Source organism: Cavia porcellus, unplaced genomic scaffold (genome assembly GCF_034190915.1).
Source record: "Cavia porcellus strain 051 isolate PalLab524CR breed Dunkin Hartley unplaced genomic scaffold, mCavPor4.1 scaffold_18, whole genome shotgun sequence".
Classification (NCBI taxonomy): domain Eukaryota; kingdom Metazoa; phylum Chordata; class Mammalia; order Rodentia; family Caviidae; genus Cavia; species Cavia porcellus.
In genome coordinates this window covers 69009835-69152339 of record NW_026947501.1, presented here as the reverse complement: position 1 = coordinate 69152339, position 142505 = coordinate 69009835, and the positions used below count along the sequence as shown (strand labels likewise).

General features: G+C 48.2%; 2 protein-coding genes across 4 annotated transcripts; one reads left to right on the top strand and one right to left on the bottom strand.

Annotated features, from left to right (window-relative positions):
- The first annotated feature begins 27433 nt into the window (after nt 1-27433).
- On the top strand, nt 27434-119467 carry Stx18 (syntaxin 18). Of its 3 annotated transcripts, none has more exons than XM_003464348.5 (11): nt 27434-27692; nt 83277-83344; nt 95782-95897; nt 97334-97411; nt 97574-97640; nt 108250-108365; nt 111646-111734; nt 114992-115050; nt 116087-116156; nt 118219-118299; nt 118672-119467. In XM_003464348.5, the coding sequence occupies exons 1-11, from the start codon at nt 27525-27527 to the stop codon at nt 118765-118767; spliced, it is 1008 nt and encodes a 335-aa protein (XP_003464396.1). In that variant the 5' UTR covers nt 27434-27524; the 3' UTR covers nt 118768-119467. The 3 variants fall into 3 exon arrangements, with proteins under 3 accessions (XP_003464396.1, XP_023418425.1, XP_023418426.1); XM_023562658.2 differs by lacking the exon at nt 27434-27692 and adding an exon at nt 62901-63033; XM_023562657.2 differs by lacking the exon at nt 83277-83344 and having other exon boundaries at nt 27474-27692.
- Nucleotides 119468-119722: 255 nt separating this feature from the next.
- On the bottom strand, nt 119723-140497 carry Nsg1 (neuronal vesicle trafficking associated 1). Its single transcript, XM_003464349.5, has 5 exons — nt 140338-140497; nt 139871-140025; nt 136651-136767; nt 124535-124645; nt 119723-120855 (listed from the first exon to the last, which is right to left on the bottom strand). Exons 2-5 carry the CDS (start codon nt 139997-139999, stop codon nt 120655-120657), a joined length of 558 nt encoding a protein of 185 aa, XP_003464397.1. The 5' UTR covers nt 140000-140025; nt 140338-140497; the 3' UTR covers nt 119723-120654.
- Nucleotides 140498-142505: the final 2008 nt, after the last annotated feature.

The following is a 142505-nucleotide window of genomic DNA, read 5'->3' as shown; positions in this document are numbered from 1 at the left end:
GTGCAGGGTCAGCAGTCCACCCAGACATCTGCATTGGACTCTACACTTTACAGGACCTTCACATGATTTGTTGAGAAGCTCTGGTCTTGTGCAGCCTTCTCACTTCTGCTGAGGAAACAGGATCAGAGAGGGTGAAGGGTGGGCTCAGTCACAGAACACGTTTGCATCACAGCTGAAACTAGCACTCCTGCTCTTGGGTGCTTGGACAACTGCTCCTAGGCAGAAGCCTCTGGACAAACTGGCTTGAGGTGCAGTGGGTCTGCACACTTAGGCCAGGAGGAGAGTCCTTGGTCTTCTGTTCTGGAAGCCGTTCTGGTGGAAAACACTGCAGGAGGGGGGACCTCGTTCAGATCAAGCTTTGGGCACAGGTAAGAAGAAAGCACATCTAATCTGCAGTCATATGAAAAATTGAAATTTTTTCCCTGGAAAAAAATTTTCCCAGGGAAAGCTCTATTGAGGCATCACAGCAGCTAGGTCGTGTTTGCAATGACTCAGACCTCTCTGTGCCTCAGTTTCCTCATCTGGAAAGGCTGCTTCTTCCTGAGAACTACGGGTTGAGCACCTGCCATATGCTAGTGCCTTGTCACATGTGTCACGATGGCCCCCAGAGAGGACGGTCACAGCAATGTCTCTAAGGGTCTCAGTGAAGGCAGCAGGGAGACTGGACGTGGAAAAACCAGAGATCACAAGCTGCTACTGCTGGAAACACCTGTGTGACCCCATTCGCCAAAGCAGGCCTGTAGTCTTGCTTCTTCCGTGATCCAAATCAGCCAGAGGAGGACAGCACTGAAAAGATTTCAGATGGGGCATTTCCAGTAAGTAGGTGTAGGTTGGGCCAAAGGCTGAAACTTGCAGTGTCCTTGCAGAAACTTGTGAGCTTGAGGGGAGGCCCCGCCTCGTGGGGGCGTGGCCTGGGTGGGGCGTCCTATCCACCCGACCTAGGCAAAGTGCCTCGGTGCAAGCTGCTAGGATGGCTTTCCAACACAAACGCTGGAGATCTGGAAAAGGAATTCTTGGCTGCAGTAGGAGAAAAGCAAATGGCGAAGTCAAAACTAATAAATGTTTAATTAAATGCCCACAGAAGGTAGCACCGTGTCAATATCATTAAATTGCTCAATTAATTATCCCTAAAATTCTCGTTACAGGTGAAAACGATTTAGATTTTCTCACTTTGCAGGAATTTCCCAGTACCCTTAATCATTCCTAAGAGATCACAGCCATGGTAAATTAGTGCCTTGTAGCCAGTTAAAAACAAAATCAAAATAGGTTTTTAAAAATGAGAAAGTTATGCATAATGCGCGCGGTAGCGCCGTATTGCTGTTTCATATGCGTTTGCTGAGGGCCTGCATTTCTCTGTGCTGCATCTCCCGGGACGTTAGCACAGGGGCTGGGACGTGACCGTGTGGCAGGCGTTTTTTAGGCCAGTTGCAGATCACCATCCTCCATGCTCTTGGCGGAAATGTCGCGTGCACCGTGTGACTGTTTCAATGGACTATGTTTTAAGTAACCAAAATGAATGCACAAAACCTCCACAAGATAAGTGAAACACCAGAAATCAGAACAGGCTCGTGCAGGATCCGAGGCCACCCAGGCTAGCGAGGTCGCTGCCAGCTTTGTGCCCTGAAACCTGGACCCGCGTCTCACTCGCTCCCTATGCGCCCCGGGACGAGCGTCCCGCGCACCTATGAGCCCTCGGAGGAACCGAAAAGGGCCTCGCAAGCACCCCAAGCTTACGGTCCTCACTATTGCAGCGCCTAGAAGCCTGGCGTCACCCTGCTGACGCAAAGCCCGCCACAGCCACACCTTCACAAGGGAAGTCACACTCAGGCCAGGGAGAGACTCTCGGGGCTCCGGGATGCAGAATCCCGCCCAGCCGCCCTCCCCCTGCCCTGAGCTCCTCAGGAGCCCTTGGTCTGCTCGATCCCGCCCCCAGAGAACCCTTTTTAGCTGCAGCGCATTTTACAATGAGTGACGGGATGAGGTCAGGCCTGAGGTCCTGAAGCAGTGTGGCAGTCCCTGATCCCTGTGTAGGCCCTCGCTGCTGACTTCAGGCCCTGTGGTGGTGCGGGGCACCTTCTCCAAAAGGACCAGTAAAGAACCATTTTGTCCTTTCAAGCTCCCTAGACTGCGTGATTCTCTTTTTCTATTTTATGCATAAGTAACACAGCTCCAGCCCCTCTTTACCCCCAAATCCTGGAGGGTGGCCTGAGGAATGTGGGCATAAAGTCACCGCGCCACGGTTTGTTTGGGCCTGATCAGATTGGCTCTTTTATTTTTTTTTAATTTTATTTAAAAGGAAAAAAAAAAAAGAAAGAAAGAAAAAACAAGACAAAACAGTGTAAGGGTACAAGTAATACAGGACTACAAAAAAAAAAAACACAGTAAGAAATCACCAGTCAATAGATTACACATTGTCATCTTAAAAATAGTTGCTCAAGTCACAGGATCAAAGCATACAAAGTGGACATTCAAACAGTGAGACTGCAAACAGTTGTGTTCAATGATCCAACAAAAACTCCATCATATGGTCATCTATCTTAACACACCTAAACACACTTGCAGTTGTATCCTTTAGAGCATTTTTTTTTCAACAAAATTCTTTTTTACAACAAAATTTACACATTTTGGGTTTTATTACTCCCATAGTTCTTATTACATTTTTTTGGAAGAAAATAAAACCAAATATGACAAAACAAAGCTGTCAGTCAAAAGCAAGGATAGACATAGTACATGATGTAAAAACAGAGTACAAGGTTATCAACAATGGTTACCGTAATGCCACTTGCTTCCTTAAAAAGAAGCCTATATCATTAGGTATAATTAAGTTGAACAAAACAGTCAGAACAAGACCAATGAAACCTAAACATTGTAAACCTTACAGGACTTCAAAAGAAGATAATAGTCAAAACAGAATGGCATCATAGTGAATCTTATTGCCTTCAAAGTAGTTGCCTATACCCTCAAACTTGATACTATCAAACAGAGCGGAACAGAGTCTACTCAGTCAAAACAAGATAGTGGGAGTAATAGAGGACTTCAAATCAAGTTAATAGGAAATCAAAAAAGTTGCTATAATATATCCTGCTAATTTTTTTTTTATTTTTCCCCTTAAAAAATAATAAAAAAATAAACAATTTTTTAATGAATAAAGGGGAGATTGAGATAAAAGAGGACATAGCAACATAACAATACAGGTCAAAGCATGACAATTTCAGCAACCTAGTGCTTCACCACCAAATAACCCGACTTAATAGTAGTTACCATAGTGTCTTTTTCCTTGAAGTATTTGAATATAACTTTGTATACTGTAGCATCAGACATATCAAGACAGTGTGAAACCATTCAATTGGATAAAAGTATTACAGGGTATTTAGAACCAGCTAACAGAAAATGAACAATGGTTTCTATATTATCTCTTTGCCTATAAAAATTTTTGTTTATAGTATCACATATAATAAAATCCAGTAAGATACAACATGATAAAACCAGTGGAGACAGAAGAGCAACAGTTTGGTAGGGCTTCAAAACAAGTTGATATTAAATCAGCAGTAGCTATTATGATGTCTTGTTTTCTTCAAAATAGCTGTTTATCTCATCACAGGCAATAATATCAAGCAGCCCAGAATAAAGCCATTCCAATTAATGTGTGAAAGCTTTATAAGGCTTCAAGGCCACATAATGGGGAATCATGATTACCACATACTTTTATATATTTGAATCCTTTCTTACACTAGGGAAACTATTCGGTATTCACATATGTGAGTTTGATTTATTTCACTTATGAGTATGGTCTCAAGCTGTGCCCATTTATTTATAAATATCTCAATGTGATCCTTCTTTATAGCTGAGTAGTACTCCATTGTATAAAAGCTGCTATAAATATAGATGGCTCTTTTAAGGACTCTGTGTGTGTGTGTTAGGGGAGGGGAAGGGCATCCTCAGAAAGTCGTGGAAAGGAAAGTACCAGGTCCAGCCCACAAGCACCGACTTCCTCTCCAGATCTTTCCCCACGAGGCTGACCTTCCTAATCAGGACATGGGAACACTCTTCCCTCCTTTCCTGAGGGAGGAGCTTCCAGCCTCCCCTAGGTCCTGGCAGGCTCTCCGTCTCCCTCGCTTCACTTCCATCCCTTCGCTGGCTTTGCTGAGGGTCTCTGGAGGGTACTGCTGGGCGGCATTGTGGCTGGAGCACATACTGCCCTGTGAGCAGTTGGGAATGAGGAAAGGTATTATACAGGCAGGGCCAAACCCCAGGTTTCCAGCCGGCCCGCCTGCCCTCCACTGAGCCAGTGAGCACAGGATTTATGGAGATGTGCTGCTTAGAGAAAGCCAACCCAGGAAGCAGAACAGGAAGGGGAAGGTGGCAAGCCAGGGCGGCTGTAGGAGAAGGCCCAGGCTCAGCCTGGTCCAGCCAGGAGCTCCCAAAAGCAAACGGGTCATGGGTTCTCCAGCTCTCTTGGCCACATCCCAAGCAAGTATGGGTCCAGGACCTCTGGCTGTCACTGCCAGCTCAGAAGAGGCTCCAGCAGGCCAGGGTGGCCCTGTGAAGAAGGCTGCGGGCAGGAGGCTTGGTGGGAGCTTGGAGGACAGACATGGTGAGCCAGTAGAGATAGCCCAGATACCCAGGGGCAAAGATGGGCAGTGCCCACAGCAGCAGCCCACAGTGGTGTGCCACAGCATGGCCGAGAGAACACTTGTTACGGTTCCAACATGAAGTGCTCCCAAAGACTCATGTAATGAGGGCTTGATTGCCAGCTCAGCAAGGTGGGGCTTGGAGGAGACTGAACCACGAGGCGCTGACCTCATCAGTGGGTCAATGAGTTCATAATTGAATAGGCTGCTAGAAGGGGCCCAGGTGGAGGAAACAGATCACTGGGACGTGCCCCTGAGAGGCCTTGATTGGTCCTGGCCCCTTCCCCTCTTGCTCCTCCTTATTCCCTGTCTCCTGGCTGCTGTGGAGTGAGCAGCTTCCCCCACCTAGCTTTTCACCATGATGTTTCTGCCTGGCCACAGACCTCAAGAGAGGGAGCCAGAAAACATGGACTGAGACCTTTGAAACCGTGAGCCAAAACACACTTTCCTTCTCTACACTGGTGACCACGAAGTTGTTTTTCAAAGCAAAGAGCAGCTGACTAACACAAGCTCTCCTCCTTGGCCTATGTGTGTGTCCCCCCGGGCAATGCAGCTCTCCCAGGATCCACAGTACCCACACATGGCACATGCCCAGCACAGATAGCTGAGCAGCACATGAAGGCTGCTGGGGAAGACTGGAGGGGATCACTGAGATAGCGTTCAGATGTGGAGCCAGGCTGCCTGGTGAGTGGTCCGTCTGCTGAGTGACCTCAGGTGAATTCCTTGGCTTCTATGAGCCTTATTCCTCAGAAGAGGAATATGATAGCACAGGCTCAGAGTCTTGTTCAAAAGCCTTAGGGAAGATGTTTCAGACTTCTGAATCTTTCTGCTTTGCAATAGATGATACGCACATACATTATCTGTCACATAAAATATCAAGGGGATCAGAGCAACTCCCTATGGTCAACCAAATGTAACAATATTTCTGGGATGAGTCCTGCCAGCAAATGGTCCCATCAAGCAGCACAAAAACAGGACCATCAACAATCTCACATTACTTTCGGTCGGGTTTTGCCGGCCAAACAAATTGTAACAGATTCAAGGCTGGTTAAGTTTTTGAGTTGGATGAAGATTTTGATTAGGATGTTACAAATTTTGTTGCTAGCTTGGTTTTACTTACAAATAAATTCTCTGTTTTAGAAGATTTTTGAAATTTGAAAATCACAGGCGGTAATGGATCTGTGGTTATCTGAGACTGTGATTATAAAGCTTGCACGAGGGAGCTAATGAAAAGCTTTTTAACCTGTTGTTCAATCTGCAGCAGGTCCTTGATAAATATATTGACAGTTGTTGGTAATAATAATATGTCATGATGGCTACGCCCATCAAATTACGATCACTAAAGAGAAAATTTTCCATCGGAGAACTGAATACTGTAGTCCTTGCTTTGACAATGCAAGTCCTACACATTTCAACAAACATCCACTGGACACCACCCAGGTGCCTAGCACGTGCTGGCACCTGCCAGCATTATAGACTGGGACTGCTTATTTACTGAAATTTTCCACTAGACTGTAAGCACTTTTAGGAAAAGAGCTCTATCTTGTTCTCTATTTTATCCTTAGTACTTAGCACAGAGCTTTACAGAGGGAGGAGCACAATAAATACTTGAATGATTTCTCTCAAGGACTTGGAGCTCAGAGTCTAGAAGGATGGAAGGGCAGTCTTTGAAGAGTCCCCTCAAAAGCTAAATAAGAGCACAGAGAGAAAAATGGTTAACTTGGAGTCAAGGTTATAGGTCAAATTTCTTGAGACAAATGAAAATAGACACCTGTAATTCTTTTTTTTTTTTTTTCTGGTACCAGGGATTGAACTCACGACCTTGTGCTTGCCAGGCAGGCGCTTATGCCACTGAGCTAAATCCCCAGCCTGACAAATGAAAATAGAAACATAACACAGCAATGGCTTTAAGATATAGTAAAGGCAGCATGCAGAGGGAAGTTTATCACAATAAACAATGACATGAAAAAAGTAGATCTCAAGTAAACAACCTAATGATGAGCCTCAAGGAACTAGAAAAACAAGAACAAACAAAGCCCAGAATTAGTAAGAGGAAGGATAGAATAAAGATCAGAGCAAAGTAAATGATGTGGAAGCTTTAATATGAAAGTTCACTGCAATGAAAAGTTGGTTTCTTGAAAATATAAACAAAATCAACAAACTTTAGCTAGGCTAGGAAAAAAACCTAAATAAATCCAATCGGAGATGAAAAAGCAACACCACAGATACACACGGAATAAGAGACACTGCTGTGAACAGTTGTACACCAGCGACTTGAGTAACCTGGACGAATGGATAAATTCCTAGACACAGGCAATTTACCAAGACCGAGTAATGGAGAACTAAGGAATCAAGTGAGTCAAGTAACAGGGGAGGGAGTTGGCTCGGTAATAAAAACTCATCCAAGAAAGCCTGGGGCTTGATAGCTTCGCCGCTGAATTCTACCCAACATTTAAAGAACTGGGACCAACTCTTCTTAAATCATTTAGAAAACTGAATAGACAATACTTTCAAGATCATCCCAATACTAATACCAGGACACAATACCAGGACGTTATCCTAATACTATAACCAGGACACAATAATAACAAAGGAAATTTACAGGTCAGTATCCCTGATGAGCACAAATGCGAAAGTCCTCAGAGGAATACTAGTAAATCAAATTCAGTGGCCAGGCAAAATATCATTCACTTTGAAACAACAGCAACAATAGAGAGGGATGAAGGAAGCGAGCCAGCTCTGAAAATAGCGTCCTTTGAGCTCCAGCCTTGCATAGGACCTTGGGGGAAGCCAGTGATCTTTCCTTTCTGGCCCAGTTTTAGTGTAGCCTTTGAAAAAGATAGAGTCAAAGACTATAGAGCGAGATACATCCTTTCCAAAGGGCAGATCCTGGGCTGGCCCTGGGCAGAGCTGATATAGGATGCTCATTTTCAGTTGGTTGGGGTGAGGGATGCATCTCTGATGGGGCATGGAAGGGAACTTTCAGACCTGTGCCCAGGCAGGAAGGCTTCCTGGCATAAGGGCTGTAATTCTGGTTGAAGGGAGAAACCCTCATTTACTCAGTGCAGGAAATTCAGTCCATGAAGATAGCGAGCCCACAGAGATGTCCAGGCAGGGCGAGGACAGCGTCCACAAAGGGAGAAGGCTTGGCACTGGCCATCAGCTGAGATGGGCAATGTAATGTCCTTGTAGGGGAGGAGTGGTGATAGGGTTGCTGGGTGGTGTATGCACAGGGGTGCACATCTATAAAGATGAGGAGAAAGAGCTCACGCTAATGGAAAACCCAGCTACAAACACAGAGAGGACTGAACCTGGGAAGATCCCCAGGGGTTGGATTGCAATTAGAGGTGTTGAGAACTCCCAGCTGATTATGTCTAAATAGATAGGCAGCACATAGGAGAATGTGTGAGTACCTGTACCCAACTATGTGCAGACGCACGGCACGTGTCTTCCCCGGTCATTTCTACCCAAGGGACCCGAGAGCTGTGACATTCTGAGAGCAGTGCACATCCACAGTGACAAGATTTTAGCTTCTACATCACATTTTCAATTTTATTTAAAACAGAAATCCCTGAAGAAAGCAGGCATGAGGTGGGAACATCTTTTTATCCAGAAAGTAAGTGTTCAAAAGGATGATGGTAAAAAGCCAGAAGAGCAAAGATACTTTCTGGCTATTTCTGGAACAATTTCAACCTAGAGTTATGAATTATATACTGTAACATAATGAAACCAAGAGCCCACAGTATTACACATTACTGAATACATGGGAAGTTTGATTAGGAACACAATATTCATGTAAACAAAATGATCATCTACTGAGAGGAAAAACAGAAAAGCAGCAACCTTGCCTTAGAGAACCTGGCGGGGCCACCTGTCTGGTGACCTGTCCAGTGGACCTTGTCAACAACGGGACACATTGAACTCTTGTGCCACCTGGTAGGAGAACAGAGCACTGTTTTGTGGAATTTCTTCCAAAGATCCGTGTCCTGACTCTAGCCAGGCTAAAATGTCAGACAAACCCAGGCTGGCTGGAGCACGGTCCAGAAAACAACTGGTTTGTGTCATGAGGATCAAGGGAAGACTGTGCAACCATCTCAGTCTGAAGGAGATGGATCTGAAGTCTAAAGACAACGTGTGATTCCAAACTGCATCCTTGGTGGTAAAATTACTGGGACGGAGGAAGGAGACTTCCGTGGTCTGAGGTCTAGAGGCTAGGAATGTATGGTGTGATTTTCACCATCTCAATGGTAGTTCTCTTTGTTTGTTGGAAATACACCCCTAGTATCTGGGGGTGACAGGTTTCATGTGGTCTACTTGCTTTCAGATGATCCAGCAAAACAAAATGTTTTACATCTCTAAGTTTTAGGCTCTATAAATCTGAGATGATGATGATGATGATATTGTGTGTGTGTGTGTGTGTGTGTGTGTGTGTGTGTGTGTACATGCCTCAGTCCTGAAGCAGAGATCTAAGAGGTAGATCATCAGGGAAGAAAGACCCAGTCTTTGCCTGAAGCCTGCAGAGGAGGCTGTGAGGGATGGAGGTGAATTCTGCATCAGGGTGCCAGTCTGTCTGTTTTGCCACTGTGGGTGGAGTCAAGTGTCCCAGGAGGATGCTTCTCCCTCCTTGCTGTGACTCAGCCTCTCAGCTTCAAACAACTTCATGGAGATGGACTTTCACATGGGACCACGGCAGCCAGTTGCCCAGGAACATGTGCCCTGCCCTTAGGCACACAATGTTAGGAAACACAAAACCATCCTCAAATGTGACTTCTGCAATTTCCTATTTGCCTGATTACAAGGCCTAAATAAGCAAGATGCTACTGCCTCCAGCCTGATTCCTTCTTGATCCCCTGATTACCTTCCCAGCATTAACATGGACATCAGGGGCTGCCTGCCCCCAGCCAGAGAGTCACTGGAGCATTGGAAACCATTTGTAGCCATTCAGGATGGATGGAATGTGGAGGTTCCACAGTAGGTACCATTCCCATTTTTCCTTGACATTTATGCTTAGCTAGGAAATAGAACTCCACCTTGCTGTGTCCTGTTCTACCCTCCATGCGAAAAATATTTACCCAGCACCTTCCCCACAGCAAGCAGGACTCCAAATTATTGGGCAGCAGACACAACCGGTAACGGAGCCTTCTGCCAGGTTTACCTTTCTTCTTGCTCTACCTGGGAATTTCAACCTAGACTTCAGTGTTTCATCCAACCCCCAGAAGGCTCCCTTTACACTGTGCTAAGAAACATTGACCATTGCTGCCTGGACTGCAGTGACACTTTATCCACGTCCCTTTTGTACCACTTTACTGTCCTATTCTCTAAGTGAACAGTCTGTCCTGGGCCCAGTTTCAACTTTTCAAAAACACAGAGGAGAATTTCAGAGTTCCTATACTGCTCCAGTCACTCTGCTTCTCCTTAGGGTTAGCATCTTTCACTAGAGGGATATATCGATTACAACTGATGAGTCAATATAGACACATTATCATAAAATGAAGTCCAGAGTTCACGTTAGAATTCACTTTTTAAAGCCAGGCGTGGTCGCACCACCTGTAACCCCAGTACTCAGGGGGCTGAGACCAGAAGAACTGCCTGGGTTACACAGAGAGTTCAACACCAGCCTGAGCTACCTAGAAAGATCCTGTTCCCTCCCTGTCAAAGAAAAAAGAATTCACTTTTTGTGTCATGCTTCGTAAGTGTACAACAAGAAGTATACAGCATTCCAGTGATATACAGAACAGTTTTGGGGCCCTAAAAACTCTCTGTGCCCTGATTCTGAGGGGCTAAGGGAAGGAGGATCTCAGGCTCAAGCCCTGCTTGGGCAACTTGGTGACTTAGGGAAACTCTGTCTCAAAAAATGGTGAAGAGGAGAGGGCTGGGGATGTAGCTTATTTTAAAAGCCTTGGGTTCAATCCCCAGTCCTGCAAAATAAATAAGTAAATGGAAGAAAGAAAGGAAAAGCTCTCTATTCTCTATTTATTCCTTCCTCCCTCCATAGCTATCTTTTCGGCAATCCATTGTGTGAGAAAGGTAAATGAGAGACGAACAGAGAAGAGGAAGATGAAACAGGAAGGTGTGCTGAGGGCCTGCTGCATAAAGATGACCCTTAACTGAGGCATGGACTAGGATGGTGTGATGGGGCAGATTTGGGCCAGCAAACATTCCCTTCCTCTTTCCTGCTAATGGAAGGGTGATCGTCCTTACTGGCCTTCGCCATGGGATTTCCTGTGGCCAGCGGAATATGCACAATCACAATGCAAGCAGGACCCTCAGTCGCAGGGACCTGGAGTGGTCTTGGATGTCCTCCCAATCTGTCATGAAGAGGGCATCCCCTCGGGACTCAGTGCGCTTTAGGTCAGCGTTCTAGAGAGAAAGACATAGGAGCTCCCTGGGACTGTCACCGTGGACCAGAACCACCTCAGCGGCCTGCAGGTCTGCTGGCAGGAGAGAAATGTGTATATTGTTCTTTTGGGGCCATCCCTAGCAATGGTGACTAGGCCAGCAAACTTCTGGGGAACAGGAACAATGAAAAACATTATTCAGATAGATGGGGGAGGTTAAGGCAGAACCTACTTCAGTGCAAGGGCATGAGAGCTTATTGAATATTTATGATGGGCACGAGGCCATCCAATTAGCTGCCAAAGGAAGTGGGAACATCGATCGGCTAGGGCTGGTCCCTATCATTTTCTAAACGCCTCACTTCTTCCTGAACTGGCTCATGACTGGTGTGCCCATCATGACTGCCTTGTTCTTCCTTTTCCAGCCTCTTTGCAGCAAGAGACTAGCTGTGTGATCCAGTTTTGGCCCCTGAGGATGAAACAAAGATATTCTCATAGGCTTCTAGAAGAGCTTTTACTTTCCTGATGAGTGAGGTCAGATGTGGTTAGAAGAGTCCTTTCCTCTCTCTTAGTCTGAACCAGATGCAGTGGCTGGAACCATGACCACACTTTTGCATCCATGAGGGAATGGCCAGGAACATTCCAGTGACATTGGCCCCACCCTCTTTGAGTTGCTGAGCCACTGCTTGCAATTACAGCACCTCCCTGTAGACATCCAAAGAAATGGCCTCCTCTCCAAGTGAGCTGCCCTGAGGAGGTCTTTGAGTTGGTGTGAAATTTTGTGTTAGTTAATTCCTGAACTAATACAATACCTAACATTTATGAGCACTTACTACAAGCCTGGTACTGTGTTAAGCATTTGATTTTTATTATGCCATGTAACCTTTCTAAATCCTATGAAAAATTATATTAGCACCACATTGATATTCTTTCCAGGGGCTAGATCTGCTAAAGGGTCCACTATTCCAGTTCCACCGGACTTCTGGGGTGTGTGTCCTGGCCCAACCGCAGCCACCTTAACCCAGAAAGTTGGTGTTTTCCTCCACATGGAGAGAGCCTGGGCAAGAAATTGCCTTGAGAAACAGATTTGAGCCGAGGTTCTCTGTTCCCTCCCAAGAATGAGGAAGGAAGTTGTGAGCTGGGGTTGTGGACCCACAGATCTTGGGCTGCCGAGCTCCCTGGGGGCAGCTGTGAGCTCAGCACAGAGGACAGCTGGGATGAGCTGCAAGAGGGCTGGACACTCCAAATGTGAGCCCGCTCCTTCCAGGTCCCCATCGGAGCTGGCTGAATGGAGCCATATAAGCAATCCTCCGCTTGCTCCTGACGGTGCTGCTGGAAATTTCCCCTGCCAGTCTGAGAGTGAACATCCTAGGACAGTTACTGGTTCTCCTTTGCATGGATTAGTTTGTTTCAGTTGTCTTTGTCATACCCAGGGGAAAAGTTCTCCAAGTACAAGTTTGGTTGATGTTGTATAAATTTTGCAGAACAAATCGGTGTGTATAAGAATGAACTGTGCTCATGACCACGGGCAGATGGGTGGGCCCTCCGAGTTGGGCCCAGGGCTGTGTATATGCACACGTGCACACACATGTACATTTACACACACACACTTTAATAGGAAATGTGGTGTTTTCTAGGTCTTCTTGGGTGATACAAGCAAGATTCAACAGACTTGAGAAGTTAGAAGCAAACAAGGAGACTGAAGTAACAGTCTAAATTTGACATGGGCAAGCCTCTTGCTCTGAAGCATTTGTTCATAACTGCATGTGCTAGGGGGATGGCAAAGGAGATGGGGTTTCCCCAGGACAAATGTGGCGTCAGGGGCCCCCATGTCTCAGGAATAGGACCTGGCTGTTGAGAGCAGCAGCGAGCCTCTGCGCCTCTTACCCTGAGCAGTCTTCAGAGCTGCGAGCCAGACTGCACCTGACAGCTGAGCTCCGCTCTGAAAGACACTTGGGCACACGGTGACCCCAAGAGCCCTGCGACGACAGGAGGATGCACAGGGTGAAGAAGCAGGGCAGAAGAGAAGCGGACTCCAAGGAGCAGGCACACAGGGAGCAGCTGGAGGCCAGGTGAGGGAGCGTCACTGTGGAGTGCCTGGTCTCTGAGATGCGTGCGGAACCTCCTTGTAAGGATCTGCTGAACCAACCAATTGGAGTTTACCAAGGTACACAGAGCTTTTCCAGAAAGGAGTGAGTTTTCTGCCCGCGAGTGCATTTAAGTAAAAAACCAGACAACCTCTTCCTGGTTCTGTCCTAGGAGAGATCCAACTGTCCCTGAAGATTTGGAAACAGATGTCAACTTCTCTCGAGGCACAGGAACTTTATTCCATGTAGCTGGATGTCAGAGCCCTACCATGTTTACTTCTCAGACATCTATTTCTTTATTGGTGATTTCCAAAGGAAAGAGAAGAAGGAAGAAGGAAGGGGGGAAAGGAAGGAGGCAGAAAGAGAGGAAAAGGAAGAAGAATGGTCAGTGCCAGACCCTTGAGCCCCCCGAGGCTGCGCCCTCCCCAGGTGCGCGGTGGAGCGCCTCACCACCTCATTAGGGCATTGCTTGCGGTGCGGGGTAGTGGTCTCTGTTCCCAGGGCGTCTGTTCATTTTGTACCATTCTGTTCCTAATGCGTAGTGCTTGGTAAACTGCCCATCAGCAAACAATTGCAAGTGAGGGGTGAGTGAATGAACACTGCACTCTTGGGACTTTGTTAGAGACCAGTTTCTAGAGCGGCACCCACTCTGTGTAATGTTCTTATGTAGGGATGGTGTATCTCGTTCCTTCAGAGGGAAAAGAAACCCAGACAGTTTAGGTAGGGGGAGACAGGTTGGAGGAGTGAAAGCCACCTTTGTGGATTTTAAAAATGTCTGGGACATTAGGCCTGAAGCTGAAACATCAAGTCATATGTTTTCTTTTCTACAGACAGCTTATAGTTTTCATAGAAAAGGAAAAATAAATAGCAAAACCTTTGTTACTTTTGTGTCCCTCTTTACTATGTTATTTTTTGTTAAGGAGACAAGCCAGCCTCTGTTCCTCAAATTCTAGGTCTGATACTCTCTATCCTTTGTGTTGACCGCTAACATTTAGACCAATTGAGTAATGATCTGATACCAGTGCAAGGGTTTTAGCCAACAGAAGTCCTTGGTCCATGAAAGGCGGTCAAGTGAGGTCAGGTCCTCCTGTCCCTTATCATTTCTGGAGCTGGAGTGGAATCTGATACATAGCAGATGCTCAGAAATACTTAGAGAACAAATGACATATTTACTGTCTGCCTTGCCGACAGCTGTCACGTAAGAAGCACCTTAGTAACATTACTGGCTAATCATTCGCATGCCTGTGGTTACAAGTGAGTCTGATCTTAAACATAAAAAAAAGAGTCAGGGTCCCAAAGCAGTGGGGCCTGACTGGAAAGTCGGGCTCTGTCCTTGTCAGAAACTGAAGAGGAGGTGGCTTCTGGTCCAAGTAAAGCTTCTCCTGCCACTGCCATCAGCCCAGCCCTTTCTTCCTCTAGCCAGTTTTGGGCTTTCTTTCTTTCTTTCTTTCTTTCTTTCTTTCTTTCTTTCTTTCTTTCCTTCCTTCCTTCCTTCCTTTCTTCCTTGCTTCCTTCCTTCCTTCGGTACTGGAAATTGAACTCAGGACCGTGTGCTTGCCAGACAGGTGCTGTGTCACTGAGCTATACCCCTAGCCCCTTCTAGCCATTTTTGGTTCCAGATCTCTGGCCCACCTGCATCAAAAACTTTTAAGAACACAGAAGGATGTAAGCAGCACATGGATGATGGAGAAAGAGGTAAATGACAGAGAGATGGCAGACGGGAGAGTCAGGGGACAGATGGCTAGCTACTTACAAACAAAGGCTTCCTCCCCAGCTGCACCTACAGCCTTTCCCTTTCTTCTGGCCACATATCCTAGAAACACAGATCAGCCCTAACTCTTCCCTGCCAGTCCCACCCCACCCTGAATGACAAATGCCCCGAGGTCTTGAAAGTGGAGCCCACATTTCTGCTCCAGCGTTTGCCTAGACCTCATTAATTCAGGAAGATGATACCTCCACCAGTGGAAAGATATCGAATGCAAGCAAAAACTCCTTAATTGCAGGTTTCCTTTGGCTGTCTGCTCCCTTAATAAACTTGGAAACTATTTTATGTAAATCGTATTCGTTGAATGGAGCCTTGCGTTTTCCGGCTCCACCAGCTGGGCGGAGATGAGGCAGAGGGAGATGGAGGGAAACCGATGCCTGGGGAAAATGTTCCTTGTCCAGGCGACGGGCCTGCTAAGTGCCTCGCTTTTCACTGGGGATGAAATTCCTTGCTGGCTGCTGGATGGGAATGTGAGCTTGCAGATGACCAGCAGCACAGTAATGGTGACGCTGCAGGCAGGAAGTACAGGCTAGGTGGAGAGAAACCTGGACTGGGTCAGGTGGCTTTAAGGACAATTGTGGGCTGGAGTGAGTGGACAGGAGGAAAGGAGGTGTTGAACCAGCCACTAAGATAGGATTGGAGGTGTGGCCCCATGGCAAGGCCTAGCCAGGGCACAAGTCCAGAGCTCGGTCTCCAGGTCACTTCTGGCTTTTCATGCAGAAAACCTGGAACAACTACTATGCTTCTACCTGGCTACCTCTGCCACTGGCTTGACAATTGCCCCTCAGACCTGGGCAATTACTTAATGTGTGGCCTTCGGCCAGTGTGTTAATCCTTCTGTGCCTTGGTTGATTTTATCTGTAAAGTGGGGAAGACCAGAATGCCTACTGCATGGGATTTAGTGATTTACTCTTCATCAAGCAGTGCTAGCAGTGCCTGGTACCTTAGAAAGTGCGGAGGAAATATCTGCTCCTGTCATCCCGATCTTCCCATTACCGTCTACCTCTGTTAGTGACAACCAGTCAACCACACCAGAACCTTCAGCTTACCCTCCTGTGAGGAATGGGGTCCACTATCCTCCACTCCTTGAACCTACCCTCCCCAAGGCTATGACAAATAAAGACAAACTCAGGGGAAGGAGGAGGCAGGAGGAGGCGGTGACTGTGATGGAGAAGCCAGGATAGATCAAAGAGGAAGCAGGAATGAAAGGTTGACCTGAGGGTGGTTGACTCTGTCCACCCAGGAAACTGGCATACAGGGCAGAGCAGGTCCCCCTTTGGTCCTTATATTCGAAGCACAAGAAAAGACAAATGACAGTCTCCCTTAGGGAGCCGATCAAGAGAGGAGGGAGGAAGAGGAAGAGAAATTTGGGGAGGAGGGCAAAGATTTCGCGCCACAGGGCTGGAATGGGTTCCCGAGCTAGCATCTGGCCCTTGGCACCTCTTGAAGACCCAGTGTGGACAGGAAGTCAAGGAGGGCTGACTCCTTTCTCTAAACTGGCTATGAAACCACCTATCGCCTGGTCCTTCCACGGCAGGAGCCACAACAGCAGGTGCCATGGGACCTGAGCTCATACCTGATCACCAGCAGTGTCCTATGATTCCCCACCACAGCAGCCCTGTGATCAACATGTGAAAGTCCTTCCATTACAACTAGGGACTCTGTAAATTAAATGATTGGGACATTTTAGACAAAACAATTTGGGCCATATTGGCTGTCTCTCAGTATACAGGCTCTTTGTATTAGTGATACGATTAGTGATAGTCATTCAACCCTGAATTGATTTTGAAATAAACACCTAACCCACCATGAACTGCCTGGGGTAGGGGGACCCAGAAATATTCTCTGTCGTGCTTGCAATGACAGCTTCTTATTCAAATTTGAATTCAGAACTGCTGCAATTCGTTTCCTTATTGAGGAAAAGTTAGACGAACTAGCTGTTGGCTTAAAGGCTTCCTAATTAACACCCAGCAACCCAGCAGGGCGGTTGGTGCCTGGTTATTGGTTAACTTCTGGAATCCTGCTGTGGTGTACTGCCTTATGCCAGCAAAGCAGAGAAAGGTGAAGACGAGTAATAATGGTAGACCTAAAATATATCAACAAGAATAAATGTGTTGTTAGGAAATTCCAAGCTTTATTAAATGCACTTTTGGTGAAAGAAGCCCTACAGAGAATTTCTTAATAAGTTTCAAAGGCGGGAGATGTTTGGTCCCTGGAGTAGCCTACAAAAGCAATTGTGGTATCTGTGGAATGTGGAGCTGCAGAGTGCCCCAGGGAAGCAGCCGGCTAGGTCTCCGCAGTGCTGCTGGCTCAGCTGAGTGTGGGAAGAGTCACAGTGTCAGTGTCACAACTCCCTGGCTTGGTGGAGCCTGAGCCATGCAGCCAAGGCGTACCCACTCAACTCTCTGTGGCCAGAAAAGACACCGCACGGATTCTAAACACCTTGGTCACTTATACTGAAGTCCAACAACACCCACATTCAGGAAATTCTTCTTTATGTTTATCTTCAGTGTAAACTCATTACCTACCCTTCTGTTCAAAGCAAAATAGGGAACAGCTGTTCTCCACCACTGCCTAGACACTGGAGGACTTGCCTTTCATCCATCCCTTTCTCTTCTCCAGGATACATTCTCCAAATGCTAGAAACCTTCCCAGAGATGTACCGGAACCAACGGGCTAATTAGTTCTGGCGTGCTTCCTTTAATTCCAAACACTGGCCCAATGAACAGGCTCATTCTTCATGCCTGAACAACAAGGGTTCTTTGGATAATAGGAAGTAAATCAAACTTCCTTCCAATTGCAGTATTGAAGAAGATTTCTACCACCTCCTGTTGCCCCAGCCACATCATCAGCCTGAAGTTCAATCTGTCATCAGCCTCAATGACCTTATGCCATACAGTCGACTACCTTTGTTTCGTTTTTGGTACTGTGGATTGAATCTGGGGCCTTGGCACTGAGCTGCATCTTCAGCTTGCCCATTCATTTATTCATTCATTGATTTCTTTTTAAGTTTTGAGACTGGATCTTGTAAAATTGCTAAATTGCCAGGCTAGGCTCAAACTTGGGATTTCTCTGCTTTGGCCTCCCAGGGCTCTGGGATTATGGGCATGTGCTACCATACCCAACTAATATTTCTCATTACTACCAGATGCCATGTTACATAGTATCAACTTGATTGGCTTGAGAGACACTTGGATTAGTAAAGCACACTTCTGGGTGTATTTGGATGGGTCATGGGGCATGACCCTGGGGCCTGTGCCATCCCTGGTGCCTTCCTGTCTGGTTCTTTCCACATCTCTCACTTCCTGGCTGCCATGAAGTGACAGCTTTCCTCTACCACATCTTTCCACATGGTGTTTCTGCTTCAGAGCCAGAGGACCTCGGACTGAAACCTCCAAAACTGTGAACCGAAACAAACCATTCCTTAAGTTGTGTACATTGGACATTTTGTCGCAGCAATGAAAAACTGACCAGAACATGTACGCTATATAGGTCATCTCATTTGACATTCACATCACTCTGCTGGGTAAATGTTTTCACTGTTAAATTCATGGTTAAAGACAAAATCTTTAAACATCTTATACTCATAGTAAGAGGAACCCAGGGTTCCCAATGTATAGCTCAGGCTCTTGACACAACTCCAGGCTAAGACACAACACCTGATTCACAGAACCCTACCAGGAAGGGGATGCCTGATGTGGGCAGAAACAGACAACAGGAACAGCTTCTCTGCAGCTCTGTTTCTGAACTGAGGGTCCTTTCTCATTCTTGCTGATCTTCCTAGCCCTGTACACAAAGCCTTTTGATTTTATTCTTTGAAGCTGACATTAAAAACAAAAGCAAAACAAACAAAAAACCCACAACCAACTCCATGATATAGTTATTGCTCCCACCAAAATCACGCTGAAATTCAGTCTCCGTTGTGAAGGACCACATGAGATTTTCATAAGGTCACTAGGTCATGAGAGCTCTGCCTTCATGAAGGAGATGAGCTAATTGGTTAATGGGTCACCTTAGAAGCTGTAAAAGACAGCTTGGGTCTGCCCCTTGTGCCTGTCCCTCCCCAGGGTGATGCTCTATACCACCGCTGGGTCCTGTTACATCCTCACCAGCAAGAAGCCCTTACCAGATGTGGCCCCTTGTTCGTGGACCTCCCTGTATCCAGAACTGTGAGCTGAATAAACCTTCATGCTTTATAAATTATTCAGCCTCAGGGATTCTGTTGTACTAACAGAAAACGAACTAAGACAGTCCACCATCACACTCATGTTCAATTATCTTTGTACACACTTGTCTGTCCATTAGTCCACGACCTGTCTCAAAGCAGGAGCTTCAGCTGTTTTATATTTGCTTCACCAGGCATAGTGCCACCTATTGAACAGACACTGCAAATGTTTAGAACATGACGTACCATATGGATGGGTGAATGCATGGAAGAAACGCACACATATACATCCACATGTACTCATTATTCCAATCTGAGACACAGAAATACTTGCAGGTATGGATGATCTCTATGTAAATGACAGGTATCCACCCCTATTTTTCCATTACAGAAATGGTTTGTAGCATTGAACAGAAGGTTAAGAAATCTAATTTTGTTTTCTCCACTAAGTCAATGTGTGATCTTGGACAAGTCATTTTTTTTTTCTTATCAGAAAGATGGAGACAGTTGGCCTCAATGGATGACATTTAAGGCCTTTCCTAGTCCTAAATTTCCATAATTCTATGGCTATCTATAGAGTTATCTAAACAATCACAAAAAACACTGCTTCACACTGGAGAAACATAGTCATAATAAACTAAGCAAAACCAAATGCCCTTCAATATCCTGTTGCAAACTATAAAACGTCCCCTAAAATCACATTTTCCTCTTGAAACAGGACGTAGGAAAAAATATTTTCCTATTAAATCCTTTTAAAGTTTAAGTGAAAGCATTTATTCTGTGATTTGCCATCCAACTCAATAAAAAGTAGAGGATGCAGCCATCTTACTTACAGGAGTCACTCAAAAAGCAAAGGTGGTGGAAATTGAAGTTGGAAACCAGGGTGCCATGCCAAGAAAACAATGCACAAGTTTTCTAAAGGGAGTTTCCAAGTGTGTATCAAGCGGTTTATTTCTGCCATTATGTTGGGAAAGCCAGTAAATGAATTTTTATAAGGTGATTTATGAAACTCTTGGGGTAGACATAGTAAGCACTGAGTAAAAGTTACACCAAACTTCCAAACCTGTGGGGGTGAGGGGAGAGGGGACTTGAGTTTTAGTGACAGTGATTGATCATTGGCGAGGTAAGGAAAGCAACGCGGTGTATTGTAATGGGTAGGAAGGGTTAGAAGACTTTGGAGGAACCGTGTCTTGTGCTCTCTCTCTTTTCCCTATTCCTGTAGTACCTGAGGGATGACAAGGAGCAGACCCACAGATACTGTTTGGGACATGAAAAAGATCAGGTGGCTCTCTGTTCATTCAACAGGACATACAGATGTGTCTTCCCAACTCAAAACCATCGTCCTTTTTGTTAGAGCTACCTTCCTGGGACAGCAGAATAATGGCCCTCTAGCAGTGTCCATTTCTAGCCCCTAAGTGTGTGAATCTGTACTTCACAGGGCAAGGGGGAGCTGACTTTCAAATAGAATTAGAGTTGTTGGTCAGTGAATGTCTCAGTCACCTTTCTGTTACTATCTGTATCTAGTTATCTAGATAAACAACTTATAAAGAGAAAAGGTTTACTTTTGCTCATGGATTTAGATGTCTCAGTTCATGACTGATAGGCTTGCTGCTTTGGGACTACAGTGAAGCAGAAGAGATAGAGCAAAACTTCTCACCTCATGGTCAGAAAGCAAAGACAATGAGAGAAAGGAAGAGAGACTGGAGTTCTGTTGTCCCCTTTAAGGATACACACCAATGACCTGAAGATCTTCCAGTAGGCTCTTCCTTTTAAAGAGCCCACCGAATCCTAGGAGTGTCACGCTGTGGACCTAGCCTTTACTACATGGGTCTTTTGGGAACATTGGCCTTCAAGCAGAGGGAGCTTATTTTGGGCCCTGCGGATGGACCCCATGTAAAGATGAGGGTCCTGAAATGGGAAGAGAGAGGTAGAGAGTTCAGTGAGGTGATGAAAAACTCAGCCCATCATTCGTGGGTCTGAAGGTCAAAGTGGAGTCAGGGCCATATAATGTAGATGGTATGCGGAAATAGGAGAAGACAAAGAGACAGAATCTCCCCCAGAGCCTCTAGCATCATAGACTTGCTCATAGCCCAGCGAGGCCCAGCTCAGTGTTCTGACCTCAAGAACTCAGGATAGCACATTTGTGTTATTCTAAGCCATGAGCCATAACAGTAATAGCCATAACAGTAATCTAATTCCCCCCAACATCTCTAAAACACAGAGCGCCCAGACAACTCTGCTTGAACCATTTGGCTTTAGATGGTCAACCGCATAGACTAGACCAGAGGAGGGTACCAGACTGACACTGGGCCAGTTGTGCTCTGCAGTCTCAGGATTTGAATTTGGGATTGAAGCATCAAGCTAACCCTACTTGTAGCCAGGAGCATAACATAAAAACTCAGGAGGAAGGAAGCTCTGGGTTTGGCCACAGGAAGAGAGAAGTAGAGAAGTTGGTTTGTGGTTATATGGAGAAAAAGAGGGGCACAGACACAGATTTTGGAGAGCTCTGCTGTCCAGCCCTCCCCTGAGGTAAAGTGCAAATCTACAGAACACACTCCTCACCCCGATGACTGTGGGGAACCACTCGGACCACTTCAGTGCTCAGGAACCTCTAGGGACACCCGAGGATGTGGCCTTACTTGTCAAGCAGAGGCACACAGTGGGATACGTTATGAAACAGTGACTTAGAGAGGCAACCACACATGTGCTAGTTACAGCACTATGCAAGACTATAAATGTGAGGTAACGACCTGTGTAAGAATTACACAACAAAGATGCAGGCGGCTCTCTTGTGTTTCTTCTCTGCTGTGCTCTGTGCTGCCTGCTGTTGTCACTGATGTCTCGCACACATTCATTCTCTAACCTTGGGATGTCACTTGCGAAAATGTCCTTTGGGCCCCCTGAGCAGGCCAACATACTGCCTCTGAACAATGCAGGTTAGAGGTGAACAAAGGAACAAACGTCTTGGCTGGGTATGGTGGTGAACGCCTGTGATTCCACCTGTGTAGGGGGATGAGGCTGGAGGGCTGCAGGTTCAAGGCCAGCCTGGGCACTTAGTTTCATCTCTACATTTTAAGGAAAGTTTTTTACAAAAGGGTTGGTGATATAGCTCAAGGGCAGAGCGCCCTTGAATACAATCCTCATTACTGAAAAAAGCTTTCAGCTCACAACTCCTAATAGTGTGTGTGGTGGATTAATTACTGGTCAACCTGAGTAGGAATGCCCAGCTGAAGAGTCAGCGTGGTTCTGGGTGTAGAAAACCCACCTGTGGACTACTGTCAGAACAGACATAAGGGGATAGGAGGGGAGCGTTTTGTGCTGATTTTCCTTAGAAGAGCCATACTCCAGAATCCTGGAGGCCTCCACTGCCATTCGCTTATGGGGGCTACTAGAGACTTCACAGTAGCTCAACTCCCACCTACCTCTGACCCTCAGGAAGCACAGGCTGCTGAGTGCTGGCTGCTGCTCTCTGCGGAGGAGCTCTTATCTTCACTGTCACTTGGGTATCACCTCCTGGGTTTTGGTGGAGACTTTTTAGCGTTTGGCACCAGCCCCTTGTGCTTTCTGGCACAGACCTTCAGTGTTCCATTACAAGCCCCTTGGCCTTCTGATGTGGACTCATATAGGCTATTGCCTTTGCCTGGATTTTTCAGAATTCCACGGTACAGACAGATCTCTTGTGCTCTTCTGCATGTGACTTTTGGAGTGAAATGATTAAAATATTATACACATTATATGTTCAATATTAAATCTATTTCCTTGCCAACCACTGACTTTAGTAAAGCCTGACTACAACAGAGTGGTTTCAGACAAGAGGAAAATGCAGACAGGTCGGTGTTGTCCAACAACCAGATGATTTCTTCCTCAGGAGGATGGGAAAGGTGTTTTGGGGGTAATCCCTGCATACAGAAGTCAGGAGCAGTGAAAGGTATTCCTGCATTTTTCAGATAAGGCTCTGGGAAGTGAAGTAATTTACCCAGAGTCATAAGACAGAGCATAGAAAACCTACAATTCAAACCCAAGTGCTCTCACTTCCAAATGCCAAGTCCTTGTGTTTTTCCCCCCTCTTTATTAGTTATCTTCTTATAATTGTTTCCTAGATTTCCCTTTTAACTAGAAAGTACTCAAAGATCTGATCAATGTCACTTAGGTACCCTGTAGAAGTTTCTCAGGTAAAAAAAAAAAAAAAACAAAACAAAAAACTTGAAGTCACCCATGTCCAAAGAGAAAAGTGGATGTGTGATCAACCCAAAGCTGGCTTGGTCTCTTGGTGTCCAAGGGCTACAGGCCACATCCAGGATGGGGCATGTCTTCTGAAGCCTTCCATTAGTGTCCACATCTGTGCGACCTTCTCCTTGAACATTTGGAAAGTGTTATGGTTCATACCTAGATGTCCCCTAAGGGCCTCATGCACTCAGGTGGTCCTTTGGATGGTGATTGGATTATGGGGCTTACAGCTGGTTGTTAGGAGGTGCAGTCTGACTGGAAGAGGCAGTCACTGGGGGCGTGATCTGGGATTATTTCCCTTCCTGGGTCTTCCCTTGTCTCTGTTTCCTGGATGCCCTGAGATGAGCAGCTCTCCTCTGCCTAGCCCTTCCACCGTGCCCTTGTACCTTGGAGCTAACTCACTGTGGACTGAAACCTCTATACACTGTGAGGCAAAACAAACCTCTTTTTAAAGTTGTGGGTGCTTGGTGTCATGTCTCAGTGACAAGAAAGAGAGTTGAGGACCACCCTGTAGAGTAAGCGGTGCCAGTCATGAGTCCCAACTCCAGAGAGCCTTTCCTATGCGAGGCAGCTGTCCTTAGAGCGAGGCCCTCAGGGTGCTCTGAGCTATGCGCATGTGACTGAGCCTCTGCTCTCACTGAGTTTGGCACACCTGAAGATGTATTTGGAGCAGATTACAGGAAACTCTTGGGGAAACAGAAGTGGGTTGCTCTTTCCCAAGACCATTGCTGACAGCAGGAAACACTAAGCACTGAGAACCAGTTAGTTAACTTTGGTGTCTCACTGAGAATGCACACACGATTTGTCTGCCCATGTGACAATCAACAAATCAAATGTCTTAAGACAATTTCCTAAGTCAATGTCCTTGTGGTGATCACCTGAGATGACTGGCGGAATTCACACATATAATGTCCCACCGATTTTGCTCTTTCATACTCTATCTCTTGAATCTTAGTCATACAGACACAGGTTCACAAAAGAACACTTGTGAGTCCAGAACCTGTTTGTCCCTGTGTTGAGACTCTTGATGAGTGGCTCTATATTCTCTTGCACATGCTGCTTCCTTGGGTTTTGACTGCTTACTAATCACACCATTCTGAAGGGATGTTGTTTCTTGATCTGCAAAGTGGATTGACTAAGTGGCAGGGGTCTCCTTTCTTCCTGCACACTTCTTTGAACTTTTCAGAGTGGAATGCCTTCCCAGACTGACAAAGACACGCCAGATGTTACAAGCTGCTGCCAGAACCTGCGAACTTGCACACCCTTTCCCAGTCTTTAGGAGAACACCTAGAAACGAGGCGAATACCTCCACTCTCTCTAAGTCACTGTTGAGAGGAAAGCATGTATCACGTGCCTGTGGCCACTGGACACTCTCTTCACTGCAAACCTGATGAAGAGTCCTTCTTGACATTTTTTCTGGCTGGATTCAGGGCATCTAGTGTGCCTCCTTCTTTGGAGAATGAGGACATTGTCAGATGCGATCCTCCCAGGAGGTGGTGAGGACAGCAAAAAAGAGATGGGGCAACAAAAGAACACAAGGCTAGGAATTCATCACTATCAAAGATACAGACCCAGGCAGTTGGAGGTGGGTTATCTGGAGGGAATCAACGGCCAAACAGGAAGAGAGGACCAGGAGACCATCAATTTGTAGGAAACAGACCAAGAAAATGCTGACTAGGAAAAAAAAAGAAAATGGGAATGAGGTAACAGAGAAAGATAGGGAGGGAAGACAATTGTTGTACATATTAGTTCCCCAGGATTACAAGAACAGACGACAACAAACTTTGTGACTTTAAAAAACAGAAATTTATTTCTCACAGTCCTGGATGGCAGAAGTCTGAGATCAAAGTGCAGGTAGAGACATACTTCCTTCAGAAGCTCCAGAGGGAGACTCCTCTTTTGCCTCTTTCAGCTTCTGGTGGCTGTCAGCATTTCTGTACAGCTGACAGTATCTTTCTGAGAAGCTCTGTTATCTGTGTATCTCTTAAAATGACACTGTTACTGGATTTAGGGCCTGCATAGGTGACCCAGGGTCATCTGCTCATTACAAGACCTTTGATTAAATCTGCAAAGACCTGTTTTCCCAATATGTTAACTGGTTCTAGGAATCTGGATGTGGACATGGAGCTCGAGGGGCCAAAGTTTGGTTTATTATTATTTCAAACGTAGGAGAAATCCAAAGTAGGATTAAATAAACCTCAGGTGAGGGGAAAAGACCTTTCCTTGTGACTTTTCTAGGGGTTTTATGTACTTGTGGTCACTTGTGGCTTTACAGTCTGATGTTCTGAGTTCGTTTGGATCTCAACTGCACAATCTTCTGTTCTTACAGATTTGTACAGAAAATTTTAAGATGTTTGACCTTGGTTTTCTATTCCAAAACTCCATTGCACCCAACACCATTCACAAGAGTCTCTGTGTAGCTCAGCCTCTTTCCCACTCAAAATCTCTTTCAACTATCCACTTTCTACTTTTCTGGGCCCTCTTTAGGTTCTGGCTTCTCCTTTCACCTAATGCAATTCTGTCACTTCATTATGCTCAGCAATTTAACTCTCCTCCTACTCTGTCTCTGCCTTACTTTGATAGCCCCAGACTCATTAACAAACCCATAAAACAAAGAATCCATAGTAGGGGTTTTGTAATTTGTTTCTCTTTCTCTTATCCTCCAAGCAAGGTAGAAGAAAGCTGTATGGAAATGTACATTCCTCATGCAGAGAAGATGAAATGGTTACAATCTGAATTTTCAACCTTCCTCCTTTCTGATATATGAATATATTTAACATCTGCAGTCTATGTTCACAAAGTTAGTTCTTTCCATGATTCCGTAAAAGAATTAAATTCATGAACTGAGGCAATACTGTATTTCTCATAAGTTTATTTTTTTTAACACAGTGGTTCTCAAATTCTGATCTCAGAATTGCTTTATACTTGAAAAAAGTTACTCAAGACCCTAAATAATTTTTGTTTATATGGATTTTACTTATCAGTACTTACCATATTGAAATAAAACAAAAAGCTGAGAAGTATCTATTATTTAAAAATAAACACGGATAAGTATTCTGTAAGTCTAGTACGTGCATAATAGCATCAATGACATATTTTTATAAAAAATACATTTTCCCAAACATCACCAAAACTGGTAAGAAGAATGACATTTATATTGTTTTGTCTCTTGTAAGTCAAGCTTAATAGAAGACAGCTGCTTCACATTTAGTCTGTTGTAAAATCAGTCTCTGGAAAACTCAACCACACAACACAAAAGAAACTGAGAGTGAAGAGGCAAATTGCATCTTAGTGCGAAAAAAGTTTCGAAAGTAACTTTTTATCTCGCTGACCACTGTTCTATTACCATTATAGTTATGTCTCTTTAACAAAAAAAAAAAAAAAAAAGTGTGTGTGTGTGTGTGTGTGTGTGTGTGTGTGGTCGGTGAAAACTTGGTCTCGATACGATTCTGACTCAAAACTGAAGCACGATCCAAAAAATGCAGAAAAGCCTCGTTGCTGACTTGTAGTCAATTTAAATAATTATGGCTCAAGCTGGTACATTTGAAAAAACAAACGCCGAACAATAGAGCAACGTGGTTTCCACATTTGTCAGCATCTGATAAATTCCTATTCCTGCCCTAACCTCGCTGTGCTCCGAGACACCTTCTCGGGCTCTTCTCCACGCTAAGCACTAATAAGACCGATAAAGATCACATTTATCAAAGGAAACTAACACTCACTGAGCACTCACTAGCCGGCAGGCCCCGTGAGGACACTTCACACATGCGCCTTCTGATGGAGCCCTTGGTGAACTCCGAGGAAAAAGCCGGCTTCCCTTTGCAGGAGTCGCTGAGGTCAGAAATGAAGGCCTCTGGCCTCTGGTTCTGTTCATCACGTTTGGGGAATCCAGATGGGCCGCGTCCACTGTCCTCGTCCTCCTCAAGGAGAGTCCTCGAAGTCCAAGGTGAAGAGTGGTGGCCTCCTCATCCCTGCCACCAAGCGCCCCGGCCCAGTCTGAGTGAGAGCAGGAGCAAGGGAGCAAGCCTGTCGTCGTTCTGTCCTCCTGTCCCCAGGTACACAGGAGCTCGCGTGTGGTTTGCTGTGGGCCGAGGTTTGCTAGGGGAAGAAAAGGGCGCCCCACAAGCTGGCCGAAGGCGGAACCTTTTTCTCTTACTGCGGTACCTTGGCAAAGGCCGGAACCTTTCTTCTCCTTCCGCCGCTGCCAGGCGGAGGTGTGCTCAGACAGAACAGTCCTCCGGCGCTGGGTCCGCGCCGCGGTCGCCGGCTGCTGACGTGAGCCGGCAAAGTGTGGGGCTGTGGCGACTGGTCGCTATGGCGGTGGACATCACTCTGCTGTTTCGGGCTAGTGTCAAGACTGTGAAGACACGGAACAAGGTGCTGGGCGTGGCGGTGGGTGGCGGAGTCGATGGCAATCGCGACGAGCTGTTCCGCCGGAGCCCCCGGCCCAAGGGCGACTTCTCCAGCCGGGCCCGAGAAGTGGTGAGCTGGTTGCTATGGGAACGGGGTGCTAGCGAGTGGGGCGGGTCCGCGACCCGCACCCCGGGCCCCACACGAGACCCTGGCCGTGAGCATGGTGTGAATGAAGGACGTCGTCTAAGAGGAGGGAGCCCCGGATTTGGCCTCAGAGCCAGCAGCTGACTAGGAAACGGGAGAGGTTTATTTTGAGGAAGGGGGACGCGTGTTGGGAAAGTGGAACGCAGATTTCTTCTGATGGGAAGGAGGCGCTCGGAACTCTTCCGCAAAGTTCATGGGTTACTTTGTTAGGCAGTGACTTTGCCGTGGTCGCTGCAGACTTGGCCCCGGGATAACCCAGCCTCTTACTTACTGTCGCGTCGCTGACTGCACTACCTTTGTGCTTTCGGTTCACTTGTGTGCCCGCTTCACGTCAACCTTGAGCTCAGAATCCAGATTCCCCTGAACTCTCCCTTCCTTTTGCCTTCCCAGGCAAAATAGGGCACTGAGTACTTGTGCAGCGGGTTGAAGATAACTTTTCACATTGCGTGCATTAAAATCCCCTAAATTGCTTTTAGTTCCATGAAGACATCAGGCTTTGGTTCATCTCTTCCTGAAGGCCAAGGCAGTATTGGCTTCACATGACTCATAGCATTGCTTGGTAAACCGTTATTCACGAATGAACGAACAAATATGGTTGTCTGTTTGCCACCCTAAGCACGTGAAGCCATGAGGGACAGAGATGTTTGCCTGCCATATTTTTGTGTCTTAGGCACTAAGAGTAGTAATTTCTGTGGGGCATAAAGCTTACACAGGTCAGTCACCTCTTCTTAAGAAATGGAGGTACAAAATCAAATACAGAAAAAAAGGTTCAGAACTTCATAAGACTGAAGTGAGGATCTCCTGAGGTTTAAGCTTCATTAATTAGCTTCACAGTAAATCTACTTCTGCTGGACACACAGTACAATGACTGGCACTTTTTAGACACTCATATTTTTGAATGAATATATGTATGGATGAATTAATAAATAGCTATTTGCAGAGAATATTCAAGCACCTGAAAGGGAATCAGACAAAAACAGTCCACTGATAAACATCTATTTAAGTACCCACCTTTTAATTGTTATGGTCTTATCATAACACAATGTGAAATTATTGGTGGAGGAGAAAGAAATAAATGAAAGTAATTCATCAAGCCTCTCGGGTGATGTGTAGAGTACAAAGAAAAATGTAGTCATTTCTAGCTGAGGGTCTGGAAAGGCTTTATAGCAGTCAAGATGCCTGCAATAAATCCTGGAAGATGACTCGATGGTTCTAGTCTGGATAAAATGGAGAGGGCCATCTCAGGCTAAGAGATTAGTATGCACAAAAGTGGATAGCAGTCTGAATTAAATTGGTTTAGGAAACTTCTGGCTGGCTGGAGTGGGAGACACTCAGCAAAGCAGGAGTGAAATGTGAGGCCCTGGGAGCTCTTGCAGGTCCTTGTGTAGCATGAATTTTGAACTCTCCCTTGTAGGCAGATGTCCCGTGGTTTGTGGAAGGACTAGAAAAGCTCAAGAAATTCCATTGTTGTGTCAACCCTGCAGCTGTAATTATGCTGGTTAATAAAGCCAGTGCTTCCACCTCAGTTTACCTGTAAAATGATCCCCTTTTTTTTTATCAAACAGAAGAGTTTTACAAAACTGCATCACATATTTATATATTTGTATGTATATATATATGTATATAATCAAAAAGAGATCTTAGGTGGAAATACGAGAAAAGAATATTATGAATTTCCTTTTTTTGTAACCTCAGTTTGGTCCAAGCTGAACTTCCTTTTATAGAAACCTTGGTATGAAAGTCACAGTTGGTTTTTGGAGGGCCATTTTGGGAATCATTGATTTATTAACACTATGCCCATTTGGGGTTGAGCTCAAGGATAGGGATTTGAGGATGGTAGCAATGAGAAGCAAGATTTGGTTGGCAAGCAAACCGGTTTAGGCTGTTTTGAAGTAGCAGGCCTCATGATCGTAGCAAGACTCTGGGCTGCTGAGTTCCCTGTCCTTGGAGGTCATTACAAAAGGGTAACTACTTGTCTAAAGTGTTTGAGAAAAACTGTGTATCTGTTAGATTAAACTGCTTGTCACTGAGTCCCAGTTCTGCTGTTTAATGATTCAGGAGGCTGTCAAGGCTTTGCCGTGTGACTAAATAGGGACATGGATGTTGTGTGGAGCTGCAGCCCCTCTTGACATGGGGAGGAATTTTGACTCAACCCTGCAGCTTCTTTGTGTGTTATCTCTTCTTGCAGCTGCTCCCCATTTCCTTTCTTTCCTTGTGAGAATTAGAACAGAGAGTCAGCGATGGCTTTCCCATGCTTTTGCCACAAAGTCTGACATTTCATTTGGCCGGGATTCCTTACGTGTTGGCAATACTAGAAGCACATTTTCTCATTTCAGTTTAGCCCATGTCTTAGTTACTTTTCTTGTTGCGGAGACAAAATACCCAGTGCCCAAACTTGGAGGAACAGTTTATTTTAATCACAGTTTGTAGAGGTTTTAGTCCATACTTGGCTGGCCCCACGGCAGGGTGGCATCACAGAGCAGGCAGGCAGAAGGCAGCAAGCTGCAGGTGACCAGTGATGGTTTTTTCTGCCTCCTGTATTTTATCAAGGCTCCCTGCCCTCAGGATGGGTGGCACTCCCAACCTTAATCCTAATAGCACACTGAAAATCAATCAGCGTCATATCTTTGATGCAGCATCACACACCCTAGATCCAGCCTCCTTCGAAAAGTTCCCCCTATGACTGCATTGAGGCTTTGTGGGGTAGGAGGGGATCTAGATACAACCCATAACACCTTGTTTGTCAGAGCCAAGGAAATGTTGCAAGTTATAGTAATGTCCCTTGTTAAATGTTTTGTTTGAATTGTTACTGTCTTTTCTAGGATATATTTTACCTAGTTTAATTTCCCTTTTGTTCTTCATTTTAGACAAAACATGTGGCCAATACCAGATGTCTATCTGAATGAGTTGCTGTAGATGTTACATTGTTTAATAAAATTGTGTTGAATCTAGATCTCTCCCTCCCAAGGCTGTTTTTTTTTTTTTTGCATCATTCTTTTAAATATTTAACTTTTGTGTCCAGTTTTGCTAAATTTATGTTAGCAAATGTGACTGAAATGCATGCAACTCATTAAATTACAAACTGATAGCAATGGCATTTCATATTTTGGGGTGAATTTATATTATTTGGACAATTTCAAGTTATGATAAATATGCCATTTGTAGTGGGAGCTTGGTTAGTTACCTTACTTGAGTTGTAAGACCAATGAGGACTATGGGATTAGAAAGAGAACTAGGGCTTGGGTTCAACTGTGAGTTTTGCTACTTAGATGTGGGTGAATTTGAGCACACTGTTATCAGAGGCTCACTTTCCACTTCTATAAAATGGACACAATACTAGTCTACTAGACTCAAAAGCTAATTATTAGGATCTTATAACACTATGTACATAGTATAAGAAGCCATACCGGTAATCATTGTTCCTTTTCACTCTTTGCCCCCTCATGTTCTTCAATGCCTCCAAGTTTTAGTCTTCAAATCACTTAGCTACCTTGCTTGTGAAAGGAAGAAAGAAAATACGTGAAGGAATGATTGAAAACCTCTTGCAAAGGTCCAGACAGAACCAGTGGTAGAGCAGAAGTCCTGTTTGCACTTACGACGCTCAGGTGGGGGACTGGGAAGAGACGTTCACTAGCCAGCCCACGCTTCCACTACCTTTGCCCCTTCTTGAGGAGCCCTTTGGAAACCCACCACAGGGCTCAAATTTAACTATACAAACCACCGAATTAATGCACACCAGGGCTTCATCAGGTTCACGATGATATGTTTTTATGGATTGTAAGAACCGAGTGTACATTGTTTGCAAAGCTCAGTGCTGAAACTTTTTGTGATGTTAATAGTGAGAGCTTTGTGTGGACTGCACTTCTGAATTTTGTGCAGGACTTATGAAGATTGCAGATTTTGAAATTACACTTATTCGGTATTTAATGTATTTCATTATTCATTAAGCGCTGGACCTCTGACATGTGTCATGCATTGTGAGGGCACAAAAAACTGAGACATATATCCCGGCTCTTTGTAAATACTGATAAATTGGTGTAGAGTTAACAAAAACCTTAGAGAGAAAGGAGTACTCAGATTATGCTTTGAAGAAGGAGAATTCATTTCACTGGATCTAGGAGGGGGAATGGTCACATTCCTGCAAAGAGCAGAGTGTGAGTCAAGGCAGGGATGCACGCACTGGGGTGGTTGCGAGAGCAGAGGCAAAAGCGGTGTGATAAGAGCTGTTTATTGGAGGAGATCGGGGTGAGGGTCTGAGTGCTGGAACCTGAGACTGCTCTGGATTGGTGTAGAGGAGGGGAAAACACTTGGCCTGCAGGCAAAATCCAGCCCAGTGCATGTTTTTGTCCATAAAGTTTTATCAGAATGTGGTCGTGTTTGTTTTGCTTATCCACAGCATTCGCTTACAGCTAGCTGCCCCTGCCAAGCTTCCTATGTATATAGGTGGGCTTTGGGAGTGACTGGATCATGGATGCTTTTCTTCTCGGCTGTACTTTCTTCATTCTTGAAAGAAATTCCTCTTGTTGGTAAAGCTTATATCATATGGTATAGAAGCATGGTTCTCATGGATAATCAGTTGATTCCTCTCCCCACCCCCCACCCCATTCCAAAAAGAATCTAGAGTGGGCTACTTTCTCTAATTGGCAGGTTGTCAAGCACTGACTTGAGTTGGGTTGCTGACACGGTCAGTGTGACATTTTTACTGACATGTCCAAGGATTGCCCAGGGATTGTTTGACATACTGAGAATGGAACTATCTGTCAGGGCAGCTGTCAGCAAGCTTGTAGTAACTTGTAGGTTGAAGCACCCATGGCCCTCCATACTGGCAGGTTCTGCGTCTGCAGACTCAACCAACCCGGGATTGAAAAGGAGCCCTCACCTTGCAAACAGTCCCTTGCATCTACTCTGAATATGTACAGATCTTTTTCTTTGCCGTTATTTCTTAAACTATATGACAACCATTTAATAGCATTCTCTGTGTTAGGTATTGTAAATGTTTAAGATACTTAGATTTAAAATATGCAGAGTGATTCAGAACATGGGTTCTATTCAGATATCATGCCATTTCATATAGTGGACTTGAGAATCTGGATATTGGTATTCTTGGAGTCCTGGAACCAATCCCTTGAAGATTCAGAGGGATGACTGTTCAAGTTTGTCATTTTATTTTGAACACTATGATGAATACTCAGGAGGATACAAATTTTGGAAAATCAATCATTGAGCTTCTGCTATAGGTCAGGAATTCTTTCATGGACTTTATTAACCTGGTCTCTCTTAATTTTCCTTTTGGGGGTACAAATAAAATATTGTTATGATTGTGTAATATTGACTGAACTATGAATGAGATTTCTTGTTATATGGAAATCTATATGGGCTCCCTCTATGGGTAAAGTATGAATGAGGTCTACAAATAATTACAGCTTAGTATACAGAAGATTCATGTTTGAAGCACATTAGGGTTAAAACTGACTGTAGAATAGACATCTTCAAAATTTGCCTTATGAGAAAATGAATAAGCCAGAGGAATGAAAGTATGGTGTGTTGAATGAGCCCAGTAACTTACATATGCAAAGCGGGTAGCACAGCTAAAAGCGGTAATACTTCTCTTTCTGGCTGTCTGTCTCGAGAACTCTTGGAAATACTAGAGTGTGCCACCTCCCACTGATCACAGCTTACCATATGCTCATTTGTCCAAATGTTCTTCTCATGAAGTTCGTGAGCTATTTTAATAAAGAGGTTGTTTTTACAGTTTTCACACATTTCTACCCAGTTTATAGTCAAGTGGCCAAAAGCTGGTAAAATGAACACTCACTTTTTTTTGGAGATCTTCCCCTGCAACAGATTCTATCCTTGGAAGCCAAGGCTACAGGTAACAGTGTATCTTTATTGAGAAAAGAATTTAAAAGTATGAGTTTTAAATTATTAATCCTTTTGGTTAATAATTAATCATGTGAAGAGCTGCATAACCTCTCTGAGTCCCAGTGTTTTCATTTAATATGATGCTTTGACAAAGTGACCCTGAAGGACCTTTAGGAGGATAGTGTCATAGTTTGTGCTTTTTCTAAAGTTCCCAGTATATAGTATTTTTAATGCACCTTTGCATTGGTAATTGCCCATTGCCTTATATTTCCCTGAGTCCCTATATCCAGTTCTTAGAATTTTTTGTCTAGATCAAAAAGTGAGTTTTTCAAAGTTGGCATTTGATGTGTTTTTGTAAATGTATTTAATAGCAATTATATACTCTTAATGGACTATTATCAGCAGGATACACTTTTTAAACCTGATTTTAAAAGTACTAAGTGTACGTTAAACAGAATAAGGATGAAAATAAAGTTCCCAGTTAGTACTACTGGCCGGAAATATCCATTGTGACAGTTTGAATGTGTAATTCTCCAGACATTATTATTAGTGTGGGTTTCGTTGTGGCATTTTCATACATGCACCACACACTTATAAAATCTGCTTTGGCTGTAACTCTCCTAATGTCCCCTCCTGTCCCTGCCTGAGCTTTTTGCCCTTCTCTAACAGTGCCCTTCTTCCCATGTATGTTGTCATTCTTGTTCCCTCTTGAGTCATGTGTAGGAGTCTGCGTATTTTACTTAAAATGATGATCTCCAGTTGCATGCATTTTCCTGCAGATGACATAATTTAATTCTTCTTTATGGCTGAGTAATACTCTCTTGAGTATATGTGCCACATTTTCTTTATCCATTCATCTATCGGTGGATTATCTAGGCAGATTCCAGAACTTTAGCTGTTATGCATTGTGTCTTGATAAACTTAAGTATGAGGAAACTATATAGTATGCTGATTAATCCTTTTGGTACATACTGCGGAGTAGCATAGCTAGATTGGATGGCAATTGTATTCTTAGGTTTTAGAGGAACCTCTGTGTTGATTTCCATAACAGCCCTACTAATTTCCATTTCCAGCTACAGTTTATAAGAGTTGTATTTCCTCACGTCTTCGCTAGCATTTGCTGGATTTTTTTTCTTGATGATTGCTCTTCTGACTGGGGTGAGACTGAATCTAAATATAGTTTTAATTTACATTTCCTTAAAGGCTAAAGATTTCAAACATTTCATTTTTCTTGTGATTTTTGACCATTTGCACTTCTTTTGCAAAGTTTCTGTTCTGCTTATGTTCATTTGTCTGTTCATTGATTGGATTGTTTGCTCTTTTGGTGTTTTTTAATTCTTTATCTATTTTGGGTTCTGATATATTTTTTTTTTTTTTTGTCTTTTTTGTTTTTATCGGTACCAGGGATCGAACTCACGAATGCCTGCTTGCAAGGCAGGCGCTTATGCCGCTGAGCTAAATCCCCAGCCCCTTCTTTATCTATTTTGGATATTAGTCCTCTGTTGGAAAAGTAGCTGCCAAATATATTCTCTCATTCTGTAGGCTGTGTCTTCACTCTGTTTACTTCGCTGTGCAGAAACTTTTTGATTTGATGCAAGCCCATTTGTCAACTTTGGTATTATTACCCAGGCTTTTGGATTCCTGTACAGGAAGTTATTGCTGTGCCTATACCTTGAAGTGTTTCTCTTATGTTTTCTTCTATCAGTTTCAGTGTTTCAGGTCTTAAATTTAGGTCTTTGATTCATTGTGAGTTGATTTTTACACGGGGTGAGCAGTAGGAATGTACTTTAAATCTTCTACATTATGGATGTCTAGTTTTTCCAACACCATTTGTTAAAGAGGCTATCCCCAGTGTATACTTTGGGCACTTTATGTCAAGAATCATATAGTTGCAGCAATATGGGTTTATTTCTGTGTTCTGTATTCTATTCCATTGGTCTCTGTGTCTAGTTCTATGCCTGTACCATGCTGTTCTTGTTATTATGGCTCTTGTCATATATTTGAAATTGGAGAGTATGATACTTCCAGCTTTACTTGTTTTTCTCAGGACACTTAAGATATTCTATGGTCTTCAGTGCTTCCATATGAATTTTAGGGTAACTTTTCTAGTTTTGTGATGAGTGTCACTGGTTTTGACTCCTTGGTTTGGTTTCTGAGATAAGATCTCAATGTAGCTCAAGCTAACCTTGCATTTGTCACCCTCTTGCTTTAGCCTCCCAAGTGCTAGGGTTATAACAGCATGTACCACTGCAACTGGTTTAGTCATTGATACTCGGGTGGCAAGTGTATTGAATCTGCTGATCACTGCCAGCATTTAAACAATATTAGTTCTGCTAATCTGTGAACCTGGGAGATTTTCTATGTTGTAGTATTTTCTTTAGTTCCTTTCTTCAGTGTTCTACAATTTTAACTGTAGAGGTCTTTTACTTACTTGCTCAAATTTATTCCTAGCTCTTTATTTATTTATTTACTGACATTGTTAGGGATGAAATTGTTTGCCTGGTTTCTTTCTCAGCAGGTTCATTAGTGGTGTATAGAAAATCTCTTGATTTTTATATGTAGGTTTTTAAAAGCTTCACCTGTGAATGCATAGGGCTTTGGAGGTAGGGGGACATCTAGATACAAGCCATGATAATGCCACATTGTTGCAAAGTGCTGATTGTATTTCTAACTGAGTTTCACAGTGTGGTTTCCCTGTTACTACTTTGGAGATAATTAGTGGATTTTGACACAATGCACAGTGCTGTATCAGGGCCTGAGGATCCCACTTTTTTGTAGGCCTCACAGAAGAGAGCCCTTCTAGTGGATCAAGCATTGTATAGTGGACAGTGGAGGATACAGGAAATGCCTTCTGTGATTGTGGGTCTGGTCTCATCAAAAACATATGTTCCAAGAGGTTGTGACCTTTGTTTGATCCTTGGTTAAGATGGTTGGATAGATTTCTTTCCTGTTATATATATATATATATATATATTTGTCTTTTGAGGCAGGGTCTTTCTATGCCTGTTCAGGCTGGCCTTAAGCTCACTTTGTAGCCTAGGTTGGTCTTGAACTTGCAAGAATCCTCCTGCCTCAGCCTCCCAAGTGCTAGGATTACAGGCGTGAGCCACCACGCCTGCTATTTTGTTATTCTTCATCTCTCCTGATAGTTAAACTCTAGTCTCTGTTTTTAGGGCTTCAGTTCTTTTTTTCTCCCTTTTTGCTTTTTGAATAATCTAGCTTCTTTTGCTGTCTTCTCATTTTCATCCTCTTAATTGGTTTCATTTTATCATCTTGCAAAACCTTTTGGTGTACATTATGTCTGCCCCACCAGTTCTGTTGCTGTCCTCAGTGTGCTGAATGTCACTGTTTGATGGCTGGGCGTGGTTCCTGCCAGATGATACTGCTGTGCCCCTCACACTTGTTTTCACTTTATTGCTGGAGATGGTGAATACCCATTGCTGCTGCTACCGCTGTTCACTTCCCCCCTTTCCACAGGGCACTGGGGATAAAGTGTGCTAGATAGAGACTCCTTTGCTGAGCTACACTCAAAACTCAGTCCAGCTCAAAATCAGGCAAATCAAAGAACAGGAGATAAAGCTCCAGCCAGTGATCAGATGCAAGCGAGCATAGCTGAGGAGAAGTCAGAGATCTGCTCTGGGAGATAAACCCAGCAACTGCAGAGAAAACAGTACAAAGACTGTGCTCACTACATCTACAAGAACTAAGTATTTGAAAATATTGAACATATTAAAAGTTATTGTGGGTGCCAGGTGAGTACGGAATAGTGGCCATGGGGTAGACTGTCAGGCGCTGGCGCCTGGGAGCAGAGATCTGAAGAGCTGCAGGCGGGTAGGGGCTAGCAGAGTGTGGGGCTCTGTGGTGACAGACAGGACAGTGGCCTTTTGCACTGCAGGCGCCTGTTGATCAGCACTGTGAAATGAGTTAGGGTGGTGTTTTGCAGCCCGTGGCAGAAGACTTCAGGAGCTTTCTTAACCACACAAACATCAGTGACGAGCCTGGCTCTATTCAGTGACCTCTTAAAGAATGGTAACAGTGGAGTATTTACAAGAAAGATTTCTAGTAATAACCTTAAAAATACATATAAATATCCAGGTTGTAAAAAAAGTAGAATTTTGTAGATAAATATATATGTTTTAAAGAAGCAGAAACATATTTTTAAGGGAAGAAAAAAATGTCACAAAGGTATAGGTTATTCTTAATTCGTAACTTTAATACAGCCTTAATCAAACTTCCAGGGGAGCTTTTCTGAGGGGAATCTGAAAGTCATTGTGAAATTTATCTTTAAAAATATGCACGATAGGAATGAGTTGATTTTTGAAAAAGGCTGGAGGAAGGCTGTATCTGTTAGGCATGGAGGGGCACCAGTCTTAGCAGATATCAAAATATTTTAAAGCCAAAAGATAATAAATATATGCATATATGAGTTGTTCATTAAAACTTAGAAGGCCAGGTGTGTGTGTATGTACATAAATTTTGTAAGTCAGAAAAGTAAGTTTATTTAGCAATGATTTGGACAAAATTAGTACTTTGAGCTAAAAATGGGTTGTTTTACATCCTTACCTCATACTATCTACACATTAAAATAAATTTCTAAATCTGCTAATGATTTAATTATAAAAGCAAAACTCAAGAAAATAAAAAATGCTGACGTAGCTTCCAGGAGTAAGATAAAAGTTGTAGCTGCAGTGTTAATGATAGTGGTAGCAATGACTGATGACCGTGCTGGTGGCTTTCATACCCTGCCCTTTGCAGGGGACCGCCATAGCATTACCCTCAGGTTAGAGAAGTGGTCAGGTCACTGAGGCAAACCAGAGAGCACGCTGTGACACAAAGGGAGTTGTTTACATTATCATATTACACTAAAAAAAATAGATGCCAATACCAGGCACTATGAAAACTATGTCTGCAGAACTGGAAACCTCCAGCCTGGAGATGCGGACCAGAAGGGGATACACCAGAATGTCAGCCATGCCTGTGTTTAAGTGATGGGGTGACAGGTGATTTTTTTTCTGTTTCTGTCACCCAAAATTTCTTTAATGATCACATACTACTTTTGAGATGAAAAGCAAAACAGAATAAGCAAAACTCCTGGCAGACCAGTTTTTAACTTGTTCTGGTAGAAACTGGGGAAGAATTAATAGCTTTTGATTAGAAAAATGTCACGAATAAGCAGAATCTAATTATATATTAAATGCACAGTGAAGAGGGGCCCTACTTAAAGGAAGTCTGTGGTAAAGCCTTTTGTAAAGGGAGTAATTTTCCTGTAACTTGGCTAGATTGTTCAATTCAGACTTTTCTTAACCTAACAAGAAAATCATCCACAAATGTTGCATTGATGTCTTAGCTTTCTGGTTGTCATTCTAAAAAATAATAAAGGAGAATAATAGTTACCACTTGTAGAATGCCTTTTCTGCCTGGCCCCATGTTTAATAGTTTTATAGTTCGTTTGATTGTCCTTGCAAGTTGGGTCCCTTTATCCACAAAGAAACCGAGGTGTGAGTCACCTCCCGTGATGTCCTGCGCTGGGAGGTGTGCAGGGCTGAGTGTGCACTGCACTCTGCAGATCGCTGGCTGCCCTTGCAGGCTCGTGGCGAGGGCCGTGCCAGCAGTGCTGTGGAGTAACTCCGTGTGGCATTCTGCTTTGTTTCTATTAGCATGTGTTTGCTGTACTTAGTGACGGTATTCCCTGTGGAGAGTGCGTGCCTGTATGTGACATGTCTTTCTCTTTTCCTCTCCTTTCCCTGCCCTCCCTCTGTCTCTTGTTCCCCTGCCCTTTGCAAAGATCTATCAGCCTGTTTCCTGCTATCTGTCTTATTTTGCTCTTCTTATGGCCCAGACCTCTGGTGATTTGTGGTTGAAATCCTTGACTAGATTGGGGAACAGTAGTGCTACTACTGAGCACTGCCTCCCTTTTTGCCTTCAAACCAAATTTTTGTTTTGTTCTGTCTTTCTCCTTTACCAACAGTTATCTAGAGACAATACAATTGGTAATATTGAAGTCTGCTTTTGAGGAAAAGGAAAAAAGCTTTGTGTTTTAGTTCATAAAGTCATGAGAAGAAAAGAGACCCACTTTATGGATTAGAGACATTTGAAGAAGTGTAATTTCCTTCTGCCCTTAGGACACTCAAGAGAGCTTTGGGGTCAAGATAGCTTTTTGTAACTGTCCAGTTGAAGCAAAGGGCCAGGTCTTTTAACTATTACATTGGCCAAATGGCCTTCCCCCAGGGAAAGGCCTCACATGGGCAAGGCCGCTTCCTTCTGTGAGGTCCTTGCCGTGAGAGATACTGAGCACCCGAATAGAGGGCCCCAGTCTCGGGGGTGCAGTCCGCTAACCACCTTTCAGCCTTGTGGTGGGGCTTTGTGAAAGGCATCTGTGAGGCTGCCGGTGTTGCATCTGGTCCTTTGTAGGTACTCATGAAACGGCAGCTACTTTATCATTACCTCTTTGTCTTTTCGGGCCCACCAAGGAGTAAAGCAGGCTTGTTAGTCCCTGTGGCGTAGAAGGATGAATGAGACCGCCATCGAAGTAATGTTAGTACATGTTCTTTGAGCATCTACTGTTGACTGTGCACTCTTTTTTAGCCCTGGAAATGAAGCAAAAAATAAGAGACAACCAAAAAACTCTCTGTTTTCATGTATTTATAATCTAATGGGAAACTTACAATTCAACAGTATCTAAAAATCCCCATGTCACGAAAACTCATATGTCTAAGACATACTCAGAAGTAATAGCTGAAATCTTCGGAAGTGGAACTGTGGGACTTCAGAGGGTAGAGAGATTGCTTTTGGGCAAGGCTGAGGGGGCTTCACAGAAAAGACGCTGTTTTCGCAGCTCTGCAGACCACACGTTTTCCACATGTGGGGATGACAGAGGAGAGGCAGGCTGGAAGCACTGACAGAGACACCACGGGATGGGGAGGCATGGGTGGAGGTGTTCTGAGACCAACCCAGCGTAGCGGCAACGGGTATGAGAAGTTGACAGTGGGGTGTGCTGGGTGGCACCCCTTGGCCCTTGGTTCACTCTGACCTTGTGGCCTGGTCTTACCCTAGAAAGCTGATCCTTACGGATTACAGGGGAGGCTTTCTTGCTCTTTGGCTTTTGGTGGGGTTCAGTGGTGGGAGGCTCCAGTAGAACAAGATGGGAGGGCTGGAAGAGAGGGTAGGTTTGCCAAGTGGATAAGAGCCTTTGCATCAGCTGCCCACACTGGATTAGGGATGCCCACCAGCCCTAGGGGTTCCCTGCTGTGTACTTCAGGCAGCCTGTGGGCAGCAATGGACAGGGCTTCACTGTAGCCCATTCAGGGATGACCCCCAAAGACAGTGACCAACGAAAATCTTCCCCAAGGCCAGAACTTTGGACTTGGACCATTCACCTCTGCATTTCTGCTTGGGATGGTTTTTGAATGAGACACATTGCTCTCCCTCCATTTCTGATTCTTCACTGCAGTAGAGGAAGTCAAGTGTCGGGGCTCAAACACATTTTTTTTCAGTGGTGTGGCAGTTCATGCTTCTCTCTAAGTGTGATCTGAAAGGTTAGAGGTGGTAAATGGTTCTGCGGCATATAAATCTGAACTATAAATCTGAACTGAAATGGAATCTGTAACCCATTATCAGATTCTGAATCAAACTACTGTGTCCTCCAGTTTTTGTTTTAGTGGAAATGTGTGTTTTTATTCTGTCAATGGACAGTTTATGTACCTAGTATTACAAGGGAATTATATAATGAGTACTTGATGTGAAAAAGACTAGTTAAATACTTCAACTCTAAGGGATTTCATTTAAGTAATAAGGAAATTATGCTTAATTTTAAATAGTAAAAAGATTTTAAAATGTTATTTTTATTAAGCGTTTATTATACACACTGCCATTTTTATAAGTGAATTCCCAAAGCACAATCCATCTTTATACAGATAGAAAGGAAATCTTACTGCAGTATGTGCAGTTTAATGTCATCTTCTTAGCTCTGTAGAGAAGCATAGAATGTGATGGTTGGTTGGAAGCTGCTGGAGTTACAGGCTTTTAGCTCTAGCTCTTGAAATAAGAAAATACATATAAATGGGTCCCCAGATGAAGGCGTGGTGGGGTACTTTCTATCCCTAATTGACTCCAGATACAGGCCGGGATATGTAAGCAAGCAGTGACAAGAGGAAGTTAAATGAAAATTAAATTAAGGGAAGGAAGGAAAAAAAGAGATATCAAGGAGAGGTGCTGAATTTTCTGAAAGCTTCTAAATACCTGTCTGTGTGTAAGTGATTGGAAATCTGTGAATATATCTCAGTTAGGTTAAAAGATGAAATCTGGAAACATTTCAGTCAGAAAAAAACTATTTTTTAGAAATCTGTCTTACTAGTCATTGCTTGGCACAGTTCAGTCTGTGCAGGCAAACCTCTGTACTTCTCCACAGGCCGACTGGCAGTGGAACCGTCCCCCGTGGTGCACGTGGAGTGGGTGGGAGGATTGCTTTCTGTTTCCATTTTTATATTTTGATGTTGTTGAGCTTGTGTAAGTAAGATCCCAGCAGCCGGCTCCTCTGTATTGACAACCACTTTTGCAGGTGTCTGAGACTCAGACCTCTGCCTGTCTCTGGCATGTCCTGCCCAGGAAGTGACCAGGTGCAGGGGACAGGCACTTCACACACACACACACACCCCGCTCCTCAGCCAGGCTGTGCTGCAGGAAACGTTGCTTTCTTCCCCTGCCTTGGCCCCAGAGCCTCTGGCAGTGCGCATGTCCCAGAAGAGCACTCTCCCTTACTGGGGTGATGTACAGAGGTCTCCGTGAGGCAGGACTACCCACCTTGTCAGTGTGAAACTGCACAGTGCCCTCATCCTTTCACCCCGGACCAGGCTGTTTGTCCCTGGTCCTGCTGGTGCGGTTTCCTTTGTCTGATCTGCCAGTAGTCCTTCAGGTCCACAGATTCTTCTGACCCTGGAAAGCACCTTCCAGCCCATGCTAGTGCCCTTCTGAGTTCATACTGTCTGCTGCCTGAATGGCGCATTAAGGAGCTGCATGTGACCACTGACTCCCTTTGTGTGGAGTTTGTGATATTTAATGATTCCGTGTGGCTTGACTTTCTAGGCGTTACTAGAAAAGTCTACTGCACTGTCTCCCACGAGATATTATCACTCTGGGGCAAGTAAGGGCTTTAGAAAACAGGGAGTGTGTCAGACTCCTTGCTGGTGTTTGTTTTTGCCCACACAATGGCTCTTGGATCCAGCGGTGTGGCCTTTAGCAGGACAGGCACTGGCATATCTCATTCATCTTGGTACCACCCGGGCCTAGTGGAAGGGCTGCCCAGGAAGGGTTTCGTCACGTGGTGTCGGAATAAATGAATATTTGTTTAGTTGTTTGACCTAAAAGAATCAACATAGACGACTTTCCGTCTTCTAAAACCTGTAAAAACCCAGTTCTCATTTGGCCTTTTCATCAACAGTCCTCCCTCGAGCACTTCAGCTTCAAACTGAAATTTAAATCAATTTCCTCTCATTCTTTTCCCTGTGAAATTGGAGAGCAGCTGTTTAGTCACCTCTTATAAATAACCCTTCAACAAGTTAAATTGCCTCGAGGACTTGCTTTCTCCAGATTAAATTATCCCAAAGTCTTTTTTTCCCTCTAACCCTTTTAAAAAGAAGCATTCGTTATTTTTTAATTTCTTTCTGTAACTCTTTATAAAACTTTATTCTTTTCATAAATGTACACAGGACACCCTTAAAGGGCCTGACCGATGCTGTCTGGAATGGCAGTATTTCTTCTCGCACCAGGAATCTCGTTCTCCGTTTTGGGTTTGGCATGTGCTGTTGGCATTTTTTGCCCCCTCATCTCCTATCAGCTTAGCTTGCTGTCTATTCTCTCTCTGTCTGTGTTTGTTCCTTTTTCCTATGCATTTCTTCAAATGTGTAGCTTGCTTTTCTTCCCCCAACCCTAACCTGCTTTATCAGGACTCAAGGTTACAAGCTACAGAAACCCCAATGCAAGTTAGTCTAAATAATCAAAGGAATTTATTGATTTATATTGATTGAGACTGAAGAGTCCACTGGTGCTCTTTACCTCCAGCATGGCTGGACTTGATGGACCAAACGCTGTCAACAAAGACCTGGGTTTTCTTTTCCCTCTGTTCTACCAGTCAGAGTGTTGATATCTGCCCTAAGGAGGTCCTGCTTTGTGCTAGCCGAAAAACTGGCTCTTGCAAAGCCCATGTTCCCACATTACCCACCCCTGAGGAGGAGAGGCTTTTTCCTTGTGGACCCACCCAAATTTTGGGGTTAAGTCATTCTCACTGGCCCAGATTCAGGATGTTCCACTTAGCGAGGTCCCCAGAGAAGCGCTCTCTCCAGTGGAGGTAACATATCCCTTCTATCAAGTGCACATGGCTGGATATTGGGGAAGGGACTTCCAAGGGGCACTGGGGAGCTCCAAACCCCAGAGGAGTGCTCCAGTGCACATGGTCGACTGGAAAGAGGCATCTGCTATGTTCACACCTGTGCCCCCTTACTCTGCTTTTGAGAGGGTACTAATATTATGTGGAACTGAGACTATCTCTGAGAATGAATTCTTCATTGTCTCACTTGTAAGCACTCACTGTTTTTTGAACATCCATTCTGTGCCTGGCATACAGCTTAGCACTGGGCATACAAACATAAGTGAGATAGTCTGTGACTGAGAAAGTCAGTCTAGGAAAGACAGATTTAAAGGCAACGTAAATGCGTTGTATAAGTGTTGCTATTAAAGTTGGACCCACGTGGGTGTGAAGAACTCAGGATGGGTGATAAAGGGGAGGGTGCACGAGAGAAGTGGATTTTCAGCTGAGCCTAGAAGGGCAAAACAGGATTCTCCTAGAATGAGAAAGGAATAGCATTATTTGGAAGGCCATGGTGACACAGAAAGCTTTCAGCAGGGACTGGCATGAACAGCCTTGTATTTTAAGAAGTCATTCTGTTGCCATTGGTGGACTCCACAGAAGTGGGAAGGAGAGTGACCAAGTGAGCTGATTCAGAGACAAGTCAGCCATGGCTGAGAGAGGACTTGAGCTAAGCTGGTGACCCCAGGAACAGAGACTGAAGGTATGTTTGAGACTTGATGGATGTGAGAAGCAAAAGTCAGCGGCTATAGATGACGTGGAGGTATGAATTGTAGGTGACGATGTGGTGGTTAAGCTTTGAGGTGCCTGCTGAACGTCAAGGGACACGTGTTTCTTAGGTAGTTGTAAAGCCAGAATTGGACAACAGAAAAGGTTGCCATCCTGGGAATGTGAATTGGGGAGACATCAGCGAGTCATAGTGGTTGAAACCCAAGGAGAGTGAGGTTGCTCAAGGGCAATTTCACCAGAGAAGTAAAGCAGGTCTTAAAGTAGTTCTTGGGGAAAGAACATTTGAGAGGTCAGCAGAGGGTAAGAAGCTGGAGGAAGCAGCTCTAGAGAAGTTAATGTCTGTGTCCTGTTGGGCAACACTAATGTCACTGGAATGCTTTGTGGCATAGTGGACTCTGGCCTGTATCTCCTGGTGAGTGAACTGAGCAAATTCTTGTTCAGTATCACGGGAAGACAGTAATACCTCATTTTGGAGAAAGTAAGCACTTGATGCATGAGCTGCCTACATTTTTGCATTCCTTTCTGTCTCTCTGTGCTCACACATCCAGGGCCGCTTAATCCAAGTCCAGAATTAGGTTGTTTAAACTTAATTTGCTCTTCTGAAAACTTGTGATGCCACTGCAGCCTTGTAGGTATCTGCCTTCTTTATAGTTTTCCAGATTATTAATTGCATTATTTATTTTTACTAGCTATTGATTGTACCTCTTAGTTTTTTCCACATTTCACATGTTTTTAAATTGATCCTAATAACTTCATAGCATACAACTTTCCTTTCCTGTTTACTTCTTTCTTCTCCTCCCTCCATCCATGTCTTCCTTCCTTCTCAGAGTCGTTCCTAAGGTGCTGGAACGCTGTTAGTCAGCCCCTGGATCCTAGTCCGTTTCTGCCTGACTCCTTTTAATCGGGCTGCTTCTTCCTCATCTGTTTGTAGAAACTGGCAATGTTTTCACTCCTCTCTGTTATGGCTGGGAACATGAACTTACTGTCTCCTCTTCTTCCTCTTCCATTTTCCCAAGGACATGTCTTGGACCACTGATTAGGTCTGTGTGCCCCCAGTGACATAAGCAGGCTCAGAGCGCAAATCTGATTTAAGGAGAGTATTGTAGACTGTTATTCCATTAAGAGTTTTTTTTTTTTGCCTCTAGATTAAAATACAACAGTGTGAGTCCATCGCTGAATCCCTGACACTCATGAGCCAGACAACGTGTGTGTTCAATTTTAAATAACTGGGTGGGTCACTTTTTATTTATTATGAACACAAACACTGATGCTAACAACTGACATGTGAAAAGAAAGCGGGCGATAGTGATGAAAACCATTTAATGATTAGTGAGGAAACAAATATTGTTTAATGAAAATAAAAACCATGTCTAAAAGGCCTAATGCTGACTTTGGAAGTAAAACCATGTTGCGGTCTTTGTGTACCCTCTGTCCTGTACAGTAGATATTGTTTAAAATTGCTTGGGAACTGGAGCTTGCAATTGTGAGCCTGGAATGTCCTGCAGATAATTAAGTTGTGGTCAGGCTTTGGAAAAATAAAAAGTTCTCGAACTATGATTTTATAAACATGCTACAATAACATTTCTTTATATTTAACAGTTTCTTATAGAAAGTTGATACTCTCATGAGGCATTGATTAAAGGTAAAACATCAAGAAAGAAAAAATATTAAATTAAAACTTCACTTAGGATGTTGACAGTTGGCTTGTAATATTAAACAGATGTGTATGTTCCTGGGGATATTCTTCTTTCTGAACTGAAGTTGTATTTTTTTAATGACAACTACAAATTTTTGATCAGTTAATAATTTTAAATACCCCTTCTACAGTCTTCTGTATCTAACTTCATCTGTAGTTTGAGTCCGCTCAATGATATAATGACTGGTGAAACCTGCACAGCCTCTGGTAAAGCTTTTCTTTTTCTTTCTTTCTCCGGCCCCCAAGCTTAGTTGGGCTCTTCTGATTTCATGATGCATTCTTGAAGACTGATTCCTTGAAATAATTTTAGGATCATTGAGTGGAATTCTACCCTTGCAGATTTATGTCTGTAGTTTCCTTACATACAAGCTTCGCTTTGGCATTTGAGTGCACACGTTGACCCACATTGTGGTATTGTGTTTGTGTGGTCAATTGTAAAGGCTTCATAATATGCCTGTGTAGCCAGCCATGCAGATCAGCCTGTACCCAACGCTGTGGGGCCAAAGAAATGTCAGGGCAGGGACCTGGAGGAAACCAGGCTAGGGAGTAAAAGGAGACTCAGTAAATTCTTTCTACTTATGCGGATTTGGCCATAGACAGACCTTTGAGTTCTCCTAGGCTAAAGTCTAGTAAGAGCGGTGGGATGGGTAGAGTCGAAGGGTGGGTTAGTGGGTGGTAAGCTTCGCCTAAATGGAGGAGGAGTCAGCTCAGACTGTGGAATGCGTTAAAAAGATATTTTCTGTTTTCAAAGATTCTGAAAACCTGTTTGCAAGACTAAATAAGTTGTACATCGAGTTTGGACTGATGAATTTTTAAAATTTAAATTTAAATTTAGAGATCATTTTAGTTGTAAATCTTAGACATGTGAGCATCACATGTTCTCTGAAAGGTGTATTTCACTAAGAAGAAGTATTTGATTAACCTGGAAACGCTTTGTTGCTTTGGAGAGGTGTTTATTTTGGACCTATACATTGTTTGCACAGTCTTCTTTTGGGAAACAGTGTTTTTTTTTTTTTTTTTTTTTTCCTACAGATTCCATTTGGGAAACTCTGGTTTGGGGCCTTAAGTATATGGGCGGTATTTTCACAAATGCAAAAACTAGCTAGGCTTTCTAAACAAATATAATGATGTATTTTGTGATACAAAATTGTATTTAAATCTGAGAGCAATGGATTTATATTTAGTGGCATATTGCTTAAACGTTATTGGTTTCTTATATCTGATAGCATGAATAATTTCTCAAAGTCTAATTTAAAAGCAAAAGTTTTTAAAGTGTGTTATACGAAAGGATTTGACAAGTATACATTTCCAGTCTTCATCCTTTGTTTTTTAGCTCCCTGTTATAGAATTACTCTTAGTACTTTATATTATGTGTGTATGTTGGAAGGAAAGAGCAACTTTTTGAGTATATCTTAGCAGATTTAATTGAATCATTGCCATAGTCTCTTGGAAATTTGAAATGCTAATTAACGGCATCCTGTTGGAAAGAGTCGGGAACTTCGAGCTGTGTGCAAAAATACTACATAAGTTCAGTATAATCTGTTTTTCTAAAAATAGTCACCTACTTTTAATTTAAAAATCTGCATAGCAGTAAATTTTGTTACTGTTTGTTAGCTTGTTTCTAAGTTTTATATTATTTCATTCCAATTTTCTTCCAGTGTTTAGTTTGCACAGAGGAATGTTGCAAATATTTTGAATAGTTCTCTTTAACCAGAATTTGTAATTATTAACAGATTTAAGTAGAAACGCTTTTTCATTTACCATTACTACTGCATCATAAGATGGCTCTCTGTAGATGATATTCATTTATCAATATTTTGGCTTGCTTCATGGATTCTAATTCCAGTCTTATGCTTGACTTAGCAATAAGCTGTTGCCATCGGCTACAGGGAATTGTGTTAGGCAGGCTTTATTTTCTGTATCAGGCTGATATTGCAATTCCTTCCACCCTCGAGTTAGGAAAGCACGGTTTTAGAATTGGTTTTCAATGTTAATGCCTAATAATTCCAACAAAAGTGGGGAGATTTTCAGGGAAGATGTTGATTAAACATTCATACCACTAGAACTATGTACTTTGATCTTTTAAAATCTCATTTGGTCATCACTTTTTCTCTAGATAGTGCTTGGCTCTTCTCAGCTGTTTCATAGATAGAGAATTCAGTTCTCTTCCAGAGAAGGAAATACATTATTTTTTCTTTTGTTCTCAGGGTGTTAATTCTGTTAACTATTCATTGGCACCTTTGGAAATGGAGACCCTTAATTGGTCCCTACTGGTCTGAAATGGCAAATACATCCCTGGACAATTTCATTAGAATCTTCCATAAAGCTTCATATTTGATAGAAACAAAAGTGCCAATCATTTTAGTTAGGTTGATTGTCTTATTTGTGCCACCGTTGAAATTACTTATTCTTTTACTGAACGTTGATGAATTACATATAAAACTGTGGGTACTAGACTAACACCTGTATTTCAAGCTACTTAAGAAATGGAATGTCTGTAAATGTGTACTGAGGACATGGAGAGAACTCCAGAATTTTCTTTGTCATCTTTTTGTCAGCTTTATCATGCTTAATTTTACAAAAATAATGTGTTTGTTACTGTGGTCACACTGTGATTTAGCATTGGCTTATGTAAAATAATTTATTGTTCTGTCCTGGAAAATTACAGCAGTTTTTATGAGGAGTGGTTTGTGGGTTCACACAACCCACTTGGAGTGCCATTTACTATAATTCTCTTCTAAAACGACCATAAAACATCATGTAAATTATTTTAAAAGGGAAAGGCCTTTCTTGAGAAAGCTAAGAAGAAATCTTTCTAGGCCTTCTTTTGTTTCTTATAGTCAGTTTCATGATTTTAAGCTTGCAGTTATTTAGATCATTAGTGTTATAGAATAGAGCACACGTGTGTATAGATACAGACAACTATGAAATAATAAACCAGGGAACCTGGGAATTGATGCAGATTCATAGCTGTCAAATTCATTGTAATCTTTTAAGGTATGTTTTCTCTGACTTTGGAAATGAAATTAAGGAAGGAAGGAAGAGGAGGAGGGAGTGAGGAAGGAAGAAAGAAATTTGTTTTAGCATATGATTTTTTAATCCTTCATGTTCTCTTATGGTAGTTGGGCACATTAAGACATCATTTTTAGTAACTGGTCTTGTGAAACTCACATTTACATATACAAATAAATTTCCTGGACTTAAAGAAACTCCTCCCGTGGCAGGTTTACCACGTCAACTGGTTTGTTGCGCTCGGTTTATGTACAGTTTATGAAGAGAGCAAAAAACAGCACAATCATAAGGCCAAACTTGTGTCGTGTTTTCTGTACAAATGCCTTATTGTGATATTATCTTGGGTTGAGCATGAGCCCAGTGGAGAGCAAGAGTGGAAATCGTTAGTGATTTTCTACAGCATTACAGGGCATTCTGTACTTCTAGTCATTTAATACAGGTGTGCTGAGCAAACTTATAAAAAATCCATATACATGTGAAATATAAAATTGGGGCAGTGGTTCATTTTGTATGAAGATCTGACACATTTATAATAATTTCTTTTTAAGAGTGGCTTTCTTAGTTCATGTGAGGTCATTATATTTGCAGTATTTTATAGCAACACTTGTATACAAAGTGGTGATAGTTTGGTCATGTGAATAGTGATATGCACATTTATCTCCGCAAAATGTTTTTTCTACTTAAATTAGTGTGTTTAAAAACACAAGATTAGCCAAACATGGTGGCACACACCTATAATCCCAGCACTTGAGAGGCTGAGGCAGGAAGATTATTGTGAGTTTGAGATCTACCTGGGCTACATAGTGAGTGCAAGGCCAGCCTGAACTACATAGTAAAACTGTCTCAAAAATAAATTAGTAAATAAATAAATATGTAAGATTATCTCTATTTCAGAAATTTGGTTTTGTGACAAATCAGTTATAAGTAGATCCCACTTATATATCTTATAAAACGTATCAGTAAAATTATCAAATTTTCTTGACTATGGCTGTAATTCAACTATTAAATGTTTCCTGTATGCCCATAATTTCTTAAAGAATATCAACCTAAGTGTTGCTATGTGACTATAAAATCCTCTTTTCACTGCATGTAAAAACAGCACACATAAAATTGACTTCCTAAAATAAGAATCTTTTTGGAATTATTTCTTATTCTACAATGTCTGTTTTTGTTTTCTGGTTGAGGTGTTTCTGTTCTGTCACTTGTCACAGCATAGCTAGCTGAAATATATTTGTGGAATAGAAAATGAAGCCATAATAGGAAAGGACACTGGAAAACAAAGACTGTAGCAGGGCCTGGTGCCCTGACACAAACAGCACCAAAGGGCCTTGCCGCAGCCACTGCAGGACAGACCTGCAGGACCAGGGTGGCCATGCAGAGCTGGGCTCGTGTGACCAAGCCTGAAGCCGGAGAACCGCTCTCAGTGGCCAAGTGTGCTGCACAGGGGAGGCTCTTCGTGGTGTTTTAATCAACGCTGTGGCGTCTGCCGCAGACTTTCGTAATTAAAAACTGTGTGTGAAGCACTGTTGAATAAATTGTTTTACTACGAGATGTTTGGAAATGGGATAGGCACGCTGAAAGGGCCAGACTCTGAGTTCCCCAAGTTAGATATTTTCCATTATGAATTTGTAATAAGTTGCTGTGTGATGACATCATTACTATTGTAAGTGATAGAGAAAGCTATGTGTAGGGATTTTTCTTTTTTTTAGGTTAGGAAATAGTTTTACACAAATACTTCCTAGCAATATAGTTATTGAATAGAAATAAATAGGATTTTAGTCAAAAGATACCTAAATTTATTTTTCTTACAACTTACATCCAGGATGTTGATGTATCTTTGTGTCTATTTTTCACTTAAATCAAGAAAAGTTTTCATGGATTTTGGTTAACACTGAGTCATTTATCATCAAATAGCTAACTTTTTTTGTAAAAGTCTTCATTAATGTGGCGAATTCTTGCTGGAAAAGAGGCACAGTTTGCCATTTTCCCCCCAAAACTGCAAGTTCAGAAAATATGTAAGAGATGTAGCAATTAACCTACATGCACATTTATAATACTAGAAAATGGGCAGCTAGTTACATTCAAAGACAGGATCTGATAGGCCCAAATTGCTTAAAACATCACAGTTATTGAAGATATACCCCGGGGAATTTGAGAAACCATTTAACAGATGAAAGTACATTTTGAAAAGTTTGACCTTACAGGCAATCATAAAATGAATCAAAACAGTGCTTTTTTCCCCCTGAAATGTACAGAGCCCATCTGTGTCTAATCCAGTAATTATAGACTGTGTTCAATTACCTTTTCAAACTTGGAGCAGACTGGAGACGAGGCAGTGAGCAAACATAGGGTTTTGTCTAGACCTCAATTGACCACAGTCTAAAACTTGAATTTATATCTAATTTTATTTTTTGTTTGGTTTGATAGTTCTTAAAGGTTCGTTTTTGCTACTTGGTGTTTTACCTTCTTAGATTTGAGATACTATCTTCCTACTGCCTTTTCTCACCACAAAAGCTTTTGTATTAGCTGTAGCTTATACTATAATCAGATGCTTGTTTTTAAATTCTTACTTTTTCCTGCAAGTCAATAATCTGTGCTGGAGAAAAGACTGCGTGGAGTGGGGGAGAGGATTTTACCAGCGAGGAGTGGTTTAATTTAAACCGCTATTAAAAATAGTGCTGCTGATTATAATTCTTTTAAGTAGTAGGAAAAATAATTTATTTTCCTTAAACTTAGGAAACTATAGATAGTTTAAAACTGTTTCGTCCACTTAATGTTTTTAGAAATAAATGCAGATCGCTAAAATAAAATTTTTTTATTAAATGTGTTTTTCTCTCTACACATTTTTGTTAATTTTTTTTTTTTTTTTTTTTGAGACGGGGTTTCGCTATGCAGTTCAGGCTGGCCTTGAGCTCACTTTGTAGCCCGGGCTGGTCTCGAACTCACAACGATCCTCCCACCTTATCCTCCCAAGTGCTGGGATTACAGGTGTGAGCCACCCATGCCTGGCCATTTTTGTTAATTTACCAGACTAGCATTCATTATAACGTACAGTCTATAGTATTTAGAATCCTTCTCAAGCCATTTCCTAACAAAGTTAATCTATAATCTAATGATCTGTGAATGAAAATTATCAACTGCTGTGGCCAGATTCTAGACTTTTAAATTTTATCTGGACACTGTAGCAATTCAGATTTTTCTTTAATACAAGTCAAACAAAATATGACTCAATTTTCAGAATTACCTATAAAAATATCAAAGCTCTTTTCCCCAATTATTTATTCTTCACTGTCATTCACATTCCAATTATCATTAGAAACACATATTTTGAGTATTTATTGGAAGTGTCATTGCACATTAGGCCATGAGTTTTTCTAGAAACTTTACCACCATGCCTAGTATGTTACATTGTTTTTAATAGTTGCGTTCATTTAGGTTTCACCCTCCTTGAAAGTTTTAAGGACTCTTTTCATTGGAAAAGAGAAAAGGTTTATTTTGTTGGATGAATGTAGTTTGTTTGATTTTATGGAGAAAATGAAAGTTAAAAAGGACTGTAGGTACTTTATGCTGAGTGTTTCCATGAGACATTTACTCAAAAACACTTAGTGTGACTTTTTTTACCTTCTTCCTGTCCTCATATGTGGAACTATTGTTATTGTCTTACTGGATGCTTCTTACAGTCTTCACAGAGAAAGTGAAAGATTAGTTTTCCTGACTAGTAGTGGAGAGACCCTTTGGGTCTTCTTTTACCCACCCTTTTATCTCCTCTAGAGAAAACACTCTAGATTCTTTCCCCTTCCTGTTTCAGAGACTAGAGCTCTCTCCTACTTCCTGTTTTTATTACCTAGTATGTTAGTATATCCTTCAGTGGTTTGATTTTTACATTGGTTGATTAAACCTGTTAATGCTTCTCATATTGGACTTAAGCTTCTTTAGATCAAAGACTGGATGGAGTGTTTTGTTCTCCCATTGTATTCTAGCTCCAAACACAATGCCTGGCTTTTTGCCCCCTGTTGACTGAATGGGAGCAAAGTGAATCATCCATTCAGAGCTCTTAATATTGAAAGGTCAGATGGAAGGATCTTTGTAAGTTACTAGAAATCATATTGAAATAATATGTAAACCCATTCTCTCTCCCCGCTTCAAATAACAGAAAGGTGAAACTTTATTTTCCATGATACAGTTTTTAGATGATAAAGTTTATTTCTGAAATCCAGGTTTTTTATTGAAGCTGTATTATGTATTGCTGAGCTTGGCAAAGCAATTGCTTTACTTACAACAGTTTTTATGCAACTGCTTCCCCAAGTGTAGTGAGAAGATTGCAAAATTTTTTTGATTTATACATCTATAGATTTTCTGGATTCATGGGGAGCCTTGCAGAAATAATCAATCTGATAAAAGTACTGTCCACTTACTACTTTGAAGGTGTTACTTGATACACTGCAGTTCTCATATAAAGGGTCTGCATGTGTGGACTGAAGTGTGGGGTGATCTTTTGGTCCCTTTGATGCTGGATTCTCTGCCACAAAGAAAAGTGGAATTTCACAATTTTGACTCCAGTATTGACTTTTCTGTACTGACCTGCCCCTTCCCTCCAAGGTCTTCCATATCTTTATCATACTTCTTCTCTCAGGTTGGAAGGGAACGAAGTCATGTTATTTATAAAAGCAATGATGAACATTAGTCTTTTATTGAAAAGTTTATAGTTGTCTAATCATATCACTTAACAAGGAGACATCCCAGACCTCTGACATTGCCATGGTGTGAATGCTGGGGTTGTTTTTTATCTCAGTGGATGATTAAGAATCTCATTGGCCATTTCTTTTTGTTGGGTATCTGTTTAAAATATAAGAATGTGACTTTTACCAACTTTGGATTTTAGAGACTTTCCTTATACCATATTTAAGGAATTTTAAAACTACTGCTATTCCTGTATATTGCTAGCAAAGAATATCACCCCACAAACCAACTATAATACCGTTAGATCCAAGAAGAATGCAATGAGGGCCCTGGCTGTTAGACCCAGAACTTCCCCAAACAGATGGGGGTGATAGTGCAAGGTGAAATTCCCATCTTCTCCTCCTCCTCTGAGGCCTTTGAGGCCTTCAGATGGGGCTGGCTCCCGATGCTGCAGAGGAGCTGTTTCTGAGTGAGGGCTGTGATCTGCTGCCTGAGCCCACTTCCTCTGACAGTTTACGGGTGCCGGGCAGCCCCGGGGGGCTCTGGCTAGTCTCAGCCAAAGCTGAGATAGGAGGAGCCCCTCTTTTCTCTGAGAACAGTCTCCAGGTTCAGGGGCTTCGTTACGGTACATGAAACATACTTTCTAGGATTTGCTAATGAGAGATCCAAGGAAAGATTTCTGTCTCCTGCCTTATCTCAGTCCTTGGGAAGTCTTAGAAAAATTTAACTTAAACTTACTTCTTTGCATTTTGAGTTGGATGTATTCATGTCTGTTTGGTATGTGTATTATCATATTCCTGAATTTTATTCTTGAACCCAATTGGAAAGTTTCAAGGCAAACATTTGGTTTTCTGTTAGCCCACAAATTGGGCAATGGTTGTTCAATTATGGGCTACCATTGACTGAGGCAGAGTCACATGGTGTAAGTATATTTTGTTAGTGGCCCACAGAGCATGCCACTGTCAGTCCTTTGTCATGTCTGATTGTGGGCAATATGCAATAGTAATAATCCCAGATTTCTTCTGTGGATGACTGAAATGTGCCATCTGGAAAGCCACTTTAAAGTACCTCAGTGGAAAAAACCTCCAGGCATGGATTCTGTGTCCTCTGCCCATTTGTCCAGTCCCCAGCTGGTCTCCCGGTGGACTCAGATACATCTGTGAGTACCCAGGCCACAAACACATCTAAGTGTAGGGAAGCACATGCCGTTCAGTGTTATGAAGAGCTGCAGGTGTACAGGCGGTTCACTGTATGATGTGGGTATTAGTATTATAGTTATGGTAGGTTCCCATTGCTGTTTGTCCCCAAACCACCTTTCTGTCAACAACAGCACCTTCTGCTTTTGGGAACTGATCCTCTTTCTGACATAAACCTGGTGATTTTAGCGGAAACTCCTGTGTTCCCAAATAACATTGTCTAAACTATCAGTCACAGACTTGGTACCAGACTCAAATCAGGTCAATCAGAATCCTTTCCTAGGACTTTTTAAAAAAATTTGAATTAAGAAACAGAGTCATTCTCTGTCTAGAGGCCCAAATTTCAACAAACAGAACTCAGGAGCCTTTGCTGGCTGAGCTGTAATGAGAGAATTAAAGCTAAAATGCAGAGAAAAGAAAGATTAGAAATCAGAGTTCTGGAGGTTTAAATATCTGGTTCCAATTGTTTCAGAGGCCCAGCTGTATCTTTGCCCTTCCCATGTTTGGATCATTTAAGCCAGTGGTTTTTAACTGGGGGCAATTTTACCTCCCGGAGATATTTGCCAATGTCTGGAGACATTTTTGGTTGTCATGGATAGGGAGCCACTGCTGGCATCTAGTGGATAGAGACCAGAGATGCTGCTAAACATCTTACACTGTACAGGATAAGGCTCCCACAAACAAACCCTGACTCCCAAAGAAAGAATTATTCAGCCCAAAAGGTCACTGTAGCTGAAATCGATAAGCCCTGAATTTTAATCCGTCCTTCATATATCCCTTAGTATGCATCTGAATTCCCTCCTTTCTTTTTGCAAAGTTAGTCCCAGTTAGTCTCTACTCAGAAAACCTTAGCTAACCTAAACAAGTTGTGAGTCTTGTAACTAGTACACATTTCATTCCAATATTAAGATTTTCCAAAATGCAGTATAGGGGACCCGATATGCAGATATCCATCACCCAGGTTTAGAAGGACTGTCCATTTGTCAGATGGACATTTATAGGCTTGGGTACTTAAACAACACGTATTAGAAACTTTACAATTTTTGACATAAAAACTGGTCATAAATTGCTACTAGGATTACATCAAAATATGCTGCATGCACCAAGATTTCTTTTAAAATCAGCATTCAACACATGTAATAAGGAGTGAAATGACCATTTTTAAGATTAAGTATGGTCAATGTTAAGTGCTCGATTGCATGGAACAAGGCCCAGTCTCTTACAGCGGCCATAGTAGGAAACTGCCAGGTTGGCCTTAACATGGGCAGCAGAGTCCCCCAGGACATGCAGACTCACACCGGGTGTGAGTTTCCTGGTGGACAAGTTGATGCAAAGCAAGCTAGTGAATGGTGACCGTCAGATCTGAGGCACAGGGGCTGCAGTGAATCACCCAGTTAAGCACTGGATTCAAGACTACTTGCATTTTACACAAAAGCTGCTTTTGAAAAACTTTCTCTGACTACATTTTTATAAAACTATACCTAGAGATTCTCTCTCAGGGTTCTCTTCCTCCTGCCATCTTTCATTGCTCTGGTTAAACTAGAGTTAAAATGGCAGAGGATTTGGAAAGCTAAATTTCTTTCCCTTTCCTTCCCCCTCTGTTTCTCTTTTCTTTGGCCCGCAGTTGACGTATAGTACATACTGACTAAACACTTGTTCATAAAAGTGATGAACTGGATTTCATCCAGTCTCTCGGCTCTTAATATTATATGTAAGCCTGTAACTCCCAACTTGTATTTCCGGTGTGGACTTCTCTCTGCTCAGAGACCTCTCCAGATGTCTCCCTTCCTGGTATCTCTGTTCTGAGGTCTCATGGACACTTGGGCCCCTAGCTGTTATGCACACCCTGTCCCAGGGCCTTCGTATTTGTGTTCCTTCTACAGTACTTAGAATGCGTTTCCTTAGATGTGGCTCTAGAGATACCTGCCTAGCTGACCCTCAGCTCTCCTCTGTCAAACATTTCTGCTGTCGTGTCTTTTCAATAAGGCCACCCTGACCACTCCACTCAAAATGGTAATGTGTCCTGTGTCCTCCACTCTGCCTTACTTTCCCTTACCTTGCTCTACTTTTGCTTTCCCCTAATATTTATCACCGTCTAGTATACTTTAACTCACTTATTCATTGCCGAGCTTTTGTTTTTTCAAGAATGTCATATAAATGGAATTATATAGTATATGAATCTTTGCAATTGATTGTTCTGCTCAGTTGGAGTAATAATGCCTTGTGATCACTCATGATGTATTTTTATCAGTAGTTCCTGTTATTCTTCTTTACGGAGTAGCATTTCACTACATGGCAGTTCTGTCAATGCCCTTTGGGGCAGGGTCCAGTGTGGGGCAATCATGAATTGAACTGTTACAAATATTGTTCGCAGATTTTAGTGTAAGCATAAATTTTCATCTCTCCATAGCAAATGCATAGGAGATTGTGAAGTCATATGTTGTGTATGTTTAGTGTTATAAGAAACTGCCTATATAAATGTTCATAGCAACATTATTATAATAACAAACAAGTGAAAATAACCTAAGGTCCATTAACTAATGAATGAGTAAATAAAATGTATATCTCTCTGCAATGAGATATTATCTGGTAAGACAACACTTATATACCTTAAAAACAGATAAGTCATAGCAAGGACCACATCAGTTTATTGCAGTATAGAGCAGTCTGGAACAGGCCGATGTGTGGAGTCGGAAAGTCGAGGGATTGCTTAGAGGTGGGAGGGTGGAGAATGGTTTGCTAAAGGGATGCGAGGTTGTGGGATGCCGAAGACTCAAAACAGTGTTTGCAATGATTGTATTGTTTGTGAATATTTCCAAAACTATCACATTCTACACTTTGAACAGATTGTGGCTGGAGATTTAGCTCAACAGCACAACCACCTGCCTGGTAAGCACAAAGTCGTGAGTTCAATCATTGGTACTCCCCAACCCAAAATAACCAGATTGTGTGCTGCATTAAATCTCATTAAAGTTCTTATTTAAAACAAAAGAAACCCCACTGCTGACTTGTATTCCACACCTGCCTTACCGTTTGGATTCCTGTCAGCAGTGGAGGGGAGTTCCAGGTGCTCCATGCACTCACCATCACTTGGTATCAGAGAGTTCTGTTTTTGTTGTTTTAATAGGCCTATAGTGCTCTTGTGTTAATTAGCATTTCTCTACTGTCTAACAATGTCGGATACTTTTCATGTGTCTGTTTTCCTTCTTAGGAAAGTGTGGGTTCATGTCTTTTGCCCGCATTTAAATTGCTTCTTTTAAGTTTAGATTTCTTTACATATTCTGGATACAAGTCCCTTCTCATTTATGTGGGTTAAAATATTTTCTCAGTCTCCCAATTAGCTTGTCTTTTCATTCGCATAAGTTCTTGTAAATGAGTTGCAAGCTTTGTTTATTTCTGTACTCTCCACGCCTTCTAGGGTATCTAGCACAAAACAGTTACTGTTGATGGATGTATGAATGAATTCCTTCGTCTTTCCTGATTAGCAATAGATTTTTTTTTCCTGAGAAATTATAAATATATAAAAAATAAATCTCATTGGATTATTTCCTGATTGAAATACTTCCTTCCAGTTGTCTCTTTAGAGAAAAGTCAATTGTCCGTGGACATCCTAAAGCATAGCTTGAGCCAGCATGATTCCTTCTCTCCCACCCTCCACGCGTGCTGTTCTCTGTCTGGAACAGCCTGCCCTGTGCTTTGCTCAGCTGGCTCCTTTTACAGTTTATTTCTTAGTTCAAGCCTCACTTCCATTCATTTCTTCTGGGAATGTGAGTGTGAGCACGACAGCTGTGGTCTTTACCCTCTTGAGGTTTTACCTTTAGTGGCAGAAACTCCCTGGATTCCTTCCCCAGCCTGCAGTGAATACTTCTATTTTATGCTCTCCGTCTCCCAGTGTTTCTGCTGCACAGAAGTGTCATTATTGGTAAACGTGTGTTTATTGTTTTTCTCTGTACCAAATTATAAGCCAGTGACCTTTAAACATTTTTGTTCATGCATCCCCTAAGGAACTTTGAAAAAACTTAGGTAACCTCTCCTATATATTTTAAACTGACATCTGTAACTTTTCATCATAAGTTTAAGTAGTTGCAAAGGATATAATTTCCAGCATACTATAAAACTTGACATTTTAAAGTGAAACTTTTTATCACTCTTTTAATCGTATCCCATGGAATCTGAACAGCACATTTGATAGCCTCCATCATTTGTTGAAAAAAAATCTCTGACCTTTCTTACAGTTATAAATTTTGCAACCTTTCTTTTTCTCACTGAACTCCTGTTCCCATTTAATATCCCTTACATAATACCCTATCCCTGGTTAGGCTTGGAAATGTTACCCTGATTATTCTGTCATACTTCTGTGCAACAAAACTAGGTCCATAAATTGAAATTTAATTTTTAAAATATTCCACATGGTGACCAGAAGGCTCTACACACTCTGTTGTGACTTTGTGATATTAGCAGTACACATGGGTTGAAACAGAATACATTGTTTTGGTGGAAACCTTCTCCAGGCAATGTAGAAGTTGTATTTTTCTCAGTAGTAGGTTGTATGCAGTGGGAGAATATTACTTCTTTCTGGAATGTGACAGGGCTCAATATCAGTTGCAGTCCTAGTTTCACAGACAGAAGGGTGCAGAAGCCCTGTTGGCACGCAGGAGGAGAGCAGAATGCAGGTTTTGTTACTGCACTGCCGCCCCACGCAGTCTGGGAACTTTCCCCTGAATTACAGGCCAGAGCCAGCAGCAACTGTTTTTTATGATCTGTCAGATGACAACTCAGTTAGATCTTCCCTTTGTTATGTTGGTTGGAGAAAGCCGGGAACTCTGGGGCTTGTGAGAGGGCTGCTCACCCAGTCATTAGCAACGTTTGCTTCCCCAGTCCTTGGGACTGTGCACAGCCCTTCCTTCACCGTGTCTAGGGTGTCCAGGGCGAGGACTGCACAGCCTGCTCCAGGAGATCAGGAAGGGGGAGAGGGAGACTGTGTCGGGCACCCGGAAAGCAGAACGGCTTGGGACAAGATAGGTGGAAAGTGAGGCCCTAGACATCTGTCCCCTCAGAATCATGTGTGGCAGGGGCATGCAGCAGTTGCTCAGGGTGAGCTCCGCTCTGCAGCGTGCCGGGCCGGGGAGCTGGGTCTGCTGCTTTCAAGCCACAGTGTCCTCCGTAAAAAGTTGTTTTCACTGATCCTCAATAGAGGGAAAAGATTTTTGTAAAAATTTGACTCCAAGTCTGTAAATCTTTTACTTTGGAAACCTTATCCTTTGAAAAGATATAAAAGATAAAAATATTTTATATATTCCTGAATAGTCTCGTATGCAATAAGGTTAATTTTTAAGAACAAAAATAAAAACCAGTAGCGTTTTTGTAAACTCAGCAGCTGTGGCAAACTTGCTGGTAATAACACTTGCCTTCAGGTCTTTTTCTGTTTTCTCACCTCTGTTGTTTTAGGTAACTTTTACTGTTTTCAAGTAACCAGAGCCTGTTCAAAATTTATGCCAAAACAACCCTAGAATAGTTCTAGTATGTTGTACACCGGTGCAGTTTTCATATGATCGAAAAAACAGCGTGGTCGTTTGTCCCCTTTCTGCCTAGGAGGCTTTTGGAGCATCTGGCAGACAGTCACGGTGCTCACGTCAGAGGTCTGCGTGCGTGGCGTGCTGCTGTGTATGCTGAGAAACAGGAGCTGCAGGTGGGCGGCTTTCGATGCCTGCAACGTGCAGTTGCTCAGCGCTCGGTAGTGTCCTGGAGGTTTCTGTTTTTATGCAGAAAATCTAATGCAGATTTTCGATTGCCTTTTCAAGTGCTGCACTCCTGCAGGAAACCTTATCTTCATGAAAGCCTCTGGTTTTCTGTGAAGTCATAATTTCAAATCAGAATTTCCAGCTGTGGATTCTAGTTTTATGGAGCCTGAATTGAGAATCAAAAGCTAGGTTGTGTATTTCAATACTAGAAGTGACTGTTATCTTTCTTTGTGTAAAACAGTGTGGCAGTTGCACTTAAGTATTTCCAATTTGCAGGGTTGTTATTCATGATCTGTTCCAAGAAAAACAGATTGAGTAACAGCTGAGCAGCTCCAGGTGACTAGGTCGGGTTTAGTTCTCCCACCAGTGTCCTGCAGATCTAACCTGCCGTGTCTGCACCACGAAAGGGAACCCTAAAATGTCAGATACTCCCAGCAGCCTGAGGGGTCATTCTTCCGACTTCCCTGCATGTTTCAGATGAGGAAACTGAGGTCTTAATTTGCTCTACTTAGGGAAAATCATCACTAAGTTGAAGGCAAAGGATCTGGGTTTAGTTACGTTCTGATACGACGTCCCTTGTTTGCTGCACCTGCGAAGAGAGGCGGTAGCCTTGGCAGTACTGTGGGGGAGGGGTCCCTTGTGCCTAGGGCTGAGGCCAGGTAGGCTCAGTCCTAGGTAGGATCAGCTATTTTCTCACCTCTGTTGTTTTACTTAACTTTTACTGTTTTCAAGTAACCAGAGCCTGTTCAAAATTTCTGCCAAAACAACCCTAGAATAGTCTAGTATGTTGTACACCAGTGCAGTTTTCATATGATCAATAAAACAGCGTGGTCGTTTGTCCCCTTTCTGCCTAGGAGGCTTTAGGACTGAGTCCAGGTGCTGATCCCAGGTAGGCTGGGATCTCTTTGGCAATATGAATCAGTATTTGAAAATATTTCTTGTTTTTTACAAAGTCTAAGTTTTAATGTACAAAATACTCTGGCATTATAGATTCATCCCTGTGAAAAACTAAAAGAAACAACTATTTGCCCAACATTAGAAAAATAATTATTGTAAACTTAAGCAATGAGATGCTATTTAGCTTTTAAAGCTAATTGTTTGCTAGAATTTTTAAATGCATGGGAAGTACTCATGGTGTTGAGTAAAATAAGTGGGAGACAGAATCCTATGTGTAATATGGTTTCATTTACATGAAGGATACATGTGCACAAAGTGGGTAATACAAGTTTATTTCATGGACTGGTATTATGGGTTGATTTTTTTCTGCTTTATATTTTGCATATTTTGTAGGCCCTGCACTATAAGCAGAAAGTAAATTATAAATATTTTATGTATAATGAAGAAGTAACTTTCAAAAACAGTAATACAAGGTAACTAAAAAGTTATTTTAGAAAGCCAGTGAAGACAGGATTATAAATGTGTCGCCCCATCAGCCTGTGCTTGGTGATCACACACGTGACTGCCCACCTCCACTGCATGGAGCAGATTCCCTTGGTGGGTGACAGGGACCCACCTGGCCTGTGGGCAACAGGGTGAAACCTATCAATAACTGTTTTAATTAACAATCATTTTATTCGGAAAAAAATAGGTCTGTGCAAGTATCATTCCTCTTGAATGCACATGTCTTATTCTTTTGCTTAGTGGACAGAGTGGCTGCTTGCTAGTTCCTCTGACGGGAAGGTTCTGCCCTGCTGCTGGTGGTTTTTTCCCAGTGATTGCTGAAGTTTCCCTAACTCTGCTTCCTAGAGCACAGTGTTCTGTTGTGCAGGTAACTTGGCACAGTTTCTGTTCTCACCTGGCTCAAGTTTAATCATTAAGCCGGCTTAGCTGGTGAATAATGAGCAGTTGTGTGGAAACCAGTCCGAGAATACCTGTGAACCTGAAAACGCTGCTCTCCTCGGCACTGGGCATGGTGTGATCCACGCTGCTGTTTCTTTGCTGTGTGACACGGGCAAGCAGCTGTGCGTATTAAATGCTATTTTTTTAAGAGGTAAGCTTTTCCAGAGAACGGCATGGTTTGTTTTACTTTCAGAATTCTTTGAAAAATCTATGAATATTTTGAGGTCCTCAATTCCACTTTATAATTTCAAATTAATAACTTCTTACTACTGTAATTTCATACATTTTATACTACCCCCAGGAAACAGATATTTACTTACTTCAAATTTCTTATATTGATTTCAGTTGGTCTCATTCCACATTACAATTATGGCTTTCCATTCCACAAGGTATGGCGCAGAGTTGTGTTTCAGATTTGAAATGGGTCACGCATTAATAAAGCTACTGTTTTTAATTTGAAAGAAGGGATCTTTCAAGGAAAGTTTGTTGGGCACTAGAATAAATTTTTGAGATGCTTGTCTAACTGTAAATTCAGGAGCGCCTCAGATTGTTACTGCCCACTGTGAGGTAGCAGCCTTGGTGTGTTGGTTTGCCTGTCTGGCCTAGCTGCCGCTGTGTTCCTTGTGCTGCAACCGAGGTAGCCCACACTGAAGCACGCACGCAGGGTGAACTGTGGTCTGTGTGTAAAAACTACCTGACACTCCATGAAACAGGAACTTGGGCCTGTCGCAGTGTGAAGTTCCACAGCCTCCACCCTGACTGGTGGTTTTGTTCTGATGAATAGTAAGTAAGCGTCCTTAGGCTGTTTTACTTACAGAGTTCATGAACTCTTTGATTTGGGATTAGACCGAAGGTACAGTTTGTCCAAACGCATGTGTTTACTTTTATTTATTCAGTAAATATTTATGGGGTGCATACTGTGTACCAGCACCTGTGTTGATGCGTGAAGGTGTGTTGGCAGTAGTGTTAGCATTGTTTGTGGTTTATTACTGTTACTGATCTTATTTTCTAGTACTACCTGCAAAGAGAGTGTAAGACACTGAAAATCCATTTGCTTCTTTTTGCTTGGGGTACATGCCCCAGAAAAACAAGTTATTCTAAATCGAAAAACAGGCTTCCAAATTTAGAGGAGATCTACATAAACAATTTGCACATTTCTGGTAAAACACAGTGTGCACTGAGGTTCAGTGGAATGAAGAGTCTCCTTTTCTACCAGAGTGGTTCATTTTTGTTTTTTCTGCTTAATACAGTTATAGAAGTCTTACCTGACTGTTTTATAGTATGTGTCTGGCCACTTATAGTAATAAGTCATTTCACCTGTCTTGGATGCTGTGCGCCTTCCAGTGTAACCACCTGTGCGTACACTCTGGCCCGAAGCCTGCTGTCTCCTTAGATTTTTTGTGTGTTTTAGAAGATAAAATTTGTTTACTCTCATGAAAATAAGAGCTTCTGTTCTAGCTGTAGTTGATGTGCTCAGGAAGATGTGACAAAGGGGTTCTGAGAGGCCAAGGAGCAACCCGTTGCTGACAGAGCTTGTGGTTTGTGTCCAAGACAGTCCCCGCAGAGTGGCAGCCCAGAGGTCCTCAGGACTGGGGGTGGGAGTGTGACTGGGTTTGAGTCCTCTCCTGCTGTTTACCAGCTGAGCCACATTGAGCACAACCCTTAGCCACCGTGAGGCTAGGTTTCCTCACATATAAAAGGGATAACAAGCTTCCTCACGTGTAAAGTAGCACGAACTCTATATTAGGTCACTAGTGAGAATTAAGTGAGTTAATGGTGAGACCGGAGGGCCTTGTGCCTGACCGTGTTGTTTTCCAGGGCTGTTGATGTCTTGGCTGCTTTGCGCAGTGAGAGAGCATTCTGGGTACAGTTTCATGGCCTGGTCACTCAGTACTGATGAGGTTTATTGGTGATATCTTTTCACACAGCCTTTTCCACTGATAGTGCATTGAAATACCTTGGAAAATGCACTTTTATGACCCTTCTTGGCCTATTGTTAGTGATTGTAGGAATCCAGCCCACCTTGGGGAGTAAGACCAGGGCCAGGTTGTCCTGCACACATACCACCGGGGCCTTGCGGTTCCAGAGCCTGACTGGACAGTCTGAGTGATTTTCCACCCCTAGCCACTGCAGGGCCTGAGTTCTGGAGCCATTGTCCTCAGAAGCTGCGCTGGTGAGCTGCTGGCTGTGTGGACTGGATTCTGGGTGGGACGTGGAGTGGCCAGATCTTACACGCTCTGGCACTCTTCAGTGTTTGTTGTCTTACTTTTCTTGTTGGTAGCTCAAAGGAGTCTTTCCCTACCTCCTCGAAGGTCACATAAGGCCCTGTCCCACATGCCTCATTTCAAGCATCTGTTCTTTTTTGCGTCCTAAGCCTTAGAGATCAGAGATGAAATGTCAGTCTTCCTACCCGCAGGTCAGTAGGCAGCATCGTGCGTAAGCCTTAAGAATGACACACAGAAGCTACTGACTTAAAAATAGCACAAATATTCCAGGCCTCAGCCGTAGCTTCAAGAGCTGGGCAAGCCCGGTAGAGTGTGCACGCAGGATTGGAGAGGAGAGAGGCAAAAGTGGGGACCGCAGGAGGACCCAAGGCTGAGGCTGGTGGGGTGAACTGGAAAAGGTGGACCAAAGAGCCCTGAAAGATGTGGGTCCTGGGTGGCAGATTGGCTGTTGCACCGTGACAGGAGATCATGAGGAGCTATGAGGTTCTAGCCTGAGCAGCCAGAGATGGTCTCGTAAAGAAGAGCAGCCCGCTGGCATGGAAACTCCAGCCCCGGTCACACTGGGCGCAGAGCTGGGCGAGGGCCTGGGAGGCCTAGTGATGTTGGATGTCCATCTGAGTATGCTGGGCTTTCGCCCCTCTCTCACCCCTGGGGCTGCTGTTTAAGAATCCAGTGCTTCTCTCAGCTAACCCAGAGCAAGAATCTCTCATTCTCATGATCTTCTTCATACTTAAATGGGAGATTTCACGTTACTTGCTTTACTTTTCTCCAGAACTATAAAGAATAAATGAAAAAAAAAAAAAAAACTTCTTCGTTTGGAAAGTGTACATGTGCAAGTGCTCTTGATGGAGGTACTTAAGGAAATATAATTTGACTGTAAGATAAAACATGGAGTAATCTGATGAACATGGCTGTCCCCATTTACCCTCTCTATGTCTCCACTTGCTTAGGATAGCTGCAGGGCCCGTAGTGTGGTCGCACCGTAGTGCGCTGTCATTCCACTTGGAATTCTCAAGTGCTTTTTAACTTCTTCCATTGTTTGCACTAGGGTTCTGGAGGAACCTCCTTTTTAATAAAAAAAAAAAAATCTGTTCCAGTTTCCTGACCAAAATTCACTTACCTAAAAAGAAATTTTGTCATGTCATTTTTATGTTTAAAAATTTAGTCTGGTGCCACCATGGACGAACACCAAACTTTTTCTTTTTCCCTTTTGACTTAACCCTACAATGGAAATATGAATGGGGGCCATCTTGTGTCTCTGTGGTTTGCAAGAGAACATTCTAGTGGCTTTCTAGCTTTGGTCTGATACAGTGTGACAGGCATTTTCCTACATTCTTTGCATTTCACACACCTTTTGAGGCAAAGGCCCCCCCCATTTTAAAAATGTGGATACTGAGGCAAAACAGGTGAGATGAATTGGGAATGGCTACATGGCTCTTGACTATCAGAAGCTGTACTGGACCCAGGCAGTCCGACCCCACGGCCCCTGCTCAGTGGCATTTCTGTGTCACCTCCTCTGTGGTTCCCAGCTCTGGGAGCTTCCAACAGGGTGGGACCAAGAGGAGAAATAGATCTTACAAGGCTCTTGAGACCACTGCGGGCTTCTCCTTTCCCCTGCTGCCTCTCTTTCCTGGTCCACTAGGGTCCTCCTTCCCTATCTATGGCACAGGTCAAGGCCTCACATGTCAGAGTCCTTTATGGGTCAGCCCTGGGAGGAAGGTGTCCTTGCCCCCATGTGTGTTCTGCACAGTGTCTGGCAGTTTTTTATACACAGTGCTTCACTGTAAATTCCTTGGTGCGTGGTTCAGTATACTGTGGTTATTGGCATCAGGAGAGGTCCCTTAATGTCCAGAAAGCATGGAGAGTTAACTGGGCAGATCTAAGCGTGAGTACCTCTTCCAGTATGCCTGAGCCTCAGTCTTACCTACAGAATGAGAAAGATGTTAATACGGAGGATTGCTGTGAAGGTGACAGGAGATATTTAAAATATAGAACATTCTTTGTAATACAGTAAGTAGAAATAAATGTTAAATCTTTTCCTTGTAGATGAAGCATAGTATCCTTGGATATGAAAAATAACTCAAAAATGTACTGCTGAGCTTTCAGTCAAATGCAAGAAACCATAGAATTTCTGGAGCTAAAGTAGACTTTAGGGAACAGGAAATACAGTGCTTTGTTTCATAAGCAAGAAATGCAGCTCCGAGCAATGCCTTGACTGGGCGCACTGCGAGCCAGGTGAAGTCTTCCTACAGTGCTCACCCACACCACGTGCTGGCAGGGTTACAGACACTGGCCTGCAGTGGTCATCAGTAGCCTTCACTTCCTTTGTGTCATCTGTCACAGCGCACAGTGCTGTGTTCTGGAGGCTTCGGAGGGACTTTACAGACCCGACCTCCTGACTCCAGTGGGAGGTTTGCCTCTTAAGTAAAATCCTAAAGGAAACCACATGGATATGAGATCAAGGAGAGACAAAAAGATTACACACACATATATACACATGCACACACACATACACACCTTTTTTATAGGAGAGGAATAATTATGTATAAAACATACAGACCATGAATGGTTGAAAGTACACAAAGCTCTTCCTAGTTCATGTGTTCCCAGAAAAACGAGGCTCTTGTGTGTTGCATAACTTCGTGCTCGTGTCAGGTTAAAAACTGGAGGGAAATGAAGATATTCCGAAACACTGCCAGCAGCACATGGACGTTTTATCATTACTAACCATCAGATTGCAGAAACTTTAAAATGGCATTGTGCTTTTTATTTTAAATGTTATTTAGAATCACTTTAGCATAGATTTTTTTTAGCTTGTCATAATTTGAATTAAAGGTGAAAATTCATTGATACATATTATATTTAATTTAGAGGCTAATTGCTGAGGGAGTGTACAAATTACAGTGACAACAGACACATCATTTAAATCAAAATTCCTGATTCCTGTCCCTCTAACCAAACAATACAAAAAATTTTTTTGACCACAGAAGAATAATTTTTAGAACACAAACATGCTGTATGATCAGTTAAATACAGTACAGATTACTTATTATCATTAAAATTCCTCACCCTACACTTTCCCTTTCTGCACCTCACTACATATACTAAGATGTCTTGATTTCTTCTTGGTAAATTTTTCCTTTGTAAGACTGAAATTAACTGTGCATAGTAGGGAAAGGAAATGCTTGTTGAATTGTTTGCAAAAAGATAGTAAGTATTTAGCATTGTTAGCAGTGCCTAAACACCTATTTCTTGCCTCTTCAAACATTTTGGTTGCCTGAAATCAGAGATATTTGTAGTTTGGACTTTACTCATTGTGTATAGTATGCTGTATGATCACTTGACATTTATTTTGTACTTATTTTAGGACATCATCATCAATGCTTTCATTTCCAAATGGACAGGTTTTAAAAACATAATAAAGAGAATGTGGCAAACTTTAAAAATTACTCATCACAGAGAAATATGCAAAGCTACAAATTTAAATCTCATAAAAGTTAATCAAATTTGGTAGTACACAGATTTCCTTAGCATCTGAATTTCATAAACCTTAAAAACTTGGACATTTTAAAAATGTTGCAAGGGTTCATCTTTCCTGTCCTTGTATTTTCTCAGACCTCCTGGGGAGACAGTGGCACAGGACAGCCTGTAGACTCCTGCAGATGCCCCCGACTGCTTTTCAAGTCAGAAATGAGCTTGCATTAGTCCCAGTGTGATAAGCAGAAGCCGAGCGAGCATGTCTCTGTTGTCAAACGTGGGAAACAGAAAGCTAGTCATCACCAGGAAGTTGATTCATGTGTGGCTGGATCTTCGTGTAGAGCAGTGATGGCTGATATTTTCAGGTTCCCCATGAAAACAGACTTCCATCATGAGCCATTCTCCTCAGTGTTACTGTTAAACTATTTTCTTTGTTCTCCTCCTTTTTTCTGCTTATTCTTAAGATGATCTACAAGTACCGTTGGATCCTGTGGGTTTCACTTTCTTTTCCTACTGAGATTGACAGTGTCTATGGTCCTGGAGCAAATCGTTCCCAACAGAGTATTTACTTTCTTGGCGTACAAGTTCAAGAGCCGATTAACTGTGTTTGATTAATTTATCACAAAGAGTGTGTTACCTTGAGTTAGAACAATTTTACTCTGGAAAATTCTGTTCAAAAGAAGGCCCTTCATTTCTAAAAGCAGCGCTCTGATTTTAATTAAATAAGGAGCATTTTGTGAATTTTTTTTCCCTAAAGCTTAAGACTAATTTCTATGGTTACTAAGGATATAAATCTCTAGATCGCCTTAAAACAAAGATTTTTGTTCGGGAGAGAGTTGACAGCACCCTTTAAGAAAAGCTATTACTTAATTTTACTTTCCTAAGTTTAAACACATAAAAAATATTTGTAATGATACCCCAAAGGCATCATAAAAATGTAAAATAATTATACTCTAAAATATCTAAAATTACAGGAAATAGACCTCATTGTAAAAAAATGAGCTGGGATTCATGGCTGGAAAGTCAGGGAGTGACACACCTCAAAGCCAGAGTCTCTCATCAGACCTTTTCTTTCTTTCTTTTTTTAAAAAATGGTTAGAAAAAAATCTTTTCTGTTGTCAGTCATTCAGATTTTAAAATGCGTTCCTTCTATTAGGAAATAATTCTTTTCAGTTTCATTACCTTTAACTTGTTTTAGTGTGTGGAGTCTTAAACCCCCTGGCCCTGGGAGAGACAGATTTCTGTCTTTGGAATTAGAGAGAATCATTGAATTTGTGGATCAACTGTCTCACATACCCATTGGACTACTTTAAATACTATTTTTTAAAAGTCCATAGCCCAGTGTTTTAAGCAGCATAAATGGCTCCCAGTGTTTTACTTATTCAAGGTGTATTTCCTCTTTCAGTAGATAATGTTAACTGGTAAATTGTTCCCAGTTAAAAGTTCGACACATTTTAATAATGTAGTACAAAATCTGTCTTAGGCACCTCAAGGAAAAATCCTCAACTTTTTAAATAAATGAAATTATTACTTATCTTCTTTCCCAAATTAGCATCATGATATTTCTTTTGCATTTGTACTTACTAAAATTTTAACTGGGGCTTATGATACTCATAAAATGTTGAGACTGAAATTTGGAAAGAAACAACACTTTACATGTGATATGAATGTCTCTGAGACAAGCAGTGAAAATGTGCCTGACCCAGGAATGCTTTGCATTAAATGAGTTTATATTTTGGAAGCAAAACAAGGGAAAAGAAAACTACTTTACCTCCTTTTTTTTTTAAGAGACAAGAAAATGAAGTTGAATGTAGGTATTAAAAGTGCTATAGGCTGAATGTTTGAGCAACAAAAGTAAACACTGATTATTGCAAATGTATATTTGGGCCAATTTGCTTTTATCTTTCAAGCAAAACATTTCCCACAGTTTTGTGGGTTTTTATTTAAGTTGAGAAAACTTTGAAACTTTGTGTGAAAGTATAAATAAGTTTTGAAAAGTCATGATTAGAGTTTGATAATAAACATGCAAGAGCAAATTAGGAAACTATTAAAATCAGATGATTCATTTAATAATGTTTTCTCTAAAAATTTGTTCTCCAAAAAAGAAACTGTGATTTATGTGGATCTAGAACAAAGATTCTGACTATAATTTAAAATAAGGCTCTGAATTTTTCAGTGTGGATGAAGCTTTTGCTTTATTTTTTAGAGAGCTTTAATAATTGTTATAGGTATCTCCAAAATGACATTTTCCAGTTATGAGTTCAGATTTCATTGAAAACACAAAATGCTTAGTTTCCAATAAAATTTAAACTTTTTTTAAAAAAAATCATGTGGATGTTTCAAATATTTTACCTAATTAATGATTTGAAAAACTAGTTAAATAATTTAAATTGTAAATGCTGGTTTTATTTTTAAAGCTTTCATACTGAATTCTTAATATACAGTTCAAATATAGGCTTTAAAACATTTTGTGTCCAAGTAAAATAACTCCTAAAAGTAGAGTAAAAAAGTACTTCATTTGATTCTCAAAATCAAGATCTGCAATTTACTACTCAGGCCATCACCATTATTTCTAGTTGTTTTAATACCAGAGATTTTTTCTAGCAATTGTTATAGTAGGAACAAATTCTCATATGCTATTTTGAACACCAAAACAATGCTTATCAGACAAGTCCTCATTTTGTAAAAGCTAGCACCTGGTAATATGCTACAGTTTCTTTAAATTATAGGAGTTATTAAGTTTTATATTTTCATTTTTTCAAGCAAAGTAGAGTGTTTTCAGTGTTTTCCTGCATTTTTGTGTGGGCTTGTGTATTCTGAAGTACTTTGAAGTTTCATGCCTTATTTACTCCTAAAGAGACTGTAATGAGGGAAAGGAATCTATAATTTCTTGAGGACAGGAGTGATGAAGACAGCTCTGGCTTTTGCCTGGAGTTTGCACATTTGTGTTACTGGCCGAGGCGGCTACTCTGCTTTCATTCCCACCCACTCCGCTGAAGGGTTGCTGTGGAGGCAGGACTGTATCCCTTACCGAGTCCTTTTCTCAGAGCTTCGCCATAAAATGAGTATTCGTTCTTTGCTTTTGTTTTTACTAAGAGGGAAAACTACATCCGACGTCAGACCCCAGAAGACTTCTCTTTTAGGGGTCCCAGTGTGGTGGACGGCGCTTTCTGCGGAGTGTAAAGTATTGGCATCCCTTGTCAAGCGGTGCAGGCGGGGAACGTCTCCTCCCTTTGTGCTGCTTGCAGCTGCCTTTGCTGCTCGCCTGCTGATGTGAAGCAGAAACCAAGCGAGGTAACAGTTTTGATGGTGAGATTAGAGGTAGCCAGGCAGACTGTCTCCTGGCTTTTAGAGACCCTTCCAGGCTCAGGCCACCCCCTCCCTTGTTTAGATATTACTTGCTTTTTTGAGTTTCAGATTACAGGAGCAATTGATCTGCATGACCTATCTTAAGAACTTTAACTTTGCAGTGAAAACTTAAACCAAATGTATATTCTCAAGAGACAAATCATCTTAGAGCCAGGCTGTTGGCATTTTGGTGTACTGTACCCTTGGCTGGGGCACTACTGTGTGGTAGACAGCACCACCTGGTGGAAAGGATCATGTCGCCAGGGTCATTCCTTGGCTTGTGAAAAAGCAAATCTTTGTGTTGTTTCCAGCATACAACTTTAATTTTAGCCCAGAAGTCTTGGTATCTCGGTTTTATTTTGTGCTTTTCCCACTGATGCCGGTCCTTGCTGGTCTTATTAACATTTCCTTTTTTACCTGATGTGATGCAAAGAAAATAATTTTAATGTCAGTGAGAGCATTGTGTAGCCTTGGAGCTTTGTACTTTTGAGTGTGTTTGACCCCTTAGAGACTTGGTGGCGCAGGACCTGTCTGTTGCCAGAGCTCGTTCTGCCCTGTTCACCTGGCCACCTCCAGGGGGTGAGCTGCTGCGGCTTGTGCACAACAGTCAAACGTTTTGCTGCTTGTTACAGAGCGTGTGCTTTGCAAGCACTTCATGGAGATAGTGTCATATTAGAAAACAGGTTATTAGCACGTCATAGCCATTTGTATTTAGGTATAGCTGCTCTGTAAAATTTATTTTAAAATGACAAATCTTAAAATATGTCCCTCAGTCCTTTGCTGAGTGTTCCTGGACACTTGCTGAGCTGGGAACCATACCAGGTTTGGGGATCCAAAATGAACAAGGCAGAGTTTGGGTTTCTTTTGTGTGTGTGGCGGGGGGGGGGGGTGAATTTATAATTTTAAAAATGTTTTAATTCTTTATCACAAAAGGGAGTCGACCTGTTGCGGTGTGGAATGCCCTGTGATGGAGTGTGACTGTGCTTGTTTGCTTGCTGTTTTCTGCCGTGTACAGGTTTGCCTGCCTGTGTTGCGAGGTGGAGAAGGTGGTGGCTGTGGGAGGCCTCCTCCCCACTCTAATCCTGCAGCACGGTTTTTCATGCGCAGCGGGCCCTGTGGGCGGAAGCACCGGTGAGAGGTTGAACAGCAAGTCTGTTCTGAGTTGGGGTCTGGCTTCCAGTCAGTTAATTGTGAGCCCTGGAGTGAGCGTCCTTGCCTGTCTGCTCCCTGATTGTGAGAATTAAAGGAAATAACCAACATGTGAACTCCACGCAATCTCTGCAACAGTGACATTGCCTGACAGTGACACCACCTGATGATACTGGTTTGGGGCAGTTCAGAGACTCACCACCCCACCCTTCGCTGGATGGGTGGTTCCCACGAGCTCCCTAACTTTCCCCCCCTCCCTCCCGTGCCCCAGTGCCCTGTATCCTTTCGTGTATCGGTGCCGGGTGAAGCTGCCCAGCCTTCCATGCACAGGTGTGCTGGGCGGCTCTTCTCCACGGGCATCTTGGCATTTGTGTTTCATTTCGTTCAAATTGGAGGCCCTTAACCTGGGTGCCAATAAGCCATGCTCAGAGCGGTAGGCCAAAAGGGTTCCTGTCAGTATGGATGTTTCCCTTTTTGGGGAGGGCAGGCAGCGGGAGGGAAGAATCATTGCTTTGGACAGCTTCTCAGAAGCGTGTGTGCCCCAGGGAAGGGTCAGGGACTGTACCTTAGAGGTGTGTGACTCTGTGAGGGCCACTCCAGAAGCTCAAAGTAAAACCCCCTTGTAGAAAAAAAAAATCAAATTTGAATTGTACTCTGCTTATTTTTTAAGAAACAATTTTAATTTGATGAGCTAAGGTAGATAGGATAGTTTTCCTGTTGTCAGAATTCTGTGGAATATAGGAAAAGTAAAGGATGCAGGTTCCCAGGACACATGTCCTCTCAGAGACAGTGTCCCCACCTGTTCACCACTGGCGCCTCTGCCGAGGGCCGGATGGGAATGGTCAGGGTGCCTGCTGCGGGTGGTAAGGCTAGGGCTGACTCCCTCAGGAGCCCCGGAGCCCTTCCCGGCCCCACTGGGTGCACGTTCACCCCCACAGCACCTGGAGTGTGTCCGGCCTGGCTGCCTTTTACAGACAAAGCACTTCCTTTAGTATGTTTTCCTATGCCTTATAAACAATTATAAATATTTCTCACTGCTTATGACCGGATTCCCTGAGTACCGCAGCTGAACTGCCATAGGCCAGGTCACTTTTAGAATCTTGCTGGAAGTTTCCGAAGGCGTAAAGCCGGGGAGAAGAAAGCAGCTTTCAAGCTGAGTGCACATCAGTGATCACCTTGGAATTTCTTGGGTGGAAGGGACCTGGGGCATCGTCCTTTCTGGCCTTTACCACTTGCTGATAGTGTCTGCTCGCAAAGGGAGGTGACTGGTGCTGCTGGAGGTGTCATCCGGCTCCCTGACTGTGTGGGAGAAAGAGAGGACAGGTGTGAACGCTGCCCCAGGAGGCCTGTGCCCAACTGCAGTGATCCCTGGAGGAGTGCCAGGGAGGAGAAAGCTTCCAGGAGCAGGGGAGGGGCACACCCACGGCCGTTTACCTGGCCGAGCTGACTGTGTGCGTGGTGGAGGAGAAGCGTCTGTCCACTCAGCTGTGTGTGCTGTGGGTGCTGGTGCCTCAGGCTTGAGGATCCCCTGCCCCTGCATTGGCTCTGTTGCTTCCAGGGCATCTTCTGGTAAGGGTGTCTCACCTCTGCCTGGCACCCAACTGTCTAAGAATGTGCTTTTTGCCCTGATCGTGGCTCCTAAATGCAAACCAGCCCCTTCCTCTGACGCATAATGGAAGAATCAGTGGTCTGTCTGTTCCTAGTCAGGGAGAGATGAGCTGCTTTGAACTCCGGCTGTCGCCTGAGTGGTGCGTGCACTGTTCACCTGACCTCTGTCAAAGAAAACCCTGGGGGTGCTGGCTCTGGGCCCTGCAGCCTGACCAAACCCGAAGGGAGTCACTCCTGCTCATAGCCGTGGAGTCACACTGAAACGGGAGGACAGACAGACTGTTCCTAAGTACTAGTCAGCATTACAAAGAAGTCTCTCTGCTTCAGGAGCCTACGGTGGCCTAACATGACCAGTCAGGGTGTGCATGCGTGTGTGATCAATCCTGTTTCATGTCCTTGCCTTACAAAACCCACTGTCTTTTGCCCAGTAACCATTATTGTATTTGGCATGATGGAAGCTGCGTTGTTATGAAAGGGAAATAAAATTCATTCTGTAACTAAGTGTGTGTAATTTTGAGTTGTCACTTGACAGGTCAGTTTGCCAACCTCCCCTGGTGAGGGGAGACTCAGACAGAGAGGAGGGAAGGAAGAAGAAGAAACTTAGACTCATCGGTGCCTGCCCTGTGCAGAGGCAGGGTTAGCCTTCACAGACGTCACCTCCATGAACAGCAGAAGTCACTTGGAGCGAGGCTGCTGGCTCACGTTCACGCCTGATAGATGAAGGTTCCGCAAGGCTGTGTGACAGGCACAGGGCCGTGGCAGAGCCAGGCTGAGCCAGGGAAGAGTGTAGCATGGGCACAAGCATGTGCGTGTGCACACACACACACACATACACACTCATGTTGCATGCTGTCTCCCCCCTTCTCCCTACGCCCCTCCTTCTTACCCCCTCCTCCTCCTCTCTCCCCTCTGCCTCCCTTGTCTTTCCCCACAGCCTTGGAGCTGGCAGGCTCCAGACAGGTCTGAACCACTCTGAGGCCAACTCAGAGCCTTGCATCAGCACTGCCTGTGCTGTTCCCCCTCCTCCTCTCTCCTTCCTTTTCCCTCCTCCCCAAATGTGCCTGGCCCCTACTGGGCCTTATGTATTTGCCAAGTGAACAAATGAAAGAAAGGTTTCCAGGCACAGAAAAAAGAAAGTGATTACTCACCAGCACCACATCCTGAAGCCTGAGGCCTGTCCTCCCAGTGGCTGTGTCCTTCTGGATTGGGTTGCTGAGTAGGGAGAAGAGAGCACCTGGCTCCAGAAGGAGGCACTTAGCAAAGTCTCTCTGGTATTTTAAAGTGGATTCCCAGGGCATCTGTGACTAGTAGAGCTGATTGTCAGCAGAAAGGAGTCTGTAATTCTGAGCTGCTTTTTCCTACTGTATTTTTATGGCTGATTTTAAATTACAGATGTCTTTAATGGCAAAATGATTAGAATTACCAATGACAGGAGTCCAGGAAAAAAAATTACGCCCATAATGAAGACCTGGTTTATCAGCGGCAAGCCTGGAAAAAGTCAGGTTCCCTGAGGGGAAGTCAGCCCGACTCGGGCTGTGCAGCTGAGCTTGCTCTGGGGTGACGCTGGTAGAACGCCAGGTCCCAGGTCCGGACTGAGGGAGGCGACCCTTCTGCTGAGCAATGGGCCCAGCCAGGAATCACAGCTGACCTGTGAGGCCCAGGAACTGCCGCGTTCGAAGGTGATGAGTGTGGAACCACAGATGCATTCACGGCTGAACCTGTGACAGGCCCAGGGGACCCATAGCTGCCGTGGTCGCCTTTCCTCACTTTAATCTTTAGGGAGGCTGTGCCATGGCCTCACACACCTAGGCAGGCGCTGACCACTGTGCAGCATCCCCAGCCCCTTGGCCTTGATTCAGAGAGCGAAGGGCTTTGGACAGGAATGGAACGGGACCTGTGCCAGGCTGAGGGTGCTGCATGCATGGCAGGCATCTCCTGGTGCCTCTTGGGCCTCCGGAATTTGCTGGGCATGGTCGATTCCTGGTCCATGCACCATCCACTCAGATGCACTCAAAGTGTACTGAGCAAGGCCAAGTCAGCACAGCCACAGGAGCCGCAGAGTGGAACGGGAGGGTTTCCTTAGATCAAAGCTGTGCTCCAGATCAAACTCTGGAAAATGCTCCTTGTGAAGAATCGCTTTACTTTATCAGTAGTTGGCAAACATGACAGTGGTCATTCTGGCCATGCCTTTGGCTGCATAGTAAGCAAACAGCAAGCCCTGTCCATTGATTGAATGAAGAAAGAAAGTAATGCATTTGTGTTACAGGGAATTTTTACAGTATGCCAGAGGCTGATGAGTCCTTTAATCTTGAACAATGCAGAGGCCCATTATGCAAATCAGTTCTTAGTGTTTCCTAATCTGTCAGGCCTTTGCTGGAAGTGTGGTGATTCCTGTCATCCTGGGAAGGAAGAGGCTCTGAGTGGAACCCCTGCTGTGATCCACAGAAGACACTTGTCAGGCTCTGAGCTTTCTTTGAGAAGAATCCCACTGTTTTGTACTGCGCTTTTGTTTTAAGCTTATCTTGCCTACACACACAAGGGGGATCACCTCAGACAAAGATGCCAGCCACAGCCCTGCTCCCTCAGGAGCCAAAGCCCAGTGGCCCCAGTGTTTTTAAGTCTTCGGTGTCTGAGGTTGTGTGTGTGTGTGTGTGTGTGTCTGTAAACATGTCATTCAGCTTCAGTCTGCGCAGACCAGTTAACTGCTTAATCCTTTGATTCCAGATCAAAAAGAAAGTACCAGAGTGATGTAGAAAGGAGCAGGTAGTGTTGGTGAGCCAGCCCTGTTACTCCTCCTGCTTTAGCTCTTGCATTGCCATCTAGTGGAGAGCGAGAAGGGTGCAGCCTCCGCCTGTGCCTGCGGGTTCTCTGTCCTACCTTCTCGAACTCCCCAGGGGCATAGAAAACAAAATCCTTTGGGAGCATTAAATAATTACTGAGGGTGTGGGCATGGTGGTGCATCTTCTGACTCCAGCTACTCAGGGGGCTGAAACAGGACAACTGTGACTTCAAGACCAACCCGGAGAACTTAGCGAAAGCCCCATCTCAATAAACAAGCAAATGTGTGACAGAGGAAGCAACGCAGAGGACATTTGAGAGCAGCTGTGGCAGGTAGCCTGAAGGCAGTCAGGACAGGAGGGGTGCGCCTCCAGGAGAGATGCTTGCAGCCAGCCCTTAGCCTGCCCTGGACTCGGCAGAGTGCCTGAGCAGGGCCTCAGGAAAGGAGCTGGTCAGAAGTAGATTTTGGAGGGAGGTGTGGAGTCGGGGGTGGTGAGGAAACCGGTATACAGTTTTAGTCAGAAAGAAATTGCTTTCCTGTGTGTGTTTGAGAACATTTCTGATTAGAGGTTACAGATGCTGTCGAGTTTTTTAGTGAAAAACAGTATTAAGAAGGTGAAGTTCCAAATCTTCCCCTCAGGACAGCAGTTTGGACAAGCAGTCCTTGGATCCCTCTCTGGTCCCTGGGTCCTTCAGTGCGCATGGAGCTCTCCTAGGGGTTACATGTGTTTTACATACACAAACCACACATGCCCACATTGGGTGGCTCTGTTCATCCGAGTGGTCCTCACCCAACAGTGTGTGGCATCCATGGCAACAGATTGGGCCCAGCACAGCGCCACACTCGAGGGAGGGGTTTGGTTTAGTCTGGTCTCTGGTAGCAAATCCTGCGGCATGAAGAGGGTGATGCGAGGGTCTTTCTCATCTCCTGTCAGTGCCGCCCATCCAGGCGCTGCATAGCTCCCCTCACAGGGTCAGTCTGCTTTTATGAGGAACAGGTGTTGTGGAGGAGCTCAGTGTTTTGATGATTTGTAGGCTAGCCTTAGTAAAATAAAGCTGGGGAAAGTGAACTTGATTTATCTTTAGAGATAGAAAGGGATGAGTGAGATGAGTACCTGAAGCTTTGGGGTGGTGCTGAAATGGCTTGTTTGGTTAAGAATCAGCTTAGTGAGGAAGACAGATCGAAGCTGGTTGGTCCTGGTAACGCTATACCACTGCTTTCCCTGAACCCTTTTGTTCTTAATGTCCCATCTACACTTTTGATGAAAGCATCCTGAAAGACATTGACCGATACCTGCTGCATAGTAGGTACACAGGTTAACTTGTGCTACTGTTTTTCCAAAGTAATCTGTGCTCCTTTTCCTTTGTAGTAAAGCCCAGGGAGACTAAGCAACTTGCTGAAAACTCTCAGCGACGGGTACGGGGAAGTGTAGTAAGCATGTTGTGTTCTGTTCCTTTTCCCCGTTAGCTGTTGTGGACATTTTAGAAACACAGGCATCTTCTCTGTTCGTCGCCTTCCTCCTGGGTGGAGACAAAGTTGATATATTTTGCAGACCCTCGGCCAGGTGGAAGGCCATCCACTTTTGTTCCCATGAGGCAGTCAGGCTACTGCTGGACAGACGTCGTGGCCTCACTGCACCTTCCAGACAGACCTGGCCAGCTCCCCTGGGGGAACTGCTTTGCAAAGATAGCTCATTGTCCCTCTAAACGTGATTATCTGCTCCGTTGTGGAGGTGCAGTCTGTGCAGCACTTGTCCGCCTTTGTGACCCAGCCTGCACATTAGGGCTTATCAGTCTTGAAGCCTTTGCTATTGGGTTTACCTTCTTTTCCCCTTCCAACAATCGGGCACTGCTAGGGGTACCTCTGCCAAAACCCGGGAAGTACAAACCAGTGTCTGCTACAGGCCGAGGAAGAATTCTGAAGGCTTCATGGAAAAGGGGACACTTCAGAGAACCTGAAAGGATGAATGGGATTCTGGGTAGAGTGAGGCTGACTTTCCAGGTGGAGGATGGGAGGGTGCAAGGCGACAGGGTGTCCCTCTGCGGTGCTATAGGAAACAGCTTCCGCCCCCCTGGCCTGAGCTGTCGCCTCTTGTCCTGACCTGGTCTCATGGAAACCTCACCAGTGACCCCTGCCTCTCAGAGCCCTTCGCCCTCCCACCCTCCCTTATCAGGCTTTACACCAGAGCAGCCGCTGCCTTTGGAAGAAGTGCTCTAGTCATAGGCATACTTCTGTATCATACAAGCGACTCAGCTAGCACTGGGGTGGAAATGGTAACAGCAAAGCACAAAACCACTCAGCCTTTCAAAACACTGGAAAATCTGAGGAGCATATGGACAGATTTGTGTGAAACACACAGTCTTTGGTAGTTTGTTTTCAAAAATAGAACTAAGCCTAATAAACAGACCAGCGCTTTGCTAGGACTCTAAAGGTGATGGTAGTCACGTATTGAACTGTCAAACCATTTTTGTACAAAGAGGAATGCATTTACTTGTGCACTCTGTCTATAATGCTGTTTGTGGATTTAACTGCCTTCTTAGATGGATCAAAGGCTCACTGAATTTTTTTGTTACTGATTTGCTATGATTTTGCTGTGTGTCTTTAAGGAATATAAGTTTCAGAATTTTCAGATGTCAAAAACCTCTTGATGCTTCCTTTATTTCTTTTTCTTCTTGACACTGTCTTTTTATAGTGTGTTCACGTTAAGTATTCAGTTATCATACTGATGTTATTACTAACTCAGTAATTACTTAACACCTCTTACCAGGAACTCCATTTAATCTGGAGCAGGCTTCAGTCTCTTTTAATGAACTCATAGAAAATTGCCTTTCCAGAGTGTGTGAAGTTAGGAGCACATTTGCCAGACTTATAACCATGTTCCTGTGACATGCCCGGGGGCCTTCTTGCTTCTGGCACTTACCCCTTAAACTAGGCCACTCTCGCAGGCTAGACTGAACCAAAATCAGGGTACAGGGGCAAAAAGGGGATGATGATTCCTTTAGGTCTTTTTAAACATTGTAGAAAGCTTTATGACTTCCTGAAAAAAACTATTCTGAAGATTAAGGCCTAGATAAATGTACTCATTTCCTATTGCTACTATAACAAATTGCCATAAACTGGCTGCCTAAAACAACACAGACTGTTGTCTTACAGCTCAGTAAGTCAGCTGTCCAGACTGGGACTCCTGAGAAAGACCAGGCTGTGGTGGGGAGAATCTGTGCCCGTGCCCTTCTCAGCCTCTCCCAGAAGTCCCATTCCTGGCTCCCTTCTTGCACCTTTGGAGCAATGGTAGGTTTTGTTTCCCTCGCACTGTCACCTGCCTCTCTCCTCTGCCACCTCCTTCCATGAAGAAGGATCCCTGTGTTCACTGGTCTCCAGGGCTAACCCAGAATAATCTTCTGTGAAGGCCGACTGAGCTGCAGCCTTAATTTCCCCTTTGCCGTGCAACATAGTGTTCTGGTTTGTGTCTAGATGTCCCCCAAAGCCTCATGTGGTCATAGGCTGACTGCTGAATCTGAATGCTGAACCTAGAGTGTGTGATTGATTCACAGTGCAGTGCTGATGCTAAGGGTGCTGGGGTTAAGGGTGGGTGAGTGTTACATGGTCTGATCCCCGTAGACTGGATACAATAGATGGCACAGAGCATGGCTTGTCTGCTCTCCCTTGTTGCTTTTGCTGTCTTACACTGCTATGAACCGTTGCCCTCCTGCCATGAGCCACCCTGCCTTAGAGCCAGCCGATTATGGACTGAAATCTCTACAAACTGTAAGCTTAATAGACTAGGGTTCAAGTATTTTATCTCAGCAACAATAAGAGTAACTAAGATATATAATCACAGATTCCAGGGTCTCTTTCAAAGAAAGGGAGGCTGGAAAGGTATTATTGTACTTTCCACAGTAGGCGTCATCCTTCTGTGATTGTTTAGTTGCCACTGTTTATCCAACAGTTACAAAAACTTTGAAGGCTCTATGTGGATAGGAGCTGTGCCCAGCAAGAGCCAGGGAAAGAGAGCGGGCAGTCAGCTGCTAGGAGCTTGCCAGCCAGGGACAGGGAGCGAGACCAAGTCGTCACTGTGTGCTGTGTGCTGACACGGGCATGGCCCAGCTTTGGGAGGATGTGGGGACGGCTGTGGCAAAACAGAGCTGCTCTGCTGACTGATTTGCCAAAGGGCCCTCAGCGTGTGATTTTGGGGGCTCCATCAACAGGAGAGAGACCCAAATCCCAAAGAGAAACCAGAGTTCACCACTGCCGCGTGTACCCCACCCACCAGTTCATCTGCTTTGCTCCCGGCCCCTGAGCAGGGAGAAGGGCAAGGCAGTTTTGACCCCTGGTGGGCAGGGGTTGGGGTAAGCGGGTGGAGACCTTTGAAGGTTTGAAATGGGATCACTTATCAGCTCTTATATGGGATGCAAAAAAGCCGTGCTTGCACATGTGTTAAAAATTTTTTAACAGACTTAAAAGTGAGATTTCATGATGCAGTTGAAGTGGGAAAGAGGAGCAGAATGTGAGGAGGGCAGCTGTAGTCTGTAGGCCGGGAAATGCCTGGCCCTGTGCTTGCCGCCAAGCCCTGCTGCTCAAGGAGTGAGTGACCATGGCAGACCAGTCAGAGCCTGTGACAAGTGCAGTGACTGTCACAGCCCACCTGGGCTGTTGGGAAGTTGGGGCAGGGCCACAAAAGTGCCAATCAGCATGGGTACTGGGGAGACTGGCACCTGCACCGCTTGTCTGTCCGGCGTGTGAATGCTGTAGCCACATGCACGTTTTCCTGACGCCTTTTTGAACCACATTTGCACTACTAGTCCAGACTGGGGTGGGATGGCTTCTTTGTGCAAAGCGCTTTATCGTATGTGGACATCTTTTCGGTGCACAGATGTTTACCAATCCCACTTTGTGCTTCCTGGGCCTCGGCCTACAGGGAGACCCTCCTGTGAAGTCCGCTTAGGTGTGTGCGTGTGTGTGCGCACGTGTGCATGTAAGAGTGAAGTCAGACCGGGGCTGGGCATCATCCAAGGCCAAGGGGGTGGCACGCAGAGTCCTTTCAAGTTCAGAGCAGAGCTGAGCTGGCCGGGACAGAAGAGCTTTCTGGAAGAGATGAAGCTCAGCAGCCCTTTCCAGTTGGCCTGTGAGTTTGGCAGGAGTACAGAGTGGTAGAGCAGGCAGGGGGCTGAGTGGTGGTTGGAGGAGGACGTGGCCATGGCCTGTTAATTGCCCTGTGCATCTGGAAATGCTTAGGTGCCTGGCAGCTGGGAGATGGGGTTCCCGCCTTTGACTCCTTATTTTGTGTGCTTACTTGTGACTCCCTAGCTCCACACTCAGTACCTGGCACACGGTGGGCACCTGAGGGTGGGATGTAATCAGCTGGCACAGTAGAGAAGGTGTACCTGTGCCTTGGCTTGCCCTGTGCTCACCTGTGGGAGCAGACCAGACCCTTCAGACTTGAGCACAGAGATAAACTATCTTCTCAAACCTTTCTCCGCCCTGGCCGCTCTTTTGGGCCCTATTTATACACCTGCAGCTCCAGGTCTCACATCAGCATCCATCCGCTAGAACACTTGGGAGAAGGAATGCTTGTAAAATTGTAGGTGTAAGACACACTCAGGAGGGCATGATCTTTGTCAACCTCCTGCCATGCGGTTAGCAGATGTGTTGTCTCTTGATCTCCACTCCTCTGTTCTTGGTGTCAGAGATTACAGCAGTGAGGAGAGAAGGAGCCACTGACAGAGACCTAGGCACACGTTGGTGACTACCTGAGAGTGTCAAAGTGTGTTACATGATTGTGATCTGCTGTTTGCTTTTTTTTTATTTTAGATTTCTCACATTGGCAAACTGAAGGATTTTCTTCTGGAACACAGGAAAGATTACATTAATGCTTATAAGTAAGTGCATCATTTTTTTGCCATGATCTTGGTGACTGTGTGCTTTCCTGTACCTGTACTGCTATCACTTTAGAGCTTTCTGCCCTTGTGTTTCATGTAACAACTGAGAGCCATACAGAGGAAGATGTGTCTGCAGCAGGAGAATATCTGAAGTGTGAGAGAGCGGTCCTAGAGCCAGGTTTCGGGGCCCATGGCCCCAGGCAGGATACCTGGTCTGTTTATCTATGAGGTGCTGTGGTCTCCTGGTGACAAGCACTCTCTGCGTGCCCACTGCGTCTCTGCGTGTGGACCTGGCTTTGCTCCACCGTGCTGAGCTTTCCTCCCAGAGCTCACCAGCTTATAGTGCTCTGCAGGGGCTGGGACACAAGGCTTCTGTGTCCTGAACCTGAGAGGAGTGAGGTCTTCAAGCTCTGTTAAGCTTCTTTTGCCTGTTTCGCTGCCCAGCCTGGGACCATCGAGTGGCTGCCTGCTGGTCTCTTTCCCCCTGCCCGCCCTGTGCCTCCTTCCCTGCCAGTGCCCAGCCTCAGTCCTTCTGGGCATCCCCCCCCCTTGTCCTTCTCAGGAGCTCTTGGCCCTTGCTGCAGACAGGAGGATGCCCACTTTGGCTTGGCTTTTATTTCTCCGGGCACTCTAATGACTCCTTTGATTCATCGCTCAGTGTGACTCCTGGTCACGTGCCTCCTGCTAGCTAGACCAGGTGTCTACAACTGCTTAGCCACAGTCTTTTCAAAACACCCACTGGATGGTGTCAGCACCTGAGCGGCCCCACTGTGAGTCCCCAGCCAAGGCAGTGTCAGCACCAGCCGCACACTGGCTTTGTCTGCTGGTCCAGGCTCACTTGACACCCTGCCCGCCCTGTGTCCTGCCATGGTGTCCCACCTGCTGCCTCCACCCTGCCACCTTCCTGTACCCGCATCCATCCGCTCCTGGGTGGCTACCTGCAGACCACAGCACTGTCTCCCGAGAGGCTTCTCCCTCACCCTTCACGAGCAAGCTGTCCTGTCAGCTTCTCTTTCTGCATTCTATGTTTTCATAACACAAACCATGCTTACTAATTATCCAGTGTTACTAGTACTTCGTAGTTTTTCATAGCTTGTAGTTTATAATTTGCCATTTGATGTTGTTGGCTCCTCCAGTTATTAAGTATTGCCAGAAAAATGAGTGACAACTCCGTAGTCCTGAAGGCCACCATTAGTCCAGGGGTTCTCACCCGTAGAGACGTCTTTGTTGAAACTTAGTTAGACAACTGATCCTGGGAGCTGACAGGCAGACAGGGGCTTGCGCTGTGGCTTCAAGTGGGAGGAACAGTGCTCTGCAGTGAGGAGCATCTGCCAGGAGGTTCCCGGCGCTGACCTTGAAGACCCTGCTCCAGCCCACCCTGTGCTCTCTGCAGAGCACTGATTCACTCACCAAATGTTTGCTGGATGCCTGCTTGGTGCCTGGAACCGTTCTGGACACTTAGGGTGCAGAAGTGAGGAGCCAAGTCCTGCTGCCCAGAGAAGCCCAAGGTTATAGTGCGTCGGTGACAGGGCCCATGGAACGGAAAGAGCAGAGCCCTTGGGACTGGGGATGCCGGGAAGGCTGTGGCTTCGCAGTGTGGTTGGGTAGGTTCGGAGATGGCATCTGAACCCTCGTGGAAGTGGGAGCCAGAGGCTCACTCTGGAGCCCGTGCCATCTGCACTGTCCCTCAGTGGGAAGTCGCAGCTTTCCTGGTTCTGCTCTGGATTCGCAAGCTCTTTTCGTTCTTCCATTCCAGGCATGCGCTTGTCCTCACTTTCTCTTTAGCCACACCCGTTGTCACCTTCTTTATGGGAGGTGGGAAGTCTGCATCAGCAGTCAGGCTGCTTTGGGCTCTGTGCCCTCTTTGCTTTCTGTCACTTTATTTTGTTTATTGATTTCTTTTACCGTCTCTGCGGGCTGGGCTCGGCTCCTGACCCTCAGCCTCCCTGCCCTGGCCTCTTCCCTGGTACGAGTGTGGACCTGGCTTTGCTCCACCGTGCTGAGCTTTCCTCCCAGAGCTCACCAGCTCCAGCGGCTTTTTCTCAGACCGCACTCATTGGGATCTCACAGCACTGCCCCATGCGTCCCTCCTCTGTCACACAGTGTGTCCCACAGTGCTGGCGTGAGACCGCACAGTGAATTTCTCTAACTGGGAGGTGGGGCGTCTTAGTTGGGGCCACCGTGGGTAACACACTGTGAGCAAGGTGCACCTGGACACACCTTGTCCCGAGTGAGCCCGGAGTGCTGGCCTCGAGTGAGGCTTCAGGCTCGCATGTGCGGCAGCTGTGCGCTGGCTTTGTGATAGCTGCTGGCAGCCCCAGGGTCCTTCACCCCCCGCAGCGACACCGGAGTCACCGGGTACCCGTCCCTGCAGGTCTTTAGTCATAGGTCATGGTAGCTGAAATCTCAGGTGGCAGCTCACTACGTTCTATCTTTTTACTTATCTTTGTGATTCTTAATTTTACTTTTCAAAATTTTTTTCAAATCTATTTTATTTTTAAAAAATAAGAATTTCAGAACACGATGGTTAGGGGCTAACAGTGGTGTATACATTGGTATTGTCACCTTCAGTCATGTACTCAGAGTGCAAGACAACAGCATTTAGTTGTCCAAACAACACCAGCATGAGCCTTTCTCTTCCGTGAACTAAGAGAAATCAGTAGTATAACTATCTGGTTTTGATATATTACATATCATCCTAGAAGTAGTTGTTCAAGTTACAAAATCAAAGCATAAAAAAAATGAACAGACAATCAATAATGCACAAACTATTCTGTTTGATAAGCTAACAAAACCTTAGTAGTGTGGGTATCTATCCTGCACACTTAAACTATCTCAACTCTTAGGTATATATACATGTTTATATGTACATATTGTTGTATGTATATATATGCATATATTTATTTCAGCTTCTCACACTAGGGAGATAATACAGTGTTAACACGTGGGTGTCTGATTTATTTCACTTAGGAGTGTGGTCTTAGGTTGCATCCATTTACCCACAGAGGTCTCAAGTTTATGCTTCTTAATGGCTGAGTAGTACTTCACTATATAAAAATACAGCCTATTTTTATCCATTCCTTGCTTGATGGGCATTTAGGTTGCATCCAAGATCTAGCTGTTGAAAATTGTGTTACTATAAATATGGGTGCCCATTTATTGCTGAACTCACTACATTTTAAATTTGTTTTTCTCTAATGATAATGTTGAATAATTTCCTGGTCTTTTCTGGGCTCTTAAAGTTTCTCAGTTTCTCCAGATTTCCCATTCCTTGACCTCATTTAGAGCAGTATGGTGGGCTCTGGGACCCTCATCCACGGCTGCTCAAGTCCCCCTGTGGTTGTGGATGCCTGAGACCCCCTTTCATTTCCTTATAGTGCCTAGCACAGGAAGAATGCTGTGTTGATAGCTGCCGCACCATAGTGTACAGGGGCGAACCAGGAGAAACGCCTCACCCGCGCACTGCAGATGTGTCTGTCTTCGTCGGAATGCTTTGCCAGCTGTTGAGTCTGCCGAAGTGAACACAGTCATGAACACAGAGGAGTGACTGCACGTTTTGGCTCTGACTATTTTTTGCCACGTTAGCCCCATCTCCCCAGGATTCTGTGGTTAGCCCTTGCGTCCTACTTGTCCCTACTTTGCATTAAAAGGACAAATCTAGTCATCTGTCTGTTAGCCCAGTTGCTCATCTCTGCCCTTCCCATGTCAGACAGGTGGAGATGGAAAGCACCTTGTCTCGCTCGGTGGATCTCCCTGCACAAGTGAAAGGATGTTCTGAACCACGACAGCGCCTTCTGGGAAGGTGGGGTGGACTTAGAAAGAAGGAAAGCATTTTGACCCAGACAGCTTGTGGGACAGCTTGCGGGTTTCAGCACGTGCAGGGGCCGTCAGAGCAGGGCCCGACTCCACCCGCCTCGCTGCAGCAGCCTGTGCTGCGGCATCCTCACCTAGTGCACCATGTGAATATGGAGCGGGGGAGCGGAGTTTGACGTAGAGATGGCAAGTCAGGAGCATCCTCTTAGGGTCTCATTTTAAAAAGATGAGATACTTGCTCTCCAGGAGGCTTCCTGTCACAGTTTGACAGTGTAACAGAAACCTGGGCTTTCACCTTTTTTCTTTTTTTTTTTTTTAACTTTGTCAGTATATACAAGCATGGAACTGCTTCATGTAAATTCTTCCACAGAATTTATAAATACTTATACCCCTGGTGAGTTTTAAATAATTCCTGATGCTGAGTCTACTTATACTTAACACAGGCAAGTTTACCCTTTTAAATGCATTGTATTTTGGAATATACTAAAATAATTATCCTGATGCACAGTGCAAAGAAAACCTTAATGTCTCTGTGAAAACACTGGCTTAACGCTAGATGGCAGTGTAAATTTTATTTCTAAAGGTGCATATATGTATCCTGTACTAATCTGATAGGCCATAAAATGGAAGCCACAATGAATTTGGAAACTGTAAAACTGATACAGACCTGTCAGCTTCCAGTTTCTCTCTTTCGTACCTGGAAGCTGTGGTTAAAGCCGTGATCACAGCCCTTTCCCAGCGCTGCCTTGTCAACTTGGCCTGGAGAAGGTGTCCATCAGGGCACACACAGGAGATGGGCATCCTCCCTTGGAGCCCTGGGAACCCAAGCCCATTCCCCTCTCAACCAGAGCTCAGCAGCCGGCCTGCGGCTGTTAGCTGAGAGCTGGGGAAAATAAGCTCAGGAATGATGGCACCACCCGCGGGAACCGTGTGAACCCGGGTTGCCGAGCTTCTGCAGCTTGCTGGTGCGCAGCACACCTGTTGTTTGCATGCCCTCCCCGGCTGCTCTTATACAGATGGAATCGCGTTGCTGGACAGAACATGAGGCCCACAGATGTGATGTGTTTATGGTCGGCCCTTCTCAGAAAGTGTTTGCATGGCCAGCAGCACGATCACCAGGCCCAGGAGGCAGGTGAGAGGCTCGGAGCCGGGTCTTTGAAGTACAGTGAGAGCTGTGTGGTGTCACGGAGCGCGAGTCCAAGGGCAGTAGTGTCACATGGCTGATGGTGGTGGGGCTGTGGAGGCAGTTAGCTTTAGACTTAACTTTACATTGTCCCCAACTGCCAGAGCTCAGGCTGGTATCTCGGCCACCACCTCCAGCTTCACTGGTAGCAAACCTGGGCCTGGGAACAAAACCTGGCCCTTGCCCCTTCTGAGCATTGTCACCATGGCTCCAGAGCCCTTAGTCCTGACCTGTCCCCACTTTGTGAGAGAAACTCAGTCTTCTGCTCACTTGCCTGCGGCTGGCAGTTCACTGCCAAGCCATATACCCCAAGTTCCCTGTCTAATGCTGTTCTGTTCCCTTCAAAAGAGTGTGAGCTTTCGGCCTAGCCACACCTCAGCTGAGTCTCAGCTCTGCCAGGCCGAGGTCAACCAGGGTGCCAGACTCCCTGAACATCTCGTTCCTGCTTTCCTTTGATAAAAGGTGGATAATGGTCTTGTGAAGATTAAATGAGATGCGTGTAAGCCTTCCTGGCACACACAAGTCCCTCGGTAGATGGTAATTGGGTTAGAACTCCATTTGGCTTACAACACACTTGGAGAGGATTGGTTATTGAACAAAACAAAACCTCCCTGTTTCCTGTGGGTAGGCCGAGGGAGGACAAAGAACGTGGGACCCCAGAGTCTGCTCAGTGACATCTTATCAGGTCTGTCCTTGGTAAATCAAGCAGGCAAGTGTTGGGGTGTGTGCCTAGGTCCCCAACCCGCAAAACGGGCACACGGCGAAGGCCCAAAGGAATTAGGCAATGTGGCATGGTTTTTAGGGCTGCAGGAGGACTCACGTCCTTGACAGAGCTTGTAACTCTACTAGCCGACCTGACCAGCTGACACTAGGCAGCCTGTGTTTAATCAGAACAAGCAAGGAGCTGAGTGGCCAATCTTGAGAGGAGTTCCAGGACCCCTCAGAACACCCAGTGATGCTAATTAAGGAGAACTATCCAGAAAGTCTCCAGGTGTCCTCACCTGTGGCCTGTCCTGCCTGCTGAGGCGCCTCCTCGTTCTGAATTCAACCATACCCGGGCCACGCCACAGCCCTGCACGTGTACTCAGCCTCAGCACTCTCCCAACAGGCAGGCAGAGCTTAGGTCTGCAGGGAAGTGGCCTTGAGTGCGGCTCCTGAACTACAGACGCATTCAGCTGATAGTGTCCCCGGACAGTCACGATGCCTGGAGAGCAGGGCCAGGCCCTCCCAACCCTGAAAGAGGATCGGAGCAGAACGCCATGGTCTACAGCAGGCAGGCCTAGAGAGGGAAAGGAGCAGGGGCTGGTGCATGCCCACTTTTTGGGCTAGGGGACGGCCAGAGAAGTCTGTTCCTCCCACAAGTGGAGGACGAGGAGCATGGAAGGCAAGCGTGTCCCGGGGAAGCGGGTCTGGGAACCCTGAGGGCCAGAGGGAAGGCAGTCCTCCCTGCCTGCTCCCAGCCTTCTTTTGTCACCGCCCTTCCTCCTGATGCAAGGATGTGACTGCTGCCCTTGGGTCCTCCCAGGGTGTCTTATCTGAGTGTAATAGCTGAAGCAAGAGACCGCATGTGTAAACACTGCAGACCTATGAGGCTGTGTTAGTTTGGCATAATTAGGAAGCTGTAATTTTTTCCAGAATGTAGAGCTCAGACTTTATTGACCCATTTAATTTTTTTGTTTGTTTTTAGTAATGACATTTTATTGGAGCAGAACAGCATGCGATTTAGGTAACCTCTGGCTGGATCTCTGAATAATCTTAATAACCTTAATTAAAAATAGCTTCTGCACCAGCTTCTCTGGTTTATATATGTCTTCCACAATGTCCTGACAACAAAACACCGCTTGGAGGAAAATCTTTCTTGGTTTTTGTTGTTTATTCTAAAAGAATAACAGCACTATCAATTTCCCCTTAAAAAGGTTAGTGTGTGTGTATCCTAAAGGAACATTACCTTTTGAGTAATCAATTTTAACAAAATTAAACTTGAGACCTTTTTAGTTTCACCGAGCCAAGTTTCCATTACATCAGAATACAGAGCAGGAGGCTGTTAACTGATGTCCTTGGAGTTAGTTGTTTGCATCAGTCTGTCCACGGGGTGCACATGCTCTTGAAGTGGAACCCTGCTGATTTACAAGCCCCTGACCTGTTCAGCCTCCATTTCTGATGAGCTGGGCTCCAGAGGGGCAAAGTGGGACTCATGGCCCTCTGCCTGACCCTGTGGTTGATTGCAAAAGGAGAAGCACAAGTGCCCCATAGCCAGGGCAGAGGCACTGAGCCTGCTTACCTACGGGCTGATCTCAGGGAGCGTGCATCCTCTCATGACTGCATGTTGAGCCAGCCTAGGTTCTAGGTCAGGGAGAGTGGGCAGAGAAAAGTGCCAAGATCGCTGGGAGCAGGACTCTCGTGCACTCCCCAGGAGACTGTGGACCTCCCTGTCCTGCGTGTCCCCTGGAAATGCAGAGGTGGGGGACGAGTAGGGAAGGGGCCATACCAAAGAAGATGAGGCCTGATGTGGTGATGACAGCCCCTGAAGGAAGAAGGCCAGGGCGTGTGCGGCTGTCTGAGGGGTATATCTGCAGGTTGGGGAACGAGGAGGCTATGTGCGAGTGTGGGGCCTAGCGTGGGCGAATGGAGGGGCCTGTAGGTGCCCCAGGAGTTTGTGTCTTACTCTTGTGTGCAGCCACCAAAGACTTGCACAGAGGCTGGAGAGGGTAACGTGTTCAGCACAGCTCTGTGCTGTAGCTGAAGAGGGCCTGGCAGAGCGCAGACCTGGCAGGAGGCCAAGGCTGGGGAGGCATTGTGTGCACCAGAGAGGACGAGGTGGCTGCGGCGAGAAGAGACCAGATTCTGGGATGGTTTTGAAAGTAAGGCAAACAGAATTTGCTGCTGGATTAGATGTGAGCAGGGTGATGAAAAGAAGAGCTAAGGGTGACCCCACGGTTTGGGAGGATGGCATTGCCACCAGCACATACAGGAGCACCCTGAGGAGCACGTTTGAGAGGAGAAACCAGAGGCTGGATTGAGAACATGTTTGCAAAGCAGGCGAAGTTTCTGGAGAAGCTGAGCAGGTGGCTCAGCACGTGCGTCTCAAGTTTAAGGGGAGAGAAGCAGGCTTGTCCGTGCGAAACTGGTCTAGGCCAGGAGGTGAGATGTGTCACTGAGAGAGTGGGAGGACTTAGGGGTGGCCCTGCAGGCCAGTCAGGGAAATGGGCCGGGAGCTGGGAGGTGTGGGCATAAGTGCCACCAGCAACTAATGGGAGAGTAGGAAGCCAGAGCTGTGGGCTCTCGTGGAGGCCCAGGGAGGAGTCATCCATCACCTGCCCTGCTGGGTCTGCAGAGGGCACAAGGAGGCCATCAACTGAACCTAGAGGGGGCCATGGTGACCTGGAGCAGAAAGGATAAATACCTGTTGGGGGCAAGTCCCAGACACCATGATCAGTGGAGACTTGTACTAGGAATGTTGGTGAGAGCTTTACCAAAAAGCGAGAAGTCAGGTAGCAGTTGGTAGGAGACATGCAGTAGCACAGATTTTACTTCATTTTTCAAGTTGAGCGAGAGGTGTAACTCCATGTTTGTATGCAGTTAAGAAACTCGGAGTAGACAGTAACATAGAGGCCTACGGTGTTCGCACCAGACCAGACGCCGTCTGAATGCTGTATGAGTTTTCATTCACTCGGGGTGATGGAGCTGGATGTGGGGGTTAGGCGAGTGCCGGGTGAAGGAGGGGGCCACTGCAGGAGGGGAAGGGGAATGCTCAGAGAGCAGGAAGAGGGCAATCAGGACAGGAGAGGAGACGAAGTGTGGCCTGAGGTAGCAGGGAGCAAAGACAGCCATGCATCGTGCACCGTGCACCGTGCACCGTGCACTGGCGTCAGCAAGGGCAGCAGGCAGGGCTCCACAGGTCAGCGAGCACAGAAAGCTGCTAGCTTGAGCTCTGTCTCAGCCCCGCCTGCTGCTAGGCCAGCCAGCTGGAAAGCTGCTCGTTACTGACTGTGCCCCCGTATTCCTTAAGGTCCCTTTAGTACCCTAGGACGTTGGAAGAAAACAGTTCAAAGGCCATTTGCCTGGTTTCCTTTCTCCAAAGTCAGTGTTCATCACAGACCATTTGGTTAACGCTGGTTCTTTCCTTGCCCACGTTTCCAGTGCCCTCTGCCCTGCTTTCTGGTTTTTACGGGGCCTCGTGTGCCCTCAGGCCCGGGTCTCAGGGTTTTTCGAGGCTTCGCCTCTAGCATCTGCTCTGCTCCTGACAGCTCTGCCTCTCATATCCAGGCATTTCTGATGCCCGGCCACTGCCCCTCCCTCAAAGGTCAGTTCACGAGAACCTGTGGAGCACCTCCCACCGCATGGTACCAGGGAGCATGCAGGTAGAGGAGCGGGTCCCCTGAGTGGTGTTACTGTGTTTAGCTTCCCCACACTGTCTTCCTGTTGGCCACAGAAGCGAACTCATCCTCCTGCCTGTCCCGGTTACGTCTCAGCTCTGCCAGTGACCCACAGTTACATATGTGCTCTGCGCCTCAGTTGCTTCATGTGCAGAGTGGGAATTATAGCAGTGCCCCCACACCCCTGAAGTGGTTCTCGGCAGCGCTGGGAAGTGTTCATAATGAGCAGCCTTTGTTTTCTGACCTATAAGCAGCTGTGTAAACACAGGTGCACCCGCTGTAACCCAGGGTGCTGGGAGCAGCATCTGCATTTCCTCCACCTCTGCAGCCCTGACGCTGGTGTCTAACCTCATAGTGTAGATTAGGCGGACTGGGCTTACACAGTATAGCTAGAGTCCAAAAGATGCTGTGAAACTGGTCTGCTCATCTCGTATTTACAGAGCACAAGTAAGGTTGAATTTTTGACTTCGCCCATTCCTTTTCAGTGTCTTTACCACAGGGTATAAACTATCTGTTACTCCTCATCTCTCCTCAGCAGGTGTCTGGTTGTGTATTAGATTAATAGGCAGAAAAGTATCAATAGTTTGTGATTCTGAACTTGACCTTTCTTGATATACTAACCTTTCTTGGTATTCTGATCAACTAAGGAAAAATATATTCCTTTACATTTCTCTTCCAGTAAATAAACTTTACTATCCAAGTTTTTCCTTTTTCCATGAAGTAAATTGAGTGACTAGACCCGTACCCAATGTTGTTTCCTTTAATGGAGTCTAACACCTAGATAAATTGAGATCTGTAATGAAATTACTTCTGTGTACATAGCAAAGGAAATGAAACAAACTTTGATAAATGTATATATGTATGCCTTATGGGAAATTACTTGTCACATACTTGTCTTTTTAGAATAGTATTGATTTTGTTATTATGGTAATGTAATTTGAGGCCAGATGCGTTCATTACTTTTGATTCGTGGCAGGTGCCCCTGGTGCATCTCCGGGTGCTCTTAGGGAATCATGGAAGCCCCACTCTGTCCTCTGGGTTGGGCCCTCCTTCTGCCTGCATATCTGGCCCAGCCTCTGTCCCTCTCAGCCTGATTTGCACTTCCGCCATACCCAGACAGCCTGACTCACCTGCTGTGTGTTCCTTGGTCTGCTGCACACACACACTCGTCCTGGACACTCCACTGGCCACTCCTGCTGGGCCCTGCATGGGGCCAGCTGCCATACTGCAGGGACCCTGTTCCTGTGGAGGATCGTGTTCTGTTTTATCACCGTGTTCTTAACCTATTGATATTAGAGGAATAGCTGTTACAGAATCAGAAACAACTTTCCATCACAATACCATCCATACTTACTGAAAAATAGTGCAGATGAATGGCAGACATGGTTTGTGTGGAGACGCTGGTCACATGCATTTGAGGTGCTATCCTTTTGTGACAACCTAGCAGCTCCGAGGCCCATCGCCAGAGGCCCATCCTGGGTTTACATGGGACCGGCCTGTTTGCTCCCCTTCCTGACGTACCATGGGTAGAGCTGACATGTGGCTGTCCTGCCCACCACCTGCAGGTTGGGAATTTGTAGCTGGTCTTCACTGCACTCGTGTTGGGTGCCTTCCACGCAGCCTGCCCAAACCACCCACAGGAGCTGTCCACTGTCCCTTGTATGTTTCCACCATTCTCCACTGCTCCTGTGTTCTGTGTCACCTGTGAAGTTCAGTGCTCTCCACGCAGATCAGTGTAAGCCTCTGACTCTGAGCTCCTCACTCTGGCCCAGTCTTTGATATACGGGGACCCGGCCCAGAGGTGTGTGTGTGTGTGTGAGTGAGCCAGTGGACCGATCGTGAGCATTAATTAGACTGAGTGTTCAGCTAGTATTTGCATACCTGCTCTGTGTCACGCACCATATGAGATATAAGAAAGCAGAAGTGAACCAGATAAACACCGTGGTTTTGTGGAGCTTCATTCTACTGGGAAGAGACAGACATAATTATTTAATATTTTGGGGAAGAGTGAATGCAATCAAGAAAAAAGAGAAGTATAGATAGTGGTGCACAGCAGTAGAGTCTGGGGGCCCCCGACTCCATATCACGAAGCAGAGAAAGGTGGCTTTGAACTGAGAGACCGGCAGTAATACCAGCACAGGTATAAGAACAACGTGCTGTGCAGAGCTACAGGAAGCCTGGAGTGGGCAGGAAAGCCCAGCCCAAGGGGGCTGTTGGAGCAGAGGGCAAGCCAGGCTGAGTCAGGAGTCTACAGCTGCCCGAGGTCAGCAGGGTGGCCAGTGTGCCCAAAGTGAGACACATGGGAACCAGCGCAGGAAGTGAGGTCACAGGGGCATGAGACAGTGAGACTCACTCATTAATGGGGCTGGTGGGTGAGATTGCAATTGTTTGTGTCTACGCATTGTACAGGAGCCCTGTATTTCATGATCTGTGGCTTAAACTCTCAGCTGTAAGATGGAGGGTGGCACCAGGATAAGTAGCATCACCATGGCCGATCTCATGACCACGCCCACCAGGACCTGAGGAAGGAGAGCAAAGTGAAAGACTCCTAGCTTTTGGGCTGCCAGGTACAGTGTTAAAAACTGTACAGCCTTGCTAGCACAGTAATTTTAGGTTCAGCTGAAAATCAGAGGAAGTGCAGTTTGTTTCTGAAAGCTCTTTTACTGTGTTTTGAAGACTGCTCGTCGACATCAAAAGGAGCAGCATCTCATACTGATCTGCACAGTCCCAGACTGTGTCCATGCACAATTGTCCAGACAGCGCTGGGGGCCAGTGCAGCCCGCAGAGTCACTGAGCTGCCCCAGCTCTCTAGACAAACCTCTGTCCTCCCCTAGCCCTGCAGCTCCAGCTCTGAGCCCCTGCCGCCCAGTCTGCTTCCTCTCCTGGCCTGCCTGGGGTCTACTCCAGGCTTTTCCACCTCTAGGTGTTGCTCTCTGGATTGTTCCTCCACCTGCTCCTCAAGGCCTTGGCTTCCCTGTCACTCGGTCAGGGAAACCTCTTCCTCCCTGTGCACACCGGCCGAGCTGTAGTTTGCTGGCGCCCTCATTTTCTTCTCTCCTCTTTAGCCATATCATGTCTGAATATGGGAGGATGACAGACACAGAGCGAGACCAGATCGACCAAGATGCTCAGATATTTATGAGGACCTGCTCAGAAGCAATTCAGCAACTCAGAGTGGAAGGTAGAGTACTCAGCAGTCATGCCTTTGTCAAGTAGTCATACAGGATCCATGCGGCTCCATCACTCACAGTTCCCTCTTAGCTTCTGACTGAAGCATTAGGGTTTAAAACTCAAATCCAGCTGGGCATGGTGTGCCTGCCTGTAACCGAGCACACTGGGAGATGCAGGCAGGAGGATTGCAAGTTGGAGCCCAGCCGAAACAGCATAGCGGCTTAGAACAGATCTCGGAATAAAAAGTGAAAAGAAGCTGGGGACCAGCAGAATGCAGAGGCCCCAGGTTTATCACCAGTATCAGAAAAACAGAAAGAAAAACCTACCTTAATCCTTCCTTTCCTGAACCTACGCTGTTCCAGATCATGAGAGGACTGTCATTCAAGGTAAGCATCTGAGAGGAGCCAGATGGGTAGGACCTCTGCAGAGAGGCCAGACCTGTAGCAAGGCCTGGGCTAACGAGGATGCCCGAGTGGTGTTAGAGGGCCGAGGCGGATGCGGTCTCTGCTGGTCTCACTGAAGTAACTGGGGAATGGAGCCCTCGTGGCAGGAAGGGACTCGTGTTGGCGCTGAGCAGTGTGCCCAGCTCTGCCACTTTCTTCCCAGGTAGCCTCACCATCTCCCAGGCCTCAGTTTCTTCATCTTTAAAAGGCAATTCATAGGGCCTGTTTCTTAGGGCTGCTGTGAGATCCAGGTTGAGTCCTTACAGCATCCTTAGAACCGTGCCTGGCACCAGGAGGGTGCTCATTCTCTCTCCTTCCTTGGGCTTAGTCCCCATCAAGGCCTGGCCAGGTGGCTCCCCAGTCAGTCTCTTCCTCTGCCTTTGTTAACACAGGTATCAGGCAGGTAGACTCCACCAGTAGTATGGGGTTCCAGTTGCCAGATGCTGTGTGCCCAGGGCAGGCTTATTTGGGCTCCTTCCGTGAGCATCTGGTGGACCACTCAAGAGGGTGATGAAAGCTGCCGAACTTTTTGCCAGGAAAATACACATACATGGACTCATGGCCATCTCGGCAGACTTCTGTGTGGAAATCCATGCAGGAAGGGCATTGTTTTGGCTAGGAGTCGGGGACGGCTGCTGGAAAGGGACCGTCTGACTTAGAGAAAAGGGAGCCTGGAAAGAGGAGTAGCCTGGGAGGGGACAGGGATGCCAGCTGGGACACAGGGCACACATAGGTCAGGGACTGTTGGTCGGGTTCGATTTAAACCTCTCACTGCAGGGTCAGCGCTTGACCAGGGGCTGCAGCAAGTACTGATGCTAGGTGCGTGATAAACTGTGAATTAGTGGCTGCGGTTTTGCCTCTGTTAGATAAAGCCTAGGGAGTCTTCCTCTATCAATCCACTCCTCCTTGACACAGGACTTGTTTTATTGCCATGTTTCACTGCAGATGAGTGATCTCCAGGATTGTTAGCACAAAGACTAAATGCTGTCCTTTTCTGTTTCAGCCCACAAGGAGATACATTCCCAGCAAGTGAAGGAGCACAGGACTGCAGTTCTGGATTTCATAGAAGATTACCTGAAAAGTACTTCATTCTCTCTTAACGGGTCAAATGTGGCATTACACAGTAGCTAGAGCTCAGATGATGGCTTTGCTAGCTGAAAGCCATCGTGTCTAGTTATATTTAATGATTCCTTTGCCTGAGAAGCCATTTTAAATGGGCTGTGTCTGGTGGTCTCCCTGACAGGAGTGTGCAAGCTGTACTCGGAGCAGAGGGCCATCCGGGTGAAGCGTGTGGTGGACAGGAAGCGCCTGTGAGTACTGTGATTTCCGGCCCAGCGTGTGCCAGGCTCGGCGTCCTGTGCGCTGTGCCATAGCCAGTGCTTCCCTGATGCGCACAGAGTGCCACGCACTGTGCCGGCCACTCTATGGGCTCAGAGCGGCCTCATTTCAGGGATGAGGATGCTGAGGCCCAGTGGGTATGGCCACATTCCCCAGTCAAGGGTCTCTGAGCTTGACCCAGTCCTGGCTGTTGCTTCCAATGTTGTACTCTTGTGTCAGGCAAGCTGCTGGTAGCCATTGTACCCTGGTTTCTGCCGCCCCCTGCTCATCCTTACCTCCGTACCTCTGTCCTTAAGCACTTGGGTGCCATGGCCAGTACTCCCTAGAGGCTCTGCTCTGATCACCACAGCACCTAACAGTGCTGCAGAGGCACCCCAGGTTCTGAGCACACGTCCCCCAGCGGCATCTCCTGCAGACAGGCTGAGCCCCTCACATCCAAGAAGACAGTGAAGCTCTGCAGGTTCTGTGACTTTTCCACGGTAACACAGCCAGGGTGTCTCTCCCAGGCACTGGTCTCTGTGTCTGGGCTTCAGGTGACCAGGCAGGTATGAGCTTCCAGAGGTCTCTTCCTGCTGGAATTGCAAAGCACACACTCATGACAGTTGTGGCTCCTAGGCACGTGTCCTCCAGAGACACTCATTAGTGACTCAGAACCCAGCGACTTATGAGGGAGGAGGGGTGGCCACGTGGGCACCTTCCCGCTTGGCACGTACTAAAAAGTGCAGCTTCCCAGAGGGAAGCAGGCATTCAGCAGTGAGCCACCTTCCAGCTCACAGTACCCGCCCAGAGCTCCGGCAGGGGCAGCCATTCTGTGGTCAGGGTGGGAGAGCTCCCTGCAAGTCCCAATCCTTGGGGCCTCCTCTCTGCACACTCATCAGAGGGACGGGAAAGTGCACATGCCTGCCTCTCCTGTGGCGGACAGGAGAGGACAGTAAACAAGGTTCTTGTCAGCACATATTGCTGGGCAGGTCTAAGGCAGAGCCCAGCCCTCCGAGAGCCCAGAGCAGGCTGGGTTGCCACTGCGCGCACACACAAATGTAGGGTATGCAGATTGCTGAGGTTGTAGCTCTGGGAGGGAACGCTGTGACTGAGTGGGATGGCAGGTGCCTAGGAGCCAGACTTTGCGACAGGCAGCCTGTGTCTGAATCCTGCTCTGCCCTTACCAGCTGTGAACTCTGAGTAGACTGCTTCCATTCTCTGTGCTTTGGTTCCTTGTCTGTAAAATGGGAAAGCTAATAGGACCTATGTTACAGGGTTGCTGTCAGAAAGAAATGAATTGGCATATCTGAAACACTTGTGGGTTAGCGAGTGTTAACTTACACATGGCATAGTGCTATTTGCCTGTAATTCCAGCTACTGGGAAGGCTGAGGCAGGAAGATACCAAGTTTGAGGCCAGCCTGATTAACTGAGATCCTGTCTCAAGAAGGAAAAAAAAGGGGGCTGAGATGTAGCTCCATGATAGAGCACTTGCCTGGCTTGTGCAAAGGGCCGGGCTCAATCCTCAGTACTGCCCCCACAAAAGTACTTTTCTTGTACTGTTGTCTACCATTAAGCACTTTCTACGCATCAAGCAGTATGTTGATTTGCTTCATTTGGTCTCAGCACCCAGCCTAGGCATAAATATTCCTGCCCCACCTTATAAATGAGGGAAGGAGCTCGGCACCTGGGGTTCACCAGTGTCACAGGGGCTCAGCCAGGTTTGCACCTGAAGGTAGTGGGAGAGAAGAGCAGGCCAGGCCGACGAGGGAGTGACAGAGTGTCCCCGCAGGCGCAGGGAGCAGGTGAGAGGGCAAGGTGGTCCCAGGTCTCGCACCTACCCCAGCTTTTGCTGCCACCTCTCCTCCAAGAGGTCCTGACTGACATACAAACAAGCAGCATCCAGATGAGGATGATCTCTTCCGGATCGTGAAGTGCAGCACATCTCCTGCCTGCTGGCTGCCCTGCCAGTTACTCTGAGCACAGGGGTTTGTGGGAGTAACTGCAAGACTCCAGGGTAGCTAGCCCTCCCCTTCTAGTGTTTTCCTCGCTTCGGGCTCAAAACCCCCCGTGTCACACCCTTGCTTCCTGAGGAAGGCTGAACACTGTGGGCCTTCAAAGCCTCGGTGGCCTCCTACTCCCCTCTGGTTACGCTCTCCCAGGCCTCGCTTGTGCTGTGTTCTGCAGAGGCCTCGCCCTTTGCAACTCTTGTGCCTTTATCCTTGCTAACTTCCCCACTCAGATGCTTTCACTCGGGTTTAGTTCTCTGTTTCCCACACCCACACTCTGCCCAGCTGGAAAACAAATTCTTCATCCTTCCCGTCTGGCTGAGATTGCTGTGCAGGCAGCCATAGCCGCTTTCTTAGTGGCTCCCTGCGCCGTGTGAGCAAGCAGGTGCAGCAGGGCCCCTAACACCCACGCTGGGGCCCCTGTCCTCCACCACCGCCCACTGCTCAGCGCAGCTCTGCCCCGCAGGAGAGCGGGCAGCACACCTCGCAGGTTGTGAAGCTGCACTGCTGGGGCCTTTGTATGTTATTTTCTTTCGGCTGCCAATAGTTTTTGTTAAAAAGTCATTTTGGGCCAGAAGTAATCCCAGCACTGCGGGGACAGGAGAAGGACTGATGAGAATTCAAGGCCAGTCAGAACTGTATAGCAAGATCCTGTCCCAGTAAATAAGTAAATGTATTAATTAACTAAGTTTTAAAAGTTATTCTTGGGCCAGGGATTTAACTCAGCGGCATAAGCGCTTACCTGGCAAACAAGGTCTTGAGTTTGATCCCTGGTACTAAAAAGAAAGTTATTCTTACAAAATTGATTTGAGAAATCTAGCTGCCTTTTTTTGGTTCTGGGAATGGAACTAGGACTCTGTGCTTGCCAGGCAGGTGTTGTGCCACTGAGCCACATCCCCAGCCCCTAACTGCTCATGTCTTTGTTGTTTCTAGCATATTTTGGTTTTTGTGAAAGAAAAACACACTTGTTAGGTAAGGAACAGCTCGACTGTTGAATCTTTTAAAAATTTATTAGTCTACATCTGCAGTATGTCACAGTTACGCACATCGTGGGGAGGTAGTGCGTGGACGTGACGCATCTTAATTCTCTTTACTTCCCTTTCCTCTCCTCTCCCTCTTGCTTACTTTAATCTTTTGACACTAAAAGAAGAAAGATATTTCATGCCAGAATTTATTTTGATAGAACAGTGATATTGATCATTATCAGGGGCCCTTATTCCAAACTGGGTGAAGATATTTTGCTCGTTGACCTAGAAATAGTCTTGGTCGACCTTTCTGTGTTTTCCTATCAGACTCTGTCTTCCTAAAGTGACAGCATTGTCATTAGAAGCAATCATTTCTCCCTCCTCTGGGCATCTTATTTCCTGACCTGACAGTGGTATCTGTTGCAGGTTGCCGAAAGCTGGACGGAGGGGTGCTGATGACTCTCCTCGCTTTGCCCTTTCTCCTGCAGGGAGACTGAGTGGGATGGCAGGTGCCTAGGAGCCAGACTTTGCGACAGGCAGCCTGTGTCTGAATCCTGCTCTGCCCTTACCAGCTGTGAACTCTGAGTAGACTGCTTCCATTCTCTGTGCTTTGGTTCCTTGTCTGTAAAATGGGAAAGCTAATAGGACCTATGTTACAGGGTTGCTCTCAGAAAGAAATGAATTGGCATATCCTAAGGCAGGAACTGCTGTGTGTGTAATCTTGCTGGTCCCGGTGCCATTATCTGAGCCTACTACAACATAGGTGCTCGATTAATACTCCTGGCTTCTGAGTCTGCGTGGTGAACACTTACACACTGGTACGAGGAGCCCTGCCATCCCCGCAAGGCTGAAACCTGTCCTCTATCCTGTCCACCTGAAAGCATCTGGGTTTCGGTTATGATTTCACTTGAAGTGGCCATCACCTGTCCCCTGGCTGTATACCTCCCAACCCTGAATTAATCAGAGACATGTTTTCTTAAGCGAATCTTGCTGCATTTCATCTTCTTTCTTCCACAGAACACTCAGTGTCTCATCACACATGGCACTGCCATGCCCTCTGCACCCAATTAAAGAGTGCACTCACGCGTTCTCCTCTGTGATTCAGTCTGCTCTGTAGGTTTGGTGCGCCCAGGGCTGCACTCTACCTCTATCCACAGCCCTAACCCATGTTCCTGCACATAGAGCTCAGTAGATTTCACCATAACTGGGGGGGGGGGTGGCGGGAAAGATAAAGATAAGGATAAGGAAAGCAAAAGAAGTGGTGCTGTGTGGCACCAGGTCTGCAGCCGGGAGAAGGAATCCGCAAGCGGTGGCCTGAGGGCCGAAGCAGACCTCACCTATTTTTGTACAGTCCTTGGCTAAATATAGCATTTATATTCTGAAAGGTTTGTAAAACAAAGAAGAACGCAAGGCAGGGACTGTACATGAGCTGTACAGCCTGAAGATGCATCTGCCCCTCAGTGGATGAGCTTGTTCATGCCCTGGGGTAAAGGCCCATCTTTTGGTTGCAGTATTTTGCAGTCTGTCCTGAACTGATAGGTATTCTGCTGCACACAACATGGTCACAGGTTGTATCACAGGTGACAGGAATGACTGATTGAAGGACAAAGTCAGATGACGATAACCGCATGTTTTAGACCTATCTTGTAGCTAACCAGTAACAACTTGTACTCTGGTGCTGCTCCGTGGGCCAGCACTTTGCAGAGTGCTGGCTGTAGTGTGAGGTGCCCTGATTCTGTGTGGGAGTGCAGGTTGAGGACGGGGTACAGCACCCATGCCTGACAGGAGGCTGTGGCCTAAAAGCTACTTGGAAGTTACGGTACTCAGTTACGATTTATTGCCAACACACTTCTGCCCGGAGCCTTTGTCGGGAGTGTGGCAAATACAAGTGCAGTACTTACGTTAGAGCAGTAGTCACCTGCTGCTCTCTTATTTGCACGGTACTTATTCGAGATTTGCAAAGACTGCCTCCCACATATATTCTTGTTTCAAAGCTGAAGAATCTCCTTCCCTCTTTTTTGTCTTTGTTTTTAAATTTTAAATAGAATCCTGAGGTTTTCCAAGTAAGGGGCCTAGAAACAGCTAGGGGCCGGTGTAAACTTTGTCAATGGCAGCCATAGATGCTCAGCTGTCAGTTAGAGAAGTCTGTGTAGATAAATCATGGGGCATGAGCTGATCTTCCTGATGACTTTAAAAATTTCCCTTTTTTTCAGATTGCCTTCAATTAGTTAATTTGTAATTCCTCCAAGGACTTCAGTAGGCAGGCTGTATAATTAGAATCTGTTTTTATCACTTAAAGGGAAAAAGAAAGCACTCCGCTTTGTCTCAGTCTGCTGCAGTGCAGTCTTTTATTCTTCTTAAATCGAAACGGATACATTGGCCACAAAGGATGGCAGCTGTTAAAGGAGGGAGTATTTAAAAGTCAATTAAGCTTTTCCCCCTGCTCGACAATGCAGTGCTGGCACTGTGAGATTGGGTGGGCTAGAGGGGATCCGCAGTGGAGGGGCCACTGGCTTCCAGGCCACAGGTGTCAGAGCTGAGCAGGGAGGGCAGGGCTGTCGGTGTGGGATGATCACAGCAAGAGCGGTGGGAGACATGAGGGCTGCTTATGAGCAAGGGTTGGTCCAGTAGGAAACAGGAGGATATTAGAAGCTAGTTTCTCACTGTAGAAGTGGAGAGGGACAGTCCAGAGTGAACTCTGGTCTTGGGTTGGAATAAAAGATACTGGTGTAAATTCATCAATTTCATAGGTCAGTAAATGTCGTGAGTATGCATGTGTGTGTATGAAAATGCACACGTGTACTCTAGCACATTTCTCTGGGAAGGCCCATAGCAGTGACACCCCACTAGCAGTGAGCATGCCTACCCCTAGGTCTTGTTGCTAAATACCAGTTTCAGCTTTGAGATGTCAGGCTTCTGGAGACACAGCTTGTTCTTAGGCAGGGGCAGAGAAGGTATGAAATGAGCCTGGAACATTTTATGGCAGAAAGCAAGGAAGGGCTCAGGGAATGCTAAAGGACACTGTAGGCAATTTGAAGGGCTTTCTGCCAGCCAAATTGGAGACCAAGAGGCAGAAAAAAGATCGAAGCAGATTACAAACTGTGGAATGAGATAGGGCATCCTGAGTCCTGGATATGCATAACCAAATGAATAGATTAAAAGTTTGAAATCACTGCAACATGCCAAGACACCCCTTGCTTGCTAGGTACAGGGAGAAAGCATAACTTCATAGCAGGGGAGCCTGGCAGCCACCCCCTTGATGAGGTGGGCTGTGTGATCACACACAGCCTGATGGGTATCACGAGGAGAGCAGCACCACCTAGGAGATGTCTGCCAGCGTGGCATAGCCTGACTACCGTGGAGGAAACTCCAGCTCAGAGCTATCTGCAGAATAACGGGCCCATTGTTGTGTACCAGGGTCAGGACTCACAAGGGGAAACTAAAGAGCTGTTCTAAAAAGGGGGGCTGGAGAGGAATAATGCATGGTGTGTGATTCCAGACTGTCTTTTTGTTCTGAAGGGTATTATTGAGTCAAAACAGAATGGGGTCTGAAGAAAAGGTGAAAGTCAGGTATTGATGGTGGTCATAGGTGGGGCTTTTTCAGAAGTGGCTGGATCTAGAGTGGGATTGATTCATGGTGTGGTGCTAGGATTAATGGTAAGTGATTACTAAATCAGGCCACTGATTGGTTTGGCATCCACTCTAACCCCATTAGCCTAGATAGAGTATAAAAGGGGCAGAAAGATGTGAGGATTCTTTGCTTGCTTTGCTACCTTCTTTCTGCTATAAGCTATTTCTCCTCTGCCGTGACACCCTGCCTTGAAGCCAGCCAATTATGGACTGAAACCTCTACAAACTGTAAGCCAAATAAACATTTCCTCCCTTAACTTTAGCTGTCAGGTATTTTTTCTCAACAACAAGTAAAGTAACTAAGAATTTGGCACCGAAGTAACAGCATGGCACACACAATGCTGTAACCGTACCTGACCACTATGTGGCTCAGCAGCCTTTGGGACTGGCTTGTGGGAAGAGTTTGGAAAGGTTCAGAGATGCTGACTGAAAAAGAAGCTGTACTTAGATGGGAGATGCTGGTCAGAGCTCCGAAGACCAGAAATCCTGCCAGTTACAGACTAGGTTTGGGAGGTTTCTGCTGGGAGGAAGGACTGCCTTGACTTTGGATTCCAGAACATGTGTTATGCCTTGGCAGAAAGTTTGTATGCAGTTTGCTCTTGTCCAGAGACTTTGACTAAGGACAGTGGACAAATTAATCTTGCAGAAGAATTTTAAGAGAGTTTAATGTTGAAGCCACAGCATGATTGGTTTGCTGGCTTTTAGCCAGATCTGTGTTGAGAATCAACAACAAAGAGCTAAGCAGGATGATGTAAAATGTGAATTTGGCCAGAGAGGAAACTCCAGTAAACCTGTGGACTCTAAAGATAGAGTAAGAGTCCTTGATTGATGAGAAGCAATGGGAGAATAAAAAAGATGGCCTGAGGGCATCACAGGAAGTAGCAGGACTCCACCCTTTGTAATCTCAAATTGCAAAAGTGAAAGACTTTGCTTTGAATTCAAGTCCCCAGCACTATGTTCCAGAATGGTGCAACCTAGGAAGTTATTCCTTGGTATTTGGTTCATAGGCATTCAACTCCTACGGCCAAGAGAGGAGGCCTCGCTACTGTTCCAACTGGCAGAAGACCCTGGCATCATCTGTGTGGTACTGATTTTAGGTGTATGCAGAATGCAAAAGTTATGGGGTCAGGGTGACTTCTACCCAGATTTTAGAAGAAAGCTTGTAGCCACCACCCTGGGCCTAGCCAGCTTCAAGATGACTCACTTCCTTCCTGACCCATCACAGCAGCCTATCGATCAGCAGCAGTTGAACCTGCATCTGGGGCACCCCACGAGTCCTTTGTGTAGACTGCACCAGTATGCCCCGCCGGGAATCCCTCAGGTTATTTGTGAGTTGTCGCAGGACTTCTCTCCTCTGCTGGTCTGCATCTTGTTGATAAAGAAAAGGCACTGTGTCTTGCTTTAGGGCTTCACAGAAGCCTCTCCATGAACCACTCTGCCTTTCCTCAGTCCTAATGATAGCAGCAGCAGCAGCAGCAATAGAGTAGCAATGGTAAGGGCTAATGTTTAGTTCTTGATGTGCACAGTCAGCTGTGTCGAGCTGTCTAAGAAAGATATTCTTACAGCCACATTTCACAGATGGAAAAACAAAAGTCACACCACTTGTCACTTAGTAATGGGGGAAAATCTGAAAATTCTAGCAGTTGCATGTCTTATTTAAAGCTAGTGGAAATGTTGGCTCATATGTTAGGTTGCTCAGTTATTAAATCCCAAAACAACATTTGAGGTAAAATAGTAAATGATAAATACTAAATTTTATAATCACACTTAATGTCAAAAATAGAATAAATCCTTGGTTTATTTTTAAATAAGTTTCTTTTTGCATCATGTTTTTAATTGGCTTTTCTTTTGCTTAGTATTTTTTTAGACTTACTCATGTGGGTATGTTTATCAGCAGGGTGTTCTTGTTACTGAACAGCTTTGCCTGCCTAAATATATGACAGTTGATGCATCCATTCTTGTGTTGTTAGCATTGGGACTCTTTCCCCTTTGAGCTGTTACAAGCCTGCTGTGAACATTTTTTAAATGTACCTTTTAGTTTCTCTTGGGTGAAGATCTAAAAGTGAGGTTGCTTGTAGCAGTGGACATGATTGTTGGATCTAAGTAAGGAACGGCCTACCTTTTCCAAAATGTGACACCATTTTGCACATTCTCCAGCAGTGTATGGCAGTTCCAGGTCCCCGCATCTTCCTGCCCAGATTTCAAAGCTGTTTCCATGTCTGCGATGTAGCGTGCGCCTGCCCTCCCGGTGAGGACGCACATCACCTCTGCTCGTGTGTTTGTGGACTGCCTGTTAGTCTCCCGGAGTATCTGTTCAGGTCTCCTCACTCCTTGCTGAATTGTTACCTTCTTGTTGTTCTATGGAGGCGTTTGTTAAACTCTGCATACCCTTTGTCAGATACATGCTGCGCTCTCTTTTCCCACTCTGTGGTGTTTCTCTTCCTTGTTCCACTGGTGTCTTTGGATAAGCAGTAACATTTCGTTTTGAGGAAGCCCAATATTATAAAATTGCAGTTTGTCTGTCCCAAGATCACTAAGATGCTCTTTTACACTTTCTCCTGGGATTTTTAGGCCCATGGTGGTATATGTATATTATCTTGCATCTCACTAGATTCATATTTTGGTGGAGAGAGATGGTGGAGGTTGATGTTCATTTGATTCCACGCAGACACCTCTTACTTTGGCAGTGCTGATTAAAAAGGCTTTCTTTCCCTTATTGACATAGCAGGGACTCCTGACCTGGGTCCCCAGCGGTCCAGTCTCAGCCCTGCCATATGCTGTGTGGCTCACACAAGTCTCTGGCAACATGAAATTTAACATAGATCTTTTTAGCACTCTGCCTATAATTTTCACAGGGTTGTACAGAATCCAGTAGTCTTTAAAGGGCCTGTTATTCCATAAGCAAAATTTCTTTTTCTCATTTACTGGTATTTCTAAGGCATTCATTCAGCATAATCTTACTGAACACTGTGTTAGTTTCCTGTTACTGTAACAAAATGACCAAGATAACCAAGTGACTAAGAAAGGAAAGGTTTACCTTGGCTCACAGTTTCAGAGGTTTTAGGCCTTTGCCCCTGGGTCCTGTTTCTCTGAGTGTGTGGTGACAGGGGCGTCATGGTGAGACTGTGGTGGAGGAGGCCTGTGCACCTCATGGCAGCCGGGAAGCAAAGAAACAGGAAGGGGCTGGGCCCCAACGTCCCCATGAAGAGCCCACTGCCCTCATGACCCAGCTTCCAGCCCCGTGCTACAGTTTCTAGCATGTCCCTAGAGAGCCGCCAGTGGGAGACCAGGCCTTTGACACAAGGGCCCCGGGGAGCTGTGGGCCTCACCACAGCAGTCATCAGTGCCACGAGCGAGGCTGAGCAGGACGCACAGCCCTGGAGGCTGCTCTGCAGTCTGCGCATGCGTGCAGCCGGGCTTTGCTGCGGAGGGTCGGGCATGGGCATAGTGCACTGCAGGGCCCCTCCTCACATGGGCAGCTGGGCAGCCCCTCCGCAGGTGCCCCGGCCAAGTCTGTGGGAGAAGGCAGGAAGGCCAGGCGGCCGGGGCCGTCTAGGCACAGTCACAGCCTCATCTTGCTTCTGAGATACAACTTAGAGCAGATGGGAGTATGCACATGGCCAGCGGCACCCTGGCCCCGGTGTAAAGCCAGCAAGTCCTCGGACTGACATGTCTCTCGATGTGTCAGCTGCGGGTCAGGTGGTGTGTCGCAGGTCCATCGACAGGCACGCTTGGCACCTGCTGTCTCCGTCTCCCCAGTGCTGGTCCCCATGCTGGGCTGGGAGTGGAGAGGGTTTGCGAGCCCCCACCTGGAAGAGGCCATGCTCCGCCTCTTAGAACTGCCCCCAGAGGTGGGGCCATGTATCCCACCCCGAGGCAGCCACTCTACACCCAGTAGAAGGGCACAGCAGAAATGCAAGGGTCACAGGTGCCTCTTCTGCTGTCAGAAAGAAACCTGGTTTGGAAGTAAATCAGACGACTTACAAAATCTTGTTTTTAGATCAAAGCTGGAACCAGAACCAAGCGCAAAAGCAAGAGAATCTGCATCTTCCGAGAAAGTTTCCGAGCCCCCTTCCGAGGACTCAGAAGAGAAGCCCGCCTGCACGGAGTACCCAGGTAGGGACCCACATAGGAAGCCCCCCTCGCACTTGTTTCCCAAGGCCCTCAGCAGGGACCATCCCCCCCACCACACCCAGGGACCATCCCCCCCCACCGTCCTGTCCCCCCCCCCCCCCCCCCGCAGGACACAGGGCTGGGGTCTCAGAGCGCATACCGAGGAAATGCGGGGTCTCCTTACATCTGTCAGTAGCAGATCTCCTGCATGTTTTCCCTCTGCATCCAGCCACCTCCCCTCCTAACAAGGAACACCATCCCAAACACTGCTAGCAGCAGGGCGGGTCTTGTGTGACTCTGAGGCCTGGAGAGCCCCAGTCTTCTCCGTGTCCCTTCTCTGGCCTCCCTTGTACCCCCTTGCCCTGTCCTCAGACATGAGGCCCCAGGCTGATCATTGCAGGTCAGCACCTTGCTCAAGCAGCCTCTTTTCTCAGTAGTGCCCTCTGAAGGGCCCAGAGTGACTGCTAAGCTGTCCAAGGTAAAAGCTCACGAACAGCAGCCTGGGCAGGAGCACATCTGCCTGGCTCTGAAGCCTGTGTCGCACAGCTGCCTGCCTTTACTACGAGTAAAACCATTCTGTGTGGTCCTGGCTCTGGAGGCCTTTCTTGTGGTTCGGACTCTCCTAGATTGGGTGGGCACAGAGTGGGCTCCTTGGGGTCCTTTGGGACGTGTGCTGTGGGGGCATTCATATTTGAGGAAGCAGATTTGAAGAGACTGACTCAGTAGAGTCCAGCTCAAAGCAGAACAAGGCCTTCCCACGGCATCACCCACGAAGGCATGGCACTGCTGCTCTAAAGCAGTTCATGGGGCGTCGCAGCGAAATCCACTCAGGCCCCTCTGTCCCTGCAGTCAGCCCGTCCTTATCTGAGAAAGACACAAGGGCTGGCGGAAGCTCGCACCCGCATGGATTTGCTGGGCAGTGAGTGGAGGGGAACTCTTTCCTGCACCAAGGCGCGCCCCTCCCAGGTCCTGGGTCTGCCCTTTCCTTCCTTCCTGTTCACGGACATTTCGCCAAATGTATCAGTGGTTGCCAGAAAGGTTTTTTAAACCTGGGCTATGTGGATGGTGTGCTGTACTCTGCTTTTTGGTCTTCTCATTTCTGTTTTGAAATGAAATGTCACAGACAGGGTTTGGGGCAGGACTAGGTGGTGTGGTTGGTGGCAGATGGTCTTGTCCATTCTCAGAGCCGCTCTGTAGCCACCGCTGACCTGTGTACACCTGCTGTTCAGGCCTGCTTCTCCTGCCCCTGCCTGGCCAGCATAGGCTCCTCACATACCAATTGGTCATCAGCTTCCAGCCTCATTTTCCCCAGCATTCACATGGGCACGGTTCCTTGTGAACACAGTGCTGACTGTGGTGCTTCTCCACTGAAGAGCGGTTCTGCCCTCCAGGAGCTCACAGCTGACCTGGAAGATGAGGTTCCAGCCCCTGGGAGATCATGAAGAGATGGGGTCTGGGGGACTTCACAAGGTGGTGGCCCTGAGAAGGCAGTCAGGACCTGACAACATTTAGGAAGTTTGAGACCCAGGAAGCCACACAGGCAGATGCTCAGAGGCCAGGCTGCATGGAGAGCGGTCACTAAGGTGACACACAGGGGAAAGGAGGAGAGGGAACCAGGTGGGAAGCTGGAGGCATTGCGTCTGCACTTGGCCGCTGGCACAGGGCACTCCCTGAGCTCTGCATTGCGAGCAGTAGGTCAGGTGGCTTCAGGCCACCACAAAGCCAACCCAGGACAGAGCACGGGTCCTGTTAATGAACTGTCCCACCCTAGCTCAGAGCTGCTCTGGGCTTGGCTCAGATAGGAGCAAGGTGTCCATGTTTCTAATTTTGGTGCTCTTATCCTGAAACAAAGAAAAACACAGTAAAAGCTAAAAGGGGACCTGTAATGGAGACGGGAAGGGGCCAGCGAGCTCTCAGAAGACAGGGTGGAAGGTGCAGACCCTCCAACCCAAAGGATGCCGGCCCAGGAAAACACTGGCAACTCAAGGTGCACAGCTGCTGTCAGCCGAGCCTTTCTCAGGACGTTTCCTACAGTGACTCTTCTTGGAGGAACAGCTTTTTAGAAACCTGTACTGAGTTGTGGACTGGATGGAGGTTTTTGGGAAGAGGTTTCCAGTAACCATTTTATGGACAGTTGGACAGTCGGCCTCTAAACTATAGCTATGATGGTGGTCTCTTCTCTGTCAAAAGACCTGGACTTTGCCCATGCCAAGGTTGACAACAGGAAGTTTACCAAGGTCGAGGAAGAGAGGGTAAACAAGGCACGTTTGCTGACAAGCCCAGAGGGCACCTGTGAGGCGCACACAGTCACCTCTGCAGACCCCATCCTCTCTGACTTGCCGGAGAGTGGTCCCTCCTCCTGCTGCTCCTCACCACTGTGCCCTGCAGAGCCCTCTTGGCATGGTTCCGGTGGCATCACTGTGCTTCCCACATTCTGCCTTGGTTACAGGGGAGGCTGTTCAGACCCCCATCCCACAGCTCCACGGCCGGGGTCAGGCCGAGAAGTTCTGTGAGGAGAAGGCAGCGCCACTCTGCTGCCGAAAGGGCTGGTGTAACGAGTCTGAGCAGTGGGGTTGTAGCAGGTCGCTTTCCAGGAGAACAGTGTGCAGAGGTCTGGACAGTGGGGTCCAGCCAGGTAGACGGACCTCAGATGGTCTCCAAGAGGCACTGATAAGTTATAAGCAGCGGCTGTTAGGACAGTGTGGTGCCCTCAGGGTCTCTGTGTCCTGTGAGCCACGTGGCACATAAAGTGATGTGTTCCGGGTGGAGGGGGCAGGGAATGGCATGTCCGTATTTGTGACTGTACTGAATAGAGACTCCGGGGCCACACTGGCTCGGTGCCTCCTGAGTGAGGAGCTGGCTTGGCAAAAGGTGTCTGTGTCTCTCTGTGTATCCTTTTTTAAAAACAGCGAAAGCATCTGTGTATTTTGCAGTTTTAAAAGTAGTAGGGAGCCTAGGCATATGTTTTCAAGTGCTGTACTCTGAAAGATTGGATCTGAAGGGTGTCTGCTTCCACTGCCCTTGCTGAATTCAGAGCAGTATTTAAATGCCCCCACACACACACACACATGCACACCACACACACACAGGGCCTAACCTTCGTGTGACAGTCACCGTGGCAGTCACGAAGCATTGGCCAAGAAGTAATGCAATACAGAAAAAGCATACAGTTCTGCTCCAGCCACTGTGTGTAGTACACCTGCTGCCTATACCACCCTGCTCTGAAGCAAACACTGGGCCTTGCCCCTGTTCTCAGTGTCTGTTTCTGTTTTTATCTGAACAGAAAAGATGGTAGCCAATGCACGACCTGAGCTGGGAACCCTGGGAGATGGCAGAGGCGAAGATGAGTTATCCCCAGAGGAAATCCAGATGGTAATGCCCTCCCTGCCATGTCCTGTACTGTTAACGGCTGCTTTAAGACCACCGCACTAAGTGGAAGGTCATCCCAAAGGGCCTTGCCGAGGTTTATACTGAGTTTTAAAAATTATGTATTTCGGGGCTGGGTGTTTAGCTCAGCGGCATAGGCACCTGCCTTGTAAGCAGGCGGTCGTGAGTTTGATCCCTGGTACCGAAAAAGACAAAAAAAAAAAAAAAGATAAAAATTATATATTTCCTATGCACTTTCCCACCTGATTTCTTCATTCTTTTTGTTTTGTTTCGTTTTTTGATTTTTTGCTACCAAGAATCAAACTCGGGCCTCACACTTTCCAGACAGGCGCTGTGCTACTGAGCTGTATCCCCAGCCCAATTTCTTCCTCCGTAATGAGCTTTTCCCATGCTTTCAATCTGCCATAGCATAATTAAAGAAGAAACTGCCTTGGGATGATTTTACTAATAATAGATGGCTTTTCATGAACAGTAAATGTTTTCGTGATTAAATGGATCTTTCATAATTGCTGGGATGGTGCTTTTGAACCACACTTGCTGCTGGGATGGTCCTGGAGGAAGGAAGGAAGGAAGGAAGAAGGAAGGAAGGAAGGAAGGAAGGAAGGAAGGAAGGAAGGAAGGAAGGAGGGAGGGAGGGAGGGAGGAAAGGAGGAAGGAGCAGTCCTGCAGCGCAGGCTGCCTCCCTGTTCCCCTCTCCACCTGAAGCCGACAGCTGTCCCCATCTCCTCTGGGTGGGCACAGAGGGAGCCCTGCTGCAGCACTGAGTTCAGAGCCCCGGGCAAGAGGCTGGCCTGGCCGGGGACAGCACTGGCTTCCGGCAGGAGGCCTAGGCAGTACGGAGCAGATGGCCCCATGCAGGGGCCCCGGAACCACAGGCAGCAGTCATCCCCTGTGCCCTGCACGTCCACCCCACAACCTGGCCTCTCTGCTGCCCTCCAGTTGCTGTTCCTCAAGGAACACCCGGGCTTACCTTCTTGGCTCAAAGATGCCTCTACCTACCACCCTGGCCATGGAGTCCAGGCCCTGCCCTCCATGGTGCCCCTGGCCAGGCCCCTACCTTTGTGGGGAGGTGACAGCCAGAGAGCCAGAACTGGAGCTGGATACCAGGAGAGGCTGTGTGTACTTTCCCAGGCCTGAGGGAAAGACAAAGTTCAGGGCCACAGCAAGCCCTAGAGTCTGTGGCCAGCAAGGTAGAAGGGGTCCTGGAGCACTACTCACCTGACCCTCGCAGCATCTGTCCCCAGAGAGCAACACTGAAGCCACTGGATGGAGCACTCCCTGTGTGCCAGGTTCTGTGTAAACTACTGCCCACTCCGCCCTGCGGCTTAGGAAGAATGTGAGCCCCGCAGCCGGCACAAGTCACTCCCCAAAGCTGTACAGGTCTGGGGTTCCCTCCACGGCTCCACACCATCCAGTGAGGCAGGAGAGGAAAGACTCCCACCTGCCATGCAGCTGGCTCCCGTAGCTGCACCCTGAGCTGTGCAGGCTTTCCCGCGAGACAGTGTCCCCACTGCATCACCCAGTCTGCATGATCCCTGCTGGCCTCACCACATAGTGACCTTGCCCTGGTCACCACGAGGACCAGGTTTGGGCTCGGCTGTTTCTGTTTATAAACTCTGTTTCAATATAACCCTGCCCTCCGTAGAAGCCCCTGCCTTGTGGTCACAGGCAGTAAACTCACAGCCAGACCTGTCCCTCCACACTTACACCTGGCCCAGGAGGCCTCTGTTTCCCTTCCTCTGGGGGTCCGGGTTCTCTTGGGGGCACTGACAGCCCTGGGGGTCACAGGCAGACAGAGCCAGCATCTGTTCCCACCCTCAGGTCTGAGGATTGGTGTAGTTCCAGGCGGCCCAGAGGAATTGTAACCCGTCTTACCTGCTCGGGCTGGGAAAAAGGCTTTATTCCCAGAATGATCCTGTAGGGAATTGCCTCAGACCACCAGGCAGTTCTGTTCAGGAACAGGCAAGGACTGTGAGCTTAGGAAGATTCAAAAAACACCCTCCCCAAATATCCTGAGTGGGAACTAAGAAGTAGGCAAAGAATTAGCACCTAGAAGTCAAGCAATTCCATGTGTTCCTCAAATACCAGAGTTCTAAGTCACTTTGAGCTGACACTTAACGGGATTCCCTCCCACTTTTTTTTTTTTTTTTTTTTTGATCTTTTTCCTTTTTATCGGTACTGGGGATTGAACTCACGACTGCCTGCTTACAAGGCAGGCACTTATGCCGCTGAGCTAAATCTCCAGCCCCTCTCCCTCCCACTTTTAAGCTCCAAAGTGAAATTTTTATTCTCAGTAACTTTCCTGGTGCCTGATTTAAAAGGCCACAGCAGTGCCTTGGGGGCAGCCAGCAAGATAATCCATGTGACCGAGGGGCCATGGGAGCTGTTCTGGAGTCTCTAGCCCACCCACCTGAGCCAGGCTTTGAGGAGCAGCAGGGCTGAGAGCCAGCGTCCTGGGCAGGGCGTGCCCGGCAGCCTCCCTGCAGCGGGCTGAGAAATGTCAGGTGCTGCATGGCCCATTCCCACCCTCGGGAAGTGCAGTCCCAGGATTCTTGGCATCCAGTTTGGCACATGCAGAAAATGATGGGCATTCAAAGGTCTGCTAGAAAATACCCTGCCAGGGACAGAAAACAGAACATGCAGAAAGAAAAGAGGGACCCCTGATGGGGACCTGTGTGCCCACAGTGGGCAGGACCATAGCTTCCCAGGGCACTTGGCTATAATGGTCCAGACCACCACTGTCAGCTCTGAGGACCCCAGTGCCGACCCCTCCACAGCCGCTGCCCGCACCAGCCCCTTCTCGTTTCAACCCATTCACGGCAGAGCTACCATGTTTGTCCTGCTGTCAGCTGCCTCTGGTCTACCGGGTGGTACCTGATGACTGTCCCTCAGGTGGCGTGGGATAGCTCCACTAAGATGGTACAGGCCACGAAGGGATAGTCGTGCATGTACTTCTGGTGGCTCAAGCTGGTGGGAATGGGGTACAGAGGCTGGAGAGGCCGTTTGTGCCCTGCAGAGCAGAACTGGGTACAGACTGCTCAGGAGCTCGTCATCGCTACACAGCCGCGCTGTGGTGTTGGCTTCTGTCCTGCAGGTTCAGGCACAGGCGTGAGTTTCCTCCTGAAGCAAGGGTCACCGGATCTTAGTGCTATGCAGGGAAGAGGGTGTGCAGTGGGACTGGGGAGCAGATGCTCACCTGAGCTCTGCAGGGCAGCATCTTGAGTGTGTATGTTTCCTTGCAGTTTGAGCAGGAAAACCAGCGACTCATTGGGGAGATGAACAGCTTGTTCGATGAAGTGAGGTACGTACCCACGCCTCGGTGAGCTGGTGCCCTTTTACTGCTTCCCCAGGGCCTGGAAACTGCTTACGGTGGTGCCTGACACACAGTGCAGCCCTCTGAGCCCTGGTGACAGGCCAGGGCCAGGCTGCTGCTGGTGGCTGCTGCTGCCAGGCTGAGGTGCCACATCACCCAGAGAGGAGCAGATCACTGAACGCAGTGGCCACCAGTGCCCACGTGCAGAGGGCTGTGTGCCTGGGATCCCTCTGCGCACACAGGCCTGGGAAGGCCGTCCCTCCACAAGGGCCACTTACCTGCAACCGCCCTCACTCAAGGGCCTCGTGGCTCCATGGCAGCACTGAGGCCTTAGCTTCGGTGGGAGTGTCTGGGGTGCTGTCAAGGGGGGCCTGGGCTTCTGCGCAGCTGTGCTGCTATGTGGACACCCCACTAAATCTGATGCACACATCAGGGGAGACTCCCTGGGGCGGGGGTGCTCTCCGCTGACAGCCCCCCCCATTTCCCTCCTCTCCCCTCCCCAGTCTGAGGGAGTCATGGTACCCATGGAGGCCCGGCACCATTTGCCTCCTTCCACTGCCTCCCATTCAGTAAGCCAGGGCTGACTTCAGCCTGTGCCAGCTGCTGTTCCCAGAGTGCGTAGGCCAGGGTGCCCGTGCTGCCACCGAAGTGTCGGGGCGATGTTTTCAACTAACAGTGGGGGCATCTGGGGGCAGCTGTCTGGGACCCTCCGTGTGTCAGATGTCCTCTTTGGAACTATCATGTGTGTGACTAGGTGACAAGGCAGCCCTGGGACTCACCAGAGACTTGACATAGCCCTAAGCGCCTGTTCTCCGTTCTGGCCCAGAACATGGGGCCAAGGTCGGTCAGTGCCATTCCCTACTCGGTGTGGGCTTGGCCAGGAGCCAGGGAGGGAGCCCACTGCCTGCTCCTGCCCATCCTGCCTCCCTGCACCCCTGGAGGAGAGACCTAGAGAGCTGTGCCCATGCCTGCTGGGGCCCCCAAGTGCTGGTGATTAATATGCACTCTGTGGATTCTTGTGCAGGCAAATCGAAGGGAAAGTGGTGGAAATCTCCAGACTCCAGGAGATATTCACAGAGAAGGTGTTACAGCAGGTAAATGGAATCCAAATGTGTGGTTGTTGTAACTTTAGCTTGGAGAGAGACGTCCTAAGCAGGCAACACCTCCACCGGGAGCTGTGGCACTGCGTGCATGGTGGGCATTGTGCCTGTGACCACAGCAGAGGCGGGCAGGGCCACCCATGGGGCAGGGTGCAGGGGCCACGGAGGACCATGCCTGGGGCTGGGGAATAGCAGCTCTGGGCTCGGCTTTCCCGGGGTGAGCCACACGGGCCCCACCTGTAAAATGGGGGCACCCTGCAGAGGTGCCCAGCTCTGTGCCTGGGGGAGCAGCTATTCCATCAACAGTGGTCACAGGCCACACTGCTGTGTGCAGTCCTGGGGACAGGGGCACTGTCTCCAGGAATCTCCTGGCAGGATCGGGAGACCACCCTACTAGAGCAGCCCTTCTGCTGTGGCCCCCACGAACCTCGGGCGGATTAGAAAGACAGCATTTCTCCATAGTGTCAGGTGGGGCCCAGGACACTCAGAGAGCAGTGCTCCTTGGAGAGCACTGCCAGTTAGAGCCCAGCCAGTGGGTAAACTGAGTCCAGCCACAGCTGGAAGTTCAGGGTGTAAGAGCCGCCCCCTCCATCACATACTGACAGAAGTGCGCAGGCTCCTGTGCTGAGCCGAGTGGCAGACGTGTCCCCTGGGCCCGCCAGCTGGCTGCTGGGTAGCACAGCACAGCATAAAGCCTGCGTCCCGTGCGCTCAGACGGGCCAGGCGAGACCCAGGCCCTGTGTCACATGTCAAGTGTCCAGGGCCTACTGGCTCCCAGCCCTGTCCCTCTCCTCGTCTGAAATGGTGTCATTGTGACTTGCCTGGTTCTCAGAGCCAGTGAGCAGGAGGCACTTGGCAGGCTGGTCCCCTGTAGGCTCTACATCTAGGGACGCTATTATTTCTTGGTGCAACCATGGCAGGTCTTGGTTCCATGCTGTTTCAGGAGCACAGTCACAGCCGCCAGCCACCAGCCTGTCACCTCTGAGTATTGCGTGCGCGCATGTATAATGCCTTGAGCACCGCTTTGCATTGCGCGTCCCTGCACTCAGCCCAGCCCGAGGAGTAGCTGGTGTCTTTAATGCGGAGACACCATATCCCAGAGGCAGGCACGATGCTGCCCTACCCCTTCTTTCCGCTGCCACAGGGGCCGGGCCTGGGAGACCCGGACTCGGGGTTCTGGTGTCAGAGACCTAGGGAACACACGTCACTGCCTGTTTCATCAGTGGTATTGAGTGGTTCATGTCACAGCCCTCACAGGAACATGGACAGAGGTCACTCAGCTCCTGCCAGAGATCTTCCTGAAAGGTGTGACCTCAGAGCAAAGAACTCTGGACCTCGCCCCCCTGGTCCCTTCTAGTGTGTGACAGTCATACCGGGAATCAGGTGGCTAAGGCCCCTCCTGGGGTGTGGTGCCCGCCAGGTCGCACCAACCCTGTACTCAGCCCACCTCCACCCATTGGACAGCACCAGCCTTGCCACCCTGCAGGGGCAGGGGACCCTTGAAAGCTACTGTGGAGACACAGGACACAAGGCTCGTGGGCCAGGGGCTCCACGCAGGAGGCCGGGCCACTTCCTGTGCCACCCGTGTCCAGATAACATTTTCTGTGGCGTCCTGTGACCCCTCCTGACCGTAGCCGATCTAGACAAGGTGCCAGGCACGTGTGCTCATCGTGAACCAGTGTGCCTGCTTGGCACCCAGCTTCCCTGCACCTCCAGAAGAATAGCGGGGCTGGAGGGGAAGCTGGCATGTGGCTGCCCCACGAGACACAGTGTGTGTTCCTGTCATCCTCTAGCGAGTGGCAGGGAGACGCAGTGGGCCAGGCAGGGAGCACAGGCAGGGCCCACAGGGCGGGCTTGTCCCAGTCCTGCCACATGGCTGCTCTGTGACACTGAGCTAGGAAACTCCCCTTTGATAAAACGGGTGGGTGCTGTGTGGACCCACAGGCCGGGTGAGTGAAGCCCCTGGCCCTCAGGACATGGTCGCTTCTGTTCTCACTACCACGGCTCAGACGGAGGTGGCGGCACTGCGCTTACCCGGCCTCCTCTTCCCCCACAGGAAGCTGAGATTGACAGCATCCACCAGCTGGTTGTCGGGGCGACCGAAAACATCAAAGAAGGCAATGAGGACATTCGAGAGGTGGGTGCTCCCGACAGCCCCCAAGCAAAGCTCGAGCATCCTGGAGCAGTGAGGCGCTGAGGTCACTGCTGGTGTCAGGAGGCAGTCACGGTGGAGCCGCGCAGGCCAGTTTGGACCCAGGGCAGGCTCCTCAGAGCGCGCAGAGGGCTTTGGGCCCTGAACAGCAGTGAGGCCTCCAGGGTGTCCCTTTTGCTGGGTGCGCAGGATTGCACTCCTGCAGTTGCAGTTCAGCAGTGAGGAGAGTGGCTGTGTGGCGCCCCTCGTTGCAAGGCAGCCCGGCCAGTGACCGCAGTGGCCACGGAGAGCAGTGTGAAGGACCTGGGGGCCCTTGGGCCGTGGACAGCAAGGTAACCTCTGTGCTCTGCCCTGCAGGCCATCAAAAACAATGCCGGCTTCCGAGTGTGGATCCTCTTCTTCCTGGTGATGTGCTCCTTCTCCCTGCTCTTCCTCGACTGGTACGACAGCTAGCGGGGGGCCGAGCCCCGGGCACGCTGCATGCGCTACCAGGGTGTAGGCTGCGTCACACCGCGAAAGGAGCGGAGGAACTGAGACAAAAACATGGGAGACGAAACCGACCCCCCAACCTGGCCTGCAAAGGAACGCACCCAAACTGGAGCGGCCCGAGGAAGTGCTGCTCCCCCTACCCTGCACCCTGCCTGGTGACATCCTCCAGCAGGGAGGAGTCCATCCTTCCTTGTGCTGCTAGCTGTCTGCCTCAGCTGGCCCCACCCTGGCACCGTGGAAGGAGAATGCCCACTGCCTTGCTGGTCTAATAAACACTGCCATAGCCCCGAGGATAGCCCAGCCACTGCGCCGCTGCTTCTGAGGTAGGGTGGGGATGGGGCATGAGAGGACATTTCGTGGCACTGGTCCAAGGAACTGGTGCTCAAAGAAGGCAGCGGGCCACAGGAGAGGGGATCTGCACCCCTGTGTCTGCTTGCCACCCTCAGGACATGGACAGGGCCCCCACTCAGGCTGACGGAGACCCTACATGAGCGCACGTAGCACCCTGCCCTCCCCAGAGGGCGCCGGCATGTGGTGTGGGCACAGATGGCCCCTCCCTCCCTCGGGCAGCTTGGGCCCCTGCAGGGCTTTATTTGCAGAGTGAATGTCAAAAGTTATTTTGGTCAGGTTACAGTAATAAAGTACACGTCTGCCAGAAACCATAGACAGGACTGCTGTGTGCCGTCTTCCCAAGTACACAGGACACAGATCGGCTGCGTCTACCGCTCTGTGCGCACCCCTGCAGCCCACAGCATCCTCCACAGTGCGCGCACCAACCACACCCCATACGGGCACTAGTACTGGGCGGGGGACTGGGAGCCACCCGTGAGTGCTGTGCTTACTGGCAGTATGGAGGACAGTGACACGGGACGCGGCCACCAGGCACCGCATGTTCAAACAGCACGAGGGAGTCTGCGGGTGTCATTCTTCTGTTTAATGGTAGTACACAGTTTCTCTAACTGGCAGCTGTAAACAGTTAATGTCAAGCGTCACACTGAAACAGTACAAAGGGGCAGGGCCAGCGTCCTGTCTGCAGGGTGGCCCGCCCCTCTCTCTGGCCCTCCCTGTCACAGAACAAAGCCCAAAAGACCCCCAACTTTCCTTAGAACTTGCCCGCAGGTCTGTGTGAGCAGATGTGTTCCCACCCAAGGTGACCAGTGCCTCCCTCCCCATGCTTGACACAGACAGCTCTGCTACCTTGGTCCCAGGCCGACTCCTACCCAACCCTCCTTGCACTCTGCAGAGAACCTTGCCATCTCCACACAGTGGCGCCCCTTTTGTCAAGATGCGATTGCCAGAGGGCACCCAGAGGTGCTAAGACCCCAGCGCCGAGGGGCACAGAAGGCAGAGGAGTGGAGCTGCCCCTCCTCCTGCCCTGCACCTCTCACCATGGCAGCCAGCCCTGGCACCGGCTCGGGTAGGCAGACACAGACACTCGGGCTGCCCCTTAGCAGAGCGAGAGGTCACCCCAGGTATGGCTATAGAGTAAGGTTTGCGAGAGCAAGGTGGCTTTAAAACACCCCACCCGGTGCAGTATTTCTCTGAAGTCCAAACTCCCGAGGCAGCCAGCGAGCGTCTAGGTGTAGACAGCACTGAGCCGGTGGAGGAGCGGCATGAAGAAGTGACCACGGGGAGGTGTCAAGAGCTCTAAAGCAGTGCTGACGTGCGCTTGGTGTTAGGCCCATGGGTGGCCAGCAGCGAGTTTTATTTGCAAAGCAGCATTAGCAAACAGAAGCAATTGCACCGTAAATGAGTAACCTCTACATTGCCAGGAATTATATTTAATGAAATGTCCCTCAAAGTCCCTTCATTCCCTTCCAGTGACACATTGTAAGGAACCTGCCCCTCTCGCTAAGCCGACTTCTCTGCTGCTTCCGTTTCCTGCTCCGACAGCTTCTCCTCCGACAGCACGGACATCCAGGGCGACACAGAGCGGGTGATGCTCTGCTTGGCCAGGTTGTAGTGGTTGATGACGGTGTAAAACTTCTCCCGGGCACTGGAGTCTTGCTCCGCGTAGTAGCTCTCCAAGCCCTCTGGGATGCACTGGGTGTTCTGCAACACAAGAGCGGGTGTGGGAGAATGCTAGCCCATGCACCCCGCTGTCCTTGCTGAGGGCCATCCAAGGCAGGCTGGGGCCCCCCAGGATGAGCAGCCAGGCCGGAAGCGCTGCGTCCAGGAAACCTCAGCACAGACACTAGCCAGCACCCTGCAGCTGCTCCTGCTCCTGCTCCTCCCTTGCTCAGGAGCTTGCATTGGTTGTCACTTACTTTTAAACTATTGGAAAACTGAACCTTTTGACTGGCCCAGGAACACTGAATCAGATGTCCCTGCACCAGGCCCCTCTGGGGCTTGGCCTTGGGGTAGAGGGAAGGGAAACACAGAGGCAGAGGGAGAAGGGGCTCCAGGGAAGAGGTGGGGCTGGGCCTCTGAGCTACAGGAAGCCACAGGGAAGGCTCCAGGGCAGAGCAGGGTGAGGCCAGGGAGCTGCTGCCCCTACAGCTGCGTGCTGGGGAGGCTGATGCAGGGCAGGTTCCAGATGGCTGGAATCCTAAGATCCGATGTGGCATTCTCTCCCCACAGTCGTCCAATTGTCAGGGGTCTACACTGACTGCCCCAGAGCCGTACCTAATGCTGAGAGCGCATAGTGAGGCACAGGGGTCTTCATGCTCACATCCATTGGCCCCCTCACCCCAGCCCCATAGCGGTGGTGCACAGAGGCTGCCTACTCATACCCATTCCCTGGAGTCCAAGAGGACATGCAGCGCTCGGAAACGATGACATTTCCCAGCCTGCCTTGCACCCAGATGAGGCCATGTGACTGACTTCCGGCCAGTAGGATTCAAGAGTATGTTAGGGGAGCAGGCTGGACAGATCCCCAAAGGGACACTGTATCCCTCTGCTCTATCAATCCCCTTGGCCAGCTGCAAGAGATGAGCCTGTCCAGACCCACCCTGCCTGCCAGCCGGACTTCCACGTGAGGGTAATAAACCTCTCTCCTTATCATGGCCTCTGTGATTTGTGTCACTGGGCAAATGGGCAAACCAAACATCCCACCAGGGCCAAGGATCCCCTTACCAGATAGGAGCATGAGGCCCCTTACCAGATACTCTGGGGCCTCCGCCTCTCACCCACGAGGTCTGAAAACCACCTTCTCAGCAACCCCTCACTGAGCCTAACTCAGCAAATCTTCCTGCAGCCACCTCAAGGCCCCATTTCAGAATCTCACCCCTTGCCTCCAGCATCTGGGCCAAGGCCGCCTGGCTGGAAAGCTGCTGAGCCACGGCACCTGCCTGCTCCTGGAAGCTCCTGCTAGCAAGAAGCCCCTGCAGTTTCCACCCTACCCCAGCAGTAAGCAGACCTGATGGAGACCTCCAAATCTCCAGGCTCCTCTGGCCTTTGCTAGGGTGCATAATGGTGCCCCCTGTGCCAATGATGTGGGTCAGGTACCCTGGGGTATTGCTCCAGGGACCTCTTCCTCTCTGAGCCTCTGAGTGCTGGAATCAGCCTCGATGGGCCTCCCATTTGAGGTCCCTGCTTCTCGGGGCCATCCTGTGGATTCCAGGCAACCTCCCCTGTCCCCAGCATTGAAGTCTGGGTGTGCACCTGATTCCCTCCTGCTGTTACCATGGCATCCAGCAATCTGCAGAGTGGGAGCCCGCATGCCCTCTGTGAAGTGGGTGCCGCTAGTCCCATCTTACAAGTGTGGAAGTGAGGCTCGGCCCAGCCTGCGGTCACAGCCCTTCACCCCACACCATGTCACCCTCTCAAGAGCTGACCGAGACTTTTGACTCAGTCCAGAGACAGGCAGTCCAGACCCTGGCCAGGGCCAAGGGCGCACCTGCTCTTCCTCCTTGGGCCTCGGAGAGCCTGCAATCAAGTCCTAGCCCTGGCACTGTCCCTGTGGTCTTCCTGCTGTGCCCTCGAAGGTGCAGACATGGTGCCCAGTGACAAAGTGGCAGCCAAGCCCAGGGAGGCCAGGCCCTGTCCCCAGTAGTCAGAGCCAGCAAAGCAGCCGGGTCCAAGGCCACAATCTGCATGCTTTTTTCCTGCACTGGCCAGGAGCACCTGGCACCAAGCTGTGACGTGGCTGAACCCAGGGCCCCTCCTGTGACAACACAGCTGCTGTCCTGGGTCCTGGACCCTGCACTGGGTAGATGGTGCTGGCTGTGAGCGGACTTAGAGGCAGGGTGGCAGGCGTCACCCAGTCAGTGAGGGAGAAGCTCTCCCGGGGTCCCAGCTCGGTGGCTGGGGCAGGAGGGTCGCAGTGTGAGTCTAGCTTAGGAAACTTAACTCTCTCAAAAAATAAAAAGGGCTGGGGGGGGGGGTGCTGTAGCTCAGTGCCAAGGCCCCAGGTTTGACCCTCAGTACTGCAAAAAAAAAAAAAAAAAAATATATATATATATATATATATATATATATATATTACATAGATAAAAATTCAAGTGACAATCTGGCGCCTCGCCAGCCCGTTACTTTCATGGTGCCCTCACTTGAGCCTTTTGGGCTTGACCGTTGGGGGCCTCCCCCAGCACACGGGGCCCCTTGCATCTTGTCCAGCAGTGACCAGGTCCTCGGTGCCCACCAGACACCAGCAGCAGACTCAGAGGAAATATATGCAGAGTGCTGAGTGAACAGAGGGCATGACCTGGGCATCTCTGCCCAGGACATACATTTCCACTGGTAAAATGGGGGTGCGGGAGGATTAGGGTGTGTACCCCATGGGGCTTCCAGGCACCTCCAGGGAGCCTTGTGCAGAAGCCCTTGTGAGCCGGCTGCTGTGGGTGTGTGGTACGCACACAGGAGAGAGGAGGAAGCCAAGAGCAGCTAGAATGGACCTCATCCACCTCCATTCCACTTCAGTGCAAAACACCAAGTCCCATAGGCTGCAACTCCACAAAGCCCAACAGGCTCCAGGCTCCCAAGGGGCTCAGAAAACAGAACAGCACACCCTGCCTCTCAGGCACACAGATCTCCCCGCCCATCCACCCTGACCAGTCAGCTCCAGCTGGGCAGGGACCCAGAGGAGAGCTGGGGTGGGAACCTGCCAGCTGATCCCCAAATGCATGGAACAGCTCCTGGGTCTTCTGCTCCCTCCTGTGACATCAGCCTCTGAGTCACCAGCCCTGGGCCAGGTCCTCCCGCACTGGTCCTGCCCTGCTTTGCAGATTTGATCCATCTTCCAGGCAGGCTGCTGTTAACTGCTCTCTTTCTCTGTCCCCAGGACCCCAGTGCCCAGACCACTCTGTCCCTGCCCACTACAGTGGCCCCTCAGCCACCTCACTGCCCGTCTCTCCCTTCCTCATCGAGGTCCAAGGGATCGTCCCCATCACGTTGCCTTCCTCAGGGCCTCTGCTGGTTGCTCCAGGCCCCACAGTCTGGCTGTAGCTGGCCCACCTCCCACTGTACCACCTGCTGTCCTTCAGGCTACCACAGGGGCAGGGGCCAGCTGTGGAGCTGCTGCATAAGGGGCCTATAAAGGGGACCCCAAGGACTGCCCCATGTCCACCTTCTGGAGACAGCGCCAAGCCACATCCCTGCCCTGTCCTTTGGTTTCTTCTTATGATGGCTCAGGGTTCCCTGGCCTGGTGTGAATTCCCAGAAGGGAACCAAGGAGGCTCCTGTCTAGGAGACAGAGCCCAAGGCTCTGCTGCCATGGGCAGAGCAACAGGAGGGGCCTGAGCTTAGGAAGAGCTGCTCGGGCGCCCCAGGGTCCCAGAAGAAACAGCTTTACCTTGAGGACGAACCCATCAGGGCAGGCGCGGTCATACTTGTACACCTTGTAGACCACCAGGAAGACGACGCAGGTGAGGAAGGCCAGGGCAAACAGGACCAGCACCGAGACCTGCGGGAAGGTAGGGACCATCAGGGGCAGCTGTGAAGGCGGCAGGCAGATGCACTGTGTGCAAAGACTTGGGAGAACCAGGCAGATCCGGAGAAGGACAGCTGGGGACAGGTGATTAGGAGAACGGCTTTTCACAGGACATTCTGTGCACTCCACACCGTTTTCCTTTTTCACCACATCCATGTCACTTTCCCCGAGTTGTCCTAGCATTCTGGGCGTGCTGAGCCAGCGCTGGGTACAGACACCATACAGCCTAGACCCTGCCCAAGCCATTCCTCGGCGACGGACCCAGGACTGGGAAGTGAAGCCAGGCTGCTGAGCCCCCGGCCCGTCACTCAGCCGGACCACCTGGCTCAGTCCTCGGGCACAGCATCGCGTAGATCCCCGGCTGCCTGGGACCAGTCGACCCAGAAGGGCAAAACATCTGCAGCCCAGTCCCCTCTGCCCTCGACAGCGTCCTGCAGCTCAGTGCGTGTCCACGGGAGTCCTTTCTTCACGGCTGTGGGCTAAGCCTGACATTGGACCAGAACTCACTGCGGCATGGAAGCAGCTGGCACAGAGGCAGGAGATCTGTCCCTGTCCCTGCCAGAGGGCATGGGACACAGGACCCCTGGTGACACTGCATTGTCCCCCAGAGACGTTTACCTGGCTGCTAGTGTCTGGGCAGGCTGTGATCACGTGGCTAAAAGGCGAGCAGGGCTGGCTATCAGGAAGGAGATGGAGGTGCTGGACCAAAAATGCAGAGGCTGGCTTCCTGCCACCCACTGCTTCCACTGCCCCACAGAGAACGTCACAACCTCAGGGGAGGAGGACAGGGCCCTGCTGTCCCCCTTAGCCTGCAGAAGACACCCAGCTGTACCCCTGGCTCATCTGAGTAGATCCTGCCTGGCCTGCCCCCCTGTGAAAGGGGACAGAAGTATCCAAGTGCCGGCCAAGACAATAGGAGGAGATGCTAGATGGAGGACATGTGCTGTGGGTGGGCCACACCGTGCAGCTCTGCTGTGCACGCCAGGATCACCGTGGACTCCCGAGGGCCCTGCCCCAGCCACTTAGGCACCGGCCCTGGCCCTCTGGGGGCTCTGCCACACCCCGTGCACTTGCTGGAGCCCTATCCACTTCAACTGGTCTCCTGAGACGTGGGACATGGACTCCACAACTTCCCAGTCACCTCTAGGCTCCAAACCTTGTCACTGTCACTATGGGTACCTGTATCCACTCCTGATCTCCAGGGTTTATATCTGCCCAGGCTGCATCCCTGCTGCAGGGTGACTTGGAGCTAGTGCAGGGGCACAGTCTCAAGAAGGAAGGTCCTGCACAGCTCCAGGCCTTACCCTGCTGGACTGCTGGGTCCTCCGGGCACCCTGGCCACATGCCCCAGCTCAGGATGAGTGCGGCACCGAGAGCCCCTGGACAGAAGCCAGCCCAACCCCCCAGCTACAAACCACACCCACAGCTGCTAAAGCCCTACTCATGCCCCAGAGCTCACCTCTGGCAGCTGGAAGGTGACCTGTCCCCTCCTGCCTGGAGATCAGCTCCTCAGCCACCACCCCACCTCACCTCGGAGAAGGTCCTTCCTACTCCAAACGCAGGTCCAGGTCTGGCCTCCGGGCTCCGCCCCCTTGACAATGACAAGGTTCAGAGCCACTGCAGCCTCTGTGACCTTCACTCGGAGCATCACCCAGAGCCGCCAGTCAGTGCGGACACCACGCATCACACCAGGAGCTGAGCCTGGTGCTGGATGCAGCAGGATGGGGCCAGCCACCTCCAGGGCTGTCAGGCTGTATGGACCCTGGGGTAGCAGGAAGTCGGGGCCTGCTGGAGGAGCAAAGGAGCAGCAGGCACCGGGCAGGGCAGGACTGTGACCGCCGCCAGCCACAGGTGCCCTGCAGCTCCAGCTCCCTGTGCACCAGCAGGGACAGGCATCACATCAAGGACCAAGGAGTTGGCTCAGTGCCAGGACACTGTGAACAGGGCCTGGGCTGCTGGACATAGTGGCAGTGGCTGTCACTGTTGCTCTCGTCACTGCTATTCTGTGGCTTGCCTGGGGCCACAGACACAGAGCAGGCACTCCGTCCAGATGACCCTGCTCACTCGGGCCTGGCCCTTACCGCACCCCCTGGCCAGGGAGTCGGCCCCCGGCCTGTCCCCTCCCCCATGTCACTCAGGAGGGACCAAGATGGGACATCATTTACCTGCTCCTTCACCCTCAGAGCACACATGGGAGCCAGGTTCATGGCACCCCATCTGTTAGTTCAAAAATAACCCGGCCCTCAGGCAGGCTGTGGGGAACCCACCTCCCGGGCAGCTCTGAACCTGGCCTGGGCCTTTACTGCAGGATTATTGCAGGTGGCCAAGGAGCTCACAGAACCAAAAATGGGAACGGGGCAGTCTCAGAACCAGGGCCAGAAAGGAGAACTGGAGCCGTTGGGAGGAAAAGACAAAGACAGAAACCGAATCAGCAGGTGGGATGGGCTGTAACACACTTTCCTACCTGCCGTCCCCTCCTCTGAAGGCTTCTGCAGACCCCAGGGAAGCCGTGGTCTTTCCAGAAGGGCCCCTCCTGCTCAGAGCTGTGGACCACAACTTTGAGCAGGTAGCTGGCCTCTCTGCATGCCTAGTGCATCCCGAGTGATGGACCAGGCCTCACCCTTACAGGTTTATGAGGAGGAGGAGGAGGGTTCTCCCACACTGGCTGAGGCTTAACACGTTCCCGAGAACGTGACCTCATTTAGAAATAGAGCCTTTGTGGGTTGGATGAAGGTTATTAGGTCAGGCCCTGATCCAGTTTGACTGGTGTCCTTATGAAAAAGGGAAATGGGGACAGAGACAAGACCGTGTGAAGACTGAGGACCAGAGTGACATGTCCACAAGTCAGTGACCCCCAGAGACAGGGAGAGATGGGTGGGCCCTCTCCTGAGGAGTCAAAAGTCCAGCCCTGTGACAGCTGGATCTCGGATTTCTGGCCTCCAGGACTCCTCGAGAGCCGAGAGAGTCGATAGCTGTAAGAACCATGCTTTGTGGCACTCTGTCATGGAAGCCACAGCAGCTCATGCTGCCTTCTCCCTTCCCTGCCAGGTCCGTGGCCTCCAGAAGGTTATGGAACACCCAGCCTCTCTCTGGGCACCAATCCCACACACTGCCATCGAGCCACCAAGCACCTGTTTTGTCCTAATTCAATGTAGGGTGCCCCAGTTTGGGGAGGCCCCATGCACCTCCCCCCCGACCCCGTGAGACCACAGGGAATATTCTAGCACAGGCAGTGAAATCACTGAGCCAGACACTGTCGCTTCCTCCCAGCCTGTGAGTCCCCTGAGGCTCTCTCTGCCTGGACAAGTGTTTGGAGAGCCCCGAGAGACTGCATCTTCCAACCAACTTCTGAAGCCTGTGGCCAAAAAAGAAAAGGCAGAGTGGCCATTTGGTATGGGTACAGAAAGAAAGGAGCTGAGGTTTGGGTTCAAACCCTGCTCGGCCTCCCGCAGGAACCTGGGGGACCCCTCAGCACCCGCAGTTCTCTCATTGGTGGAAGGGGCGCTGGCTTTGTGCCTGTGGGTGCACAGGGTGCTGAGGCCAGCAGAGCAGGTCAGCCAACCCTCCCCACACAGTGTCATGGCTGCCCAGGGGAAGAAGCTGGGGTCTAGCCCGCTGTGGTGGCTGAATAATGGCCCCTAAGGATAGCCAGGTCCTAACCCCCATGTTGTGGTTTGAGTGTATCCCCCTAAAGGCATGTGTCGGGAACTTACCCCCCACCCAGTGCAAGAAGCCATGGGACTGACCAGTGGCCACTCACTGGGTCTGGGAAGCTCCACTGTCACGACTAGCCCAGTCAGTGTCCACAGAGTGGGTTTACTATTAAATGCCAAATCTGTATGCTCATGCATGCATGTAGCCCCAGCTACTCAGGAGGCTGAGAAGGCGGCTCACAGGTTCAAGGCCAGCCTGGGCAGCTCAGGAAGACCTGACTTCAAAACCAGGTCAGGGTCAGGACGCAGCTCAGAGGCAGAGCACTTGCTTCCCATGCATGAGGGCCTGGGCTCAATCCCAGGTGCGGCGATATGATCACAGACAGGGCAGGCTCAGCTCCTCTCCTCCTGCTCTCCCTGGCTTCCCTCTACCCTTCTGCACGGAGCAGGGCAGTGAGATCTCATTAAGTGAATGCCCCCGAGAGAAGGGGAGTGTGTCCAGGGTGGCCCTTCCGGCAGCACACAGTGCCCAGTGCCCACACCTAGCCTCTCGGGAGTGGCAACAGCTTCAGGGCAAGGGACCAAGACCACCAGGCCACCTGACAGGGACGAGGAGCTTCCTCAGGGCATAGGACACAGGGCCTGGCCACCACGCTTGCAGGGACCAGGAACGAATTCTTGGGGAAAAAGATGATACAGTAAGAATGACCATATCCCAAGGAATCCAGCCTGGACTGCTTCATAACTGTCTTTACTTTTCTTCTTTTCTGTGCAGAGAAAAGGGATACCCTGCTTTCTTGAATCTTTTGGGGTCCCCAAGGGACTTCTTGGGGGACCTGGAGTTGCTGGGAACTGCCCATGGAGAAGCAGGAGAAGCTCTGGAGGGGTGGCCTTCCAGGAGCTCAGCAGGGAGGCAAGCGGAAAGGAAAGTGATGAAGGAGGAGCCAGAGATGTCCAAAGCACAGGTCAGGTGTGGGGACAGGGTCACAGTATAACCCCAGCCATCCAGGAGGCTGAGGCAGCAGGATTGCAAGTCTGAGCCCAGCCTGGGCCATTTAGCTACTTTGCAAGACCCTGTCTCAAAAAATTAAAGTGAAGAATAAAAAAGAGTTAGGGATGCAGCTCAGTACAAAAGCCCTGGGTTCAACCTGCAGGACCACACACAATGGCATGATTGTTCACCGAGTCCAGAGCCCCACAGCCAGCAGGAGAGCAGGCACCAGCAGGTGGCAAAGGCAGCTTCTGTCACATTAAGGGGGTCCTGCCTGTGTCCCACCTCCAGGAAGCAGAGGCCCCTGTGTGACAGACCAGCACTTCCCACAGTAGCTGTCTGAAGAACGGATGGCCACCACTGATGTGTGTGGGAGAGACCGGAGGGGAGCACAGAGTCTGCACAGACCCTAAAATCCCACTGCTGTTATGCACCTGTCAACAGAAGCCCTGAAGCAGGCTGTGGCTGCCCTTCTGGGGTGCCCCCCAGCGTGGCTCCCAGTAGGAGTGGCCCAGCCCCCTGGCCTGTGGGTTTAAGGGGACCTGCCCTGGAGCAGGCTTCGGCCACAAAGGACACTGTAGTTCCTCAGAGAGATGCTACACAAATGCCTGAAAATCCCTGTCGTCTGCACTGCTCTCAGAAGTCACAGGTCCTGATAGTACCGGTGTAGTTTACTGCCTATGTTAAGAAGTAAAGGGGCTGTCCACTGAAAAGTGTAAGACGTTGCTGGAGGACGGGGGATGGATGAAAAGAGACCCTTGTTCATTTATTGAAAGAGTCGATACCAGTAAAATGAGAAGAGCCGGCCACCTGTTTACAGATTTAAGGTAATCCCAGCAAAACTCCGGTGTCCTTCACTGTTGTTGTTATTGATGATGTTTTTGTTGCTGCAGAAATGGAAACTGTAAGGGCTCCTGAGGAATCAAAAAGAGTCTTGCAAATAAAGAACCAAATTGGAGAATGCAATTTTAAAACTTACTACAGAGCTCCAGGAATCAAAACATCAGGGTACTGGCACAAGAAAGGGCATCTAAATCAACGGACTGGAACAAACAGTCCAAAAATAAAACTACCCATGGTCAACTGCTTTTAATCAAAGGTGCCAAGACCATTGCGTGGGGCCAAAAAAAGTCTCTTTAACAAACAGTGTTGCAAAAAGTGCACATCAACACACAAAGAATGATGCTGAGTCCTTATATCACAAACAAAAATTAATGGTTAGAATGGATAAAAGATCTCAGTGTAAAAGCTCAGCCATAAAACTGAACCACAAAACAAGACACACTTCGAACCCACAGCGACGGCACTAATTTAAAAATCACAATAACGGGGCTGGGGGTTTAGCTCAGCAGCATAAACGTCTGCCTTGAAAGCAGGCAGTCGTGAGTTCGATCCCCGGTACCGATAAAAAAAAAAAAATCATAATAACAAGTGCTGGTGAGGATACGGAGACACAGGAAGCCCTGGACATTTCTGATGCAAATAGAAAATGGCACCAGTGCTCTAGCAAACATGCTGGCAGCTCCACACCACATGAAATAGAAAACCACAGAGATCAGCAAGTCCACTCCTGAGCACAACCCCGCCCCCCCCCAAGAGCCACATTCAGACGCAGACGTGTCTATGAGCATTCGTGGCCTCACTGTGCACAAGACCACCAGTGCAAATGACCCAGGTGTCCAAAAAAGAGACAAGGGGATAAACAAAATGTGTGCCTCCGTACGACGAGGTATGTGTTCCCCACCACAGACAGGAGAGGCTGGATGCCAGTGACAATGAATGTGTTGCACCTCGAAAGCACCAACTAGGGAGAAAGAAGCAGACACGAAGGGTCACGCCTTGCTACATCCCATCCGGCACGGGGAGATCCTCAGGGCTCAGGGACAGAAGACTGATTCCTAGGTGCGAGGGCACAAGAACAAGGTCTCCTTTTGGGGTGATGGCTCAGCACAATGGTGAGTGTGAAATGATACTGTCCACACACTGTACAACGTCATTTGATGTTACATTTACTTAATCACCATTATTTTAAGAAACTGGGCTGCAGGGGGAAGCTGGGGATCACAAGCTGTTGGGATGGAGCAGGGGAAGTCCTTGATCAGTTTTCTCTGCCCCAAACCACAGCAGCCCTACAGAAGCAGCAAGGGGTACCCGAAGGGTGTTTTAAGGACAGGACAGTTGGGGACAAACACAGACAGGCGGGGACTCCAGTGAAGTTTGTCAAAAGTATCCTGGGGGGCTCAAGACCATCCCAGTGGTCACTGCTCAGCATCCTGACTGCTTGTCCACTGTCATTCACCAGTGTCCCAGTGTGGGCATCAATCACACGGTCACTCAACTGACAAGGCACTAGCCAGTAATCAGCTCTGACACCCACCAGGAGGGCGGAGTGGGCATGGGCGCCACCTGCAGGCCAGAGACAGCAGAAGGCACTAGGATTCCCCAAGGCTCTCAGGTGTGGAGTTACCTCCCTGCCCGCTGGAGGATCTCTGTAGCCACCAGCCAGCTGAGGGAGGGACAGGGGCACAGGATGTCACCTGTGATCCCTCTGCTAGGGAGGACAGAGCGCCTGGGCTCCGGCATGTAGAACAGATTGAGTCTATCTCCTGCAGTCACCTGTCACCCTGGGTGACCTTGGCCCTATTCCTCAACCTCTCTGGTCTCAGTTCCCCGCCTACCAAAGTACAGCAAGGTTGGTGCTTCCAAGACTATTAGGAAGACAGGAGGAAGTGACACCGCGAGGCTCGGGGCCTAAGCAGCAGCTGGGCAGACGGCGGTGGGAGGCTGCCACTCGGCTCTCTGTCCTCTCTCCCTTGGGAGAAGCAGAGAGAAAATGAGCGTGCCTGCTGAGTAATGCAGTGCCAAAAAAAAAAAAAAAACCTTGGAGAAAGAAGACGAATCCTGACATCCTCCAGCGTTTACAACACTAAATATTTTAGGTAGCCCACGCAGCAGGGAACACACACACCCAGATGACACAATTCACTCAGCATCCCCTTCATCGGGGATCCCCTTGGCAGCTGGAGCCCAAGCCCACGGCTCTATAGCCACAGATGCAGGCGGCCAAATCCCAAAAGACGCAGTGAGGACTCAAGGTCACTGGGCGTCCAAACACATCTCTAGAGTCTGCAGCAAGACCAGCACCTGGGAAGACCCGCCACGCACTGCCGAGGAAACAGGGTCAGGGCCGGAAGTGACAGGCGTGTGCCTCAGGGCACACCAGGGGATGGGAATCAGGTACCTGGGAAGCTCAAGGTCACTAAGAACATGAGAAAAAGCTACCAGCGCCCACGGGATTGTCTGTGACAGGACGCCGAGGGACTTGCACAGCACCAAATGCCAGGCAAATGTGTCCCTCCTGATGTCTGCCTGGCCCCATGGGGACCCTGAAGGATGCTCCTATTCAAGGCCAACCTCGAGGTCTCCTGAGGCCCTAGGGGTGACATGGCACAGAAGAGGGGTGTGCTGACCACCAAGCCCTTCACTTCCAGGCGCAGGAAGCAGTGAAGACTCAGCTGCTGCCACCCTGCAGCCCCAGGAAGGACCTTGACCTAGACGGGGAGGGGACCGTGCAGCCACAGCCTCAGCAGCACTGGATGCACACGCTGCTCTGAATGGGTCAGGGGAGCAGGATTTAAAAATGCTTAGATGGCACCCCAGGCTGCATCTCTTCCCCACACCGATACACCTCAGATTAATGAAACACTCACTTCTCCTGGTGACACCAGCCACCATCCCTGCATGGCGGTTGGAGTCTCACAAAGCCCATTTCCCACCGGCGGTTACCTAGCAACAAGCCTAGCAACCTCGAAGCTGAGAGATTAATCCCCAGTGATGATCATAAAGTAACATCCACAACGACGTCGTTTCAAGGGTGCCATCCAAAGGCACACGGAGACAAAGCGTGCCTGGCGACGCCGATTAGGAACAAAGGCAACACACCGTTTACTTGTTGCTAAGGTATGGGAAAGGCAGGATTTCTATGTGCTCAGGGCGAGAACCAAGCACCACCCCCAGGCTGCCCTGTGGCCAGCAGGACAGGGAAGGTGACCAGGTGCCTGTCCCTGCGGGTTGTGACGAGCCTGGTGGGAGAAGGTATAGGCTCCGCAGGACAGCCCATGCCTCACTGCGTGCGCTCAGGGACACCACAAATGCCACTGCACCGTGAGGGCTGAGGAGCCTCCTGAAGGGCAGGCCCTCGGCATTCCCAAGGCGCTCCTGCAAGAGCCAGTCCCCACCCAGAAAGCTTCTCTGACCCCACAGACACTGGAACTGCCCAGTGGGAGGCTTAAAATGCACATTCCCAGGCAACTGGCTGCAGCAGGGGCCCTCAGAACACAGATCACTGGGCTGCTGGGTGCAACCACAGTGGCCCCAGAACCCAGGACAGGATGCCTGGTTCTGATTGTGCCTCTAGTGCTCCCCATTGGGAGGGCTGGGCAGGTCAGCTGCAGGACCTGGCATGAGTCTCCCCAGTGGAAGACAACGGTCCCCGGCCCAGAGAGCAGCCTCATCCCTGAGCTGACACTGAACTTACACCACAAGCAAGGGCCCCAGGGACCCCTGGAGCTGTCATCAAGCCCCCTTCACCAGCCAGTGGCTCCACCCGTCACACATTTACTCATCAAGTTGCCGCAAGGCTCTCACAGTCCTGCACCTCAAGCTTCAGCCAACGTTGTCACTTCGGACATTGCATGGTCTGCTTCCCTTCCCAAGGTCACCGACTTGGGTTGAGGGGCCTCTGCTTCACAAGGCCAGCATGCTGGACCTCACCTGGTGGGGTCCCCTGAACATATCCCCTGGAGCGCTGGGATTTGGGCACTCACCATCTCTCCTGGCTTCCTTAATTCTGATTTTTTTTTTTTCCTTGAGGGTCATGGGGAACTGCAGCCACCCTTCCACCCCGAGCGCCTGCCAGCTCCTTAGAGAGGGAACCCAGGAGAGGGGGCACAAGAGGTAAAGGGCTTGACATGGGGAAGCTACAGACCCAAGGCACCAGGAGCCTGGCACTGTGGACCTTGCGCACAGCCCCAGGGCGGGGGCTGAACCCACCCAGCAAGGCCTGTCTGGAAGACCATCAGCCTAGAGCCTGGGCCACCTCGGGCTGAGACTCCCCGCAGAGCTGGGCAGGGGCAGAGCGGGCTGCCGTGGAGTCATGTGCTCTACCACAGTTTCCCCTCAGCTATGAGACAGAGAGGATTGAAGCACCTGCCCGTGTTGGGTGGTATTGATGAAGGCTGAAGGGAACAGCGAGCTGGGAGTGGAGTGGGGCTCGGGCATGCGTGCTGTTAGAGGCTGTCACAGCCTCCTTGTGAAGGGGACAGGGACACGGGTGGGGGGGAGGGCTGATCCCACTGAGAAGGCCCCTGGGGGCCTCAGCACTGTACGGACCTGGACTCGGGGCTGGGGCATCCTGTCCCTCAAGCTGGGGCCTGGGCCTGGGCAGGCACTCAGGGAAGACACTGACTTTAGTTACTTGGGGTTTGATTTTGGTTTTGTTTTGATTTTTTGGTTGGACTTGGTCTCACTATGTAGCCCAGGCTGGCCTGATAATCTCCGAGATCCTCCTGCCTCAGCTCCCTGAGTGCTAGATGACAGGTGTGCGCCACCACGCCCAGCTTTTTTAAATTTTGTTTTTTGTTTTTTGGAGACTGGGTCTTGCTGAAGGCACTGATTCTGGAGCCAGGGAACCATGGCCACTTTGTGACTGCCCAGGGCTCAGAGCCTGACGTGCAGAGACCAGCGAGGGCCCTGTGGGGAACAGGCTACAAACATAAGGGCAACAGAAGCTCAGCACAGAGCAGTGGCAGGTTCCCCAGCCCCACTGCGGCATCACCCCCTCGCTGTCCCCAGGGATGGCAGTGGAGAAGGGCGGGGCCTCTGCTGAAGCAGCAGCCAGGCCCCACACAAGTGTGGTCATCAGAGGGCTCCTGAGCCCTCAGGCTCCGAGCAACGGGAGCTGAGGAATCGCACCCAGTCCCAGCCCTGGCAACAGAGAGCCCTGGGGCGTGCCTGCGTCACCCAGACCCTGGGCAAGGGACCCAGAGGCCTTGACGGGGGACCTCGGAAGAAAAGCATGCACCAAGGACACAGCAGGGACAGCACACACAGCACTCTACAGATGGCACAGCGGCTCAGGGCCACACTGCTGCCCGCTCCCGGGGACATAATTGATGGGGCTTTGGGGGCACAGGGACCAAAACCCAGACACACTCAGACACCCTGACACCGAGACCCCAGCCTCAAAGACACTCCTGCCTTGGCTCGGGGTGCCCACGCAGATGTCACTGGACAGAGGGGGGACAGGCATGACCTCAGGTCAGTCCCTCTCAGCGTGGCCACCAGTGTTATGAGCCACTGAGCTAGGAACCATAAAAAGGGCATCTGAACAGGAGGACAGACAGACGCAGACCTGTGCCTCAGTGTCCCCATTTGTGAAGCGGGCATCCACACAGTACCTGTTACACATTAGGAGGCAGTGGGTCAGGGGCTGCAGGGAGGATGAGACCCACGATTGCCAAGGATGCAGAAGGGAGCAGGGAAGGTGGGGCGATAGGAAGGGACAGACTGCAAGGTCCATTGGCCCCAGTGATCCCCCAGGAGCTCCAGGAAGGCCCTCCCTGGCTCCCCTTTCATGGCAGTTACCTCCTGGGACTGACAAAGTTACCCTAGAACTGAAGCCAAAAGTGATACACAAAGAGGGGGTACACTGCGCTCCAGGGTGAGCAGAGAGTTTGTGCACCCAATGGGGTGACCAGAGATGCCCCGCGCATCTCTCCAAGGACCACTGTCCTCCTCCCCTTCTGGGTTCCCCAGAGTGGGTTTCCAGCACCCTCAAGATCAGGAGCAGGAGGGCTGAGCCTGTACCTGAGGGGTCCTGGCCCTGCCCCCCTCAGCTGTAGGCACTGTGTGTCCCCTTTCCCCCCACAGAGGGTCAGGTCGTCCCTGACCCCCGAGCGCACGCAGCACGGGCCTGAGGCCAGGCCAGCACGTACTGAGCACCGTGTGCCAATCCTCTGCCACCATCTGCGCCTTCCCGGAACTGCGAGGTGAATGTTTCCACGTCTGATGAGCAGTTCTTTCTTGTGTTTATTATAACTGTGTCTAAGGGAACGTTCCTGAGCGGCTTAGCCCGCCTATAAAAATAAGCAACACGGAATCGTCCTGGAAGGCAAAGGCAGGGAGAGAAGTTTCTACAAACTAGGAGGATGACAGCTTAGTGGGCAGCCGGGCTGCACCCACAGTGTCCCCCCATTCCATCCTGGGAGTCCTCACCTCTGCAGGACCCCCAAGCTCAGGAGCAGGAGGGCCCGCCCCCGCCCGGTGTCCCTCACCTTAAACCTCTCAGTGACGCCCTCGGTGATGCTGACGGTGAACTCCGCGATCTTGGGGGCACGGCCTTTGCCTTTCTTGCGCTCAGGTTCATATTCAGTCTTCGTCTTCACGACCACCTTGCAGGGAACAGAGTGGCACCTGTCATACCTCTGCCCACCGAAGGTGGGCCTGGGGACGACTGAGCTCAGAGCCACGGTCTCTCCAGGCAGCAATCACAGAGTGAGCTCAGTTGCCTCTCACTGGAAACCTCCTGGTGCCTGTTCTCACAGAGCACTGACCCACGCAGAACCCTGGGCATCACCCCCAGGGGGACTTGAACAAAGGGCAGAGAGGGGACGCATACTGGCTGAGGTCACACTGCTAAGGAATGCTAAGTAATGACATGGTGGGGCCGCACAGCATCCCACTCCGAAGCCAGTGCTTGAAGCCAGGCCAATGCCTTGGCCCGGGGCCTCCAGAGGGGGCGTCTTTTTGGCATGGGGTCAGACTCGGCTCTTGGGGGGCTTCGGCTCCACCCCCAGCCCCAGTCCCAGCCCTCTTTGTGCTTCCCTGCCCAACCCCCAGGGTCTCCCTGCTCCCCCTCCCGCCTCACGCTGCGATGACGTGAGACATGCTCTCCCAGTCTGGGGACCGGCCCTGCCTCTGCCCTGGGTGCCCTCCTTGCAGCCCAACAACCTGGTTTCTTGTGCTCCACCTGCATCACACCCTGTGGCCAGAGACTGCTGGCTTCTCTGTGCCAACTGGACAAGGGGCTTCAAGGGTGGGGAGGGGGTGGAGTCACACATCCCTAGTCCCCACAGCAGGAGGCCAGTGGGGAACCAGCCATCACAAGCCGTCCTCCTGAGGGGACCTGTCCCTTCATCAGCCTGTCCATAGGAAGACAACTGCTGCCCATTATAGCAAGTCCAGGAGCAGCATTGGAAAAATCCAGCAACACGATGGCCATCACTGGAGGACAAATCGGGGGCTCCTCAGCCCAAGCTGTGACCCCTGGAGTCAGCCCACAGAGAAGGCAGGGGTGGCGTGGGGGAGTGGCCTGTGCCAGTAAGCAATGCCAGCCTGGGTTGACACTTGGGTGTCACCCTGCTGTCCTCAAATCCCAATGCACCCAGGTGGCCACTCGACCTTCGGTATGAACACAGAGCAAGGCTCAGCTCATCAGGTGACCACAGAGGAGGACGTCAGAGGAACCCCAGCCCAGGATGGGAACCTCAGCAAGAGTCTCCCCTGGATTCAATCTGCATCTGCCAGTGACAGATTAGGGGACAATGCACAGGTCCCTTGAACACTCCGAGCTTTCATTCCCACATCCATAAAATCGGGGCAACCTTGGCAGTGACCTCCAAGCTCCGTCACACTAAGGTAGCAGTCTCAGCCCGTGAAGTGCACAGGGGCGTCCACCAAAGTGAGCTGGGATGGCCCCTGCCCTTGCTGCCGGCCCAGGGACGATAGCTCCTTAGCTTGTCCACCCAAAGGGTGCAAACCAATCCTCAGAAGCCACATCACCTGGGGCAGGTGACACTGCCTCCTGATCCTGGTTGTTAGCAGCAATCACTGCAGTTCCGGCTGAGAAGTCAAGGGTGAGAGGCTGGACTCCAGACCCAGGGGAATGGGAGGCCTGCAGAAACCTGTGCGTCCTGGGCAGTCAATACTGTCAGCACGGTGGTCTTGGCGCAGCCTGGAAACCCTCTGAGCCTCAGTCTCATCTGTAACCTCGGCAGCCTTCAAGCCTGCCTGTCAGTCCCTGCTGGAACTCGCTTCTACCCTTCAGTTTGAGCGTTCCCAGGATGACAGGCATGGCGCCTTTCAGAGCCACCCCGGCCACCCCTGGGCACCTGGTCTAGCTGCCCAGGATTCTGTACCTGCCTGAGCCACTCCTCTTCCTGCAAGAAGCCAACTGTGCTGGGCAGTTCTGGTGTGGAACAGACCAGAAGGAAGAGGAGGCTCAGGCCCAGCAGAGGCAGTCACCTGACAGAGGTGCTGCCTCGGACTTGGGGTTCCTGGCACCAGCCACACTGCTCCTGAACTGAGTGGCTGGGGTTCAGGCAGGGAGGGGAGGTGGGCCCTCAGCCAGGATGTGCTAACAGCCTGGTATCCACGCAGGGAGGGCTAGAGTGGAACCAAAAGCCTTGGGTGAGCCCCTACCTCCTGCAGTCTGGCCTCTGAGCACTGAAGAATGGTCCCTGCTTGGAAAGGGGGTGCACAGGTATGACCAGCTGGTACCCTTTTCTCCTGCAGAAACACCTGCTGGCAGCCCCCCACTCAAATCCCAGACAATAGAGTTAGGGGACAAAAGCTCCCTGGGGAGGTGAACAACCTCTAGGGACTCCATGGGAACAAAGAAGTCCACAGGAAAAGGAGTCCCTGGGGACACCCCTGCCCACTCCGGAATGCAGCAAGGCAAAATCCTGAGTCAGACCTCTCCCCACCAGGGACCACATGAGACAATAAATGGAAAAGACTTTAGGGAACGGGATGGGGGAGGAGCACGTGGCAGGAGGGTGGAAAAAGAAGCCCCGCTCTGATTTTAGGCGAATTTTGCAAGACAGCTGTCAAGACTTTTAAAAGGTCCTGCGAATGGCCATAACAATACGATCTTGCTGTACAGACAACGACTTCCCTGGATGCTACAGTCCCAAAAAAGAAGGCAGGTTATAAATGCAGCAAAAATGCTCCAGGAAAGGTTGTAGCTGGCTGTTCCCAGCACAGTAATCCTGAGTGCGCCTGGCACTCATCTGGAGGCGGCAGGGAATGAACAAAGAGGAAGGAGAGGAAGGAGGGCCCCAGGAAGAGCTCACACTCCACGCGGCAGCCAGGCCAGCGGGGCAGAAAGGACCAGGACGGGTGCTGGTCCCTAGGGAGGGCACCTGGCCAAGCCCCCACCTCAGAAGGCCAATCAGGCTGGAATGGGGACTGCTCTGGAAGGCACGGGGCAGCCGCACCCCCAGACTACCGCTAGCGCCAGGGGCATGGGAGGTGTGGGGCAGTTAGGGGACCAGGGACCTGATGCACAAAAATTAAGAAGGGACTGCGGTCGGATGGAGCTGACACTCAAGGCAGGGGCCCCCCAACATCGCTGGATCCAGAAGCCAGCGAGCGTGGGTATGTCTCCCACTTCGCGTCCCCATCGCACGCGGCAATTCTTTTGTTGCAGCCGCGGGAGATTTAGGGGTGCGCACCCCAGCAGCGTGCAGAGCGCCTGGGGTGAGGGGGGCTTACCTTATCCGGGGGCGGGAACTGCAGCTGATTGACATCGAGGGGTGTCATCAGGGGAATAGTGTCGAACCCATCCTCCAGCAGCGGCTGCTTGGTGCCCTTCTCCGCGAAATTGTTCCCCAACTTCACCATGGTTCCAGGGGACCCGAGGCTGCCGCCTGCGACGGGAAGGTGGTGCGGGGGTCACAGCGAGCCGGGCCCGGGTGGGCCGCGGGTGGGCGGGCTGGACACAGGGGAGGGGCGCGCGGGCGCAGCTGGCACGGCCTGCTCTGGGGGGCTGTGTGTTTAGGGACGCATCCGGCCAGACGAAGCCCGGTGCGCAGGGACGCACTGCAGCCGGGAAGGGGGCGCCGCCCTACCCAGCCTCTGCGGACGCGCCCCTGGCCCTGGAGCCCCCCTCGCTCCGGGACGATCTGCCGCGCACCCCAGGCTCCTGCCCCGCGGCTGGGCCCGGCCTGGGCGGCACTCACCGCACGCGCGCTCCGCAGGTCTGGGCTTCGGGCGCGCTCGAGCCTCGCTCCGCGTCCGCTGCTCCCGCGCGCAGCAATGGCGGAGGCGGAGGCGGCGCGCGCGGGCCGGGCGGGGGCGCAGCGCCCGCCATCCACGCTCCCTCCGCCCCCTCCGCCTCCTCCGCCCCCGCCTCCTCCGCCCCGCAGCGCCGGGCTGCGCGCCTAGGAGCCGTGCGCCTTCGCTCTGATGTAGAGCCCGCGCGCCGCACAAAGGAGCGCGGGGCTCGTGCGGGGGTTCCTCAGGGACCCCCGAGCGCGGGGAGCCTGCGGCGGGCGGGGGGTGGAACGCGCCCCTGGGGAGGCTCCAGATGGGGCGGTGACGCCCCTGGGGAGGTGGCCTGGGCGGTGGGGAAGGAGAACGGGCAGGAGGGTGCCATGGACAGGGCACATCCCCAGAGGTGGCGGAGGTGAGAGCGGATGCCCGGCCGCAGCCGCGCCGACCCGGGTCCTAAAGGACGGGGAGCGAGAGCAGAGGCCGGCAATGTTTAGTGCGAGACTGGGAGTAGGGCGCGGCAATGAATGAAGGGGACAACCTTCGGGAAAGGGGGGCTGGTTTCCCTGGGGCCGTCGGTAGGGGCGTGGAAAGGCGGGTTCCTCCCCCTACAATGGGTGCCGCCTTCCTGGGTGTATCTGACTCCAGAGGGCCCCCGCGGATGGCACCGGAACTGGGAGGAAGAAAGGTGCAGATCACGGTGTCCTTGCACAGCTCTCCGATCACAAAGTCGGGTGCGGAGGAGGCCAGCGCAGGAAGCGCCCCTGGACCGCTAACTGAGGGCCAGAGTCCTTGGGCGTCGTTGGACAATCCACGGGGCACACTGAGGCCCAAAGCCCGAGCAGGAGTCTGCGTGGGGCGATGTGGGTTTTGAGAACCCCAGAGGCCAGGCCTTCCGCAGGGTCTCGGGCTTTAGAGCCAAGTCAGGGAGGGCTGGTGTCCCAGGCTGGCCCTGCCAGCAGCCAGGCTGAGCCTCGAAGCTGCTCTGGTGCCTACTGCATCCCAGGGAAGTGAGGACAGGTAATTAGAAATCTGGGTGTGTCCCTGCGTCCAGCCTTGTTGCAGCCCTGAAAGTGATGGCTAGCCTCAGGCCGTGGCTGTAAAAGGTGGTGGTTTTGACAGGAGCCCTCACTCCTCACCCATCCTGGCCTTTCCTGTGCTGCCCCTGCCGCCCTTGGGACTTTCTGCGTGGTTTTCTTAGTCTGCTGGTTGTACCCATGGGCGAGGCACTGCAAGCTGCAGGCCTTTGGCAGATCATCAGGCCACCCAGGCAGGAGGGAAGGGGCCCAGTGACTGCCTAGCGGAGCACACTCCAGGTAGGGCAGCCTGTCCTCTTCCTGTGGCTCAGGAAATAACAGGAAGGAATTCTCTTCCTGAGGGGCAAGGTCAGCAAGCCTCACGCTGAGGCTCCAGGGAAGAAGCAATGGTTCTTGGCTCTGCCCTCCAGCTAAGATGGCCCTTGGCGTGTGGCTCCTTCCCTTCTGCTGTCCTTGTCTCTCTCCCTGTGTCTCTGTCAGGAAATTTGTTGTTGGGCTCAGGCCTATTCAGATGACCCAGGATAAGGTCCTCCTCTCAGAGTCCTTAACTGTACTGCAGCTGTGGCCTTCCAATGAGGACCATTATTTTACCACCTGAGGTTGGATGCACAGGTTCCTGGGTTAGGATGTGGACAGTGCTCTTGGGGGGTCAACATTCGGCTCTCCGCAGACACTAAGGACATGGCGGTGTGCAGCACAGGACATGGATGGGTAACTACAGATGGCTGTGGGTGGGCTGGGGGCTTGGAGGGAATCAGATTGAAGAGGCTGTGATCACAGAAGTGGGGACAGCTGGACCCCCTGGGCTGGCTGTGGGACAACAAATGGAAGTGAAACCAGCAGTCTCCTCCTTGGACCTGGCATCCACAGGGGAAGCCCAAGGTTGCAGGGGATTTTGGACCCCCAGCTAAATGCCTCTTAGGTGCAGTGTGTTAGGAGACAGAAGGGTCACCCCACAGGGCTTGGTGTACACAGGTGGCCTGTCGTGTCCTGACTGTCACTGTCGTGGCCTGTGACACAAAGCCATGCACACTAGGGACTTTTCTGTGGCTGTAATGAAATGTCTGTAGCGAGGAGCTTTATAGAGAAAAGAGGTGCCC

Bases quoted from the DNA above. Each gene is read 5' to 3' on its own strand.
- Stx18 (XM_003464348.5), top strand. From the start codon at position 27,525: ATGGCGGTGGACATCACTCTGCTGTTTCGGGCTAGTGTCAAGACTGTG. The intron at 97,641-108,249 runs GTGAGTACTGTG...TCTTGTTTTTAG, and splicing joins GTGGTGGACAGGAAGCGCCT to ATCAAAGCTGGAACCAGAAC. The intron at 115,051-116,086 runs GTACGTACCCAC...ATTCTTGTGCAG, and splicing joins AGCTTGTTCGATGAAGTGAG to GCAAATCGAAGGGAAAGTGG.
- Nsg1 (XM_003464349.5), bottom strand. From the start codon at position 139,999: ATGGTGAAGTTGGGGAACAATTTCGCGGAGAAGGGCACCAAGCAGCCG. The intron at 136,768-139,870 runs GTAAGCCCCCCT...GTTCCCTGCAAG, and splicing joins AGTTCCCGCCCCCGGATAAG to GTGGTCGTGAAGACGAAGAC. The intron at 120,856-124,534 runs GTAAAGCTGTTT...CTTGTGTTGCAG, and splicing joins CTGATGGGTTCGTCCTCAAG to AACACCCAGTGCATCCCAGA.